Below are 117,234 nucleotides of genomic sequence, written 5' to 3'. Positions count from 1 at the left end.
TTGCCAGTAACTGTATAATCTTATTTTGAATTGTTTTTCCAAGGTAGTGGTGTGTGTACATTTCTTGGGTGGTGATTCTTCTTAGATGCTCCTGCAGTTCAGCATCAAACTCAGCCATCAGCTCCACAATTTTAAGGAAGTTTCCATTGCTTGGCACATACAGCTGATCTGAAGTGCCACGCAGTGCTAGGTTTTGGGTAGCAAGCATTCTCACAATGGCAATGAGCCTTTTCAGAACATTTTGCCAGTAAAGAGACTCTGATGCAATCTTCTCTTGATGCTGATCATCTATAGTGGCCTTTAACCTTAGTCTCATTTCAAGCTCTTTCTACCTCTGGTGATTTGCTGCGTTCTCATGGCATGCCAGATTTCTAGCCAGATTTTTCCAGTCCTTTGTTCCTGTAGAGCCCAATGTGGCTGGAACATTAGACTGGAAGAGTTTGCAACAAAAACAGTATGCAGCATTCTGGGTTTTTGAGTACATAAGCCATGGCCTCTCCACTTTGTCGCCATTGGGGATTTCACACCAGTAATGTGTTGGATGGAAACTTCTATTTTCATTGTCTTTGGGGAACATGAAGTTTTTCACTTGCTGTGGCCCATGAAGTGCAAGGAAGTCCCTCAGTCTACTTCTCAAGTGGGTCCACAGTCCTGGATCATCTAGACTTAAGGAACTAAACTCAGCAGCAGCTGTTTCTTGCACCTCCACCACACTCTTCTCTGATCTACACTTTTCTTCAGGAATGTGCATGGTTACATCCATTTGAGATGGAGATATGGATGCTGCAGTAGCTGCCAGGTCACTAGCACTCTGACTAACTGGAAGATCAGGCATCTCCTCAGCACTCACATCCTCACTGGGGCCGGAAGGCTCACCATGAACATTTGTGTCTATGTATCTCAGGAGAGCTCCTTCCTGCTTAGATAGAAAAGCTTCCTTTGCTTTCTTTCTTTTTCTGAATGCTGCCCCAGAGGGGCGTTTTCTTCTTTTACTCATGACTGCTGTTCTGTGCCAGCTATAGTGGCTCTCCACACTCAATTGAAGGGGACAAATAAGCAGGCTGATAGCAGGGCCTGAGTGAGGGAAGATATCAGCGTCTTAAGGACTTAACTGTTGACTGCCTGTTATGTCTCTTGTGCCCTCCTTCCTCCAGCGCAGCACTCCACCATCTCTGTGCATCTAGAGCGGAGAGAATACATATGCACCAGCAGCAGACATAATTTTCTACACTCTGGGTCCTAGTGGTGCCCCCCCACAGTCTGGCACCTGAGGCGGCCCCCTCAGTTCCTCTCATGGTAATGCCAGCCCTGCTTCTAATTCTCTGTTCCTCTGCCTTTTGTTTGTTGCATCTGATCTGACCAATGGTGGGGTTGAATCCCTCTTAAACAATTAATTGTAAGTAGGTATCCGTTTCTTTTATTGAATACCATTGATTTCACAATGCATTTTTAAGGCTAGTATATTTTATTCCAGAGCTGGAGTAGAGGGTTAGACTTCTTTTAAAAGGTGGCTTCATGAGAGATTTTGTAGGTGAAAGAGCTGTGTGTGGATCCTTTCTGGTGTGTAGATTTTTTTTACTGAATAAATTTTGCATTACCTGGAAGTGTACAGCATGTGCTTCTCTCGTCACCTGCATACAGAAGGGTTAAGAAATGGTTGTTAAGATAAAGTCCTATCCATGTTACAGACCAATTTTGAGTCTACTCATTTCATGTCTGGTTTAACTTGCCAGGCAGAAATTTCAAATTTCCTACTAAGGTAGATAATTATGGTAATTTAGGGTATGTCTTTAACATAAAACATGGGAATACTATTCAAAATGGTATTTGGAACTTATAAAATGGGACTTACTAAATGTTAATGGAACTAAATCCCTGTACACCAGAGTGAAAATGTATCTGTAAAACTAATATTACACAGGGACTGATTACAGAGGGACAGATTCACTAACGTCAGTGAGATCTTTGCCATTGATTTCAATAGTATCAGGATTGGGATAAAACTGTTCATCATCTCTTAGCCTTTTTCCATAGTTTAAAACTGCTTTAGCTACTGGTTCCATAAAAGCAGTGACGATAACAATTTGCCTGGAAAACTCAGTACATGGGCTAATGCAACTGGGATAGACAAACATCTCTCAGGAGAGCAAGAGATTTCAAGGGAAATTTAAACCTAGGCTACTGTTGGCCAGTCCATCATCTGCATTCCCACACTAACTGATTTTTTAAGTACAAGTTCCATAGATGAAACTGCAAAGCTATTGCAACATCAAAGAGGGAATCACTGACTCTCATTTTCTTAAATTTTAAGCATATAGTGCTGAATGGCACATTTCTTACTGTCTCATCACATTCCCTTTGCTGTTTTTCTGCCTCCACTCCCTGATGATCAGCAGCTAGTAGATCTGTAAATCCCTAAAGAGTTCATTGCTAATATCTGCCCGACCAAGTTAGAGCTGACCAATAAGGGTCTAGGCACCCCTGAGTTTAGCTCATTTGTAAGTATCTTGATCAAATACTTATAAATGTTTTGTTACTGTTTGGATATAGCAAATTGCTTATGATTTAGGCCCCACCCCATTCAGAGCAATTGAACAAATACTATGTGGCCTCTGGATTTAATAAAGGAATTTATGGTTAAATTAGTGTCTGTGGTAATACCCTTCATAAATAATAATAATTCCAACATTCTGGTGACAGCGGTAGGAAAAAACACTAATTTCAGTTGTTCTAATTCCCCAGAGTGAACGGGTAGCAATCTATCCTCTGGGGCAGAGCACCATAGAGGTCCATTGAATGCCACTAAAATTTTAAAGAGTGAAGCCTGTGGGTGGCCATGGACAAACACAGTAATTGTAGCTAAAGAATGAGTGCAAAAAAGCACAAAGGTAAACTCAGAGCTGCCAAAATCAGCTGATAAATGCATCATGGTGGGAGATAAGTGATTTAAGGCAAGAGAGTGAGGAGTTAAGAGTTTGGAGGGAATTAAACAGTTCAGGGTGTGGAAATGTTAAAGAGTGAAAGCGTTAAAGAAGAGATTGCTTGGTTTGATAATAAAACCCAGTTCTGGCAGCACAACTCGGTGTAGTCATGAAACCCTTAGTAATAAAACAAATTATGCAAAGTGGAGGTTAGGTGGTGACCAGTACCACCAGAGTCGAAGCATAGGCGGGGCACGGGGAGTCAAGTGTCGGATCCCCCGATTTTTGCTTGGCCTGCAATGAGGCAGGGAGAGGGGATCTGTCTTCTCTCACTTTGCCTGCCTCCTGGCACTCTCGGCCCCTGGTAGCCATCCCGGGCCGGGAGCGGAAGGGGCGGGACCAGCCACTTCTCACGCAGGGTACTTGGTCACTGCTCTGTGCCTGAGAGAGAGTCCGGCTGGGAAGGCGGCAGCAGGCCACCTCCTGCCCAGGCCCAGCTGCTGCAGAGAGCAGCCGAATGTGCCGGTAGGCAGGTGCAGCGGGAGAAGTACAGACCCCTACCCCGCGGGTAACTCTGGGGGGGTGGGGAGAGCACAGAAGTCCCAGGCTGGGTGCAGGGTAGGGGGAATCACAGGGTAGGGGAGACACATGGGGCGGTCACGTGTCCTCCCTTTTAGATTGTGCCCCTCCAGTATGGGGAGGTACGAATCGTCTATGGGTGCCACCACTATTTGTTTGTCCCCAGAAGCTTTTACAGCCACTCTGAAGGAAAAAGGGCCCGTTTCCCAAAGGAATGGTCTGTAAACAATCAGCTGTAAATAATTGCTGCAGGTAGAAAGACAAAGGTCCCAGTTAATGCAGTGTTTTTTGTGATGTGGACATTTTTCCACTGAACATTAGATACACACTACAAAAATCATTTATCGGGACTAAATGCTCTGCTGAAGTAACTCCATGGAAGTAAAAGGGATTTTACCTTTAAAACAATAAATATAACTTCAGGGGGTAGATCTACATCTGGTGTAAGTTGTCAGAGCTCTATCAAAGTCAATGGAGCTCTGACAATTCATACCAGCTGAAGATCTGCTCTCCGCTATGGACCTAAAATGGTCCTGTGGATGCTGCAAATTAAGGACCTGATTTTGTCACACTTGTACATGTTGGGTGTTTACTGTACTATATAAGATATATCTCAGTGATTTCAGTGTGATTACTTGCACTGTAATGTATGACCTGATGGCCCCAGATCAGGAAACCACTTAACCATGTGCTTAAGTCCATCGCTGTTCTGGACAGTAGTTAAGCATGTTCTTAAGTTTAAGCATGTTGTTAAGTCCTGTTGAAATTAGAGCCATTCTTTAAATGTTGTTGTGAATAGGAATGCTTTACTGAATGAGGCCATAAAACCATAGAGTATATGCTTAATTCATTCACCATCTCTTTTATTTCTCTGGTCCATACTAAACTAGAATCATACTTTAGTAATTTAGGGCCCCAGTTTTAAACTTGGATACCTAAAGTTATCTATCTATTTAGGTATCTAAATAACAATTTAGGTGCCTAACTTTAGGCATCCAACTTGAAATTTGGGCTTTATGCTGCTTTGCATATAGTTAAAGATCAACATGAAACATTAAGACGTAGAAGATCTGTTTACCCTCCAGCTGGTCTACATTTTTGTAAAAGCAGTAATCTACGTCAAAGTGAGTTTAGCAGAGCAATCAGCGTCGTAAATTAAAATTTCCCGTTCTTTGATATAGATTGACGCTTTAAAAAAAATGCAGAACAGCTGTAGGCTAAATAAATTACCTAACGTTTCATTCTTCATGTTATTCTTTACGTATATAAAATTCAGTTGAAGTATTGCAATATGACCCTCGTTTGGCAATCCAGTGGTTATATACTAGTAAATTGTGTTTATTTATCTGTTTAAAGTTCATTTTTAAATGATACATTGGAATAGAGATTGCATAAACATTAACTGGTAGCTGCTTCTGGGAATGTAAGTTTGGTTTAAGTCTACAGTGAAAAGAAAACTATAATTTTAGTCCTTGATCCTACAAACATTTACTTAAGTTTTTACCCATGTGTATGTGTGCAGGATTGGGGCCTTATTTTGAAACTTTATTATTGTTTAATTTATAAATATGTAAATTTACAATATTTTGAAGTACTGAAGGAATGGCCTCATTTTGGCTTGGCTGCTGACACAGTTTAGGACAGCAAGAAGTTCTTTTAACCAGATGAAGGTATGAGAGAGGCTAGAGATTTTCACAGCTTTTCAAAAAATTAATTATAATTTTCTAAATTTAACCTTGGTTTCAGATGAATTAAATGGAGCTATTTTCTATATCTTCTTAGAGTCATTAAAGGTCAAAAAGGAAGCAAATATACACGACTCCTCCACATACCTCATCCTACAATCGTTACCTAGGCAAAAATTTTCATTGCCTTTGTTTGGATTCAGTAAGAAAAAATGTACAGAAACTCCTGTATCTTGACAAGGCAGGACAGTTCAAGTGGATTAGTGGAATGTTCTCCTTACTACTGCTCCAAAATGGAATGGCATGTACTCCTTACCCCTTCTCCCCAAGGTGGCAGTAAGTGTACAAGGGCCTGGGGGTCTTATCGTGAAGTCAAAGCAGGCTACTACATCCTCTTGAGATTGTAGAGCACAGTTTAGAGTTCAAGGGGGAACTAAGCTATTATTCTCCACTGCATATGCATGGGTGCACTATCAGGAAGAGGTTCTTCACAGCAGGGCCGCCCAGAGGGGGGGCAAGTGGGGCAATTTTCCCCAGGCCCCGCGAGCCCTGGCCCGGCGGCGGTCTGGGTCTTCGGCGGCATTTCGGCGGCGGGGGGTCCTTCAGTCGCTCTGGGTCTTCGGCGGCATTTCGGCGGTGGGTCCTTCAGTGCTGCCGAAGATGCGGAGCGACTGAAGGGCCCCCCGCCACCGAAATGCCACCGAAGACCCGGACCGCTGCCGGGTGAGTACAAGTGCCGTTGCTCCTCCGCTTTGCCCCAGGCCTCCTGAATCCTCTGGGCGGCCCTGCTTCACAGTCTTTCCTCCACACACTATCGCCCCCACACTAGATCAACCAAATTTTATCTTGTGTATTCCACCATTCATCCAGGATCTGAAATCATAATCAAATAATCCCATTGGTTTACTCATTCTAGACCGCTGTTGGCTTTGTAGTATGTATCCTGTAATGAGACTATAACAGCAGTCTTGCCAACCCCAAACATTTAAAACTCATGAGTCAGGCTCCCCAAAAATCGAGAGACTCAGAAAAATAAATGTTGTCTTCTTTTTATTTGCCATCTGTGTTTTCAGCTTCTAGGGCAGACTCAGTTCATGTTTTCAGGCTTTCCTCCATAGCCACAGAGGCCAGAAAGGTACTTTTAATTTTTAAAAGTAAAGCTGAGATTTTCACAAAAATCACTTGACTCCAGAAGCCTGGGGCTTTAAGAAACCCCCCCTCTTTCTCAAGACTTGTGATTAAAATCACAATAGCTGGCAACACTGTACAAGTTGCCATAATTCTAGGAACAGTTTGTACTGAATTTGTTAAAAACAACAAGGAGTCCGGTGGCACCTTAAAGACTAACAGATTTATTTGGGCATAAGCTTTCGTGGGTAAAAAACCTCACTTCTTCAGATGCATGGAGTGAATGCATCTGAAGAAGTGAGGTTTTTTACCCACGAAAGCTTATGCCCAAATAAATCTGTTAGTCTTTAAGGTGCCACCGGACTCCTTGTTGTTTTTGTGGATACAGACTAACATGGCTACCCCCTGATACTTGAATATTTGTTGACATTTTCAAAATTAATTACATGAGACAATAAATGTTACATAACAAAGTTTTCTAGATTTTTTTCAATCACAAAATGCAGGGCAATTCATCACTACAACTAAAGTAGGCATATAAAATGTATGATAAAATACATGTATCTGAAAAAATACAATAGATTTGAAAAGTATGAACATAGACTAGCTTCCTTATACAGCTGTTGTTTTTTGTGACAATGTCAGTTCATTCATTTTGGTGACGTTGGCCAACCTAATAATTTCAAATTATGATTTGTAAGCAAAGTCTAAATGAGCTCTCCTTGACAGCTAGAGATGAGCTGGGGGCTGGGGGCTGGGGCTGGGGTGAAAGGCTTCAGGACCAGATTGTATTTACATTCACACCTAATCTACCTAGGTATCCAGCAAATAGAGCTGTGTTGCCCAAGTGATAGATTTTGGTTGGGGTTCGGTTACAAATCACTTGAATGCGGGGTGAGGGGAAGGGGGGATGAAATGTTGTTATTCTTATTGTATGAGTAAAGGGCAGTAGAACTGTACTTAGCCTGTGCTGATTGAGGGCATCGAGAGAGAGAGAGGGTGGGGACAGGTGTTTAGCTTGATGGCCTGTCTGACTCACAAGTACTATTTGACCTGCCCCTCTCCACTGTTTAAAGACAGAGCTGATTAGGCTCCATAGATAGTCTTTTGTTTTGTTAAGTGAACACTACAGCTGAAATCACTGAAAATCAGGTCTAAGTGCTTAGACCTGCTGTGAGACAGTGTTTCTGTGGAAGAAACGGCCCAGCCTGCACTAGCAGCGAGGTTCCCGCACTGAGAACTCAGCTGAAATCACTGAGAGCTGGGTGGAACCTCAAGAGACCAACTCGCAGAGGTCACAATGGCAGGTGGCAGCAGAAGGTGATGGCACAGGGCCATTGGCAACAGAGCGATGGAGTGAATGGTGGCACAATGAACAACAGTGGCCAGAGTGAACAGTGAGCAGCTGGAGGAACGAGCAAGGTGCCTTCTTGCCCCCAACCTGGGAGGTGAACTCCTGTGAAAGCACCTCTGAACTCTGAGGGCTGGTCTACACTAGGGGGGGGATCGATCTAAGATACGCAACTTCAGCTACGCTATTCGCGTAGCTGAAGTCGAAGTATCTTAGTTCGACTTACCTGGCCGTCCTCACGGCAGCAAGTTGACCGCCGTGGCTCCCCCATCGACTCCGCTTACTCCTCCTGCTGAGGTGGAGTATGGGCGTCGATTCGGGGATCGATTTATCATGAGACACGATAAATCAATCCCTGATAGATCGATTACTACCCACCGATCCAGCGGGTAGTGTAGACGTGGCCTGAGTCTCCCCTGACCAAGGACAACACCGGTGAGTGTTAATGAGGCTGTTAAGAATGCTGGAGACACAACACAATTCATGCGAACAAACATTGCTGTAGCATCATATTTTCTATTTAAGCAAGAGATACCACACACTACAAAATGGAGGCCAACGTTAAGTGCATTGTCACTTGTTTATCCTGAAGTTGAACACTGGTTCCGAACAAGACCAGCAAATGCTCACTATCTTTCTGCAAGAAACTCAACTGACTGACTAAAGCATGTGGTGAAACAGTGAAAGTCTCAACAGTTGAAAAAGTTAAGAACTTTCTCATTCAAAAAATTTGCATACATGGCTGATGAATGCACCGATGCAAATGGGCATCAAGTATTAAGTCATTGTGTATGTTATCTTGATGTCAGTGGTAGGCCAGTAGATGCATTTCTAGATGTTCAAGTTATAAAAGACACATCGGCTGCATCTGTGACAACCCACATCTTAGAAGAGTTAAATGCTTGTCAATTGGACCCCAAACAGATAGCTGCTTGTGCATTTGATGGCGCTGCAAACTTCTCTGGAAGACATGGTGGAGTACAAGCTTTGCTCAGAGAAAAGTGTAACTCTAATCTCTCCTATAAAAACTGCAGAGGCCATCTACTCCAACTAGCGTTAGTACAAGCTGCAGACTCTTCAAAAGACATTAAAAAAGCTATAAATTTAATGTCTTCATTATATTCTTTTTTCAGCAAGAGTCCAACAAGACTGAATATCTTGGAAAATATAGAAGATACACTGGGGCTGAAGTTCAAATTAGTCCAACTTGGGAAAACCCTCTGCCTTTCTCATGAGCGATCCTTGGCTGTCTTAAAATTACTCCAGCTGTTATTACTGGCTTTGGAAAGTATCCACCAAGATGGAATGGATCTAAGTAGTGAGGCTGGTGGATTACTTTTGCTTCTATGTTCAGAGAAGACTATTGCCATTCTCTCTCTTGTAAGTCTACTGTTGAAACCACTTGGGTCATTAAACAATGCCATCCAGGCATCTGCTACAACAGTAGTAGATCTTTGTCCAGCAATAGAAGCTACATTTGGATCAATCAGAGAGCTATCCATTGAAAATGTACTGGAAGAAGCAAAGACTTCAGTTCAGAAGTTGACTAATGAAGGCATTTATATTGAATCCTTAAGTGAAGAGGACAAGAAGTGTTTGTTAAGACAACTGAAAAAGTACACAGACTTGATTCTTAAAAATCTACAACAGCAACTTCTAGATTCTTCTCAACCATTACATAGTTTTTACAGATCCCTGTCCTATAAAACAACGACAATTGAGTGGAGTGAGGCACTACCAGCAGTGGGGCTGCCATGTGCTCAGGACAGAATAGAAAATTTGAACACAGAGTGGAATATCATACAATGAATGAATGAATATTTGATTTCAACTTCTTTTTTATCATCACTAGTGGCTCGGCCCAATCTTTATGCTGTTTCCTGGGATGAAAGAAGTAGGAATTCATCTCTTGCTACTCCCAGTCACAACAGCTACAGTTGAGTGTTCTTTTTCATCATTGAATAGAATTTTGTGGTCTGAAAGAAGTCACCTTTTGCCTGATCATGACACACTCCAGTCTGCTCTAACAAAGACTCAGGGTCTGAATCACTTGTCCCAAAGCTGCAAGTTTACCTGAAAACCAGCTCACAGGAGTGTGCTTATCTTTAGCACTCAGATGCCCAACTCCCAATGGGGTCTAAACCCAGATAAATCCGTTTTACCCTGCATAAAGTTTATGCCGGGCAAACTCATAAATTGTTCGCCCTCTATAACACTGATAGAGAGATATGCACAGTTGTTTGCTCCCCCAGGTATTAATACATACTCTGAGTAAATTACTAAATAAAAAGTGATTTTATTAAATACAGACAGTAGGATTTAAGTGGTTCAAAGTAGTAACAGACAGAACAAAGTAAGTCACAAGCAAAATAAAATAAAATGCGCAAATCTATGCCTAATCAAACTAAATACAGATAATCTCACCCTCAGAGATGCTTCAGTAAGTTTTTCTCAGACTGGACACCTTCCAGGCCTGGGCACAATTCTTTCCCCTGGTACAGCTTTTGTTCCAGCTTAGGTGTTATCTAGGGGATTCTCCATGATGGCTCCTCTCTCACTCTCAGTTCTGTTCCACCCCTTTATATATCTTTTGCATAAGGCGGGAACCCTTTGTCCCTCTGGGTTTCCACCCCCCCTCACTGGAAAAGCACCAGGTTAAAGATGGATTCCAGTTCAGGTGACATGATCACATGTCACTGCAAGACTTCATTACTCACTTGCCAGCACACACATATACAGGGAGACTCACAGGTAAACAGCCATCTGCAGACAATGGGAGTCATCAAGATTCCAAACCATCATTAATGGCCCACACTTTACATAATTACAATAGGCCCTCAGAGTTATATTTTATATTTCTAGTTTTAGATACAGGAGTGGTACATTTCTACAAATAGGATGATCACACTCAGTAGCTTATGAGCTTTGTAATGATACCTTACAAGAGACCTTTTGCACAAAGCATATCCCATTTGCATTATAGTCACTTATTATCAAATTTTTTATAAAACTATCCCAGTTACATTATATTCACTTATTATGTTTTTATAAAACCATGTAGACTGCACAACGTCACAGGCTACACTTGAGAATTCACAGCGTGAGTGTACACCGTGAGTGTAGTCGCGCCGCCAGCGCTGCGAGAGCTCTCTCGCAGTGCTGCAAGTACTCCACCTCTCTGAGGGGAATAGCTTGCAGCGCTGCGAGCGAGCGTGCAGCGCTGCAGGCGCTGATTACACTGGCGCTTTACAGCGCTGCACTCGCATTTTCACACCCCTGAGCGCAGCAAGTTGCAGCGCTGTACAGCGCCAGTGTAGCCAAGGCCTCAGTGAGCTTTGGCTCACGTTCTATGGAGCTGATTCTTCTACTTTTGAAGTCAGTGGCAAAACTCCCATTGACTTCAAAGGTAGGGGATTGAGCTCTATGTGAATAAAACTGGTGACATCACTAGACACAGACCTTACAGGTGCCATTTGATGGCAACTCAGCAAGCATATTCTGTAAGTGGAAAAGTTGCAAACAGTGTAATTAGGATGTAAAATGGACATAGGAATTATAGCCAGGTAGAAGGGTTAGGAAAGTTAGGTGAGCATTCCTTTAAGAAAAAAAAAGGAGATTAAGAAGAACTATTGACTGATACAAATACGCTTGTAAGAGATGGATGCCCCAAAGGAAGTATGACTGCCTCAAAATCAAGATGGCACAAACAAACTGAAGCTTATAAAGCACTAAACACCTGGGGAATTTAGGAAAAATGCATTTTATATAGAAATGAATCAGTGTGTGGGCAGCAAAGGGAAGCTGCAACTCTGAATGCAGTGGATCCAGTGAAAATGCTCAAGAGTGAAATCACAGTGCTTAGAAGTGTCTGTGAATGCACATATTTTTAAGCTCTTTATGTTCTTTTCGATTCGAGTAAGCTCTTTGGGGGAAGAGAGCTTGGCCTTTTGTAAAGTGCCACTTATATGTAAAATGTTATATAAACTATACATAATAAAAAACCTAATTGTCTTCTCAATAAAAAATGCTTACCGTTCTGAGAAGAACTTCTTTATCGCCCGCATTTATATTGATTGCATTGTCCTTGTTTTTCTTTCATCTCAACATTCGCCCTCCCAACTTCTCTTTGTCACAAATTTTCAGAACACTTTACATTTACAAAGCAATCCCAAGAAGAAACTGAAAAGTTTCTCAAAGACAAGTGAAACTTGAAGTCAGAGTATTTTAAACGGAGTTGTTGCTTTGGAAACGATGGGCTTACTTCCTATGGAAACTAGACAAATCACTATTCATACGCAATTCTCAAAAAAAATGGGACCTTTTGACAAACAAGCCTTATGACTCAGTGTGTGATCTTATAGTCATTATGAATAAGCCAAAAATGTCAACACTGAATACTAGGGTATAAAGCAGGTACCCAGATAGCAAATATAAAAGAGTTATAATAACACTGCATCTTAGAGGCAGGCATTTAAGAAGTGTATGAATTTCATAATCTTGAAAAAGATTGACAGACCTGGAGATTGCTGTGCTGCTCAGCCAATGTGCACAAATATTATCCTGGAATGACCACCTGCATAGGTGAGGAGATTAAATTATCTCTATTGCCCATCCCAATGTTAGCCTCTGTCAAGGGCACCAATTATTATTATACTTTGGCTATATGGATACCTATCACTAAGAATTAGACAGCAACCATTAACTCATTTTGCATACTGTAAATCACTTAATAGTCATCGGATGTTATCAGCTTCTGTCAGTACTGACCTGGACTGAATTTGAACCAGTTACCTAATGAATGGAGCTCTGCCTATTTGCATCAGCTAAGGATCTACCCATTGAATTTCTTCTGCCATCATGCTGCCTGGTTGCTTAGTTTTCTCATTCTTCATAGATGCATGATGTGTAATTGTAACCATCAGGCCAAGTCTACCTTAAAAATTGTTGCTGGCTGTGGCAGGGCAGGGGTAAAACCCCCTTTAAAGCTCTGCCAAAATGCTGGCTGCGGTCTGCTCTCTGGCCAGGTGGCCAGGGTAGAGACACAGGTACTCAGCAGGGAGCCCAGCTGCAAGCCCTAATCAGGGCTGGCTCAGAGGAACATGCTGAGCTGAGTGCTGACAGCTGGACTGAGGCACAGGAGGGCTATAAAAACCCTGAACAAACCTCAGAGGAGGCTAGACTGGGAAGAGGCAGGAGGGTAGTATCACTGTCTCCTTACCAAAGGAGGACGCCTCAAAGGGAGGAGACCCTGGGGAGGGTCTGTGGGGTGCTAGCTGTTGGGAGACTGGGGAACTGCACGAATGCTGTAAATAAAGACACTTGGGTGATCCAGCAAAAGGAGGTGTGGAAGTCTCTTTATTATACCAGCCTAAACGCAGGGTGCAGGCGGAAAAGAAGCGGAGCCAGCACCGACCCTGTGACAGTGGCATAGCTAGATTGGGCAGGGGTTGCGAAGAAGTGTGAGCCCTGACCTGTGCTGGGCAAAGCCCTAGTGTAGATATAACTGTGCTGCAAAAACTTGCTCCCACTGTGGACCTAGTCTCCGTGACAAGTGGTACAGTCATTTTCACTGTTGAAACACACTGATTACCACTTGATCAGCCTGGCACTAGAAAGCACTTTGTAGCCTGAGAGGCTACAAAAAGGTATCTACCATCCCTTACACACTCTCCTCCTCTGATTTTGTGATAACTTTGATTTGAGAGGCAAATCCATTACAAAGCTTTGTCTGTTTAAATTGCCGAGTGTTCCAACATTCCTTGAGAGTAGTTGCCTCTATGGCCTTTTTTCATCTACAGCAGTCTACAAAACAGGATTGGCTCATGGGAAACATAGAGCTTGTCCAGAAGAGCGAGTGACATAAGTTCTCCTCTTGAGTAAGCAGGCAAATCTGGAAAACCAACGCACAAACTTTAAGATGACCAAGGACTTCTCTCCAAAACTAAAGCCTTCTCTCATAACACCACCATCCAGACATAGACAAGCAAGGGAATCCAAACTCTTTGCACATGGAGCTGGTTGAGGTGCTCAGAGAGTAAATTTCTGACTGCCTTTCACTGGGCCTGTGGTTTTAAAATGATGAGTATGTGCCACCAGGGGAGAAAAATGTTCACTCCCCAGTGCTTTTCATGCAAAAATCCCAAATGTCTCTGCAGTTCCCCTGAGAACTGGCAAATAACCAACAAGTAAATTGCAATGCAGCAAAATGACTTCTCTTAATGAAAAGGAATCCTTTGGTGTACATTTTCAAATGAAGAAATCCCTCTGGCTATGAACTGTGCTAATACAGGACAGTAAAGGACCTGTTTACTTCAGCTGTGTCACAAGGCACCTTGGTTTAATGCTACCTCATTCAACAGCTCCCAACAGAGCCAATGGAGATTTATTTGGAAATACTTGGGAGCAGATTCTGGCTGAGGTTATCATATTTAGCTTCCATGGATCCTCAGAAGACTGAGGAAGAGAATCCACTCTGGCACCAACAGGACCTGCAACTTCAGGGATTGTAAGCACAAAGGCTCCTCAATAGAAACAAGTTTGTCTTGTTGAGGGTGCAAGGATCCCCTAATTTAATATTCACAGGAGTCCTGTGTAAATGCTGGGGAAACCATCTGAGAATATAAACCAAAACTATGTCCGTGAAATTGGCTTAAATTCCTTCTCAAGAGACGGTCAGTCATGTAGATGCCATTTGTTCATTCTTTATTCTGATCCCAAATTTAATGGGCTACAAATGATGGAGGTTCCCTTCCACACACTGAAAAGATTTCTCTATAGAAGCACAAAACTACATGCTTAGTAGCATTCCTACTTTTATTAAAAGTACTGTAGTATCCTATAGTAATAGTCTCAAATACTGCAATAAGCACATCCCAAACTGTAGTGGGATCATTACTGTAGAATATTGGAGATTTTTAAAAACAAGAATGTAAATAAAGAAGAGTGGAATATATAGCAGCACTAGCAGTAGTTATTCAAATCTTTATTCAAACATTTCTTTTCTATACAGAAATGCCAGTTATTTATCCATTTATTTTACTCATTTAGCAGACACCCTTCTTTTGCTGACATTAGCATTGTTTTCCTTCTCCTCCCTTGTTTGAGTTTCTTCTAAGGGTACATCTACACTACCCGCCAGATCGGCGGGTAGCGATCGATCTATCGGGGATCGATTTATCGCGTGTAGTGTAGACGGGATAAATTGATCCCCGATCGCTCTCCTGTCGACTGCTGAACTCCAGCTCGGCGAGAGGCGGAAGCAAAATCGACAGGGGAGCCGCGGCCGTCGATCCTGCGCCGCGAGGACGCAAAGTAAGTAATTCTAAGTCGATCTAAGATACGTCGACTTCAGCTACGCTATTCTCGTAGCTGAAGTTGCATATCTTAGATCGATTCACCCCCTCCCTCCCCCCCCCCCCCCCCCCCCAGTGTAGACCAGGCCTAAGCATGCATCTGACAGCTGACATTCTCTGATTCCTACACCTCAGCATTCTTTAGAATTTTCCAGTGGTATTACCATTTCCTCTGAGGGTAGCAAACTTGAGAGTAACCCACACTTCCCCTCATCCTTATGAAAAAAACATTTGTATTCAGAGTTACCTTTGTGAACATCAATAGTTAAAAAGGGCAGGGGGGATTAGGGTATGGTTTTTAAAAGCTCTTAGTATTGGCCTACCTCTGCAGCCATTTAAATTAATGGTAGAACTCCCATTGATTGCACCGGAGTTGAGTAAGACCAACGATGAGTACTTTTGAAAATCCCAACCTTACGGAGTTTTTAATCATATGAACATGTAGGTGCTATAGGTGTTATGTTCTACTGTACAGACAACAGATGGCCTCCATTTCACCCGGACTGGTCCCTTGAAATATGTGTTAACTATTTACACTAAACAATATTTTCCACCCTGTATTTAGCCGTGACACTCTGAGGCCATGTCTACACTACAGACCTACATCAACTATGTCGCTCAGGAGTATGAAAAATCCACACCCCTGAGCGACGTAGTTATATTTACTTAATCCCCCATGTAAACAGCGCTACGTCAATGGGAGAAGCTCTTCCACCTCTTGGGGAGGTGTATTAACTATGCTGACATGAGAAGTTCTCCCATCAGTGTAGTAGCGTCTTCACTAAAGCACTGCAGTGGCGCAGCTGCACTTCTGTAGCATGATACGTGAAGACAAGCCCTGAGTTTCCCAGACCTAAAACTTGTCTCTCTCACCAAGAGAAGTTGGTCCAATAACAGATACTACCTCACCCGTCTTGTCTCTCTTCAATAGCCTGGGACCCACATGGTTACAACAACACTGCAAACAATGATCATGTTATACAAAATTAATCTTCGGAACTCCTTGCCGTAAGATAGTAATGAAGAAAAATGCTTAAAATAATTCTAAAAAAATTTGATTTTTATATGAATAATAAGAATACCTGCAATTTCACTAGGTAGGACAAAAAGTACATATAAGGGATCTCAACTTCCAGGCTTCAGGTCAACCACTTACTGTCTGTGATTAGTAAGAAACTTTCCTCTTAGGCATAACTGTCCACACCTGTGGCTGTGTGTGTTTTATGCCTTCCTCTGAATTGGCCAGTCTCAGAGGGAGAATACTAGATAGCCATTGGTCTGATCTGGTTCTAATGTTTTGATACATTAGATTAGATTATCTAATGTCAATGTTACATTTAAATATATGGATTGATCATATGAAATTAATACTCTGATATGCATAAAGGGGGTATCAGAAGGCTTTGTGCTACAGAAGGTCTTTGCTCTGGCTTCTCATCTACAGAGTTCAAATGGCTCCGATCAGATTTATGGTCAAGTAAAATGGGTTTGGTGGTCTCTGCACTTTGTGACAAGGGGGTTGTTGACCACATTTCCACACTGCAGCAAATTACGTACAATTACTACAATGCACTTTCCTATAAATTGCCAGTATGACACATTAAATATTGTAGCACTTTTTGTAAGAACAGCTGAATGTGTTTGGAAGAAAAGGGAAGCATTGTTCCTCCTTCACACTCACTTCTCCCATGATACATATAGAAAGTAAATTAATATTTTATTAGGGCTGTCAAACAATTAAAAAAATTAATCATGATTAATCTTACGATGAATTGCACTGTTAAACAATAATAGAATACCATTCATTTAAATATTTTTAGATATTTTCTACATTTTCAAATATATTGATTTCAATTACAAACAGAATACAAAGTATACAGTGCTCACTTTATATTATTATTTTTGATTACAAATATTTGCACTGTAAGGAACAAAAGAAATTCACCTCATACAAGTACTGTAGTGCAATATCTTTATAATGAAAGTTGAACTTACAAATGTAGAATTATGTACACAAAAATAACTGCACTCAAAAATAAAACAATATAAAACTTTAGAGCCTACAAGTCCATTCAGACGTACTTCTTGTTCAACCAATCGCTAAGACAAACAAGTTTGTTTACATTTACAGGAGATAATGCTGCCCTCTTCTTTACAATGTCACCTGAAAGTGAGAACAGATGTTTGCATGGCACTGTTGAAGCCAACGTTGCAAGATATTTATGTGCCAGATGTGCTAAAGATTCATATGTTCCTTCATCTTCAACTACCATTCCAGAGGACATGCATTCATACTGATGACAGGATCTGCTCGATAATGACCCAAAGCAGTGCAGACTGACGCATGTTCACTTTCATCATCTGAGTCAGATGCCACCAGCAGAAGGTTGATTTTCTTTTTTGGTGGTTTGGGTTCTGAAGTTTCCGCATCGGAGTGATGCTCTTTTAACTCTTCTGAAAGCATGTTCCACACCTCCTCCCTCTCAGATTTTGGAAGGCACTTCAGATTCTTAAATCTTGGGTCGAGTGCTATAGCTATCTTTAGAAATCTCCAGGGGTGAAAGTGAGCCGGTACGGGCCGGTACTCCGTACCGGTAAGAACCCGCACCAGCCCATACCCAGCCCACATTAAAGCACTGCCGTGGCAGCACTTTAATGTCCCTGCCCCTTTTGCCTCCCCTGTCGGGGGCCCTGCCGGTAGGGTCCGTACCGGCAGGGCCGCCGACGGGGGTGGGGGGAAGGGGCAGCAATGTTAAAGCGCTGCCGCGGCAAAGGACCCTGCAGCGTTTTAACGTCCCTGTCCCTTTTGCACCCCCCAGCCGCTGATGGGCGGGGGGGGCAAAGGGAGCAGCTGCCCTGGGGCCGGTGATTTAAAAGGGCCCGGAGCTCCGGACGCCACTGCCGCTACCGCAGCAGTGGTGTCCGGAGCTCTGGGCCCTTTAAATCAACACGGGAGCCCCGGGCAGCATGGGTCAAGGGCTGGCTGGGGGATGCTGACCCCCCCCAGCCCCGCCCCTTCCACCCGAGGCCCCACCCCTTCCAGGGGCCAGAGCCAACACCTCCCCCCCCCCCCCCCCCCCGTACCGGTAAGTGTCCTCAGTTACTTTCACCCCTGGAAATCTCACAGTGGTACCTTCTTTGTGTTTTGTCAAATATGCAGTGAAAGTGTTCTTAAAACGAAAAACATGTGCTATTATTATTAAAACATTATCCAAGACTGCTATAACATGAAATATATGGCAGAATGCAGGTAAAACAGCAGGAGACATGCAACTCTCCCCCAAGGAGTTCAGTCACAAATTTAATTAACACATTGCTTTTTAACGAGCATCATCAACATGGAAGCATGTCCTCTGGAATGGTGGCCGAAGCATGAAGGGGCATACGAATGTTTAGCATATCTGGCACATAAATACGTTGCAATACTGGCTACAAAAGTGCCACGCAAATGCCTGTTCTCACTTTCAGGTGACATTGTAAATAATAAGCGGACAGCATTATCTCCCGTAAATGTAAACAAACTTGTTTTTCTGAGCGATTGGCTGAACAAGAAGTAGGACTCAGTGGATTTGTAGGCTCTAAAGATTTACATTGTTTTGTTTTTGAGTGCAGTTATGTAAAAAAAAAAATCTATATTTGTAAGTTACACTTTCATAATAAAAAGATTGCACTACAGTACTTGTATGAGGTGAATTGAAAAATATTATTTCTTTTGTTTATCAAAAATAATAATACAAAGTGAGCACTGTACACTTTGTATTCTATGTTGTAATAGAAATCAATATATTTGAAAAAATAGAAAAACATCCAAAGATATTTAATAAATTTAAATTGGTATTCTATTGTTTAACAGTGCAATTAAAAGTGTGATTAATTGAGATTAATTTTTTAAATCTTTTTGAGTTAATTGCGTGAATTAACTGCGATTAATTGACAGCCCTATATTTTACTAATAATAAATTGATAATCTGCACAAGCTGTGCAGACATCCAAACTCATTAACCATGTAATCTTACTGCTGTCACCTTGCTCCTTCCTTACCACATACTCTTCTCCCCCATTCTCCATCTTGTCATATCATGACTAGAATTAGAATGCAAGTCTTTAGTGAAGGAAACGTGTTTTTATGGTCTTGTCCACATGAAAAAACTGTATATATTTCAATAAATCTATTTAGAAACTGATTTAGCTAAAATCAGTTTATTATAAGGCACTCTTTAACCCAAATAAGAGTATCCACACACTAGACTGAACCAATTTAAATCAATTTATCAAGTCATTTAGTTAAACTAGCACAATTTTCTCATTTATACCAGGCCAAAATGTACTTTGATGTGCCTACCACACTACTGGATTCTGTTAAAATAATTAACAGTAACTGATACTCACTGCTGTCCATCATCTACCATCCAATTCACCCTTTTGAGAATTACAGTCTTTTTTTTTATTTGTATATTTTTATGAGTTGTAATTTGTTCTGAATGGTCTACCAATTATTTAGGGAATTAAATTATGTTTCCTTTCCCTTATAAGGGCTCTTCTGATGACTGCTTCTGCTGCACCTGGCATAATAATTATTAAATGTCTGTTTTCTCTCAAGAATGTATTTGTTTCTTGGGATAGCTGCACCCTTGGTTTAATGCCAAGTAAGATGGTGTGAAAGGAGTATCCGGGGCAAGAGGTGGAAGCCTTCTGCTTGAGTCATTTACTGTAGTCCAGAACACACTGCAGGGGGGTTTCTGTCCTATTACTATTTTTCCATCCTTAATTCGCTAATATAGTGAGCTCAGTTTCCTGAAGTGTTTCACAATAGTATCCTATACCTCCCTTTCATTAGAAACTAAATAGCAGTTTTCATTACAACAAAAGACCCAAAAAAAGTTTCTAATACGGGATTTTCCCAGTGACCAGTGGCAATGAATATAAATATGCCCCAAATCAGGGATTCCTGCATCTCATTCAGCCCTCCAGCCCTCTGGCCAGCAACTATTTTGAAAGAGCAAAGGGCGGGGGGAAAGAGAAGGAAATGAATGATCTTCGGGGATGTAAGTAACAGACGCTCAGCAGCGGAGTGAGCTAGTCTCTCCCGCTGTCTTTTTGACAGAGTGTGTGCAATTTAACTGGCAGGATTTCACTCCGCTCCCTTGTCTATTTCCTCTTCTCAGGCTATCTCTTGGCAGCGGCAGCCCTGACGTTGCTCCTCGGGACCAGAGCTGTCCCTCTCCCGGATTCCTCCGGGGAAGAGGAACTTGCTGATCCCTCGGACTCGCTTGCCAGAAGCCCCTTGCTGCCCGATTGCGAGTCCCTGGCGTGGCTGCTGCACAGCAAAGCGGTCAAGCTGAAGGACGAGGTGGGTAATACACGGAAGCAGCTAGGACTGGGATCCCAACCTGAGTTGGTCGGTTCTTTGCTGCACTTGGCAGGTTTTAACAGCAAACGGGACTATCTGTTGTTTTATGCCTCCCCTTCCCTCCAGCTGGTTTATCTGGGCTCATGTTGTCATTTGTCTTGAGCTTGGCCATGGAATTGGCCACCTCTCTGTCTATTGGGCTGCGGGGTGGCTTATGCTGGTTTCCCATGGGCAAGGCCTAAAATAGCATGGAAGTGAATTTCTTTTAGCCCTGAAAAGCTCGTGGGGCCATGAAGATATTTGTCAAAAGTGGAGTGAGTGTAGGCAGGCACAATCTACAGCCTCCCAGGGCATTTTTATTTACAGGACATGCAGTCTCCTGACTTCTAAAGGAGCAAATATTTGAGACAGGCAACTTAGAAAACATACCAATCTGCATTAGTGTATCCATGCTGTATATCAGACAGACTACAGCAAATTGTTTCTGATGGGAAAAGTATAGAAAATGTAACAAATTATGCCCAAATAAATCTTAGTTTTTAAGGTGCCACTGGACTCCTCATTGTTTTTGTGAATACAGACTAACACGGCTACCCCTCTGATACTTGAGAAAATGTAACAGTGATTTCTAATTAGTTAGGACAACATATTCGACTATTCTGCAAAATAATTTAAAAAGCTGATTAAAAAAAAAACATTTTTGTGGAGATTTCAGTAATGCAGAAGGCCTTTCTACTGACATAGTTATACAGTGCCTTTTGCCTGGAAAATGGTAATGTGATAAAGGTGTAATAAAATCTCTTTGTGTCTATTCCCAGATGTGTGAGAAATTTACTGTGTGTGACAACAGTATGGAGATGCTTGCCCAAAACAATCTGAACCTCCCCAAGATCACAGAGGAAGATGGATGTCTACTCTCTGGATTCAATGAGGCAAGGAATCAATAACTTTTATAATAAATTAATAACCCAACATATAGGGCCTTATCGGAAGCTCACTGAAGCACTGTATAAACATTAGCTAGTTAACTGATACATAGAAACAATATTGTCATCAAATAATTTTTTCTGCAATAAGTAATTTCCTTACCCTTCTCTCATTTTAGGAAAAATGCTTGAGAGGAATCTCCAGTGGACTTTTTACATTTCAGACATACCTGGAATATGTACGAGAAACGTTTATTAGTGAAAAGCAAAAAGTGGAATCCATATGTTATGGTACAAAGCATCTGGCAAATACTGTGAGGCAGATGGTGAGTTATTTTTATGTTTACCCATACATAATTGTTTTGACTTTGATTTGAAAAGGAGTCAGAAATATAATGCTCTGAAAAATAACATGAGACACATAGTGATCCCATTGATTACAATGGAAGCAGACTGGCTCCACAAATCCATGCTCTCAATATTTATCAGAAAGGATATCAATGGTAAATTAGATTTTACAAATATTTTCTGACAATTAAATCGTTATTTCTACAGCTTATTGTTATCTCTAATTTGCACACCAGCTCTAGCAAGTAAATGTGCCAAATTATTTTGCAAATTACACAAAAAAGTAGATGCTGGATTGGTGACAAAGAGAATCTGCTTTCTGTTAATTTTTTTCCTAGTAGTTGTAGAATTAGGACTCAATCATGCAGTCTTTTCACACCCAAAACTCCCACTGAAGTAAAAAACAAATACTCTTAAAGTGACCCAGAGAAAGACTAGAGAATACCTTTAATAAACAATATAAATATTTAAAATCTCATAAAAGCAAGCTTTCATGCAGGATCGTATGGTATGATTAAAAATTTTCAGTTTAAAATCAAACATCCAAGTTATAGAATTGCTGATAAACACAACCTATAGGTTAATGACTTGGGCTGAATAACAAGTGCCACCTACAGAGAAACACTTGCTTTTTGCATCACATTTGATAACGCCTTAACATTTTACAAAAGCCTGAATATTTTTGGACTCAGAAAATTAAATGCTATTCAGCTCTAATAGCTGTTCTGGATGTTTTGCAATACCTTGAAAGGACACACTAGCTGTGCTTGTATGTTTTGCAATTCTTTGAAATGGAACTCTTTAAAATTCACTCCATTCCTGCAATTCTTACTTGCACTAATAGCTCTTCATGTGAATAGATTCTTTGTAGTCAGTGGAACTACTGGGTGAAGAATTACTTAGTTGAGTGAGGGTGCAGGATCAAGAATTATGGAACCTATAGGCTATTATTTCCTACAAGGTGTTTTACAATGCCTTGAAAAGCCATTTGTATATATAAAATACATTTTGTATTATATTTATTTTCATCATTTTTAGATGAACGGGAGCTGAACTTTTTCCACACAGTGATAACCTAGAATAATAGTCCTGTTGTGAAAAGATAATGGACCATTGATTTCACCTGTATATATTGCAAACATTGATTTGTGGCAATTGTCTGTGTTGCTCTATAACTGGATGAACTCAGTGAGACTTTAGCCTTCATGAAAGTGAGAAACTGATTGAACTGGCTGGAACTAAACATAATGCCTAATAAAAAGCTCATAAGTAAAACCTGTGCCTGTAGGAACAATGAGAGATCCTGGGGAGTAGAAATAGAGTCTTCCTTCCCAATTAGGAAGTGGGGCCTGGGCCACCCATACAGCCAAACTGCCCTAGCTGCTACTGAGTATGGGGAGGACTTCAGGACATAACCTATTGCTCACCTGTTGTTAGTTTGTGGTCAAGTAGATCCATAGAACCATTGCCATGTCAGCATGCCCATATTCCTTTGTGGTTCTGTGGAGATCCTCCACACAGAACTCTGCAGTAAGCAGCAAGGAATCAGAGATGCACCCACAGAGGTGTGTGCTCAGAATCCACCCCTTCAAGTTATTTTAATGAAAAGGACATGCATTTTTTACATAATTCAATTAAAATTTAAAAAGAGATATTCCAGCTTACAGTACACTGCTTTCAGCATTTCTTAGATGGTAGCCTGGATCTTGAGAGAAGGCTGCAAGGATTTGTACTTTATTAACCACCTAGAACTCAGGTAAAATTTTCAAAAGCACCTGAGTCCCATTTTCAGAAGTGCCTTAGGCACTTAAGAGCTTCAGTCTCATTGAAAGTCAATAGGATTTAGGCTGTTAAGTGTCTAAGTACTTTTGAAAACAGGACTCAAGCTATGTCTACACTACAGCTTATGCTGGCATAATTAATGTCCCTCTGATGTGTGAATAAACATTCCCGAGTGACATAAGTTACACCGACATAAGTGCCGGTGTGGACAGCACTTTGTCAGCGGGAGAGCTTCTCCAGCTGACATAGCTACTGCCACTCACGGGGGCTGGAGTAGTTAAGCTGACAGGAGAACTCTCTCCCATTGGCTTAGTGCAGCTACACACACAGCTTGCAGCTGCTCCACTGTAAAATCTCAAGTGTAGACATACCCCATAGGCACTTTTGAAAATTTTACCCTATCTCTACTACAGAATTTGACTGCGTTTGAACATGACTGTGAACAGCAAAGTTAGATGGCATGAGGCTTAGTGGTCAGTATAGATCAGGACAAATCTTGTCAGCTAACCACACAGTTGGTGGATATATTGATTGTCCTGGACAATTTAGCATCACGTGTCTAACTCAACTGTTTACAATTACGTTCAAACACCATTTTATTTTGTGGTGTAGATAAGGCCATATAGTCAGATTCCAAAAAAGATTCCCTAGCACAAGTAGTACCAGCTACAAATGAAACTCAAGTACCATAGATTACAGTGGGGATAAATAAAGTTATATAGCCCCGTCAGACTATCTGCTGACCCAATAGTACAGCAAAGAAAAGCATGTGCTTTCTTGTAAGCATCTTTTGCATTTTTCACATGCATAAAGGCAGATCCTTTCCATCAAGAGCATTTTATAGTATTGTAACCAATGTATTTTCATTTTCTTTGTCATAGGTGAAAAATCCTGATGCAGTGATCATGCCAGACCCAGCTACCCAGAGCACACTTTTTGCAAAACTGAAGTCAAATAAAAAATGGATAGAGAAAATCAGCACCCATCTCATCCTCCGGGACTTTACTTCATTCATGGAGAAAACTGTGAGGGCTGTTCGATATCTGAAAAACACCAGGAATCTCAGTGTTTGAATGTTTTAATTCAGGCACATTCCTTCATCACAAAATCTGTCATGTGGCAGATGACAGTGTTGTTCTATTTTAAGAACCAGAAGTAATCAGAATAGTTTATATTTTATTAAGATTTCCTTTTACAAATGTATTTATTGTTTTTTAAAATATTTATTTTTTAAAAAATATTGCCTATTTATTTTTCCAGGATTTAGAGATAATTTAAACAGAGTCTAGTTTATTTCAATATTTACTACCACAACCAGTATTTATTACCACTATTTACAATACAAGCTGATTTCATTTAATATTCAGGAAAAAAAATTCACTTGAGATGGCTGTATGTTGTATGTAGAATGAAAAGACATAGTAATTTGTGCTTTGAAAATGTGTGAGAGAGTATTTAACATCTATTTATATTTAAAGAAAAATAAAAGCAGATTAAAAAACAGACTAACTTGTATGTATTTAAATAAAAGTATGGAATTCTGATATACCCAATCTTCACCCCTAGAATTATTTATATTCTACATTGCCTTCATTCAACAGCCATTCTGGAATATTATTATTTTTTGGGTAACTAGATCAAAGTTTCTAAAAGCAGCTATATAAAGAGTCAATTATTAAAAAGAATGATAAAAATCAGCCTAACAGGAGCAAACTCTAATTCAGTGGTTCTCAACCTGTGACCCGCGGGCCGCTTGCGGGCCAATCAGCACACACCTGCAGCCCATGTGACATCCGCAGAGCCATACAGATAGTATATATATTCTGTAGATGTGGCCAACATAACACATAGAGAGCTGCATATGTGGCCCACAGTGGTAATTAGGTTGAGAACCACTACTGTAATCCCACATTGTTAGACTAAAGGTGAAAACCATTAACAAAAACACCTATGGCCACTTGCCTCAAATGATCCACATGCAGATATTAGAAAAATATATCCCCCTGCCAGCAAACAATCTACAGCAGCACATATAAAGGAAACAGGAGTCTTGACCCTTGCCCTAATGGAGGACAAACACAGTCCAGGGTAACAGATCTGATTGTTAGAGGGATCTATGCCACTGAAAAAATATTTAATGAAGGCTCTATATGCTGTACCATATATAAAAAAGGGATCCATTTGATGTACAAATATTTTATTTGCCATTTATATTGTCCAGTGTAAAGTAGGTAATTTGGAGAGCGAATGTGAGATGCTTTCCTTCCAGGTTCAGCTTTACATGCAATTTCAAGGTGACCAGCAATAAGCCTGCAACAGATGTCCCATGTTTTCTTTCCTGCCTGAAGGGACTTCCTGTGCATGAAGTACAATTTGGTGGCTGCACTGGAAGAAAAGATTCTTGGATTGGAAGGTCAAGTGGAAGCGCTATGGAGAATCAGAGAAGCTGAGGAGTTCCTAGACAGCCAGGTTTGAGAAACACTAGTACCCCAGGTTCAAGGACGGCCACCAAAAAGTCAGAGAGAGAGAGAGAGAAAGTCAGAGAAGAGGCTTGGCAATGTATAACCACCAGAGGCAAGAGGTCACGGCAGCATTCTACATGACTGGAAACAGACAAGGATGGGCAGGCTGTGGCCACCAGAGAGAAGAGAGCCAGGAGGAATTCCACAGAGCTAGAAATTTCCAATCAATCCCAGGTTCTCAGTATGGAAACTGTGGAAGCTCTCTATCAAAATCCAACTGGCCTGAGAGACTGGAGGGATGTTTGGATGGCAGCTCAGCCCAAACTGTAAGAAAATCAAGCAGGCACAAAAAGAGATCTCCAAATGCCCCAGGAGACAGATGATCCTTGGTGGGCATTTAGTACTCAGAAGAATCAAAATCATATTCTGCAAAGACAGGCAGACAACAGGACAGTATTCTGCCTTCCTGGAGCCAAGACATGAGATGTCAGTCTTGACTGGATAAGCTTCTGAAGTCAATGGACAAGGATCCAATGGGGAGAGTTCATAGTGGTGCTAATGATGCTGTGTCATGGGATAGCTCAAAGATAAGAGAGAACTTCAGGGAACTCAGAAGCATGCTAAAGGAGAATATCCAAGCAATCTTCTCAGAGATCCTTCCTGTTCCACAAGCAAAGGAACACGGAAGTTTCTGAAAGTGAACTGCTGGCTAGGTAAGTGGAAGAACGTGGAAGATTTGGGTTCTGTATTACATTGGTCCATCTTCTATGAGGAGAGGGAGCTGTACAGTTTGGATGGCATCCATCTCACTGAAGGAGAACCAACCTCCTCAGGGGAAGGCTGGCTAATATATTCAGGAGGGATAATAATAAAAAGGGAAGAGTAAAAATGGGGAAAACATGAGCACTCATTTAGCATAAAATCGAGATGTTAAGAGAACAAAATTAATCAAAGGACAAAAAAAGAAGAAATTCTTTAATTGCCTATACACCAATGCTAGGGAACCTAGTTAACAATCAAGAGGAGTTGGCATTGCTTTATGAGCACATATTTGATCCAGTTGGTTTTACTGAAACCTGGTGGGATGATTCACATGGTTGGACTATTAAAATCAATGGTTATAACCTAGTTATGAAGGATCAACTGGGCAAAATGTCAAAAATGGCATTACCTCTTTCTGAGTCGCTGACAACTCAGAAGAAAATGATCTTGAATGCTTACAGATCAATGCCCTAACAGAAAGCACAAGATGGGGTATTAGTTAGTGTCTGTTACAGACCACCAAATCACACTAGGTTCTTAAGGGGCTCTAGTCCCCTATCTATAATGTTTAGTAAAACAAGCTATATGATCATAAGTGACTTTGATTTGAGTAACAGTGCTGGAAGTCTCATACTCCCACTCCTAAAACATCCTCAGAATTTCTTACTATAGACAACAATTTCCTAACTCAAAAAGCATTGCATCCCACATAGGGAAATTCTAATTTAGATCTCATCTTGAGAAATAAAGAGGAACTGATCACAGAATGAAAAATCAGTGGTAGATTAAGTACAAGTGATCATGACTTGATCACATTTACAATGCGCAAACAGAATAAAGTCCAAAGCAGCAATGTATGTACTTGGTGCTTTAAAATGACCAATTTCACAAAACTGAAAACAATTATGAGCCAAATCAGCTGGATGGAAGAAATTAATCAGAAAAATGTGAATGATTGGGAATTGTTTCAGAATACTTTACTAGATGGCCAGAAAGCCACTATCCTACAATTGAGAAAGAAAGCTGTGCTGGTTAAAAAATTGACCTGGTTTAGAGGAGAAGTGAAGGCAGCTATAAATAGTAATATATAACAAATGGAAGAAAGGGGAAGTCAATAGTAATTAATATAAAACTGAAGCTAGGAATTCTATAAAATTGGTAAGAGAAGCAAAGGGACACAAAGAGAAATCTATCACCAGCAGAGTTAAGGACTATAAGGAATTTTTTAAATGTACATTATGAACAAAGAATCCTAACAATAGTACCGGTCCATTACAAGATGCAAATGGTAGAATTATCAATAATAATAATGCAGAAAAGGTAGAAGTGTTCAATAAATATTTCTGTTCTGGTGGAAAATATGATGTAGTCGTATCATATGAAAATGTTCTTTCCATTCCACTAGTATCTCAGAAGGATGTTAAAGAGCAACTGCTAAAATTAGACATTTATAAATCAGCAGGTCCAGATAATTTGTATGCAAGAGTTTTAAAAGAGCTGGTTGAGAAGCATGGTTTGTTAATGTTAATGAAGAACATTGTTAATATTGATTTTCAATAAGTCTTGGAACAGTGGAGAAGTTCCAGAAGACTGGAGGAAAGCTAATGTTGTACCAATGTTTTAAAAGTCTAAATGGGATGAGTTCGGTAATTATAGGCCTGTCAGTCTGACATCAATCCTGGGCAAAATATCGGAGCAGCTGATATGGGACTTAATTAATCAAAAATTAAAGGAGGGTAATATAATTAATGCCAATCAATATGGGTTTATGGAAAATAGAGCCTTTCAAACTAACTTGATTTTTTATGAGATTACAAGTTTGGTCAATAAAGGTAATAGCATTGACATAATACTTAGACTTCTTGTAAGACATTTGACTTGGTACTGAATGACATTTTGATTAAAAAACTAGAATGATATAAAATTAACACAGCACACATTAAATGAATTAAAAGTTAATTAACTGATAAGTCTCAAAATGTCATTGTAAATGGGAAATCATCTTTGAAAGGATGTTTCTCTTGTGGTCCTCAGGGATTAGTTCTTGGCCCTACACTATTTTAACATTTTTATTAATGAACCGGAAGAAAACATAAAAATCAATTATAAAGTTTGCAGATGACACAAAAATTCAGATTGGTAAATAATGAAGAAAACAGGTCACTGATACAGAGGGATCTGGATTGCTTGGTGAGATGGGCACAAATAAACAATGTGTTTTAATAAACAGTGACCAAGATTTTGGTGTCATAGTGGATAATCAGCTGGACATGAACTCCCAGTACAACACTGGGGCCAGCAAGGCTAATACAATCCTTGGATGTATAACAAGGGAATCTCAAATCTCTGCATTTGGCACTGGTGTAACTACGGCTGAACACTGTCCAGTACTGGTGTCTCCAATTCAAAAAGCATGTTGATAAATAGAATAAGGTTCAGAGAACCATGAGAATAATTATAGGAGTTGAAAATATGCTTTACAGCAGAGGTTTTCAAACTTTTTAGGCTGTATACCACTTTCCAAATAACGTAGTCCTACTGCATACTCCAATCTGAGAGAGTCATAATATACCTATGATTAGATTGCCAAGTCTTACTAAATAGAGTGAGTTGTTCACCATTGCGGGATTTTTCTCATGTACCCCCTGACAAAAGCTCACGTAGCCCTAGGGGTACATGTACCCCAGTTTGAAAACCACTGCCTTATAATGACAGAGTCAAGGAGCTCAATCTATTTAGTTTAACAAAGAGAAGGTTAAGGGGTGACTTGATCACAAAGTACCTACAGGGGGGGAAATATTTGATAATGGATTCTTCAATCTATCAGAGAAAGGTATAACATGATCCAATGACTGGAAGTTGAAGCTAGACAAATTCAGACTGGAAATAAAGTGTAAGAGTGAGGACATTTAAGCACTGGAAAAATGTACCAAAAGTTATGGTTGATTCTCCATCACTGGCATCTTTTAATTCAAGATTGTAGCTTTTCTAAAAGATATGAGTAAGGCTGCAAGTTTGTTATGGAGGTCACGGATTCTGTGACTTTCCAGGACCTCTGAGACTTCTGCAGGGGCCAGCCTGGCTCAGGCAGCCTCTGGGCCAGCCCCACTGACCGTTGCAGGGGCAGTCCCAGACCCCCACCCAGCAGCAGCAAGAGTTTGTGTGTGGGGGGGGGGGAAGGGGGTTCAGGGCTGGGTGTTGGGACACAGGAGGGGGTGAGGGCTCTGGGCAGCCCTTACCTTGGGGGGGTTCCCCAGAAGCTGCAACATGTCCCTCCCTCAGCTCTGCACGCTGCCTCTGCCCACAGGTATTCCCCTGCAGCTCCCACTAGCTGTGGTTCCAGGCCAATAGGAGCTGCGGAGCTAGTGCTTAGTGCAGGGCGCAGAGCTGAGGAAGGGACATGTCACCGCTTCCAGGGAGCCACAAGGAGCCAGGTAGGGAGCCTCCCAGCCCCACCCAACTCCCCCCGTAGCTCCCACTCCACCATCCCCCCAGGCCACCCCAAGATTTAGTCAGGTGTATATAGTACAATTCATGGACAGGTCACGGGCTGTGAATTTTTGTTTTCTGCTTGTGACCGGTCCATGACTTTTATTAAAAATACCCTTGACTAAAACGTAGCCTTAGATATGAGGAATCATTTGAGGGAAGTTCCATTGACTATGTTATACAGGAAGTCAGACTAGATGATCACAATTGTCCCTTCTGGCCTTGGAATCTTACGACATAGGAGGAAGAGCATTTACTTCTCTCCCTATCTTTCTGGAAAGACTGCAACCAAATACAGTGGGTTACGTGTGATCCTGTTTGGGAAACTCTCAGAACAGGGATTTAAATTGAACTAGAGTGTGGACTTTATTTGACCTCCCTGACTGGTATATCTGCTCACCAGCTGAACGCAGCTTTTAACTCAAAAAAGCCCTTTTGAACAGTTAATTTCATGCCCAAAAGAAAGTACATGTCCTTGTTCTTCTAAGCAATGACCTTTTCTTGCTCTGCATATCCATCTCCTAAATGGAAAATACTATATTAACGTAAGTAGAACCTAGAAATAATGTATGCAAGTTCATACTTGACCAATTTAAGGACTGGCCATTGCACAGCACAAAAGGGCCCTTAGAAATTTATTAACTACTCACTTGTAAAAATTAAATTAGTCACGCATTTTATCAGGATGTGGTCTTTAATCCTGGGGGGGGGGGGGGGGGGAACGGACTTATTTCCAACTTTAAAAAAAAAAAAAGACAGCAGCATAGACTTGGAACTAACTCTCCAGTAGAGTAGTTTCAAAACTACTCAAAGCATGATTACATAACCTAGTCTACATTTTAGGAATTTTCAATCACACATAGGATGACCAGACAGCAAGTGTGAAAAAAAATCGGGATGGGGTGGGAGGGGTAATAGGAGCATATATAAGAAAAAGACCCAAAAATCAGGACTGTCCCTATAAAATTGGGACATCTGGGCACCCTAGTCACAAGGAATGTGTAATAGTGTTTTAACTATAATACTGCATTAGAAATATATGTTTTGTGCGCTCATCCAGACCATTGTTTTTACATAAGACATAAAATTTTGTATGTTATACATTTCCACAAAGGTACTCTTCTTATTTTAATATATACTAAGCTTGTACTTGCTGTGACCGAACTTTTACTTAAACATGTATTTTAAACAGTTTTAGTTTACAACATTTTAAATTTAATTGGCTGTAAAGCTAGTAAGGTTTTTGCTGACAAGAGTTGGATAAAGACAAAAAACGAACAAACTTTGTTTTACAGTGAAGTGCAAGGTACTGTACAGATACACTTCAGATCTTTAATTTCATTGGGGGTTTGCAAATAATGGAGAAATTCAAGGAATATCTTATTGGCAAAAAATTGTTAAATAATTCCTAGATTCATTTTTCTAAAAGAGCAATTATTATTTTGTATTTTTAAACTTTCATGGCCCAAATGTTCTGCATATCTATTCACAGTAATGGCAACATAATGCATGGACTAAGTAAGGTAGATTAAATAAGGTCTTATGGTTGGTATGATTAAGAAGCAGTCTTTAGAAAGTTACTTTCTGCAAAGCAGATATGAAAAGTGTTTTTATGTTCCAGCTCAGACTTTAATCCAGATGTATACTGTTCAGCTAACTAGTGGAAACTGTTCCTTAATTTTCACTACATTATATTCACTAACTTCAAGTTTAGACATTATTTACTGCTATAATTCTAGCAAACATATCCAGTATACTTAGGTTTCTTAGAAGACAATACTAGAAAAGACAGCAGTTACAGGTGCTTAAACAACATCCAGCCAACACAGCTTTGAGGAAAATACGAGCTATCAACATAAGGCTCATTGATATCCCACTCACAAAGTCTGAGGACAATTCTCAGAGTGGTAGCCGTGTTAGTCTGTATCAGCAAAAACACCGAAGAGTCCTTGTGGCACTTTAGAGACTAACAAATTTATTTGGGCATAAACTTTTGTGGGCTAAAACCCACTTCATCAGATGCATGGAGTGGAATATACAGTAGGGAGGTATAAATATACATCATATGAAAAGATGGGAGTTGCCCTACCAAGAGTGTGTGTGGTGCGGGGAGGGGGTTAGTGCTAACGAGCCAATTCAATTTAAGTTGGAAGTAGGCAATTCTCAACAGTTGACAAGGAGTGGAAATCACTTTTGTAGTGTTAATGAGGCCAATGTAAACAAGGTGGCCCACTTAAAACAGTTGACAAGAAGGTGTGAGTATTTAGCAAGGGGAAATTAGTTTTTGTAAAAACAAGGAGAAGTACTTGTGGCACCTTAGAGACGAACAAATTGATTTAGTTTCTGTAGTGACCCATTCACTCCCAGGCCTTATTTGATGGTGTCCAGTTTGCAAATTAATTCCACTTCTGCAGTTTCTCGTTGGAGTCTGGTTTTGAAGTTTTTTTTTGTTGAAGAACTTCCACTTTTTAGTCTGTTATTGAATGACAGGGAGATTGAAGTGTTCTTCTACTAAAGTGGTCTCTAAAGTGCCACAAGGACCTCTTGTTTTTGAGGACAATTCTGACACTTACGGCAGGTCTACACTACAGCCGGGATCGACGCTCTGAGATCGATCCACCGGCGGTCGATTTAGCGGGTCTAGTAAAGACCTGCCACATTGACAGCAGATTGCTCTCCAGTCGACCCCTGTATTCTACCCCCAACGAGAAGAGTAAGGTAAATCAACGGGAGATTTTATGTGACCATCGTTTATTAGCACTGTACTGTCTAGGAAGTGGATCTCGTGTGTGACTGGTCCAGGCTGAGATTGATGGAAACAAACAGATTGACAAAGCCAGAAGGGTACCCAGAAGTCACCTACTACAAGACAGACCCAACAAAGAAAGTAACAGAACGCCACTAGCTGTCACCTACAGCCCCCAACTAAAACCTCCCCAGCGCATCATCAAGGATCTGCAACCTATCCTGCAGGACGATCCCTCATTCTCACAGGCCTTGGGAGACAGGCCAGTCCTCGCTTACAGACAGCCCCCACAACCTGAAGCAAATACTCACCAGCAACTACACACCACACACAAAAAACACTAACCCAGGAACCAAACCCTGCAACAAACCCTGGTGCCAACTATGTCCGCATATTTATTCAAGGGACACCATCATAGGACCTAGCCACATCAGCCACACCATCAGGGGCTTGTTCACCTGCACATCTACCAATGTGATATATGCCATCATGTGCCAGCAATGCCCCTCTGCCATGTACGTTGGTCAAACCAGAAAGTCTCTACGCCAAAGAATAAATGGACACAAATCTGACATCAGGAATTAACATTCAAAAACCAGGAGAACACTTCAAAAGTGATTTCCACTCCTTGTCAACTGTTGAGAATTGCCTACTTCCAACTTAAATTGAATTGGCTCATTAGCACTAACCCCTCACTTGGTAAGGCATCTTCCATCTTTTCATATGCTGTGTATTTACACCTTCCTAATGTATGTTCCACTCCATGCATCTGATGAAGTGGGTTTTAGCCCACAAAGTTTATGCCCAAATAAATTTGTTAGTTTCTAAAGTGCCACAAGGACTCTTCGTTGTTTTTGAGGACAATTCTGACACTTAGGGCAGGTCTACACTACAGCCAGGATTGAGGCTCTGAGATCGATCCACCGGCGGTCGATTTAGTGGGTCTAGTGAAAACCTGCCAAATCGACAGCAGATCGCTCTCCAGTCGACCCATGTACTCTACCCCCAACGAGAAGAGTAAGGTAAATCAACGGGAGATTTTCTCCCATCAACCCCCCACGGTAACTCAACCTAAGATACATCAACTCCAGCTACATTATTCAGATAGCTGGAGTTGCGTAGCATAGGTCAATTTACCACGGTAGTATAGACAGCCTTAGATTACAAAAGTAAGGTAATTACAGCTTTACACTTCATAATACTCAAAGGACTAATCTTAAGTGATGGATGGCAGAACAGCCTGTGCTCGGAAGATCACAATAAGCAAGAATTAAGTAGAAAGGTTGAATGATGAAGTGCCTTAGAAGGCAGCAACAGGTTAGAGACATACTAACAGTAAATTAGTTTCTGTTATTTTATAGTGAACTTGTATTCTGAAACTTCAAGACACACCCGGGTGTTAAGGGTAACACCGTAGATTAAAAGGATCAATACACTTGCACTAAAAAGTGTGACCTTCAATTTAAAAATAATTACTTTTTAAACTCAAAAAAGCAAGATTTCCCCCATTATATTAATTAACCTTAAAGGATTAGAGACTATACACATGGATTCAAACTGTATTTATTTAATTTCACCGTAAACCAAATAAATTAGGTCAATATAAATTCCATTTTGTTGTATGTACATCTATGCCATCAGAAAGCTGTTCAGGCCAGCTAGTGTAATGTGATAAAGTGTACTCCTTCCTTAGCCTTGTGAAGGTTCACATCTTCATTTTCTCTGTCCATCAAATGGTTCCTGTACAGTATGACCAATCTTTCATCCCCAAAGTAGACTAAAATAGACAGAAAATTAAAGTTAGATTTGTAATATATATTTTAAAGTAAAAATGAAAGAACATGGGTCTTTCTAAACACAGGACAGGACTTACAACTCTGGCTCAATGCACATTACTACACCTGGGGAAAACTGCACCACTGTGCAATGAAGAATTTTGCAGAAATTCATGTTGTGTATGCAGCATTTCCTTTCCCCCCCACAGAAATGGGCTGCACTGCTGTTGGCCACCACTCTGCAGAGGCCAGCTCGTACACAGAAAACACTGCGAGGGCGAGGGAAGGGAGCTAGAGGGCTCCTGGCAGCTGCAGTTCCCAGCACACCCTGAGGGAAGGAGATGGCAGCATGCAGGAAACTCCACACAAGTCTGGGACGGAGCATCAGGCTGTTTCTCCTAATCCCTGGGCTCTGAGGGGTAGAGGGGGTGCGTGTCTGGGCTGTGGGGTCCACGGCTGGGCTCTGGGAAGAAGGGGGGGAGCGAGTGTCTGGGCTCTGGGGAGGTGGGAGGGGTTGTGGGTATCTGGCCCCCCGGCTGGGCTCAACAGTATCTTAGTATACTATCCCTTTATATTAATCAGTTTCAGTACAGTATTACTAAGTTACTGGCACTGCAACAAAGACATTTGTCAAGATTTTTCACTTCCTTTTATTCAGTACTTAAAAAAAAAAAAAAGCATTGGCATCCTTCCATGAATGTCTTTTTTAATAACCAAAAGAGTTACAGTGAAGCATTTGTCTAATCATCATCAAATCACTTAACTTCTCTGCTCTGCACCTGTTTCCTCATCTATAAAGCAGGTATAGAATGTCCCTATCTCAAAGATGTTGTGAGGCTTACTCTTCTTAAACCGTGTGAAGATCTTCAGATAAAACCCAATATTTACATGTGATGCATTAATATTTCCTCAAAAGACAGTATTTGGAGACCATTAAGGTTGAATTAAGATTAATCAAAGGTAGGAATGAAACAATGTTAACTCTTTCCTCTTGTGTACGTACATTGATACAATCTTTAATTTACATTATCATCTGTTTCTCAAATACAATATATACCTCATATAACTTACAAGATATCCATTAAATGAGGCAGGCACCTTTTCTCATTCCCTGTGTGCTTTATAAACATATTATATTTTTATGTGATCATGTAATTTAATCTACCATAATGCATACTCACATGGGTCTAACCTTAACTTCCATTTCCAGAGTTTTGCATGCTTAACTTGACAAATTAATTCTATTTATGTAGCTTTTTAAATGGAATTTTCTAGATTTTATTTTTTAGAAAGAACCGCTCCCCTCTCAGGTTAACATATTTGCTTGGACAACACTAGAACGCCATTCCAAATGAACAGAGGTGAAAAGAATCCCTCTCAAGGAGCTTTGCAAATATTACCTCATAACACCGAGAGTATACCAGGGAGATCTGACTCAGTCACTACTAAACTTCATTCCTAAGTTAGCGGTGAAGCACAACATTCTTCAGCTGCATAACTATAAGCTTTGCAAAGTACTGTATGTGCGTAAGCCGCTATTTGTCAAAAGGTCATAACTCCATCAATCAAAAACAGTTTTAATTAGACTGTTCAAAGGCACTTCCTAGTAAGGCCTGCCAAATATTAACCATCTCCCAGTCATATCAATTCTAGAGCTGCTTGGATTAAAAAAAGGTAGTGAAAGTGTTATGCCATCTGATCGTTAGAGTGGCTCTCATTTATCCCATTCCAAAAAAGCAGCAAATACTACACATCAATGCACTATTTGTAGTTCTAGTAATAAGACACTTTCACATAAATGATTCTCTCCTAGAGTTTTAATAATATACAATTACCCAGTCTTCTAGTCTTGGTATGTAATAGAGGACTTGGAAAGCTGCTCGTGTAGTTGGCCTATCTATTCAGAAGCATGGGCCAGTTTGCAGTACATGGCACTATCCCCACTCCAGAATGTCTCTGGGTGTGTGGTTTTTTTGTTTGTTTTTTTAAATTTTCAATAGAAAGCAGTGGAGCTGTTCAGAGGGGCAAGAGGAAGAGCTTGCATAAAAAGAATGCATAATAAACACAGGAGCTATGAAAACTCTAAATGAGCAGTAAACTCACAGGCTTAAGAGGGGAAATGTGAAGTGTCCCAAATCACTGTTGTATTAAAAAAAATATATATATTCAGTTGGAGAACTTTGCATGCGTGGAGAGAGACACCTCGCCCACCATTTGCAATGCGCATAGAGAGACACTCTCCCACCATTTGTGGCTGCAGAGGACAAGATTAGGAACTCCTTCCCTCCTTATGAGAAGGAGAGATAAATACCCTCCTATAGCACATCCTGCCTTCACACTGTACAAACTTCATTTCAGACTTGTTGGAGCACAGTGGTGGTGCTTAAATAATTTTCAAGTTCTTTCATGACTTACTAGTTCTCCCTTTCACTATTTTAATGACTAACAAGCTAATTAAAAATTCACTTTTGACAAGAAGCCCATAATGAAGGAAGTTCTCAAACTATGATGACGATGATCAATGAAGATGGCATTTCCTGGCAGTTAATGCCTAGATTGGGGGGGGGGGGGGGGACGGACACATCTGAGCCTAAAGTTTTGTTTTCTTTCCTAGCTTTCTGCATTATTTTTGCATGTGTATTTACAGATGTATACGTACCTCAAAATAGTTGGCTCCGGCATTCCAGGATCTGCACCTCTCTTAAAACCTGAAATAACGAATATATACCTATATCAGTAGCTAACCAAAACAAGGTTGGGGTTCTTTCCCCGCTCTCAAATTAAGTAAATTAAAAAAAGCTGTCAAAAAACAACAATTATATACACAAATCATACTCTAACAAGTATAGAAACCTCACATTCTTCTCAATATTTTAAGATTAGCACATCTTGTTAGCAGTAGTTTAATGGACTGTGTCTTTACTCTAAAATTTCGTAGTGACTAACGTCTATCACCCATGCTAAAGCTACATCTTTTGTTATCTTCTTCAGAAAGCAACGTAACATTTAGAAGAAGACACTCTGATTACTTCTAGCTAGTATAAGCATCCCCCAGCTGTTAATCATAACGTGAATTGTGCAGGGAACAGAATCAATGGGTAAAGTTAATTAAGTGAAACAAGAAAGAAATGGGAAAACCCATTTAAGGTCCCTCTGAAACTCTTTCATTAATAGGTCATGAAACAAGATTTTCCTTTCTTTTAAGCAAACAGGAGGGAACAGAAAATCCACTCAGGAAACTGTAGGTCAAGAAGAGGAAAGTATAAGACAAGTCTATATTTTCTCTCTCGCCTCCTTCCTTCCCCCTCCCCCCCCCCCGTACTTCCAAAAATTTAAAATTTGTATGCACAGGTTTATTCAGTTTTAGCAAGTTACGCAACTCTCCAAATAGCCAATCACATCACATCATATATTTTTCCACAATATTTTTAAACACATTACCTGTGTACTTTAACAAGCGATGTTTATCAGATGCAGGATTTATGTAGCACTTAAAGTATATTTGAATATAAATTAGGGCTGTCAATTAATCACTGTTAACTCACGCGATTAACTGAAAAAAATTAATCGCGATTAATCACACTGTTTTAGAATACCAACTGAAAACACTGGTCTACAATTTGAGAAGTCGTCTGCTTCAGAGATAAAATGTGCTATTTATTATGTATTTTGATGTGCTGAATTCAAATATGACAATTAAAACAACTGATTGACTACTGTTTCTAAGATACTTAAGTTTACATTTTATGTCTATGTATATTATGTAGATAGTACAGTTTTAATCATAAATTGTAAACCTAGGTCTTTTCATGTGTTTATGGTTGCTTTACATGATAATATTTCACCTGTCCTGTTTATGTAACACTTTAAAAATCAGCAAAAGGGTTATATAAATAAAATTTATTGTGAAACAAAAGGCAAAAAACTATTCTGTACATAGTTTAGTCCTATTCAGTGTCTACTCGGCACTTCTTGGCTTGTCTCTTGTATTCATTAAATGGAGCATCTCTTGTCATTGTTCAGCAATAGTCTGCAAGCATTGATGGGCTCCATTTGCCCCGATAGCGTTTCTCCATGGTTGCAATGTCCTGGTGAAATCGCTCGCCGTGCTCGTCGCTCACTGCTCCACAGTTCGGTGGGAAAAAAAAAAAAAAAAAAAAATCTAGATGAGAGTGCAAAAAATGTATCTTTAGTGACATGTTGCAACCAAGGCTTTTGTATGCCTTGAGGAGGTTTTCCATCAACAACCTGTAGTTGTCTGCCTTGTTGTTTCCGAGAAAATTTATTGCCACTAACTGGAAGGCTTTCCATGCCGTCTTTTCCTTGCCACGCAGTGCATGGTCAAATGCATCATCTCGAAGAAGTTCACGAATCTGAGGACCAACAAAGACACCTTCCTTTATCTTAGCTTCACTTAACCTTGGAAATTTTCCACGGAGGTACTTGAAAGCTGCTTGTGTTTTGTCAATGGCCTTGACAAAGTTCTTCATCAGACCCAGCTTGATGTGTAAGGGTGGTAACAAAATCTTCCTTGATTCAACAAGTGGTGGATGCTGAACACTTTTCCTCCCAGGCTCCAATGACTGTCGGAGTGGCCAATCTTTCTGGATGTAGTGGGAATCTCTTGCACGACTATCCCATTCGCAGAGAAAACAGCAGTACGTTGTGTATCCAGTCTGCAGACCAAGCAAGAGAGCAACAACCTTCAAATCGTCACCAAACTGCCACGGATGTTGGTCATAGTTTATGCACCTCAAAAGTTGTTTCATGTTGTCATAGGTTTCCTTCATATGGACTGCATGACCAACTGGAATTGATGCCAAACATTGCCATTATGCAGTAAAACAGCTTTAAGACTCATCTTCGATGAATCAATGAACAGTCTCCACTCATCTGGATCGTGAACGATGTTGAGGGCTGCCATCACACCATCGATGTTGTTGCAGGCTACAAGATCACCTCCCATGAAGAAGAATGGGACAAGATCCTTTTGACGGTCACGGAACATGGAAACCCTAACATCACCTGCCAGGAGATTCCACCGCTGTAGTCTGGAGCCCAACAGCTCCGCCTTACTCTTGGGTAGTTCCAAATCCCTGACAAGGTCATTCAGTTCACCTTGTGTTAGGAGGTGTGGTTCAGAGGAGGAGGATGGGAGAAAATGTGGGTCCTGTGACATTGATGGTTCAGGACCAGAAGTTTCATCCTCTTCCTCGTCTGACTCAAGTGAGAATGATTCCGGGTTCAAAAAAGAACTAGATAAATTCTTGGAGGATAGGTCCATCAAAGGCTATTAGCCAGGATGGGCAGGGATGGTGTCCCTATCCCATTTGCCAGAAGCTGGGAATGGGCGACAAAGGACAGATGACTTAATGATTCTGTTCATTCCCTCTGAAGCACGACTGTTAAAAGACAGGATACTGGGCTAGATGGATCTTTGGTCTGACCCAGAATGGCTGTTCTTATATCAAAACTTCCCAAAGTACATTCAATGAACGAAGAGTAACACACAGAATGCACTGAGGTGTACACAAAAGGAAGTGGTTTCGATCCACTTTAAAATGGATGTATTACCAATTATCTCAAACATAAGCATGTTATAAAACAGATTTTAGATTAACGAGTTGGGATAAATCTGTTTCAATAATTTACTTGCCAAACAAATTGTGACAAGAAGAAATAGATAAAGCTGCTATGGAAATATGGCATGTTGCTTGTCAACATATTGATTCACTGCTTTCTTGACACATTTAATGTATACAACAGTCCAAAGATTTGGGCACTACCATGGGAATTGGGAGCCCTGGGTTCAGTTCCCAGCTCCGTCACAAACTTCCCATGTGATCTCGGGCATGTCACTTAAGCCCAGTCTACATGCGCATTTTACACTGGTATAACTATTTGTTAGAAATGTGATTCTTTTGTAAAATCAATTCTTCTGATACAACTTATGGAGTGGATGCAGCTACACCAATATAGCTTATTCTCCTTCTTGTACAGACGGTATATTGGTGTAGCTAACGCAGTACAACTTGTTTGTGTAGACAAGCAGTAAGGCAGACAAAGACCAATGTTGAGTGATTGAGTAATTTCCTAGGATGGGATTTTCAATGTCAATTCAGGTGATTTACATATAAAATTTTGAATATTAAGTTTTTAAATTTAAATTGATCATAAAGGTGTTTTATCCACAAAATTGTAATAGATTTAACATATGCAATTGTTAAAGAGTACATAGGGGACACAGAAGACCTAATTTTTCCAGTTATTTATTAATTGGAAAACAAAGGCCTTTTAATCAGACTTTCATGCTGCATTTCAATCACAACAACACAAACTCTTTTTTTCTAAGGCTAAGCTCCTTAGGGCAGAGAATTTGCATCATTTGTTTTTAAAGTTTGACCAGCATACTTTGGTGCTATGCAAACAAAGCTCTTGCACTGAGCATCTTTTCTCTATGGCCATGTCTACATGACAGCAACACAGCTATGACACTGCACCCATGTCACCATAGTGTAGACACTTCATATGTTCACAGAAGGGTTTTTTCCATCACCATAGTAGATCTACTGCGTCCAGAGGTGGCAGCTAGGTTGACAGAATAATCCTTCAATCAACCTAGCTACGTCTACAGTGAGGGTTAGGTTGGCCTAACTCAGGGAGTCTAAAACTGGGGGTTGGGACCCCTCAGGGAGTCACGAGATTATTACATGGGGGGGGGGGTCGCAAGCGGTCAGCCTCCACCCCAAAGTGTGCTTTGCCTCCAGCATTTATAACTGTGTTAAATATATCAAAATGTGGTTTTAATTTATATGGAGGGGGGGGTCACACTCAGAAGCTTGCTATGTGAAAGGGGTCACCAGTACAAAAGTTTGAGAACCACTGGCCTAACTACATCGCATAGGGTGCAATATTTTTCAAAGCCAAGAGTGACATAGCTAGGTCGATCTAATTTTTAAGATTAGACCTCAGGACTAAACCTGTAGCTGGCAGCCAGAACCTAAGGCCTTGTCTTCACTAACTAAAACTTAACATGTATAAAAATTACACTCCCCTCCCCAACACGGCCATGGCCTAAAGCAGTGGCTCTCAACCAGGGATACACGTATCCCTGGGGGTACGCAGAAGTCTTCCAGAGGATCATCAACTCATCTAGATATTTGCCTAGTTTTACAACAGGCTACATACAAAGCACTTGCAAAGTCAGTATAAACTAAAATTTTATACAGACAAAATGAGAAAACAAGCAATTTTCCAGTCATTGTGTGATGTGACAACTGTATTTTCATGTCTGGTTTTGTAAGCAAGCAGGTTTTTAAGTGAGGTGAAACTTGGGGGGGGACACAAGACAAATCAGGTACGGTAGTCTGGAAAGGTTCAGAGCCACTGGCCTAAAGGAACAGAGCACAGGTCTAGGTGAAGTCAGATCACTTAAGTGTCAAACTCCACCCTATTGCCTGCAACTATAGGACGAGGCAGTTCTGGAGCACACGGGGCCTTGTCTCCCTCCCCAGCGGCCACTGGAAGGGGCGGGGCTGGACGCTGTCTCGCCGGCAACAGCCCTTGGAAGCGGCGGTTCTGGAGCGGCGAGGCCTGGCCTGTCCCTCCCGCCCAGCGGCCATTGGAAGCGGCGGTTCTGCCCCAGCGGGCTAAAGGCTAAACAGGGCTCCGCGCGCTCAAGAGCCCCCTTTTCCAACGGCCGCTAGAAGGGCGGAGTCAGGCGAGGCCCCCGGCCCGAACGCGCCAGCCCCTCCGCCCAACCGGCAACAACCGCTGCGGGTGCGGGACTGGCCCCCGCGTGACCCAGAATCTCCCGCTGCCCCCCCCACTGGTGAGGGGATCCCCCACGTGCTCCAAACCGCGCCCCAGCTGCGGCGGGGGGCGCAGTGTTCCCTCCCCGGGCCCCACGCGGCCAAGCGGGCCTCGTGACCAGGCAGGCTCCCCGAGCGGGGACAGCGCGGCTCCGCTCCCCTGGCCGGGCACTGACCTAGATAGAGCACGACGGGGATGAAGCCCCAGCGGATCGCGAACTGGCTGCCCTGGAAGAGCTGCTGCAGCCGCTGCTTGGCCTCTTTGCTCAGCTTCGGCATCCCGGCAGCGCGAGAGAGGGAGCAGTACGCGCGGCCTCAGGACTTGTAACTGCGCAGGCGCGGCTCCCGCGGGACCGCCGGGACGTAGCTACCTGCTCAGGCCCCTCCACGTCACACTGCGCGGGGGAGGCGGGGCCGCGCGGACACACTCGTAAGGGGCGTGGCGTTGGGAGCCTGTTGGCGCGCGCGGGATAGAAGAAAGTGTCAGCGTCTCGTTCCCGCCTTAGGCCCTTTACCTGTAGCGGAACAGCTCGGGCTGGACTCCCGGTAGGCTCGTCCCAGTCCCTGGGGCTCGCAGTCGCCCCCTGAACGCGCTGCCGCAAACGCACCCGCGGGCCGCCTCTGCGCAGGCTGGGGCCTCGCTGCAGCTGTGGACGCGAGTCCCGGCCTGGGCCTCGGCTCCAGCGCCCTGGGAGCAATTACTGGCATTGCTTGTTGGGCCCAGCTGTGTTCCTGGAGGTAGAGAGTGGAGCCTGTCCTCCACGTTACCAGCCACAGGCCTTGCAACCCCACGTCTGAGGTACACCTGAATCATGTAAATAGTAAAAGCTGGGCTCTTTTCATTTTCCTTGTGGGCCCTGAGCCTTTAGGCTGCAATCATAGAAACATAGGGCTGCAGGGACCTCCAGAGGTCATTTATTCCAGCCCCCTCATCTGAGGCAGGGCCAAGTACACCTGGCTGATGTTTGTTCAACCTGTTCTTAAAACCTCCAGCGATGGGTGTTGGATTGAAATTCACCACTCAGTAGATGGGTCTAACATCTCTATTAAGGCAAAATATTACCAAACCATATCAGTTACTTACAAGTGGGAAGCACATCAAGACAATCTCACCAGTACCATAGTCCCTTCCAATACTGGACAATTCACAGCTTCATCTTCCCTTTATTGCACAAATTATGTATAATGTTTTGATATCTTTTCTTATACATATGTATTAGGGCATGTCTACACGTGCAGTGGTGTAGAGCCTCTTCACCAGATGCGCTATGCAGACAGGAAAGAGCTCTCCCATTGGCATAATAAAACTACCTCCATGAGTAGCAGAGCTTCTGCTGACATAGTGCTGTTCACACCAGCGCTTATGTCAGAGTAATTCCTGTCACTCCCGGGCGGGGGGGGGGATTCACTCCCCTGAGCAACATAAGTTCTGCTGACATAAACAGTAGTGTAGACAGCTAAAGTCTCTTGTTTTCTTATAAGCTCTCCTCTCCTGTCAGTACAGGCTTTATGCTCACTCAAACCAGTTTCTTCTAGTTTTGTGGTTACTTTATCTTTTCTTTTTTCCCCCCACAGACATGAGGTGGTGGAGGAGTCATTTCTAGGAAGAAATAGCCAAAACAGCAGACGTAGTAGTAATGGAGGACTTTACCTATCCAGACATCTGTTGGAGAAATAATAAGCAAAACACAAAATTTCCAGAAAGTGCTTGGAAAGTATTGGGGACAACTTTTCACCCCAGAAAGTTTAGGAACTAACCAAGGGGATACCCATTTTAAATTTGATTCTGACTAATGGAGAAATTGGTAACATCTGAAGGCAGAAGGAAATCTGGGTGAAAGTGATCGTGAAATGACAGATTTCATGATTCTAAGGAAAGAAAGAAGAACCACAAAATAATTACAGTACACTTCAAAAAAGCAGACTTTAACAAACAGAGAACTGGTAAGTGAGATCCCATGGGAAGAAAAATCTAAGGGAAAACAGAGTTAGAGAGCTGGCAGTTTCTCAAGGAGACAATATTAAAGGGACAACTGCAAACTATCCCAATATGAATGATAGGAAGAACAGTAAAAGGCCAATGTGGCTCCATCAGGAGCTCATTAATGACCTGAAATTCAAAAAGGAATCCTACAAAAAGTGAAAATATGGACAAATTGCTAAGGAGGAGTACAAAAGAATAATCCCGGGGGGGGTGTGAAGAATCAGAAAGGCACTTGGGTTCATAGAATCATAGAAGATTAGGGTTGGAAGAGACCTCAGGAGGTCATCTAGTCCAACCCCCTGCTCAAAGCAGGACCAACCTCAACTAAATCATCCTAGCCAGGTCTTTGTCAAGCCGGGCCTTAAAAACCTCTAAGGATGGAGATTCCACCACCTCCCTAGGTAACCTATTCCAGCGCTTCACCACCCTCCTACTGAAATAGTTTTGAAATAGTTCCATGCCCTTTGGAGGACAGCATTAGAATTCAAAACAACCTTGACAAATTGGAGAATTGGTTTGAATTCAACAAGATGAAATTCAATAAAGACAAATGCAAAGTGCTTCACTTAAGAAGGAAAAATTAAATGCACAACTACAAAATGGGGAATAACAGGCGAAGTGGTAGAACTGCTGAAAAGTATCTGGGGATTATAGGGTATCAAATTGAATATGAGTCAACAATATAATGCAACTGCAAAAAAGGCTCGGATGTTTGAACAGGAGAATTGTGTGTTAGACCCTAGAGATAATTGTCCTGCTGTACTTGGCACTGGTGAGGCCTCAGCTAGAGTCCTGGGTCCAATTATGGACGCCACACTTTAGGAAAGATCTGGACAAATTGGAGAGAATTCAGAGGAGAACAACAAAAATGATAAAAGGTTTAGAAAACCTGGCCTATGAGGAAAGGTTAAAAAAATTGGGCATGTTTAGTGTTCAGAACAGAAGACAGAGCAGAGATCTGATAACAGTCTTCAGATATGTTAAGAGCTGTTATAAAGAACATTGTGATCAGTTATTCTCCATGTCCACTGAATGTAAGACAAAAAGTAATGGGCTTAATCTGCAACAAGGGAGATTTTGTTTAGATATTAGAAAAGACTTTTTAATTATAAGGGTAGTTACATTCTGGAATAAGCTTTCAAGAGAGGTCGTGGAATCCCCATCATTGGAAGTTTTAAAAAACAGGTTGGACAAACACCTGTCAGGTCGAGGTTTACTTAGTCCCTTCAGCCTATGATTACTCTGGATTTTATTACACATGTGCAGTTCTACTTATACTAAGTTATTAGACCATTAGATCAAAGCAAGCTCTGTCAAGCCTGAACACATCTTTGCTTCCAACAATGGGGATTCAACAATCTCCCTTGGAAGTCTACTCCATAGCTTAACTAGCCTTATAGTTAGAAAGATGTTCTTAATGTCTAACCTAAATCTCCCATGCTGCAGAATAAGTCTGTCTTCTTGTCATAATTAACCTTTTTAATGAAGATTGAAGCAATATAAGTATTAAACACCTCAGCTTTCTTGTTGTCATCTATTAGGTCTCTTCCCCTGCTAAATAGTGGGCCTACACTTTCTTTCATCTTTCTCTTGCTCCTAATGTATTCACAAGTCTTCTTCTTATTGTCTTTTATATCCCTTGCTAGGTGTAACTCATTTTCTGCCTTAGCTTTTCTGATTCGGTCCCTACATGCTTGCGCTATTCTTTTCTTTTCTATTCATCCATAGCAACTTGTCTATATTTCCACTTTTTGTAGGATTTCTTTTTGATACCACTGAGAACAAACCCCCCGCCAGACAAGGCTTCCGTCCACTCCCGTCTTGCTGAGCTAGACACACCTGTCGGATACAGCACAGACCAAGAGGTTGGGCCATGCCCCCCTGCAGTTCACAGAAACTAAGATTCACTTAGTCCAGGGGCTTCTCAGTTAACAGGGACTTTCCCCGCACCCAGTATTCAGTCTTTCAAGGGACCCTAAACCCCAAATAAATCTGTTTTACTCTGTATAAAGCTTATACAGCGTAAACTCATAAATTGTCTGCCCTCTATAACACTGATAGAGAGAGATGCACAGCTGTTTGCTCCCCCAGGAATTAATTACTTACCCTGGTTCAATTAATAAGTAAAAGTGATTTTATTAAATATAAAAAGTAGGATTTAATTGGTTCCAAGTAATAACAGACAAAACAAAGTAAGTTACCAAGCAAAATAAAACACACAAGTCTAAGCCTAATACAGTAGGAAACTGAATACAGGTAAATCTCACCCTCAGAGATGTTCCAATAAGCTTCTTTCACAGACTAGACTCCTTCCTAGTCTGGGCCCAATCCTTTTCAGACAAATGTTGTGGTTTATGGCCTGGGTCCAGCAATCACTCACACCCCCGTAGTTATAGTCCTTTGTTCCAGTTTCCTTTAGGCATCTGTAACGGGACAGCGACTCACCCCTGCGGTGCCTCCTGTCAGTTGTCCTGGGAATTAGCTCTTCGACCAGGAGCGCCCTCTGCAGGCCGGTGTCCCGCTTCACACTGGATCCTGAGTCCCTCTTGCACCCTGGTGCCCCTTTCAGACCGGGAGTACCCCACAGCCTCACTGGGTCTCCCCTCCCCAGGGAGCCCCCACCCCCTATCCCCACCTTGCTTCAGTCGTAAGCTACTGCCAGTCACCAACTAGCCCCCACTCCCTGGGGCAGACTGCAGTATAAGCCACTCATCACAGGCAAGGAGGGGTTTGGACCTGCTGCCTCAGCCTAACCTTAGGCTGTCCCCTGCAACTCCAGTACCTATTTGGCCTTATACTAGGCCGCAGCCTGGGGGATTTCCAGGCCAGAGCTCCTCAGCTCCCTTGGCCTTCCACCAGCTCTGCTCCACTCCAAGTACCTTATCTAGCTCCCCAGCAGCCAGGCCCATCTCCCTCCACCGCTACAGGTGACTGTCAACTCCTGGCTTCACTGGCCTTTATAGGGCCAGCTGGACCCTGATTGGGGCGTGGCCCCCAGCTGAGGCTGCTTCCCCCAATCAGCCCAGCTTTTCCCCTGCCACAGCCCTCTCCCAGGGCTGGTTTTAACCCCTCTGGGCAGGAGCGGGGTGACCACCCCGCTACAGCATCTCTTTGGGGTGGAGAGGCCATCTCTTGAGCCAGCTGAAGACAAAATGGAGAGGCTTCCAGAGCCTTTTATATTCTCTCTCTCTTGTGGACAGAAACCCCTTTGTTCTTCTGTGCAAAATCACAGCAACAAGATGGAGTTTGTAGCCACCTGGGCAAGTCACATGTTCATGAATGATCCAGCTTTTTGCAGGCCGACGCCATTGTTTACATGTTAGTTTGAACATTCCCAGGAAAGCTCAGATGTGGATTGGCATCTCCCAAAGTCCATTGTCAGTTAAGTGTTTCTTGATTGGGCACTTACTCAGAATAGTCCTTTCTCAAGAAGCTGACCAAATGCTTCACTGATGCTACTTAGAATCAAACACATTGAGATACAAGTACATAGCCAATATTTAGAATTTCAAATACAAAAATGATACACACATACAGACAGCATAATCATAACCATCAAATAACAACCTTTCCATAGACACCTTACTTGACCTCCTTTGTACAAGATGTGGTGCAACTATAGGACCTTGGTTGCAACAATGATCTATACGGTCACAGTTCATGTCAATAACGTCACAGTCTCCTCTAGTGTCTGCGTGTTTCCTTGACCTACATGATATGGTGATATGTTAAATCCTTTGAGATTACTTCCCCACCCACTGTGTATAAGGATTTCTGGGCCTTTGTTGCTGGGTGTTAACAACCAGGTAGTTAACTGTTTATCTTGTTATACTTATGTTGGGGGTGCTTGTTAAATAAATCTTGTTGTTTGTTTTGTACTTATCCTTGTCTACTGGTTTTCTCTCACTAAATCACACATCCAGTTCCTCCCCCTGTCTGATGAGGAGAAGGGATTTAAACATGGGTTTCTCACCTCCTGGTTGTATGCCCTAACCACTGGGCCGTAGAGTCACTGTCATTCTTTGTATGGCCCAATTCATATTGTGATGGGGCAAGGCCAGATGGCTATAGTAAAGTAGTGAGGAACAGGTATGTTAGCCCCAGGCTAAACAAATCCCTCGTACCATGGTAACCAAATGGCAGTTGCTCCAAGTTAATCAAGAGACCTGGGGCCAATTAAGATCCTTCTAGAAGACAGTGGAGATAGCTAGATTGATTGGGACACCTGAAGCCAATCAAGGACTGGCTGGAACTAGTTAAAAGCCTCCCAGTTAGTCAGTGTGGTGTGGGTGGCAGGAGTTATAGGAGGGAGCTGTGCTGTTGGAGGAATAAAGTAGTATGAATCCGTATCAGGTGCAAGGAAGGAGACCCTGAGATAATTGTGATGAAGATATTGAGTGGGGGCTGCTGTGGGGAAGTAGCCCAGGGAATTGTACATGTCCTATTTCCAAAAAGGCAGCTTCCATAGCTGCTAATTTTAGGGTCTCTGGGCTGGAGCCTGGAGTAGAGTGTGGGCCCGGGCTCCCCCCTCCCCTCCCTGATTAATCACTGATACTGGGAGACAACAGAGACTGTGTGAGGGAGGGTTGTTTCTCCTCACCTCCCTTGCTGACTTATGATGAAAATGGCTCAGTAGGCTGTGACCTAGTTTGAGAGAGAAGGGCTATGTGGAGGGTCACAGTGAGCCTCTGAGGTTAGCAAAATCTGTCAGGAAACGCAGGACCCATGGAGTCAAGGACATAACTTTGTCACAATATTTAATTATTTAATACAAAGTGGAACAGCTTAACAAGAGAGATTGAGCGAGACCCACATCAGAACATCCCATAAACTGGTGGTTAGGGCCCTCATTTGGGATGTGGGGAACCCCTTTGCCTCATCAAGTAGGGGGAGGAACTGAGCCAAGGTCTCCCACATCCCAGGTGAGTACCCTAACCAGTGGACTAAAGGAGGCCTCCCCCACCCGTAGGGCCATTTTGTGTTGAGATAGGCAGACATGTATTCTGTTCTCATAGAGAAAAGCTTAAGCACCTAAACTGTGTGACTCCAGGAGAGGGTTCTTGGCAATGATGGATTAGCCACTGGGCTAATGGGGCCTGTGCTCAGGGGCCCTGGTAAAATGGGCGCCCCCATTCCCTGACCTGCTCTGTCCACCTGGCTCTCCTGCCGGGGGTGGGGGGGGGTGGGCTTTCCCTGCTCCACCCACCCACTTGGCTCTTCTGCTGGGGAGCAGGGTTGGGGTACAGGGGCTTGCCCCGCTCTGCCTGCCTGCCCAGCAGCAGACCGGAGCAAGCCGCCGTGCCCCGACCCCGCTCCCCAGCAGGAGCATCTGGGGGAAGGAACTGCAAGCAGAAGGGGTGGGGAGGGGGCCCCACTTGCTCTGGCCCAGGGCCCCACAAAACCGTAATCCGCCTCTGGCCTGGCTGTGTGTATTGCAAGCAGAGATATGTCTTTCCCTGCAGCCTGGACTTAGGCACTGAACTCCATGAGAGGGATGGAGCTTAAGACCCACCCGTCTTGTTGGCATCTTCCATTAACTAGTTTGGACAACCCACCTAAGGTGCTGGCTTTTGTAGATCCCATTCACAGGTGCCTATCTCTTTCCCCATCCATTGTATAGGGAGAGTAGGCACCTAGTTCAGGCTTTGTGGATCCCAGTGATTTTTAAGGCTCCTAAAAGCTAGACATTCTGAAACTCAGCATCACAATGCCTTTATGGATCCAGCCTTTTTATTTTTTTTAACGAAAGCTGAGAATCTAATGTAGTCACTTGACTCTAGGAGCTGAGACTTTAAGAAAATGCCATATAATGCAAGACTCATAATGAAATTTGAAGAATAGCCATGTCATAGGTCTCAGACCTCATGACAGACTAAGGGTATGTCTACACTACAAAATTAGGTCGAATCTATTTAAGTCAACATTTAGCCTCCGATTTTACAAAGTCGATGCTGCATGTCCCCACTATGCACATTCCATCAGCAGAACGCATCTTCACAACCATGGCTAGCATTGACTCATGAAGCGATGCACTGTGGGCAGCTATCCCACAGTTCCTGCTGCCAATTGGAATTCTGGGTTAGGCTCCTGCGCCTGATGGAACAAAAACATTTTCGCGGGTTGTTTTGGGTACATGTCATCAGTCTCCCATGATGCACTTGCCTCCTCCCTCCCTCTCTCCGTCCCTGAAAGCAATGGCAAACAACCATTTTCATGCCTAAGCCTGGGTTACCCGTGCAAACGCCATAGCATGGCAAGTATGGACCCCACTCAGCTGAACACTGTTGTTGTGAGCGTCGCAAACACCTCACACATTGTCCTGTGGCATTTGCAGAGCCTAGCCAGGAGCCGCTGTGCGGAAGAATGTGATGCCATGCAAATTGCCGTGCTGGAAGCCATGGAATGGAACAATTCACGCATGCTGATGGCGGCAGCCAGGCTTGTTGACATGGTGGAAACTGCTTCTGGGCCCGGGAAACAAGCACAGACTGGTAGGACCGCATAGTTATGCAGGTATGGGATGAGAAACAGTGGCTGCATAACTTTTGAATGTGTAAGGCCACTTTCATGGAACTTTGCGAATTGCTTTCCCCAGCAGAAATACCAAAATGAGAATTGCTTCTACAGTTGAGAAGCAAGTGGCAATAGCCCTGTGGACGCTTGCAACACCAGATTGCTGCCGGTCAGTTGGGAATCACTTTGGAGTGGGTAAATCTACTGTGGGGGCTGTTGTGATCCAAGTAGCCAGGGCAATCAATTCACTTCTGCTAAGAAGGGTAGTGACTCTGGGAAACGTGCAGGATGTAGTGGATGGCTTTGCTGCGATGGGGTTTCCTAACTGTGGTGGGGCGATAGACGGAACGCACATCCCTATCTTGGCACCAGACCACCTTGCCAAAGAGTACATAAACCACAAGGGGTACTTCTCAATGGTGTTGCAAGCGCTAGTGGATCACAAGGGCTGTTTCACCACCATCAACGTGGGATGGTCGGGAAAAGTACATGATGCACACATCTTTAGGAACTCCGGTCTCTTCAGAAAGCTGCAAGAAGGAACTTTCTTCGTAGACCAGAAAATTACCGTTGGTGACATTGAAAATGCCAATAGTTATCCTTTGAGACCCAGCCTACCCCTTGCTCCCATGGCTCATGAAGCCGTGCACAGGCAGCCTGAACAGCAGTAAGGAGCAGTTCAACCATAGGCTGAGCAAGTGCAGAATGGTAGTAGAATGTGCCTTTGGACGTTTAAAGGGGCGCTGGTGCAGTTTACTCACTAGGTTAGACCTCAGCGAAAGCAATATTCCCATTGTTGTTGCTGCTTGCTGTGTGCTCCATAATATCTGTGAGAGTAAGGGGGGAAAGTTTCTGGCGGGGTGGGGGGTTGAGGCAGTTCGCCTGGCTGCCAATTATGAGCAGCCAGACACCAGGGCAATAAGAAGAGCACACTGAGGTGCACTGCGTCTCCAAGACGCTTTGAAAACCAGTTTCATGAATGACCCAACACTGATGTGACAGTTGTGTGTGGTGTTCCTTACCAAGCTGCTCCCTTTTTTGCATGTACTGCCCTGTAAACTAAACCCCCACCAACCACAGTGTGCACAGTGAATAAAGAGCCTCTTGTCCTCAATCCATGCATTTTTATTATTCTAACAAACACTGAACAGAGACAGCAATGAATAGCAAAGATAACCCTGGTCTAAGGGCCTGGTAACATGGGGGGGAGGAGGAGCAAGGATACGTAGCTTATTACAATTGCACTGTCTAACAATTAAAGCTGTGGGAATTAGAGCCTTCTGCTCCATGAACCATCCTCTGGAGTTGAGTTCAAGGGATAATGAAGCTCCCCCCCCCCCCCCCGCCCCATTCTAGGATGTCTGGGAGAGGAGGATATGAAACTTGGTGAGGAGGGCAGCTGGTTCATCATTGGGTGCAGCGGGTCTCTAAGGTCTAGCTGCCTTTCCTGCACCTCAGCCAGATGCCTCAGCATGTCTGTTTGCTCCCCCATAAGCTGCAGCATCTCCTCTTGCGTGTTACGCTCTTGTTCCCTGCATGCTTTCCTGCCCTCTTGGTCGGTGTGCATGCTCTCTGACAGTGTAAGCCTCCATGCATTCAGCTGGGCCCTGTCAGTCTCGGAGGAATGCATCAAATCACAGAGTATGTCTTCCCTTGTCTGCTTTTTTTGCCTTCTAATCTGGGACAGCCTTTGTGCTGGTGTGGAGGAAGCACCCACAGACAAGGTTGCAGCCGCAAGGGGCAAAAAAATACACGGGTAGCCTTACAGAACATACAATGCTGAAAACAGAAGGTTAACTTTGAAATGAATGAAACACTTCACAGCAGTAAATACACTCCCCGAGGTATATGGACACATTTTGTCTTCTAAAAGAAGCGCCTACCAGTAAGGTACAACACACGGCAGAGCACTGGGCAGCAGATTTCAGTTTGCAGGCAGGCATGATAAGCACACAAGAAAGGGTAGGTGGTGTCAGGGCACAGCCGGGGACATTTTCTGGTGGGGAAACTCTTGGCACATAAACAGGCTTTTCCGGGGAGCACCCTTTGTGTAGCTGGTCTAGCCACTACTGTATTCTAATTGTTTACCTCAGATTAAACATTAAACACAATTGCATGTAACCCTTGTAGTGTGATTACAAGTGTGCACTCGCCAGAGGTGCCTTCCCCACCATCACGGTCCTGCAACAATAGGCCCTGGCAGGGGATTGGGTCCAGAGTTAGGAAAAGGTCCTGGCTGTCGGTGAGAATGGATCCTCCGCTTGCCTGCTGCGCATTCTCCTCCTCCTCCTCCTCTTCCTCATCAACAATGTCCCCCTCATTGTTGCCCGAGGCCGCCTGGGGCCCCTGGGAGGTATCCATGGAAAGTGTTGGGGTACTCGTGGGGTCCCTGCCTAGAATCACATGCCGCTGCTCATAGAAGCGGCATGTCTGCTGCTCAGAACCAGAGCGACTGTTTGCCTCCCTTGTCTTCTGGTATGCTTGCCTGAGCTCCTTTATTTTCACACAGCACTGCCATGTGTCCCTGGTGTAGCCTTTGTCCCCCATGCCCTGTGCGATTTTGGCATAGATGTCAGTGTTTCTTCTGCTGGTTTGGAGCTCTGCCTGCATAGACTCTTCTCCCCACACAGCAATCAGATCCACTCCTGTATGCTCCATGCTGGAGCGTTTTGCGGCCCTGGGCAGGCATGATCAGCTGTGCTGGTGAGCTCTCCATGCTGATCAAACAGGAAATGAAATTCAAAAGTTCCCGGGGCTTTTCCTGTCTACCTGGCTGAAGTTCAGTGGAGTTGAAAGTGCTGTCCAGAGCAGTCACATTGGAGCACTCTGGGACACCTCCCGGAGGCCAATCCCGTCAAATTACACAGCATTGTGTCTACACTATCCCTAATTTGACCTGGGAAGGTCGACTCTAGCGCCATGCCTCTCGCCGAGGTGGCGTACAGGCGTCAATCTTAGAAGCCCTTTAGGTCGGCGGAAAGGGCTCAGTAGTGTAGATACGCACATTATAAATTCGACCTAACGTGGCACATATTGACTAAATGCCATAGTGTAGACCAGGCCTCAGTAAAAGGAAACATTTAGTTTTGGAACTCTTGACCCATTGAAGTCAAAAGGCTTATAGATAGTCTCACAAATAGCTTTCCAAAATGAGTTGAATATGTTTTATCCTACTTCATATTGTCCAGTCACAGTGCAAACAACCTGTGTTAATCCAAACTCATTATTAAACATGGATTCAGTTAATATAACTTTTCATAAATATAGAAGGAGTGACAGCATCACTAAGTTTCAGTATCATTTGTGAGGGAAAGTTAATGATTTTGCTGGACTGTGCTTCGCTTAATCCTTTTTTTTTTTTTTTTTGTATATTAATATCCGCTAACATTCTTCTTTGAGTGATTGCACATGTCCGTTCCACTGTAGGGGCATGTGCACCCAGTACACAGTTGTCAGAGATTTTTCCCTCAGAAAAACAGGGAACACAGGAAGTTAGGCTGGAAGCAGTGCAGTCCCACAGACAGAGCAGTGCAGAGGGTTAATAAAGTTCTACGTGTTCATCTTAATCTGCATTCAGCTTCACTCCTTGCAAATGAAACAGTATCCAAGCCATGCTAAAATGACATGCTAAAACGGGGCACAACTATTTTGAAATTGGATTCTCAACTGGGTGCCCTCAACACTTTATAATGTATAAGGGATCTTTAAAAAGTAAATACAATCCAGCAGTTGATCCAGTAGGCGGAAGAGGTGTTATTCAGAATTTGTTTTACCTGTAGCAATATCTTATGCAATATCTTAACTGTGGGTTTTAATGCTTGTGGGGGAGGGTACGCACAAGAGAGTGCCACATGTGCAGCAGCTGCTTCCCTCTGTTTTCACTCACCCCTCTGAATTCAAAGAGACTTGCCCACTGTGTCTTATCGCCTCCACTTGTGTATCATTTAACTAAAAGCTGCTGTGAGGCTTGTGTCACACACGTATAAAGTCGCAAACTAGATGGAGTGTAATACATGCCTCTCATTTAGCTTGCTAGGGGTGTGTGGCAAAGAACTGTTCTTTATACTGCAGCACACAGTGGCGTTGAAACAATTGTTATAGTGGGGGGCGCTGAAAGTCATTGAACAAAACTGTAAATCCTGTATATGATGGAAACAACTTCAAGCCCGGGGGTGCTGCCACACCCCCATCATCTCTAGTTCCAGCACCCCTGATGGCACACGCACTTTTCAGACAAATAAGAGAAAGCCTAGTCTGAATAGCTAATCATCTAAATTTAGGCAGATATCTTAAACTGATCATGGGGGAGGTGAAGAGCTAGCTGTAAATTAGAGGAAAGGGGGAAAGTTGCTTTCCATCTCTATCGAGACTGAAGATCTAATACTATATTGTAAGCTGTATAATATACTGCTTTACAATAGGGTGTTTTTTTCTTATCCTTTAGCACTTGTCTTTGATCACATTGATTAGGGTAACAATGAGAAGCTGACCTAGTAAGACATTTGAGTGGTAAAGAGTGTTCTATAGGAATAACTTGTGCTGGTGACGTTGTGCAAACTGGAAAAAACAGGGTGTGCCTAATGTAAAAGTATCTACTTCCTCCAGCAGTTACATCTTCCCATATATGGCTACTGTTATACCTCACATGCCAGACAGACAAGCGACTGTACAGTTTGTTATTGAGACGATAGCCCTGAGGATAGGAGAGAGAATCATGAGTCACCTTCCAAACAGGTTTGAACTGGTGTGAGATAATGGTACGAACATATTTTAGAAACTGGTCTAAACTAGCCCGTAAGAAAGAGTGGTAGGTGTGGATTAAAAAAAAGACCGTCACATGCTACGGAGAAAGGGAGCTGGACTAACAAGAAACTGTGGCTGCAACTGCCTGCGAAACAAATACCATGAGGATTCACTATGGAGGCAGCTTTGCCCAAAGAAGAAGGTCAGAGACAGAACTTTGCAGCCATGCTGTAGGTATTATTTCATATTTATAACTTAAAGGTCTATCCCTCTTAGTGATATGTTAGTCTGGGGAGTAGTTATGTTTACTTAACTTTGTTTGCTTATTTTTTCTCTCTGTTTTTAATGAAGGCAAATTGACTTTGCAATGAGTGACAAGTATGGTGCAGTAAATCATTGGTGGAATATTTATGAGAAGGAAAACTGACTTCTGACCATAAGGATGGCAGAAGCAGCACAGAAGGAATAACCTAGACCCTGGCTGAAAGGCAGAGAGAAATCCTGAAGATGAGGCAAAGGACTAGATTTGGTGACAAAAACAACTTTGAATTTCTCTTCCCTTTCAATAACTTGCAGTTCATACAGTCAATGATGACTGCTGTATTTGAGTGGAGAGTTCATTTCCTGTATTGATGGCCAAAGGATTTAACTGAGACTACAAGACCAAGAAATTATGCTAAGTAAAAATGCATTAGCAACTCTTGTGTACAGTAAACGGTTCTGGAAGCAACACATTTTTCAGGGTGAGGGAATAATTCAAGTCACTCATAGAAACTGACTGCAGGACTCTGAGTCGCCTAAAAGATGAGGGAGTGGATTTATGTTTGTCTAGGTATAGCTGAATCACTTGAATCCCACTCATTGCCTCAAGGAAGAAAGGTTATTCTGCAGAATGGCTCATCCTGGTAGGCGGGATAGAATCAATAATTTTATTTGTTCTGAGTCTATAGTGCACTTCATCCCAAAAAATTCCAGAGCCTTCAGATAAACTCTACAAAGGAATCCCAGCCTTTGTAAAAGTGCTGTGGCATGAGTCCAAAGCACTACCTTTTACAGTAGTGTTATTGCAGTGGGGGGAAGGATAGCTCAGTGGTTTGAGGATTGCCCTGCTAAACCCATCGTTGTGAGTTCACATTTAGGGATCTGGAGCAAAAATCTATCTGGGGACTGGTCCTGCTTTGAGCAGGGGGTTAGACTAGATGACCTCCTGAGGTCCCTTCCAATACTGATATTCTATGAAGGAGGAATTTTAGGCCCGGACTAACTCATCAGAGGCACTGTAATTTCTACTATTACACAGAAAGTGTCTAGAGAGCTCTGCTGTCCCTGTGAGATGCCTGGTTTGGAGGTTTCCTCTTCAAATCATTATCAAGAAAACAGCATGAAACTCATCTGCTTTGAAAAAACAAAGGTCTGAGCTGACCCCATGGAGATTTGAACTCATGATTTAAGGGAATCTATTGTAAGTACTTCATACTTGATGCTTAGATCACAAAATTACTGTAAATAGTAAAGAACACAAGGAGGCAATAGAAACATAACAAACTTCTGTAATACTCTGCTCCTTTGGGCTTGGCAATAGGAACTGGGACAAGAACAGGAGCTTACCCCTTTCTAAGCAAAGCTGCCATTTCTCTGTGCCTAACCCAACTCCAATTTAGCATTCCCTAGTCATACAATCCAATAGAGTCCCCCAGTTCTCGGTGCTGCACCATGTGCTGTGGAATATGTGCTGCTGGTTTGCAGAGATCACACTTCTCAAAACGGCTAAGTGAGGGGTGAAGTGCTGTGATCTCCCCAGAGACTTCTTAGGTAGGGATCAAAATGGGCAGAGCTCGTGTTGTGTGGGAAGTGTCATTTTAATGCTGCATTTCCTGTTTTTCTCATGTAATGCTACGTCTTGTAAGAGGACCTTAATGCTGCATTTCTTGGTTTCTCAGATGTTTTGGGAATTATCACATTCTGAAAGGGTACAAGGAGCACAGGCAGAGCTGAGTTACTACAACCTTAACTCCATGTTAAAGATTTTTGCTTATGAAATTGTGTTTGGTGCCCATTGGATGCTGATAGTCACATTTGCTATTGCACACTTCTGAAAAAGTGGTACTGTGAAATGCCTAATAAAAAGTTACTGACGTGATCAGGGAAGAGGAAAAATAAGCAGAATGTTTGGCTGCCTATTTAATAAAATATGAGAACCCAATTAAACTAGCTGGGTATAAGCAATAAAAAATGAAGCTGACAGTTAAGCAAGGTTTGCATTTAAATCCATTAAGAGACTGAAGCTATTCTTTACAGTCACTGAAACCAGTGACAGAAACACCTGTCTGAGGTAAGCCAGTACTCAGCAATACTTCACAGTGATCTTATGAGAAAAGCTGCTGTCTTAATTGATTATTAACTAGTAAATTCCTGCACAAAGTGTTCTAATGCAAAACTCAACTTTCTCTCTCCCCACTCTCCAGATTCAGTAATGAAGATGCAAATTGTTGTTTAATATTCAACTGCTGCTTCCTCTGAAGGTATATCTCACAAGAATTTACTTACCTTTAAATGCAACACCTTATTAAATAGTGTAGATGTATGGTATTGTGAATGGAATTTCTGGCCAAGGATGAAAACCATGATCTGATTGCATACCTGTTTACAATGATATGCACAAGTATGATGGGTTAAAGGATTTACCTGAGGCCAGACTGACATCCATAAGATATTTAAGTATTTTTGTTTTTAAATTAAACCTTTTATTATTAGTATTTGCACTTCTGCTAGTGAAAGCATAACAGATTTATGTTGTTTTACATTGTTTTAAAATATTTTTCTGTTAGGATACCTAGTTGTAAACTGTTATTTGCTTGCAAGACTAGCAAATGGAACTTCTGGATCTGAAAAATAAATTGCTATAACAGCTGGTATAAAGATTGTACAGGATTAAGTAGAGCACATTTATTTTCAGCTATGTTTTTGCTATGAACTAGAAAAGTGCAGACAAACCTTGACTACCCTGTAGGCCTAAAGACAACTTTGCTAGTTAGTGTTTATACCAACCCCACTCTTGGTATAGTGTATTGACATAACAGACTTTAAAAACAACTGTGTAAATAAAGCACTGCAATTGATTTGCTTTTATATGTGTTGGCTACATTTCAAAATTGCACACAAAATATTACCCAATTATGGCCTACATTTGCCTTGATATCATAAGGATATGGAATTGGAGCGCTTGAAAAACCAAAATTGTATTTAAAAATGCACATTCAGTTTCTTTATTTCAACACACTCTTATTGTAATTGTCATTCTCTAGCCTGCCTCTGTGAATAACGAACAAGATGATGCTAAAGAGAGAAAACTCTTGACAGTGAAAGGCACTTTTAAGTCAGGGAACTGATTGCTACATGAAAGTATTTGCACTCCAGTTGCATCATTGTTTTAAAAGTGTTTTTATGTACAGGCTTTTTGAGCTCCTCAGGGGAGGGACTTCTAAAAAGTCCCACAGTAACTAGAAAATGCAACAAGAAGTTCGAGGAGGGAAGGTATTGTGCTGAGGAGGAGAGGGAAGAGTGAAAAAATGACCACAAAGATTTGCAACATCTCAAGTGCAACAGGAATGGGCATTACTGGATGGTTTTCTACTATGGCTTGAATTTGGTTATTTTTAAAAGGACACTATCCGCTTTAAAGCTAGTCAATGTAAAAAAAAAAAAAAAAAGTTAGGCACAGTTACTACAAATATTCCAAAGTCCCCTTGGGAAGAAAACGTTGTTAAAATGAGGCATGTGTTATTCAGAATTAAGGCTGAGAGTTTGTCACAGAGGTCACCGATTCTGTGACTTTCCATGACCTCCATGACTTCTGCAGCCTGATGGTGTGCTTGGCCTGGGGGCAGCTCAGGCAGCCCCTGCACCAGGCGCACTGGCCGCTGCTGGGACAGTCTCAGGGCCAGATTAACCACTAGGCTAATAAGGCGATAGCCTTAGGCCCTCCTATTTTTTAGGCTCTACTTGTCAGGCAGGGGGCACAGTCAGGGCCTGGGGGGGGGGGGGGGGGCGGAGCGAGCTTGCTCACACAGCCCTGCTGGAGTGCTCCTGTCAGCAGGAAAGGCAAAGCAGCCACCTGTGGCTTGGAAGGAGCTCAGGCGGCAGCCTGTTGCTTCTGCTCCGTCCCGTCTGTGTCTCCCCCACACTGCAGGAACACACTGCCAGGTATCCGGTTACCACTGGTGACCAGACACTAAAAATCCAGTTACCACGGGAACTCGTGCCAGACGTGGGTGTAGTTTGAGCAAGCTTTGTGTGTGTCCCCCTGCTCCCCCCACCCCCAATTTCTCCGGAGCTCTGCTTTAGCTGTCAGGGAGGGAAGAGGCTCCCCCTGTCCCTCTCCTCGGCTGAGGCTGGCAGTCAGCTCCAGGACACTGCCTCCTGGGTCCTAGTGCCCATCGCCATCATCTTCTATGTGTGCCGGGTCCCGTTTCTGAACAACTGGCGAGTGCCTGGGGGGAGCGGGGCAGGGCAGGTGGTGAGGGAGACTCACTACCAGAGTGGTAGGGTGGAAAGCTTGCACAGAACCTGCCCACACTCTATCCAGCTCCAGCCAGAACTATTGCCCCTCCAGTGTATAAGGACTGAATTCCCACACATTTGTAGGAAAAACAACAAAACATCCCATTCTGGATACCAGTACTTTAACTTTTACAGTACCTACAATCGAGAGGCTTCAGATTTATGATGCACTGTGTTCAATACTGTATTGAACTGTACTAAAAACCGAAGAAATCCAATTTTTTTCTTTGATGTATTTTTTCTGCACTGGGATGCCCAGGCAACCAAGTTCTTTCCTTATTCTGAGCCTCGTTCCACAGGCCAACGCATCTTTGTACTTTTAAGGGGTTGCAACACGCAGAGGAAGCTCAACACACAATGTTGTAGGTTTCTCCCTCCCATCTCCCTCAAGGATTTTAAATCCACTTTCTGATAGAAAGAGTGGCTGAATAGGCTAAAGGTAGGTTCTGTCCATTTGCTGGTTCTCTAGCAGTTCAATCCATCATAAAAGTACCTCACATTTGATTTCTTTTGAGTTTCATTCCAAAAACTTAAAGCTAAATAAACCTAAAGTTAGTCCTCATTTTTCTGCCCAAACTCAAACTAACTTCTTTCCCAAGTGGAAAATGTTGGATAAGCCTGGAATGTGATTCGAGAAGGGAATGAGAACACAGGCCAATTCCTGCTCACAGTTACATCTGGGTAGCCTTATTGACTTCAGGGAGAACAGATTTTTGCACAAGAATAAATTTTGGTCCCTTCTGCTTTTTCACACCTGGAATAAGCAGAATCTCATTCACTTTCCTCCCCTAAACTTTGAGCACCTTAAGGGAAAAAAATAAACAAGGTCTGCTTGATTTACACATGCAAATGAAACAGGAAGCTCTCCTTTCATTCTACACCAGCCTTAAACAAACACCAGGCCTGATGTAACAAGCAAGGGTGTCACTACAGCAGCCTTGGTTGTACTATTCTTTTGAAAGATCCTTAATGGTTCTTTTAAGATGCAGATTTTCATTGAAGTCTTTTTGTTCAGGGGGGCAAACATGAGCATTGACCTGCTAAACCCAGGGTTGTGAGTTCAATCCTTGAGGGGGACATTTAGGGATCTGGGGCAAAAATCTGTCTGGGAATTGGTCCTGCTCTGAGCAGGGGGTTGGACTAGATGAGCTCCTGAGGTCCCTTCCAAACCTAATATTCTAATGCAAAAGGGGATAGCTCTGTTTTGTCAACTCCTAGTCACTCAAAAGGTGAAAGGCTTTAGATTAAGTTTGTTTAATGTTTGTACAGTGATTTTAAAGAGCTAACATAGTACAGAAGTGCTAAATATTATGACTGGGCAACCATCTAAAGATCTGTGTCACTTCTAGCTGTTACCCTTTTCTTAAAAAAAGTTTAAAACAAACAAATGCAAACTGTAGGGGGCTGGTGCACACAGAACTCATGCTTAAAAAAAACCTCATGTCAGAGCTGCTGATCACACATTCTAGAATAGATAATACTTAGTCCTGCCATGAGTGCAGGGGGCCGGACTAGATGACCTCTCGAGGTCCCTTCTAGTCCTATGATTTTATTCTATGATTCTATAAAAAACATCAGGCACTTTCAAGAGAGTACAAGCAATAATTTTAGAGGTTGTTAATCTTGGCGTAGTCTGTTTTACCAGTGTAATGAGCACAATTATCTCATAGGACACTATCCAGCTGTGTTCCAATATGGCAATGTATCCTCGATCTGTTTAAAGATTAAAAAACACTAGTTAGAGGCACTGGGACGGTAGTTGTTTTTAGATGCTATTTTGGTTTCAATCCATTGGATAGCAGCACGAAAGGGGGTGTTTGTAAAGTAAAAAAATACTACACTGGTAATCTGATTGCAATAGCTTGCATAAAAGAAGCCTACATAAAAAGACAGCAGCAGCTAGGGTCACATGTGCTTTCCATTGCTTCCTGTAAAATGCTGTGTTGACTCCTAAAGCAAAGCTTTTTCCATGAGATGGCCATATTAACTAGCATATTGAGACCAAGCTTAATCTGGGGAAATGTTATATATTACATGTGCTTGCATGGCCTTTTGGAAAAAAATATTTAGAACTACAGAGCTTGGGCCGGCAAATGTATTCAAAATGATTCATTTCTATATCACGGGTCAGGTGGTCAGATCCTCAGCTTGTGTGAACTGTCATAGCTCTATGGACACTGGCAGAAGCTCTGTCCCCAGCTCATACAGTTCTTCAGGTATTTGAAAGGCCAAAATGAGCCACTCTCCTTACTACTTTATCGCAAAGGGGTAAAAAGCATGAAGAATAGTTTATAATCAAGTGCAAACTAAAGCCATCACATTTTTCATCTTCATTTTAGGTCTGAACAAGTGACAGTGGCAATGTTAGGATTTCCTCAGAGACCTTTTCCACTCGGCTTAGCCGGAACACCTCTCCAGTTCTGGGGATAACACTTTATCCAGCTCTCTCGAATCCAAGAAATCAGCTCAACTCTGGACTCATCACTGAGGTTTCATTATTGGCATACAATCAAACTACACTTGAGTTGATCAGGCTCAAGTGTAGCAGGTGGGTACAGGGTATACCGCACTTTCAACGTACATGATCATGAGTTCGCTTATATACACTCTTTTACTTAATACTATTGGCTAATGTCACTTTATGATTGGTCTACTAATTTTTGTACCAATCTCTGTACGGATCATGAACTGTCCACAAGCTACAAAGTATGCTAGTAAGCAAAGCTGCAGCTGCAAGTTTATCACACATTAACTCTTCTTACTATTTCTTTATCTACTAAGTACATGTTATTTACAAGGCCACTTGTGAGTTTATGCTTTGTCCAGTGTTAACCTCTGTTTTCTTACTTCTGTTCTGTTTTATTGTTCATGCAAGGCTTACAGGCAGGAGATTAGATGGGGAGATAGATGCACCAGATAGCTTTCAGCTGGATGGCATCTGCATGCAGGAGTAGCCTTTGCATTCCTAAAGCAAATAGTACCCTGGGATTTAAATAGTGGCTAGATATATGTATATATCAGTAAGTCTAGTCTAGACAGCATCTAAATTAAGAGGTTAACTAAAAAAAATGAAGGAAGGAAAGGACCCTCATGCTTTAGGGTAAAAGCTAATTTACTGTGGGAGTTAGGAAGGAATTTTCTTTCCTTTAAAATAAGTTTAAATATAATAATAAAGGTTTTTATACTGTCCATTCATGCATCAGGTGTCAGGCCACTGCTGGAGAAAGGATGCTAAACTAGATTGATACTGGTCTGTTTTAACATGGCAGTATCTGAAGTAGACATGTGGCTATAATATTACCCTAATGTACTATGGTTCCATAACAATATATAACACACTTTAGAAACAATAGCTGCATTCTTGCAAAATAGTTTCCCCTCACTTCCCCTGCCTCCATTCTATTCAGATGGAGTAGGCGGACACATAGAGCGATTACTTTCAATTCTGTTTGTTAGGTTAAGGAATAAAACACTAGTATGACTGAAGCTCATAATGTGCCAGAGAGGCTATACGAGACTTGAATACCCATGACCTACAGGGAAAGCAACGATTCTCAGAAAGCAAATTGCCACAGTAAAAAGTGAAACACTGAATACTAATAAACCTTGCTAATTAACAAGTCATGTCAACTTCCTTCAAGTTAGTTCTTCTCACCATCAAGATAACACTTCACCAAGATTTATTAGCAGTGTTCCTTTAAAACCATTGGAGGGCAGACTTGAACTGGAAGCTATTTTTATTACTTTCAGTTACAGTAACTTAAAATACCAGTTAGTCCCTTGTATTCATAGCTGACAGTACTCTCACCAGTTCTCCACTACTCTAATTACTCTGGTGCTCGATAAACCCCACTTTACAACTGCTGCTTTGACAAAGGGAGAGTGTTGTGCTGTGTGTGTTTAAATAAAGATGTTAACGGGGGAGTGGGTGACTCACTGTATTAGCAGCCGCATATTATTCACAAAAGAGAATCTACATAGTTTACTTAATTATATATATATCAAAGCATTTTACAAAGCAGGTCTATATCATTATCCACATTTTACAGCTGGGGAAATGGGCACAGAGTGGTGATGTGACTTGCCGGTTACCCAGAACGCAACTGGCAGAGCCAGGAGTACAGCCGAGATCATCCAATTCCCATATGCTCTATCCACTAAGATGCTCTGCGCTTCTTTCTCAAGGAATGAAAACTCCATGTCATGAACAAGTCTTTATAGGAAACCATACTTATAGCCTCTATTTTATGCTCACATTACCCAATAGTAATTTGACCAACATACACAGCCACATATTTAAACTTTGAAAACATCACTTTATTTTAAAAAAAGAGAAACTGCATTCAAGAAAGCTTTAGTGAAGAAATGATTGCCCATGCAGTCACTAACTTGTTTGAACAATTGGATGCTGAGCTAGTTTTTTTGCATTAAAAAATAAAATCAAAGTAGGAAAGAAAGAAGTGCTGCAAAAAACCCTAAATCATTTAGTATAATAACTTCAATGAACCTTTCAAATAAGGGGAAAATATTTATATTGAATACAGGGGTCAGTATTCGGCCAGTCCAAAATAAAAAATACAGAATTTCTTAGTGAGAAGTTGAACACAACGTGCTGGCTGTAAATAAGTTATTGGTTTCTACGAACTATCTAGGAAGACACATTCCTGTTGCTCCATCTTGTGTGATGGAAAAGATGTTTAAAAAAATAACTACAGTATCATTTGCTTAGGAAGGGCGGGTTGTGATGTGCAAATTGTGAATTCTATTTTAATATTCTCTACATATGGATAACAAAGGGAAAAATAGTTGCCTTGTCATTTTCATCTGGAACCCTGAGAATAAGTTTTGTGTGTCCTTGCAAAGAGTTGATTGTAAAAACTAAGCAGATACAGAAATGAGACTGTCCTTTAAAAAACACAATCTTTAAGTGTTTTGAAATAAGTCTTCCAATTAGTATTTTGTTCTTTATTTCTCATGATATAGCAGTGTGTTTGGGGTAAGAATAGAAACAGAGGAACATTTTGGCTAGTGTGTTTAGTCAACATTTTTATGCAAGTAACCTATACTCCATGAATGATAGGATAATTTTAAAATAAAGGATTATGAGACTTTCAGACAGAGGGATTCTGTGGCTTCCTCTCTGAGTTTGTTTGTATCACAGTTTCTTTAATTTTATATTTTTTAGCATAAATAAAATACATGACATGCCCCGTTATCACAAACAGTAAGGAAATTATCACCAGCAACCCAAATTGTTGCGGTTGAGGAGCTAGAATAACCATAATGAAATGTACAAGGTCCATCAAGTAGTTCATAGAGCTCTGCACACCATTGACTATCCCACGCTCTGATTCTGGAATGTTCTCCTGAAGAAGCTGGGTCACAGTCAAGTCAAATGACCAAAGACCTGCAAGAGAACAGTGCTTTATTATAAAACCCAAGTGCTTATAAATTGTGCATGAATTTGTCCTTTGGATTGTATAATATTCTCCTAAGGGAATGGAAAGCCCCGTCCATGTAAAACATTTAAAACTACATTGAATATTGCAGTAGAAAATAGATTGTAAGTAGCTGTCCACTATCAGCAGTGAAAGGTCAAAATACCCTAATGGGGGCTGGGAACCGATCTTTAAATTCAGTGATTTCAAATTAGGAGAGTTATAGCAGGCTACCTTCATATGGAAGTCCATTGAGCCACACTTCATATTGTGGCTATGTCCACCAGTATTCAGATGATAAACCAGTGACTCCTGTTAAATACCCCTACTTTAGTGATGGAAGAATTGTGAAAAAGCTAAGTGTGTAATGGCCTTAAAATAGCCATTGTAATATCACTAGACTAACTATATAATTCTGTTCTCTTATATCCCATCTGAAGGACTCACTCACCCAAGAGAATTTTTTGTAAAATTATAATACAGTAGTACATGGAATTTCTCTAATGCACACACCTTACACTGTACCTACAAAAACTAGTTTCTCCTCCCTTCTTAGGAAAGGATTACTAGGAGGGTGCTTTTATAAGGCCTCACATTACTAAAGCTTATAATACATAATCTACCATTTTGTAAGCAATTAATTTCAATTGTTAAAATAAGAATGTGCATTTCATAATGCATTATTTCCTCATTTCCTTTTTTGCTAAAAATTTGTAATGGGGGTATTAGTTATTAGTGCAGATTAGCAAGGTTCTATGATAGTCTGTTTTGATAGTAGATATCATTTTGAGTGATATAAAAAGAACTACATGGGGAAACTGCAAGTTAAAATATGGAAGGGCCATCTCAGCTCTGTCTTTGTTTAGTCAAACTCTTGACATCCTTCATGTAACTTTTCTATTACTTCTGTGTTCATATTTAGTATAATTCCCAGACAAAAACTATGTTAAAATGGAGTTAATGTTGTGAGTATATATCAATAATTTAGGGTAAACTACATTAAAGGGATGTTGTAATGATCTCAAATGATCTCCCAAGCACTGTAAACTTAGAAAATTCACAATGAAGATTAAACTTAGAAGAAATCCAAACTTGATAGAGTATAAAAATGTATAATTAGGGCAACCAAAGCAACTTAACTCAGCCCTGTCAGACTCTTCAAACATTCCATATACTTAAAACTCACTGAGTTCTTGTGCGCTTGATTTTTTTCTTTTGATTAATGGTAATTTTTCCTTGTAATTCATCATAAAGTATAGTTGTCATGACGAATTGCCCTCTTTCAAAATGGCCACCTTCTCCTAATGTTCTCAATGGGACTGAAGGCACAGCTGCGCATAGGGAAGATGATGGCTTCCTAGGCTGCAAAGAGGCAGATACACTCAATCCCATGCAGAACAAGAGTTCTACACCATTCCCCAAATGGCCACCAACTGAGGGCAACTGTAGCTTTGGTCTTACTGAGAACAATAGAAGATGTCAGCCATTTTGAAAGAGATTAGTTCTTCATGGAAGTCTCTGAACTAAAGTAAACTATTGTATCCTTCAGCTTCTCTTGAAGGAGAAATTTTCATTTATGAACAACAGGAAAAAATGACCACTAAATCATTTTCTTTAATGAAAAGAGATCTGACACTAAATTTCTTAAAGGCCCCTTTTTCAATTAATTTTAATTCCTAAACTAATTACCCAATTTATTTGTAACTTTACAGAAAATTGTGTACTCAAAGAGCAAGTGCTGTAATTTGGGGGAGGACATGCATATTTACCATACAGGGTTGGATCCTTGCTTTATGTTCAGAACTCAACTCAACCTTAACTATAGAGTAATTACCAATCCCTCCATAATACGTTTAGACTTTTATAAAATCAAAACAAAGTCAAAAAGACTTGTTACATGAAATAAGAATAATATGTAGCGGATGTACCAAATTTATATTTAAAAATGCACTAAACTTTAAAAAAAAAAAAAAAACATGAATAGACTCACTGGAGAATTCCACTGCACCAATGGTATTTAGTTCAGGAATACAAGGTAGGCTTGTTTGGTTTTGTTTTTCTTCTCTCTCCTTTTAATTGCTGTGTGTAAAGTTAGTGCATCAGTTTTAGTGAGCACTAACACAATAGGTTACAGCCAGGTATAGACTGAGAGCATGCATGTAGGAACCACAGTTCTTCATGATACAATCTCCATAGGCTTCAGAACACAGCTATACCTAAATGCTAACCTACAGTGGCTTTGCTATTCCAACATGGGCTGCTCTTGAACAGGCTGCCAGTTTATACCAATTATAGTTTTGTGGATGAAAACTAAATATGGCACTGAAATGAGACTACCTTTCTTCACTTATGAATTAATAAAGATTTGAACCTAGACCTCCATTGGTGACAGGCTAGGATGCTGAGCAGTTGAGTCACCTAATTCCTCTTTCCCCCCCCCCCCCCACCCCCATCTCTCTGCCTTGTAATTTGGTTTACTAAAATAGGATTTATAGGAGAAGTATAGTCTTTGTGATGCTACTTCTCCCCCATCTTTTCTATTTCTGCAGCATACTTAGGATTCCATGAAAATGCTAAATTTAAGTCAGCTAACAATGCTATAATAGTAGCATGAAATGTCATTGTCATGTAGATCAGTGTTGTTCCTCTGAGAGCCCTACCAACAATTACAGGGGGAAATCCTGAGAATGCAACATAATTGTTTTAATAAAACACAGATATGCTAAAGGCAGTCAAACTGACTAGAAATATTTGCTAGATGTCTATTAATGAAGACTCAAATGCATAAATGACATGTACTATCTGCATAAAATAGTTGAAGAACATGCTGAATTGGCATGTGCATGAGAGAAACTAAAATTACATTTTTATTGACAAGCAGTTCACGTAATTCTGGGTAACAGATAGTGAAGGATTATTTAAAGGCATCTCAATATAGATGCAGTATGAATACACAAAATGTAGTTGTGACTGAATACACCCCTGTATTCACACCCCACACATTATTGTAATAACCTTTGTACAAAATATGCCTTGTGATATCATTTGAAAACGAATAACTCGCTGGTCAATAATATCATGATGAAATGTGTGTAGTAACATTATATGTAAAGTTATAAACATAAGTTGAAATCAGATCTGAAGTGTGTTTACCAGACTAGTCTGGATAAACCAGTTTCCTCAAAGAGACAGGACAAGCTGATGCCTCTAGCCACGTGTCATCAAAATTGATGGGCCATCATCTGTCAAGTGGCTGTTCTTTGGCAAAGAAGGGTGGCAGTAACAGATCCATCTACATTTTAGCAAACAACAGCATGGAACCTCTTTCACCACAACACTCCATGACTCCATCCTCACAGCAGGAAAAGGGGACTGGACTATAAAGTGAGGGACAAAAACACCCCAAGTTCTCTCTCTCTCTCTCTCTCTCTCTCACCTAAGACGACAAAAGAAACAGCCTTTGAACTTTGGGAGCAGATCCTGGCCTGAGAAGCTGGTCAGCAATGTTACTGGAAACATGTGGTAAGGGACTTCACCTTGAGCCAAGTCTAGTTTGTTAAGTTTTAGTACTAGAAAGCGTTTTATATTTATTTATCTTGTAATCATTTCTGACTTGAATGCCTTATACTTGAACTCGCTTAAAACCTATCTCCTTGTAGTTAAATAAATATGTTTTATTTCTTAATCAAAATTAATCCAGTGTTGTGTTAAACTGAGTTGTGTGGGTTACTCCATTTAAAGTAGCAAACTGTTGGACATTGATTCCCTTAGAGCAGCAATGGACCTAAAATATCTGAACTGTCCAGGAGAGGCTGGATAGTGCAAAGCATACATTTTCGGGGGAAATTCAGGACTGCAAGTGTGTTTGGGTCACCCTACAACTGATAACCGAGGTTGGTGGAAAACAGAGTGTGACTGGAGTGTGACTGGCAGGATGCAGCTACACACAGACACTCAGGCTGTGACCTGCATGCTGTTTGGCTGTATGTGAGGGGCCCAGGTGGGGAGCTACAGCAGCAAAGCACTGTGAGGCAACATAGGTTGCAGCGCAGGGGTACAACCTCTCACTGGTCTGGATTGCTCCCTGGAATGTCATAGTAGTAAAATCATGTTTATAAGGCAGCTCCCTGCAAGGCTGCTATATTTAACAAAAATCCCTATACCACACAATCAACTACTTTGCATTCATATTTAAAAATAAGGTTCTGAATGGTGGAGCAGAAATACAATTACAAGGCTCTGAAAATTAGTGCCTGCTATGCCAAGGTGCTAAGCATCCTTAATTAGGCCCTCACTTTCCACCAGCCCTAGAGGAAATTAAGTATGTTTATACCTATACATTCATTAACTTGATGAAAAACAGGATAATCTTTCTGAAAGTACTGACTAGAAAGTGATTTCATTCCAAATGGCATCTCTTTAGAAGCCTCAACATCCCCCCTCCCCCCCCATTACAAACCTTTGTTTGTGGAATGGTGCTACCTGTGAGGAGATTCATATTAAATTATCTGAATTTTCTTACCTTAAGTACTAATCAGTAATTCTGCTACTTACATATTTAAGCATACAGCAGTCTGGCACAACTGCTGTTGTACATTCTGTGCTTTCATGTAGAGGGATTTTTTTGACTGGCTCTAAGCCAATGGAACATCCATTTGCTCAAATGATTCTGTTTTTAAGATTAGATTAGAGAGATTAGGCTTCAGATTGGCTCAAACTCCTGCCACTAGTCCTGCCTACCTTCGCCCAGAATCCTGACACCATCTGTAGAATGGAGATAACAGCACTTCCCTATCTAACAGGGGTGTGGTGAGAATAAATATATTAGACTGTGAAACAGTCAATACTATGATGATGTGAGCCATATGTATCAGAGATCATCACATCTGTTTTTTGTTCATAGAATCATTTACCAAGTGAAGCGACTCCGCATGTGGTGGCAAATTGCATGTATACTTACCAATTCTGGCTAGTATCACTCCTGAGAACAAGAGAATGATTGAAATATAGGATTCTGGGTGATCACTCCCATGCACGCTGTCCAACAACACAGTATTATTAGTCCAATGAATTGAAGAACGATCTGGCAGTATGGGTTGGTTGATGTTTCTTTGGAATGGGTAAATATGCAGCTGGTTCTTTTGCAGTGTCTCGTGGTTTAAGGAAGAGTTCTTACTTGTGAGAAGAGAGAAAATACCCAAGTCAAAAGGACTGCCGGGGGCAAAGACTGAAAACACACACAGCATTAAACAGCTTACATGGAGGAGGCTGGATACGACTCCTGTGACAGCCAAGCCATAATGCTTCCTTAGCTTAGTAAACAAAATTGTGCCCATTAGTCCTGAGAAGGCAGAAAGAGCCATGAGTATGCTGAGAAGAGAGCCACTGATCCCCTGCGTGTAGGCGTACCCTGTAGTGATACAGTCAAAGCCAAGCACTGTGGTGTACAAGAAGGCTAAACCCAAGCCTGCTAAAAAGACAGACTGCCTGTAATATGCTTTCCAGCCATCTCTGCACGTACACAGCATCCTGTGCATTTTTCTGAAGCAAAGAGGCAGTTTTGTGACTGACTTGCGTTGCATTTCAGGACTGGATTTCTGCTCTGTCGGTGCCTCTGGAATCCCAGGTTTGTTGATGAATTCAACAACAGCTGAGCAAATGGGAAGATCCCCTGTAAAATACCAGTCAGAAGGTTTTAATGGTTCTGGTGGCAACTGCTTCACTGTGCAGTAAGCTGCAATAAGAATTCCTGCTTTCTTGGGAAGAGTGGACCCCGACTGATCTGTTCAAAGCAGCTGCTAGAAGGCAAAGATTAAAGGCATTTGAAAGCATCAAATAAAGGGAGTTGAAAGTGGACCTGTTATTAATTGGCCCTGAATTACTTCATTTGACCTTTTCGGGTGCAAGGCATAGCCTTACATCTTGTCCAGAGAGTGACGTGACAAATTGAATCACAAGTCTCTCTACTGTGTCAGTAGCTACATTATGAAAGAAAGCCATTGACACTGTCTATATATTGGTTAAGCCAAAATATTTTAAAGAGGAACAAAACATCTCATACTAGTTTGGCTGTTTGCCGCCACACACACACACACACACACACACACACACACACTAAAGCTAAAGTAAGGTCAGACAAATCAAGTTTAAATCAGAACTAATGAACTTAAAGGGGAACTTAAGTAAAGGTTTCTGGCTCTGTTTCTACTCTTTTGGTTCAGACATTCAAAATGGCACCAGATCCAGTATGGGATTTATTGCACACACACACAAAAAACATTGTCTGGAAACCCAATATCCAGTTCATCCTCATCTATATTGCAAGCTTAGAAAAAAAGAATGGTGTTTCAATAGAACTACAAAATAAAGATTTAAATGTAAATTAGATACATCTCAGATGTATCATGGTTAACTTCATTGTGCATATTTTGGAAGATATTTAGAAGTTTAAGTTCCTTAAGATTGTTTTTAAGCTCTGTTATTGGAGCTAAATGTGATGACTATGGTCTACTGATCTGAGGAGAAGACTAGGACCCAGAAACTCTTGAGTTATAATTTTGGTGCTAATACTGAGTCTGTGGGTAAATTACTTACGTCTCTCTCAGATTTCCCATTTATAGAAGTGAGATAATACTATTTTCAAACTTTTAGGGCTTTTGTAAGGATTTGACATTTAGTTCTTACAAAGAACGTTGAAGGTGTAGAGCACTATAACTGCGACTGTAATATATATGCAGTTTTACTTGCCCCATCAAAGGTATTTCATTTTTAAAAGGCACATGATACTTTTTTCTATGAAAGAATGACAGTTTTCAGAAAATGTAAATTATTCTCATATTTATAGTCAGTTTCAATTACCTCCAGCTAATTCCATCTAAGTGATCATATCATCCATCAAGAGTAAGTTAGTTTAATTACTATTAATGTTTGTAGAGTACTTTGAAAATGTAAGTGCTAAGTGTTAATTACCCTGTGTGTGAGAAAAATGATTGTAAAAAAATGTCATTGTGGGGCTCATATTTCAGTGCATAAATATATATCTTATATGTCATACAAAAATAACTACATTAAAAGAGTATTAAGGATGGCACTCAAGCACTCAAAAGTTAGGAAATGCCAGAATTAATACTTTCAGTGCAACCTTAATTCAATCCCCTAGTGCATATGCATCATGATACAGTCTTTAATTACATGATCACATATTATTTTTTCCACAAGATCCAGCACCTTGTTCAGTAAATGGGTGTTTATTCAATATTTCTTTTTATCCTTCTCATTCAATGTGTGGTCCAAGGACTTATTTAACACACACCATCCAAATGCTGCACTGAATACAAAATTATTAATTTCCTTATGGATGTTTCTGGACTGTGCTCACCATAGTATCTGAGTGCTCCACAAACATTAATTCATTTATCTTCACAACAACCCTGTGAGATTAGGAGGTATTATTATCCTTATTTTACTGATGGGGAACTGAGACACAATGAGATCAAGGCCAAAATTGTCTAGAGTATCCACTATTTTTGGGTATCCAACTTGAAACAACTAGGTCACAATTTTTCAGAGTACTTCGCATTTTCTGTCACTCTAACATACTCAAAGCATAGATTCAATTGACTCCAGTTGTAGCTGTGAATGCTGAACACTTCTGCAAACCTGGTCTCAGGTGTTGGGCATCCAGAAAATTAGGAATACACAGTTAGTGGTCACCTGTGAACATTTTGGTTTAGGTAATTTGTCCAGCATGCATAGGAAGTCTGTGGCAGAGGTAGGGAGGGATACACAGCCCTGATTCTTCCCCAGCACAGCATCAGTCCAATACATTGAATGAGGCAGGGGTCCCCATGGGAAAAATTAGTATGTGATCATGTCACTAAAGACTGTATCATAATGCATACACACAAGACGGTCAAATTAAGATTGCCCAGGTAACTTTAATTCTGGCATTTCCTAATGTGTGCTCAACTATACAACCTTAGCATACGGTTAATATAGTTTCTTTTTTAATGTAATGTCCGGAACCTAAGTAAAAAGTGAAAACACTGAAATTCTATCATGTGGAAGCATACTGACACCCTCCTCCCCTCCCCCGCAGCTTGGATCAGCAGCATGCTTTGAACAGTTAGACTCACTGCATAGACCTCTACCACTTGAGCTAATAGAATAACTAGTAGCTGTAGTAGGCTGTTATCCTCTGTGTGAAACAGGCAGAGTGGGGAATGAGACACACACTTTGCCAATGGGTTTCACAGCTACTTGCTGAAAACAGAATAATGTAGCGACTCAGGACTCCTGGATTCAATTCCAGGTTTTGTAGGGGAGCGTATTCTAATGGGTAGACCCTTCTACCACTGTGACCCTAGGCTGTGTCTGTGTGTCTCTGCTCCTCCAACCCCTTGCCCCACTCCCTCAGCTTTCCTGTCCCCTCTCCTCCTACTCCTATCCAGTCTCCCCACCCCTTCCCTGGCTCCTCCCCCATCACCCTCTGTTCCTATCTAACTGCCCATCCCTCTGACTCCTGTTCACCTGCCCCTCTGCTCCTATTCAACCCCCACTCCTGCATCCCATTCACCTCCCCCTCTGCTATTCCTGCCATCCACCCCACACATAGAGATGTCTGTCCTTACGGAAAAACACTTGTGGATGGCTAGTATGTTCTCATTAGTATAGTCAACAGAGGGTATGTCTACACTACAGTGGCTACAGCAGTACAGCTATGGCACTGTAATGTAGACACTTCCGATATTGCCAGAAAGGGTTTTTCTGTCAAGGTAGTTAATCCACCTTTCCAAGAGGCGGTCACTGACCCCTGGGGGGAAAAAAAGGGTGCTTAGCACCCACTGGCAGCCCCTCTATCACCGCCTGCCCCTCCCCCCCAGCGCCTCCTCCCCACCGGCAGCCCCACCAATCAGCGATTGCCCCTCTCCCCAGCGCCTGCCGCCCGCTGTGATCAGCTGTTCTGCGGCATGCAGGAGGCACTGAGGGAAGGCGGGGGGAGGAGCGAGGGCCAGGAGCATTTGGGGGAGGGGGCGGAAGAGGGCAGGAAGAGGGGGCAGAGCCGGGGCAGGAAGAGGCGGGGGGTAGGGCCTGGGAGAAAGGGTTGGGCCTGGGCTAGAAACTCAGTGCCTATGGAGGAGATAGCTAGGTCAATGGAAGAATTATTCTGTCAGCCTAGCCACATCTAGTAGATAGATCTAACTTCTGCAGTCAGGGTACGAAATTTTTCACAGCCTTGAGCTATGTAGCCATCTTGATCTAAAAGGTAGACCAGGCTGAACAGGCACATCTGTAGCAGAATCTCACAGGATGTCTATCTGCAGGTGGTTTGCTTGGTATTTAAAAAAAATTCTTCATCAATAACGGATAAAGAATGTCCTAAATGGTAGGGAGTGAACAATTGCACAGGATACTTTTCCTCAGTGAGAACAACGTGTTAGCCTGAATATCACATACAAGAGCTTGGGGAGTGGAGGTTAGTATAACAGATTTCAGCTAATCACTGCACCAATTTTGTAAGGCTTGGTTTACACAAGGCAGCTTATGTTAGCCTATGTCAGTGTACACACTACAGACTTGCTCCCACTGACATAAGTGCCCTACTGCACTGACATAATAACATAACAACTCCTGCAGGTTACTTACATCAGCTGTTGGCTGTCTTGTCAATTTCATGGCTGGAGTTGTGAAATTGATGAGAAAGCTGGCTCCCCAGCTGGGCTGCTGCTGGGTCTTTGCTCCAAGCTGGCTGTCACCTAGGCTCCCAGCTTGGGCTACAGCCCAGGCTCCCTACTGAGAGCCCTGCTGCCCTGTGGTCCCAGCTCCCCATTGGGAACAATGCAGCCCACTGGACTCTAGGTACAGATCTCCCTCCCAGAGGCGAGAAAGCCCAGGTGGCTTCCCCCCACTCCCGTCTGGGAATAGGGAGGTGAGAAGCTCAGTGGGGCAGCTGGGCTCCTAGTGGGGAACTGCTTGGAGCTGATCCCTGGCTCTCAGCCCCCCACAATGCCCCTCTTCAGTCAGTGGAAGCGCTACTGGTGAGGACACACACCACCGACAGAAGGAGGGTAGTGTGGACCTAACATAGGTTGACCTAATTTGTGATTTTACTGCCTTTTTTCTTAAAATGTCTAAAAGCATCAAGAAGTATTATGTCCCAACGCTAGCTGCTAGTACAGACTCACCCCCATTGATACTGCATCTGCTGATTAGCATTAGTAAGGCTGAGCTCCAGGCAGGGGTGAAAGTAACTTAAAGGACTTACCTGTACTCTGGAGTCCTGAGCAGGGGGCGTGGCCTCAATCGGAAGAAGCATGGCCTCAACCGGAGGAGGCCTTTAAATTTAAATCAAGATTTAAAGGCCCCGGGGCTCTGACTGCAGCTGGGAGCTCTGGGACCTTTAAATCACCCGCGGAGCTCCCAGCTGCAGAGGCGGCTGGGAGCCCCGGGGCTCAGGGGCGATTTAAAGGGCCCGGGGCTTCCACTGCTACCACAGTGGAGCTCCAGTCCCTTTAAATCACCATGGGAGCCCTGCCACCGTTACCCCAGGGCTCCGGCAGCAGGGCTTGGGTGGCGCTTTAAAGGGTCCGGGGCTCCCTGCAGGGGCTGGAGCCCCGGGCCCTTTAAATCCCCGCCCGAGCCCCGCTGCCGTAGTCCCGGGGCAGTGGCGGGGATTTAAAGGGCCCGGGGCTCCCCGCAGCAGTGGAGCCCCTGGCCTTTTAAAGCACTGCCCGAGCCCCACTGTGGCAGCAGGGCTCCCATGGTGATTTAAAGGGCCCGGGGTTCCCCGCAGCGGCCAGAGCCTCGGGCCCTTTAAATCATCGCCGGAGCCCTACCGCCGCTACCCCAGGGCTCTGGCAGCGGGGCTCAGGAGGTGATTTAAAGAGCCCGGGGCTCCGGCCGCTGCAGGGAGCCCTGGGCCCTTTAAATCACCAGCCGGTCTGGTCCGGCACAGTGTACTGGCTCTTGCCAGTATGCCGTACAGGCGTACTTTCACCTCTGGCTCCAGGGAGTAAGGTCAATGTCAGAGGAGTTGTCTTGTTGTCATAAGTGATCTAGTCTCCTGGCATGAGTTTGGTGAAACCTTGTTATGGGTTGGGTTAAAACCCCACTGAGGTTGATAGGTGTGAACTCACTCTTCAATTAACATCACTGTAAACATAAGCCCCACCGAAAACAAAAGGTGTGTGTGAACCTGCTGAGGAGCTTTTGGGCTGAGTATTGTTTTGGGTATGTGTGTATGAGTGTGTGAGAAAAAACACTGCTATTGAAATTATTGATATGGCAGACAAGAACAGAGAGAGGCAGAGGAAGAAAGGCAAGAAAAGCCAAGCAGGACGCTGTAAGCACAGTGTGACCCTGGAAGAAGCTAGAGAGAGTGCTTTGGGGTTGGATGTTGGCTAAAGCGACTTGAACTCTGTAAGTTAAGAAACTGATCCTTTTGTTACTTGATTCCTCCTGTGTTAAGAGACACAGGACTTTGCATATAAACAAAACTGCATACCTGACTATCACCAATTTCTCCCTCCAACTAGAACATCTGAAGGGCCCCAAACTTTGATGAGTGGTTCAGGTCAAAAATGGGCAACAGTACTAATGCATAATTTCCATTGTCATTAGTAGGAGATGGCCATGTGCAATGAGGCAGGAATTGACCCCGTGGAGAACCACTAAAACAGGAAGATGGTCACTGGGGATACAATACTCTTTTAAAGAGAGTAGCAAAAATAAACTGAATATTAGGGATTACATGCATTAAACCATTCTTCACTGACTTCTTTTCTTTTAGCATCTTGAATTGCTATGACAACCATCATTCTAAATGAGTATCAGATATCGTGGTTCAGTGACGTGCTGCAGGATAGTGCTCTATACCAAGGAGTACATAATGCAGACAGATGGATTCATTAAACAGTCTTTAAATCTGCCTGGCCAGGTATTAAACAATGGAGGCTCTGCTATTCTCACACCCACATGAAAGATTTCCACCAATAACTCCCCTTAACGCCATTGCGAGTTGTGTATATAAATCACCCTAGTACAAGGATTTGGAGAATTGACCCCCACATATTTGCTACTTGGCTTTTCTCTTTTCTTTTGATAGTAATTTTATTATCTTCATGCAGTTCCTGTGGAATGACTCGTTGGATACCCTCTAGTACTCTAATTATTTGATGTGTAATTCAACATTTTGGATGTAAGCCTGTATTTCATAATAATACATTTTTTAAATGTTGGTGGGAGGCTGTTCTCCTATTGAATACTACTTACCTGGCACATTTGTAAGTTCCACTTGTCTTTCTATAACATATTCTCCTGCATTCTGTTGAGATTTTACAGCCAAAGGAGGCACTAGTTGATACACCCTGGATAGGAATATAAATTCTACCAGAAGAGAGATCAAGTTCCATCCAAGAATAAATCCACAGCCAATGACATTAGAGGCCCAGGTCATAACCTGCCCCACAGACAGAGGAGCGAAGATATTTATGACTTGATCCATTCTTCTTATAGCTGCATTCATTCCTAGACATGGTGTAAAAACAGAATGCATTTCACTCTACATATATACATACACACGCATGCATCAGTACTGACGTGATAATTCTTCCACCCTTTGTTTGCCTAATAACACTAAAAGCTCTATAGGCAGGGACTGTCTCATACTATATGCTTATACAGCATCTCATCCTATGGAGTCCGAATTTCACTCAGGGCCTCTAAGTGCTACTGTGATACAACTAATAATATTAATAATAAATTATCACTTAAGTTATTCAAAAGGAGCAAGATATTTTACAGAAGACCAAATGAAAAATAAAGTGATTGGGTGGGAGGGAGGACAGATAAAGATGTGCTCATGAAAGCCAGGGACTAATAACAGTGGTTTGAGTCTGGGAGAGCATGGAGAGACATGTATGCTTCCTTGCTTAGCTTTGGCAGTGCACTTTAATCTTGATTTACAAGAACCCTTCCTAACCTAGACCTGTGATGCTACCAGAGAGAGACTTCCAAGAGAGCCAAATTGCAGTATGTGGTGGTGGTGTGAGGTACACAGAGACTTCGATATGTCCTTTCACTTATGATTTGTGCCAGGGTTTGAATCAGGTCTCCCAAAGCAGAAGACAAGTGTAACCAACCTATTGTGCCATGTAGGCTCCTGTCTAAAAAGATGTTGTCAAATCTCAGTAGTTGCTTCACCTGAAATAACTTTGTTACTTTTACTTGTTAATAAAAGCTCATTACTAATAAGCACAGTCCTATTTTTTATCTGATCAACCAGAAATTGGTGAAAAACTGAAATCTTTGTCACCTATACGTTACAAGGCTTTCCCCTGAGAGATATAGCTTTGAACACAGCTCTATTTAATCTTTTTAGACTCTTATTAAGGAATGAGATTAGAAATTTGTTTCTAAATAAATATGTAACTATGTTTCTTCTATTAAATAAAATATAGCTTTGGCTCCTATGTAAATGAACATAGACTATATCTAGCTCACCAGCCAGTTGGCCTCTGTTATCACCTGTGATGACCACAATCCAGTCTTTCTGAATGGTTATCGTCAGCGCTGTGCTTGCCAGGTTTGCCAGATCGGCTAAGATGATTACCACTGCATAACAGAATACCTTGTTGGAAGTGAATAAAAACCGGAGGTTGGAATCCAAGAATCAAGGTTACTCAGCTATTGCTGGCTGGAACATTACACAAAGTCTCAATAAAGATGGACGCTTTCAGAGACCGGTTAAATTTGCCACTGGAGTGAGTACATTTTTGCTAATTTGAGCAGCAACAGCTTCTTTTCCGTTAACGCTATGAGCCAGATTCTGTTCTCAGTTAAACCTCCTGAAAGCCAGGGTGACCCCGTTGCCTTCAGTGGAGTCGCTTTAGATTTAAAGAGGGGTAAATGAAAGCAGAATTTGCCCCTAAACCTGATAATCTTCTGCCATTATATCAAGAGGCGACTGTATAGGCTTTGCCTCAAATCAAAGGTGAACACTAGAGGGAAACATGTTAAAGAGGCTCAATACACCAAGGCCTAGATCCTCAGCTGCAGCCAAGAAATACAGAGTGTTAAAGGGTGGGAGCAGGTGCAATGGCGGCTTTAAGCCCCCCAACTCCTGGGGCAGGCTGGTCCCCCTGAGGGCTGCTTTAACTTGCCCTGGCTGCCAACAGCTCCAAAAGGCCAATACAACAGCTGGGGCTCACCAGGATACAAGGAAACACCAGCTCCACGCCTTACACTCACAGCCCAGGGTGCAGGAGGGGGATGGGAATATGGAGGGAGAGGAAGAGCTGCTTCATTGGCTCTTACCCATCATGGGATCCACTCTGTGAGGATATCCTGTGGCTGACTATACCGGCTTTCTGCTTTGCTGGTGGTGCTGTGTACAGCAGCCACAGCACAGAGGAGAGTCTGGCCCACAGTCAATCTCCAAGATTAAAGCAAATACTTTACATGCATTATTAACCTACATAAAGAACCCAAGACTGAAATATTCAAAGTATAATTTATCTGTGAAAGAAACAGGTTAATAGACACTTACAGTAAACCAGCCGTGCCACATTTGCTCAATCTCGGCTTTGTAAGAGAACACCAACATCAGTACTACGCAGCAGGCAGTGACAGAGGAGTTCTGAATGAACAGCGATGCATGAGCAACTGCAGAATGAAACAGCTCTTGATGTGATACATATCTGCTCAATTTTAAAGGAATCTCACAAATTCTGTCACTTAATACAAACAATCTGACAAAACCCAGCAGCCACCTGAACAGACTTTTCTAATCAGAAATTTCTCAGCTTTGTATGAAAAACAAAGAATGACACCTCATTCTCACTATAGAACAGAAATTCTATTTTCTGACCAGAGCTAATTATAAGGAACATTATTTAACATTATGCAAATTCAGCGAGGAACTCCTACTCCCAGCTCATCTTCTGTGGCCTTGGGGAAGTCGCATTGGCTTTAGGCTCCTACATCACTTAGGCACTATTTTACCCTTAATCTCTCTTTCTCAGTTTCTCTGTTCAATTAGGATGATATAATGCTTCCCTCCTTCATAAAAGCGGTGCGAGAAATGATTAATATTTTTAAAGCACTCTGAAGAAGATAACAGTATAAGCATTATTGAATCACATGGATAGTAATTATATTCAGGAGTTTGTATCTCCTAGTTAGGAATATCAAAATCAACACAGGAGTACTTGTGGCACCTTAGAGACTAACAAATTTATTTGAGCATAAGCTTTCGTGGGCCGAAGAAGTGGGCTGTAGCCCACGAAAACTTATGCTCAAATAAATTTGTTAGTCTCTAAGGAGCCACAAGTACTCCTGTTCTTTTTGCGGATACAGACTAACACGGCTGCTACTCTGAAAAAAAATCAACACAGACAATTACCTTTGTTTCTTGGTTTTCTATCAATCCAATCTCCAATTAAGGCCCCAAACACAAGTACTGAGCCAGCCACCACTAACCCAAAAACAGCTGTTAGAAGGAGATTATGTCCATACAATTCTATCAGGAATACAGACATGGCAAAGTGCCACATTCGATCTCCCTGAAAAACAGAAGAGACAAAACTTTATTTTTATTTTAGCCTCACAAAATAAAGCAATACCATGGAGTAAATAAATGAAACTACAGAAAATGGGGCAGTCTGAATACTGAAGATTTAAATTTGATCCATTTCTAAATATCTGTTTCCAGATATACTACAGTGCTTCCAAAACCAGGTTTCCCTTGATCATTTACAATGCAATAATTTTATCTGAGTTTATCTTACCCATATAGAAAGTGCACAGCTTGCATAAACCAGAAATCTTGGACCCATGAGGTAGCTCAGCACTGCATCTGAAACACATACATAGAAATAAAATAAACTTGAAAGTAAATTTTGTATGTACACATGTGCATGTGCATCTGTGTGAGATTGATGTGGCTGGTGCTGTATAGCCAAGTAAAAAAGTGTACCTCACCCAAAGGAAGGTACAGTCTCACTATACACATTCACAGACAAAAGGGATGAAATTCTGCCCTCATGGAAGTCAAAGGCAAAACTCTTATTGACTTCACTGTGGCCAGGATTTCATCCAAGGTATCCCATGATGGAAACCAGAATAACCCCTCTCAGTTCTCACAAGTGGGAACACTGTTGCACAAAACACCACATCAGAACATTAACAGGGATAACCAAAAGATCTCTCCAGTGATAGAGCAAAGCAGAGAGGTGACTAAATGAGGTCATGTTGGCCCAAATCAGTTAAAATGGAAAATGATGTTCTTTTCACCATAGGGGCTTTTGCACATAGCCAGTTAATCTCAATAAAATAAATTACACATGTGTTGTGTTTTCAGAGAAGATGCTTTTGGCTGTAAACCCATGGGATTAATTGGTAATTCTCAAACATTTAACATCATAGAGCCTCATTTAAAAGTAGGCTATGCCAAGCTTCTAATTTGCACCCACAATATTGCACTCTCAATTAATGCTGGAGCAAGTGTTGGCATTTAGACACCTCTTCTAGTTACCTGATTTGCAGGGACAGATGGTTGTTTAAATTCTGTATTTTCTCCTGCAGTTCACGATGTCTGGAATTTTGTAACCACAAGCAACTAAAGGACCAAACTCAGAAGCCATTTTAAAAAAATGAACTCTTTTATACTTATTTTCAAGGAAATATTAGGTATCATTGTGCAGCTTTTATTCTAATTGACTATCAAATTGATCAGTCTGAGGAATTGTATCCCTTACCTTTAGTCTGGCTAACAATGTAGTGCCTGATTCTCCATTGTGTGGCCTGTTGTGCAGTCATTGGTGCCAGATGGGGATATAATGTTATCATTCTGATTTGTTAGTGTTTTATACCCAATTTCCACAAGTAGAAATGCCCACATGAGGTGCAAGGCAATGGAGTATCAGGCCCTTAGCGATTCAGTCTAGTATGTCTTCCCTATGGCCTATTTATGTGTTTTAATCCTCCATATCAGCTCCACTCTGTATAAAGCTCAATCTCTAAAAAGTGCTGCCATATTCTCCATCAGTGTCTGTAGTTAGAGGGGGTGACTGTCTTCTTATGCCTGGAACTCTGACTTCATTTTCACATTTAGTTGTCACATCTGTACCCCACACATCATCCTTCTGACCTCAAACTGCATCATGAGAGGCAGAATAGTCATGTGTATGAAAACAGTGGAAGGCCACATGTGGAAGACAGATTCAGTTGCTAAGCAGCATTTAAATCAAGCAGTCATTTCATATTGCTGAATAAAGAACAAATACCTGAGAAAAGTATCTGTCTTGCACATTTCTGCAGTGTTCAGTGGACAGACAAAATTGCATAGAGTGCTGATTAATTTAAAGTGGCAGAAAGATTACTTCAGTTCAGAAACAGGGCTAGCTAAAATGATATGACAAGCTGATAATGTTCAGCAGAATTACACCTGGCAACAGTCATTTTCATCTCTTTGGGAGACTTACCAATAAATCTGTTCTCTCTCCTGATGGGTGTTTCTGTCCATATTCTCTGACTTCCAGAGTTTTTTAGGCCTTCTGAGTCTTCCACCATTCTTTCTTACTGCAAATAAAGGTTACACACATTGAAAATATATGCAAAGTGCAACTACACTGGCATGTAGTGTGGGACACCACCAGGTCTAATTTCAATAGAAATCAGATCCTCCAATTGTCTGAATGAAGAGTATGTTATGCCTTTAAACAAGTAATTCTTTAAATTATATATGTGAACTTTTTGCTTTTAACTATAGCCAGATTATCAACAAATGGACATGTACTAATAAATTCCCTAAATACCCTTCATCTAAGTGCAAATTATATATGACTAAATAAATATCTGCACACTGTAATTAACTGTTCTAACTTACCACAAATAGGCGATAGTCTATGTTTATACTAAATGAGCCAGACTTCTTTTCAGCCCTGCAGTAGGTGACAATTAAACATTTCTACATTAGCATACATTTAAAAAAAATCTTTCCATTCTCCCATAGCATTATAGTTACTATAATTAATGCAAATTAAATATGAAGGGAAAACTATCATTTCATTTATATAATCCATGAGCATTCAAAAAGTTAGGTATTTTCACTTCTATTAACCAGCTAACATGCTGTAGAAATCAGTTGCAACCAACAACTCCCTTAGTCAATTATACATTTATTTTACTTACCATGCATGAACAGCAGGACCAAAATTTTCATGTGCTCTAGCTTTATTGTTTAGTTGATTCAGTCACTTGCTGTACAACTCTATGGAAAGATGAATTTAAAAAAAAAAGGAAGAGCTCAGTTTATGAAACTTACACGTACACTTGTTAACATGTACAGCATTGTGTGAAAAATGCTGGAGGTGCAAATGTTTCATGTTTGTTGTCAAAAGAAAAGCCAGCAGTTTCTGTCACATGTGACAAGCTAGTACAATGTGCTTTTCTAGGGGTCATTCGGTGCTATGTAAATTAGTCCACTGGGAAAAGGCTAATCCTGGGAGTGCACTGCATCTCATGTCTGGCATGGAAAATGGCAGAAAGGTAAAGCCTAGCTAACACAGATGCTGACTGGTTTATTTGCCCCGAGCATTTCATTTTGATTTATATGTCAGAACAGTGCAGAGATTAGGGGGCTTGACTTCAATGGAGCTATGATCATGTACTCTCGTCCCCATGTGCTGTATTTTCCAGTGAAGCCTCAGGAGAGAATACATGCTGTTGTAAACATTGCAATACTGGCTATGTGTTGTCCTTTTAGAGAAGATGCTTTTGGCTGTAAGAGGAGTATCATTTAAGTGTTTTAATTGCAGTAATAATTTAGAATACAATTTCATGTATTGAATTCAAAGCATTATGTGACTTCCATTTTTATCTGATCACATAAGCAGAGAGATTTGATGGTTTGCTGCAGGCTTGTACATCACTTTCACTTGAATCCCTATGCTTAGACTGCTGTTTATCAATCTTATGGGATGTTCTTTACAAAATATTTACCAAAAAACTGAAAAAAATATTAGATGACTTTCGTAGGATTCTGGGAATTCACTGGCAGTTGTCAAACTGCACTGTCATTTTGGGAGATGTTTGTGGAATTTCCTTAGTAGTTAGTTGCAGAGGATTTTCATAACTGACCATTCATTTTTGTGGGTCTAACTTGAGACACTCAGGGCCTGATTTTCAGAGGTGGTGAGCACCTGCAGCTCTCACTAACTTCAACAACTCTGGTGATTGGACTCACATGCCTCAGGTTGGGCACCCAAAAGCGGAAGCAGGCAAAATGAAGATGTCTAAAAGCAGGATGCATCTGTATTATTGGGGAGTGCAGTGGCTGTAGAAGGGCTCACTCACAGGACAGCAGTGATTCTCAACCAGGGGTATGCAGAGGTCTTCCAGGGGGTACATCAACTCCTCTAGTTTTACAACAGGCTACATAAAAAGCACTAGCGAAGTCAGCACAAACTAAAATTTCATACAGACAATGGCTTGTTTATACTGCTCTATATACTATACACTGAAATGTAAGTACAATATTTATATTTCAATTGATTTATTTTATAATTATATGGTAAAAATGAGAAAGTAAGCAATTTTTCAGTACTAGTGTGCTGTGACACTTCTGTATTTTTAAGTTTGATTTTGTAAACAAGTAGTTTTTAAGTGAGGTGAAACTTGGGGGTACGCAATACAAATCAGACTTCTGAAAAGGGTACAGTAGTCAGGAAAGGTTGAGAGACCCTGCAGTACAGCAAGACAGACAGGGGCTTCCAATAATGCTAAGGAATTCCATTAGGTTTGGCCAAAGCGCCAGGGAAAGCGAATGCGATGTGACAGTCAAAGGCAGAGAGGAGACTAAGTACTTACATCAGAATTCACAGCAATGTAGTTCTGCTTGGAAGAGGGAGACAACGTCCCTGTCTTCATGGGGCTAAGAACAATGTTCGCAGAACCACTTTAAAGGAGGGGTTTAAGCAGGTTCACGATAACTTGATTTTAACAATTTGGTTGAACTTTTAGGTAGGACACTAGAGAACTGAACCACTTATAATGTAGCTGTTTGGACATAAAAACACACAGACATCAAAAAAGCCCAAACAGATGAGAGACAGGTGCCAAGACAAGACCTACCTCTTGACAAACACAGAAGAGATGAAGAGACATTCCATCTCATCTGTCCTCAGGAATGAAGCATACGTAATGAGAGTACTTTAGGCTCTTGCAACCTCTGCCTGGCTGCTCTGTAGGGTAGGGCACAAGCAGCCTACTGGTCCTTGCACTGGTGTGAGGAGTTAGTGAGAAGACTGTTTTTGCAATCCCTCCCCATAGCACTAATCCATATGTCTGAAATACATGAACTAAGCCTCACAATACCTCCATGCAAAAGGAAGCATTACTAGATCCATTTTACAGATAGGTAGAATGAGACCCAGAGGGATTAAGCAACTTCACAGTTTCATAGATTTTAAGGCCAGAAAGGACCATTAGATCATCTAGTCTGGCCTCCTGCATAACAGGCTATAGAATTTCTTCCCGTTATTCCTGTATTGAGCCCAATAACTTGTGTTTGACTAAAGCATATAATTTTTCAAAGGTAAGTGAATCAGCTACAGAGCTAGGAATACAACCCAGGAGTCCTGACTCCCAGGGTTCGAATGACTCATCCCCCTTCGTTTAAAAATAAAGGTCCTAATGAAACCACAGTTGGCTGCTGGCTCAGCAGATGAGGTGCCAGCTTTGGAGATCCATCAGAAGTAAAACCTTGTATTTTAAAATGTTTTAATAGTTCATTAGGAGTAATTGTAATTAAAATACCAGTGGGGAATTTTCAAATTGGTTTAATCAATCAATTAAATGAAATGCAAAAATAAGGTGGGTATATATTATTATTAATCTAACTGAATATAAACACCCAACACGTTTTAGGCACCTCACAAACTCACAATTTTATAGGGTTTTGTTTAAGTTATTGGATTTTCTTTTTTCTCCACTTCTCCCCTCCTGCTCTTGCATTCTAATCCTGGCTCTGACACTGATAGGGGAAGGCCTCCAAGCACCACCTAAGTATACCTCTACATTGCAGTTGGGAACAAGTCTCCCAGCCCAGGTAGACAGCATGCTAAAAATAGCAGTGTGGATCGTGTACTAGCCACCTGAGCTCAGACCCAGGGGGTGTCAGGTGGGCCTAAGAGCCTGAACTGACACCTAAGCAGCAGCGTCCACACTTATTTCTAGCATGCTAGCTTGAGCGGAGCTAGTGTGCTGTCCACCAGGCTGGGAGGCTCAATCCCAGCTACAATGTAGATGTACCCTCAGTGCTATGAGAAGTGAAATTTGTGAGTCGGTCAGTGGTATTCTGTCCTTTGACCCAGAACTGGACCAACACCCAGCCTGGTGCGAGGTGCCATTGTGCTGGTGAAGGTGCCACTGTTCAGATGAGATTAAAAAAGAGATCTTGTCCACTTGTGTTAATTAACATTTTCATCGTGCCCTTCCTAAGCACAGGGTTATTATCCCCAGTCTCCTGGCTGAATTCCAACCCAGCTAATGACAGCTTGCCTTTCTGAAAACCTCCTGAAGCTGGACACAGTTCACACACCTTTTAGTATTTTTCTTTTGCTTACCTGAGATAGACCTATCGCATTTCAGAAAGGTACATGGTTCAGCGTTCAAAGACAGCCTTATATCCTTGTTCCTTTCTATGGCTTCATGTGTGCTTACAATTATTTCACTAGCAACTTTACAAAAAACATCACTTTCCAGATTTGACAGGTTCAAATTTAAAAAAACAGCTTGCTCTACTTTTAGAAACCTGTCCTCTGGGAGAAAGGCTTTCCCTGCTACAAAGTCCAAGTGTTTTGAATAAAAGCCCTGACCACACTGATGTTTGGGTACCCTCTTGACAATTCGTATTTGGAGTAACTTCTGTACTTCCAAAAGTAGTCATGTGAAGGTTCCCTGAAAAGGAAAGGCAGGGGGAATTTGAAAGGGGGTAGTTTTTCAAACTGAATAGCATAGTCCTTCTCCATAACTTCTAGGGTCCATAAGTCTGATGTAATACGACTATTTGTTGTTGAATCAGGCTAGCCTGTCTCCAGATAAAGGAAGGGATGAGTCCTCACTGATTGGTCAATGACTCTCCAACCTCACATCAGCTCTGAGGCCTGGTGTTCAAGGAAAACAGAGGACGGATCAGGTTGTTTCATCTTAGGGTTGTTTTTTTGTTTGTTTGGTTTTTTTACTAACACTAACTATAACTATCTCTGTAACAACTTATCTAAATATTTATCTAAAAGCTATTTCTTAACAGTTTTAGGGAGAATTGCTAACAGTGCCCCTTCACTCCGTCTTCAGCCGAGGATGGTTGAGAGGGAACTGGAGGGCTTGGGTCGTGCGTACGCTACATGTGGCACCAACGGCATTGCAAGATGCCTACTGCACATGAGTGACCCAGATGGACACTGCTACCATAAATCTCCACTAAATTTATGTGATGCACCGCCACCTAAAGGGTAGCACCCACAGGGACACTACTCAAAGAAGAACCGAGGATTGCTGAGCCATCATATCCTTATCAGATAAAACATCTCCTCTCCATCCATGAGGATGATTCAAAAAATTTTTGTGGTGGAACCCATTAGGGTCATGGAGACCAGGACAGCCAGTCTCTCCAATAGCTAGGATCTGGAAACATACTCATAGAAGGAGGAGCAAAGGAGTGAGGGAACCCAGGGCGAAGAGGCATGAACCAGGATGAATCAGGTCTCTTAACTCTCCCTTTATCCTTCTCTAAATGATGATCTGACCTCAGAACGGCTATGGACCACACCGGAGACAACAATGGTACTGGATGGTGAAGAGAGATAAAAGATCAGAAAGATCTGATAGGGGACCCTGTAGGATAGGGGTTCTCAAACTGGGGGTGAGGACCCCTCAGGGGGTCGCGAGGTTATTATATGGGGGTTCGCAAACTGTCAGCCTGCACCCCAAATCCCGCTTTGCATCCAACATTTATAATGGTGTTAAATATATAAAAAAGTGTTTTTAATTTATATGGGGGGGGGTCCGCACTCAGAGGCTTGCTATGTAAAAGGGGTCACCAGTACAAAAGTTTGAGAACCACTGCTGTAGGAGTCTTAGGAAGCATAGATGGATCTTGAGAAAGACAATCTCCTCTGCTCTTCTCCCCTCTTCAGGTGAAGATGCAGACCTCAGAACCCACAATGCCAGTCTCTTCCTCAGCACCATCTGCCTCTCACTCAGCTCCAAGGAATGTTCAGACTCATATCAACCACTAGTGTAAAAGTCCTCTTGGATCCAAGGATGGTCCCAGTACAGGAGCAGAGGACTGAGCCAGTCCCACAGACCTGGGAAGTATCAGATCCAGAGAAATATTCAGCTCCACAGCTCCAGTCTTCAAAGTTGAACCCAGAACTGACTTGGGTTTCAGAGTTGGAACCACATAGGCCATGACAGAGTCAGACGGATCCTATAAGTCTGACATAAGGGATCTGGCTCTGCAAATGGTAGCTGTCTGCCCTCCTTTGCCTTCTTCCCCAGAACTGACGGAGAACCAATGATGTGGTTCTAGGACCCTTGGCAGGGAGACAGCCTTTTTCCACCAACAGTGTTTTCGAAGCCTTGATGGCTTTAACAGAAGGATCTTGAGCCAGAATGGAGCCTAACATCCTGGAACATTTGGGCAGCTTAGTCTTACTGGAGGAAGCCACAGGAACCAAATCCAGGGTATGTCTACACTACAGGATTACTCCGAATTTATAGAATTCGATTTTTGGCAACTGATTGTATAAAGTCGAGTGCATGCAGCCACACTAAGCACATTAATTCGGCAGTGTGTGTCCATGTACCAAGGCTAGCGTAGACTTTCGGAGCGTTGCACTGTGGGTAGTCATCCTGCCCATTGGAATTCTGGGTTGAGATCCCAATGCCTGATGGGGCAAAAAACATTGTCGCTGGTGGTTCTGGGTACAGCCTCACCCCTCCCTCCGTGAAAGCAACGGCAGATAACCGTTTCATGCCTTTTTTCCTGGGTGAACTGTGCAGATGCCATACCACGGCAAGCATGGAGCCCGCTCAGCTCAAGACAGCAGTCATGAACATTGTAAACACCTCGTGCATTATCATGCAGTTTATGCTGAACCAGAACCTGAAAAACCAGGCGAGGAGGAGGCTGAGGCTGCAGCGCGGCGACGAGAGTGATGAGGACATGGATACGGACACAGAATTCTCTCAAACCGCGAGCCCCAGTGCTTTGGAGATCATGCTGTTAATGGGGCAGGTTATAGCCGTGGAATGCCGATTCTGGGCCCGGGAAACAAGCACAGACTGGTGGGACCACATAGTGTTGCAGGTGTGGGACAGTGGCTGTGAAACTTTCGCATGAGTAAGGGCACTTTCATGGAACTTTGTGACTTGCTTTCCCCTGCCCTGAAGAGCCAGAATACCAAGATTTGAGCAGCCCTCACAGTTGAGAAGCGAGTGGTGATAGCCCAGTGGAAGCTTGCAACGCCAGACAGCTACCGGTCAGTCGGGAATCAATTTGGAGTGGGCAAATCTACTATGGGGGCTGCTGTGATGCAAGTAGCCAAAGCAATCACTGAACTGTTGCTACCAAAGGTAGTGACTCTGGGAAATGTGCAGGTCATAGTGGATGGCTTTGCTGCAATGAGATTCCCTAACTGTGGTGGGGCGATAGATGGAACCCATATCCCTATCTTGGCACCGGAGCACCAGGGCAGTCAGTACATAAACCGCAAGGGGTACTTTTCAATGGTGCTGCAAGCACTGGTGGATCACAAGGGACGTTTCACCAACATCAATGTGAGATGGCCGGGAAGGGTTCATGACGCTCGCGTCTTCAGGAACACTACTCTGTTTAAACGGCTGCAGCAAGGGATTTACTTCCCAGACCAGAAAATAACCGTTGGGGATGTCGAAATGACTATAGTTATCCTTGGGGACCCAGCCTACCCCTTAATGCCATGGCTCATGAAGCCATACACAGGCAGCCTGGGCAGTAGTCAGGAGCTGTTCAACTACAGGCTGAGCAAGTGCAGCCCCGGTGTTGCATCCCGCCACCTCTCATCTTGAGCGTCCTTCCTCTCCTCACGTTCGTCCCTCATGGCCTCACGTTTACTGGCAGCTTTCCTGTACTGGGATAGGGTGTCCTTCCACTCATTCAGATGAGCTCTTTCATCATGGGTCGATGGCATGATTTCCGAGACCATTTCGTCTTGTGTGCGTTTTTTTCGCCGCCTTATCTGAGATAGCCTTCGGGATGGAGGAGGGAGGCTTGAAAAATTTGCAGCTGCTGGAGGGAAAAAAGGGAGAGAAGTATTTAAAAAGATACATTTTACAGAACAATGCTTATACTCTTTCACGATGAAAAACACTATTCACATTACATAGCACATGTGATTTCGGTACAAGGTCGCATTTTGCATCTTAATATTGAGTGCCTGCGGCTTTGGTGTTAGAGATCACAGACGCAGGTCTGGGCAACAGAATTTGGCTTGCATGCGGCCATGGTAAGCCATTGTCTTTCGGCTTCTGCAGCCTTCCTAAAAGCAGCGCCCTCCTTTCCCACATACCAAGCAAAGCCCGTTGAGTGCTGTGGTTTTCCTGTTAACGTGCAGCAGCAGAAACCAAACTAACCCCCCCCCCATCCAATTCTCTGGGATGATCGCTTTACCCCTCCCCCTACCGCGTGGCTGGTATCAGGGAAGATCCCTGCTAGCCAAACGCGAAAAGCTCAGCGCCAATGCCCCCACCCCCCCGCTTGGCTAACTGCAGGGAAGGATTTCTTTTCAGCCACAGGCAAACAGCCCAGTAGGAACGGCCACCTCTGTTCCCTTAATTAAATTCCCATATTTCAACCAGGTTACCATGGACGATATCACTCTCCTGAGGATAACACAGCGAGATAAAGAACGGATGTTGCTTGAATGCCAGCAAACACTGGGAGCATACGCTGCCAGGCTTTGTCATGCAAGGATACCAGATTACTTGCTACTAGCATGGTGTGGTCAAGTATCCTACCATGGAGGACGGAATAAGGCTGCACTGCCCAGAAACCTTCTGCAAAGGCTTTTGGAGTACCTCTAGGAGAGCTTCATGGAGATGTCCCTGGAGGATTTCCGCTCCATCCCCAGACACGTTAACAGACTTTTCCAGTAGCTGTACTGGCTGCGAATGCATCCCAAGTCCTCAGGGCAAATTAATCATTAAAAAACGCTTGCTTTTAAATCATGTTTTATATTTACAAAGGTACACTCACCAGAGGTCCCTTCCATGGCTTCATGGTCTGGGATACTGCCTCGGGAGGGTTGGGAGGGTACTTCAGTCAGGCTGAGAAAAAGATCCTGGCTGTTGGGGAGAACCGAGTGCTGTGTGCTCTCCGCAAGCTCGTCGTCCTCCTCCTCCTCATCTTCCCTGTCCGCAGAATCCTCAGGCATGGCTGAGATTACCCCCTCCTTGGAATCCACAGTCAGAGGTGGGGTAGTGGTGGCGGCCCCCCCTAGAATTGCATGCAGCTCAGCGTAGAAGCAGCATGTCTGCGGCTCTGCCCCGGACCTTCCGTTTGCTTCTTTGGTTTTCTGGTAGGCTTGTCTGAGCTCCTTAACTTTCACGCGGCACTGTAGTGAGTCCCTATTGTGGCCTCTCTCCATCATGCACTAGGAGATTTTTTCAAATGTTTTGGCATTTCGTCTTAGGAACATAGTTCTGCTAGCACGGAATCCTCTCCCCATATAGCGATCAGATCCAGTACCTCCCGTATGGTCCATGCTGGTGCTCTTTTTCGATTCTCGGACTGCATGGTCACCTGTGCTCTCCACGCTGGGCAAACAGGAAATGAAATTCAAAAGTGCGCGGGGCTTTTCCGGTCTACCTGGCCAGTGCATCCGAGTTCAGATTGCTGTCCAGAGCGGTCACAATGGTGCACTGTTCCAATGAAGTCTATTCTTTGGGTCGGCTGCAAAGTGGACTTTTCAACATTGAGCAGCAGGCCCAGCTGTCTGAACAAGTTCATGGTGAACTGAACATGAGATTGCACCTGGAGCGACCTCGAATGAGCCAGTTGTCGAGGTACGGAAACACTTGGATCCAATGTTGACAGAATGAGGCAGCTACAACAGCCATACACTTTGTAAAGACCCTTGGTGCCATGGATAGGTCAAAGGGAAGGACAGTAAATTGGAAGTGCTGTTGGTTGACCACAAAGCGAAGGAAGCGCCTGTGCGGCGTGTAAATCGTTATGTAGAAGTACGCGTCCTTCATGTTGAAGGCGGCATACCAGTCTCCAGGATCCAGGGAAGGAATAATGGTCCCCAGGGAAACCATGCGGAACTTCAACTTTACCATGAATTTGTTGAGTCCGCGCAGGTCCAGAATGGGCCATAGCCCCCCCTTTGCCTTGGGGATTAGGAAGTAGCGGGAGTAAAACCCCCTGCCCCTCAGTTCCTTTGGAACCTCCTCTATAGCTCCGATAGTTAGGAGCATTTGCACCTCCTGTAGGAGGAGTTGCTCGTGACAGGGGTCCCTGAAGAGGGACGGGGAGGGAGGGTGGGAAGGGGGTGGACAAAACAAATTGAAGTCGGTATCCACTTTCCACCGTGCGTAGGACCCAGTGGTCTGACATTATGCGGGACCACGCAGGGAGGAAATAGGAGAGGCAATTGGTGAAAAGTGGGGAAGGATCCTGTAAGGAGACTGGTGCTCCGACCTCGGGCGCACCTTCAAAAGTTTTGTTTGGGCCACACCGATGGTTTGGGGGGGCCCTGGTTCTTGCCCGTCTGAGGACCAGATTGCCTCCTCCTACCACCCCGGCCGCGTCTTCTAGAGAAGTCCTGTCTCGGCCAGGGGTTAGGGTAGGTGCGCTGCGGTTGGGGTTGGAAGGGCCTACGTTGCGTCACCGGGGTATGCATGCCCAATGAACGCATGATGGCCTGGTTATCTTTCAGACTCTGGAGTCAGTTTTGTCTGAAAACAGCTCCTGGCCATCAAAGGGCAGGTGCTGAATCATTTGCTGCAATTCTGGTGGGAGACCAGACACCTGCAGCCACAAAATGTGGCGCATATCTACGCCTGAGGCTAGAGTCCTAGCCGCTGAGTCTGCCGCATCTATCGAAGCCTGCAAAGATGTTCTGGCTACTTTCTTGCCCTCTAGCAAGGCCCCGAACTCCTCCCTGGACTCCTGAGGAACAAGGTCTTTGAACTTCTCCATCGAGTTCCAGGTATTATAATTATAATAACTCAAGAGGGCCTGCTGGTTAGCCACTCTAAGTTGTAGGTCACCAGTAGAATAGATCTTGCGGCCAAATAAATCCAGGAGTCTAGCGTCCTTGGATTTAGGAGCAGGAACTTGTTGGCTGTGTCTTTCCTTCTCATTAACGGACTGCACAACGAGGGAGCACGGTTGAGGGTGAATGTACAAGTACTCAGTCTTTGGAGGGGACCAAGTACTTCCTCCCACTGCCAAGGGGGTGGAGAGGAATAGACGCCGGAGATTGCCAGATTGTGGTGGCATTAGCCTGGATGGGTCTGAATAAACGGCAACGCTATACGAGTCGGGGTATCGGCAGATAAAATGTCCACCACCGGGTCCTCGACCTCCACCACCTCCTCCACCTGGAGGTTCATGTTTTGTGCCACCCTACGAAGTAAGTCTTGGTGCGCACGGAGGTCTATAGGTGGTGGGCCAGAGGAGGATGTGCCTGCCACTGCCTCATCAGGCGAAGATGAGGAGGATACGCCCGGGACTAATGGGTCCTGGGGCAAGTCTTGCGGGGGCGGGGAGGTCCAGCCTCCCTAGGTCCACCATGCTAGGGGCATGGGCCTGAGCTGAGGGTAGGGCCGTCGCCTCCGAGCCCCCTGGGAAGAGAGGGGGGACGACTGACAGTGGCCTCCGGGACCTGGGGTTCCGAGTGGGCAGAGCGAGAAGCCCCCGATGGGACACCTTGGGCCTGATGGTATGCCCAAGGGATCCAAAAGGACCATTGTGGGGGTCCCTGAGCAGGATCCTGCCCCTCGTCGTGCCATTGGCTAGCACCATCCACGTCTTGGTCATGGATGTGGTAGTCACTCTCTGCTTGGGACGACCTCGAGTTAGGGCGGGACGGCCAAGGTGGAGCCAATCGCTTATGCTGGGTTGCACTGTCCTGTGTTGTTGGCCGCGCCGCGGAGATGGAGATCGGCGCCGCAGTCTCGAGCGGTACTGCAACCTGGACCGGGACCGATGGTTCTATCGGTGCCGGGAGGCAGATCTGGACCTCGATGAAGATCTACGGCCGGAGCGGTGACGGGAACGACTCCGAGTAGACCGGCGCTGGGAGCTGGACCGGTACCGACCGTACCGGGAAGAAGATCTTCGAGAGGCAGAGCGGCGCTGCGAGTGCGACCGGCACCGAGATGGTGATCAGTGCCAGGACTGCGAGTGGTGCCATGGACAAGACCAGCGCCTGGATCGGGACCGTGATCTGGATTGGGACCGGGATCAGTGCCGACCCGTCTCGCTCTGCGACGGAGGGTGCATCATGGAGAGCTTCCCAGCAGTACCGAAGGTTGTGATGGTCCCGGCTCGGTGAGCGCAATCAGGTTGCGTGCCGTAGAGAAAGTCTCCGGGGTAGAAGGCAGGCCGAGCTCGACCGCGGTGTGCACCAGAGAGCTTATGTGCACCGGACTCAATGGCGCTTGCGGCGCCGGAATCGACAGTGCCGGAGTTGGAACCTTCGCAGGGAGGTCCGGCACGGGACGCTGCTCCAAGGTGGGCACAGGCGGTGCCAGCAACTGCACAGGCGCAGCAGGTTGCTTGTGCTGCTTCTTGGGTCCCGGAGACAGCGAGCGGTGCCGCACTGGCAGCGGTGCCGGAGACGTCCGGTGCCGGGAGTCTTTGCCGGTGCCGGGTCGCGAAGCTGTTTCTGGTGCCGGAGGCGCGCTTCAGACCAACGGCGCCGGGTCTCGGTACGGGGCCGAGGACATTGGGCTAAGTGCCGCTTCCATGAGGAGCTGCTTCAAGTGAAAGTCCCGCTCCTTTTTGGTCCGAGGCTTGAAATGCCTTACAAATGTGGCACTTATCTGATTGATGGGATTCCCCCAGGCACTTCAAACAGGAGTCGTGGGGGTCTCCTGTAGGCATCAGCTTAAGGCAGGCCGAGCACAGTTTTAAACCCGGAGACCTAGGCATGAGCCCGGGTACCGGGAAGGAGGGAAGAGGAGAAACCCCTTACCTCCAATTACTATGTACACTAAAAAGACAATAACTACTATTAACTACAACTAGAAACTACTAACGACTACTCTATAACAACTATCTACAGGTATAAATGAGCTAAGAGCTAGGGAAGTGGAGATCAGCTAAGCCGCGCTCCACAGTTCCAACGACCGTCATGAGTGGTAAAGGACAGTTACCTGTTCTGTAACTGGCGTTCTTCGAGATGTGTTGCTCCTGTCTATTCCACAGTAGGTGTGCGTGCTCGCCACGTGCACCGGTGCCGGAAGTTTTTCCCTTAGCAGCATCCGTAGTGGGGGAGCACCGCTGCGACCCCTGGAGTGGCACCGACATATCGCACCATAAAGGGGGCTGCGTGCCCCACCCTCAGTTCCTTCTTGCCAGACAACTCCGACAGAGGGGAAGGAGGGTGGAATGTGGAATAGACAGGAGCAACACATCTCGAAGAATGCCAGTTACGGAACAGTTAATTGTCCTTTCTTCTTCGAGTGATTACTCCTGTGTATTCCACAGTAGGTGACTCCAAGCTATACCTGACGGAGGTGGGTAGGAGTTCTAAATGATAAAGGTTAAGGGTTACCCGGGTGGAGCACCACCCTACCAAACCCAGCGGCGTCCCTTGCTTGGGAGACGATCACATACTGCGATGCAAAAGTATGGACAAAGGACCATGTAGCAGCCCTGCAGATGTCCTGAATAGGGACATGAGCCACATAGGCCGCAGACGAGGCCTGGGCTCTTGTCGAATGCGCCTTAACAATAGGAGGTGGGGGAACCCCAGCCAGGTCATAACACGTGCGTATGCACGAGATGATCCAGCGGGAAATCCGCTGGGTGGAACCGGTTGCCCTCTCATGCGCTCGGCCGTAGCAATGAAAAGCTGAGGGGATGCCTGAAATGGCCTTGTTCAATCTAAGTAAAAGGCCAGCGCCCTACGCAAATCTAGCATGTGTAGGCGGCGTTCCTCATTGGAGGAATGGGGCTTAGGACACAGGACGGGCAGGAAAATGTCCTGGTCCATATGAAATGCTGAGACCACCTTCGGCAGGAAGGCCGGGTGCGGGCGAAGCTGTACCTTCCCCTTATGGAAAACAGTGTACGGGGGTTCCGAGGTCAGCGCCCTAAGCTCCGAAACCCTGCGGGCTGAGGTGATAACCACCAAAAACGCCACTTTCTCAGATAAGTGGGACCAGAAACAAGTGGCCAAGGGCTCAAAGGGAGGTCCCGTGAGGCGTGACAGAACCAGGTTCAGGTCCCAAGGGGGAACCGGGGGTCTAGCATAAGGGAACGCTCTGTCCAAACCCTTTAAAAACCTGGAAGTCATGTGGTGGGAGAACACGGACTGTCCCGCCACCGGAGGATGGAAGGCCAAAATGGCCGCCAGGTGCACCCTGATCGAGGAGGGGGCTAGCCCTTGGGTCCTAAGGGACAGGAGGTAGTCCAGGACCAGCTGGAGCGGAGCGGATGTGGGGGAGGAACCTCTCTCCCTCGCCCATGAGGAGAACCAATACCACTTAGCCAGGTAGGTCCTCCGTATGGACGGCTTCCTGCTTTCAAGCAGGACCCGTCTAACAGCCTCGGTACACCTCCCCTCCTCCGCATCTAGCCACGGAGCAGCCACGCCGTCAGGTGGAGCGGGGCCAGGTTGGGATGGAGGAGACGACCTCCCTCCTGGGAGAGGAGGTCCGGGCGGAGCGGCAGCCTGCGAGGGGGGGCCGCCAAGAGTTGCAGTAGGGTCCCGTACCAATGTTGACGGGCCCAATCCGGGGCTATCAGGATAATTCTTGCCCCGTCTGACTTCCCCTTCTGTAGGACCCTGCCTATGAGGGGGAAGGGCGGGAAGGCGTACATCAGGGGCTCCGACCAATCGAGCAGGAATGCGTCTGTCATGGCCCCATCGCCTTTTATTACCCTGGAGCAGAACCTGGGACACAGGCGGTTCTGGGCGGTGGCGAATAGGTCCATCTGGGGAGTGCCCCACTGAAGGAAAATCCATTCTGCCACCTCCCTGTGCAGGCGATCTGCGAGCGTGTTGCTCTCGCCGGGTAGGTGGAACGCTCGGAGGAGGATGTTGTGGGCTATACAGAACTCCCACAGGAGTTGGGCTTCCTGGCATAAGGCCCTGGAGCACGTGCCCCCTTGCCTGTTGATGTAATACATTGCGGTGGTGTTGTCCATGAGGACTCTGTCCACCTTCCCTTGCAAGTGCTGGTGAAAGGCCAGGCACACCAGGCCTACAGCCCTGAGTTCCCTGACATTTATGTGCAGGGTCAGTTCCTCGGGTGACCACATACCCTGGGTTCTGACATCCCCCACGTGGGCTCCCCAGTCCAGGTCCGAGGCATCCGACACTAGATCTAGTGAGAGAGAGGGGTCTTGGAAGGGGATACCCCTGAGCATGTTGCTCGGGAGAGACCACCATTGGAGGTCTGCAACCACCGTCGGCGGTACTGTAACAACCTTGTCCAGGCCGTCCCTGGCCTGGGAATAGAGGGAGGCCAACCACAGTTGGAGGGGCCTCATCCGGAGCCTAGCATGTCGCACCACTGTGGTGCATGCTGCCATGTGGCCGAGGATTTGAAGGCATATCCGAGTCGTGGTTACCGGGAAGGCCGTGACCAAGGCGATGAGGCCTCTGAGCACCTCGAACCTGTCCCTTGGAAGGGAGGCCATGGCCGCCTGGGAGTCCAGCAGCCCTCCTATGAATTCTATGCGCTGGACTGGAACTAACGTGGATTTCTCCTCGTTTACCACTAGGCCCAGAGCGGAGCAAGTGAGTAGCAAGAGGGATACTTGCTGCTGCACCTGGGACCGGGACTTGCCCTTGAGCAGCCAATCGTCCAGGTAGGGAAAGACCTGCAGCCCGTTCCTCCTGAGGTGGGCCGCTACCACCGCCATACATTTGGTGAAAACCCTGGGGGCCGTCGAGAGGCCAAAGGGGAGGACCGTAAATTGGTAGTGGTCCTGACCCACCAGGAAACGGAGGAAGCACCTGTGACCCTTGAAAATGTGGATGTGAAAGTACGCATCCTGAAGGTCCAGCGCTGCAAACCAATCCCCTGGGTCTAGGGAGGGAATAATAGAGGCTAGGGCCACCATGCGGAATTTGCAGCGTACCAAGAACTGGTTGAGCTTCCGCAGATCGAGGATGGGCCGAAGCCCGCTCTTCGCCTTCGGGATGAGGAAATACCTGGAATAGATTCCCTTGCCCCGGAATTCCCAAGGTACCCTCTCCACGGCTCCCAGGGAAAGGAGGCGCTGTCCCTCCTGACCCAGGAGGAGCGCATGTTCTGGGTCCTCCGCCGACTCCCTGGCCGGAGGGCAATTGGGAGGGGGTGAAACAAACGGCAACCTGTACCCCAGGGATACAGTGTTGAGGACCCAGCGGTCTGTAGTAATACGGGACCATTGCAAACGGAAGGCAGGTAAACGATTTGCAAACCTGAACTTTATTAACTGGGGGGGAGGGGGGTTAACCTGGCAACAGGCCCGGTGACCCCCCGCAAGCAGTCAAAAACGCCGCTTCCCTGGCCTCCTGGCCTTAGAGCGCCCTGGACGAGGGGCCGAGCGGGATTGGCGTTGTGACCGGCGCCTCTGCTCCCGCTGCTTCTTAGGCGGGGGCTCATATCTACCCCGAGCCTGTGGAGCGGAGGTCTGAGGCCTGGGTTTGTCCTTGGCCGGCGGGACGTACAGGCCCAGCATCTGCAGGGTAGTACGGGAGTCTTTCATCCCATGCAGACGCGTATCTGTTTGATCTGCAAACAGGGCCCGACCATCAAACGGCAGGTCCTGCATGATCGACTGGGACTCAGCCGATAGGCCAGAGAGCGAAAGCCAGGACGCCCTTCTCATGGAGATTGCCGCGGCCATCGAACGAGCGGCCGTGTCCGCCGCATCGGAGGCCGCCTGGAGCGCCGCTTTAGCCGCTGCCGCACCCTCATCCACAAGGGCGCGGAACTCCTTCCTGCCCTTCTCGAGGAGGGAGGGCTCAAACTTGGCAAGGTACCCCCACAGGTTAAAATCATATCTGCTCAAGAGTGCCTGGTGGTTGGCCACTCTAAGCTGAAAGCTCGCAGACTAATAAACTTTTCTCCCAAAGGAATCCAGCCTGTGAGCGTCTTTGTCCTTAGGGGTAGGAGCGGGTTGGCCGTGCCTCTCTCAGTGGTTCACCGACTCCACCACTAGAGAGTTCAGAGTTGGGTGGGAGTATAAATACTCGTGCCCCTTTGTGGGCACAAAGTACTTCCGTTTGGCCGTTTTGGAGATTGGACAGAGAGATGCCGGGGTTTGCCAGAGGCCAGTAGTAATATTGGCCACCCCCTGATGGAGCGGGAGGGCCACACGCCCCGGCGTCGAGGAGGTCAGGACATTAAACAATGTGTCCGATGGCTCCTCCATCTCCTCGGCCTGGAGCTGGAGGTTTGATGCCACCCTCCTGAGTAACTCCTGGTGGGCCTTGAAATCCTCCTGAGAGATCGGAGGTGGTGGCATCACGGAGTTGTCCGGTGCCGAGGAGGTCGGTGCCGCGGTGTCGTCTGCACCCAGCTGTACCGCAAGCTCGACGTCCTGACCCGGAGCCCGAGTTGATGCCGGAGGGTCGGTGCCCACTGCCTCATCATGGTGCCGAGGCGGCAACGTCGGCTGGGCCTGGGATGCTCCCACCACAGAGCGGGGTCCCGGCGGTGCCGGTGCCTGGGGCCACGGTGCCCACTGGCACCACTGTCCCTGCCAGGGAACGGCCTGGCCCTGGGACGCGAGGTGGCCCAGAAGGGCCGGCTGGTCCTGCGGCACCGAGCGGCTCGACGAGGGGCGGCTGCGTGCCGAAGCCGAAGTCCGGGATGAGCGGACGGTGCCGTACGAACGGCTGGAGCGGTCCTGTACATGACGTCTCCGGCCCCTGGAGGAAGACAGGTAGGAGTCGGGGGTGCTGTCTCCGTAGTGCCTCCGGCGCCCAAGACTACGACGGCTCGGTGCCTGGGATTCCTGTGACGAGCTCCGGGTGTAGCGCCTTCCACGGCGGGTGCCGGAGTGGGAATGGCGGTGCCGATGATGACGAGACCTGTCCCTGCGGTCAAGGCTCGAAGAGGACCGGCGCTGTCTCTTAGTGCCTCCCCTACGGTCTTCCAGAGTGGAGGTGGAAAGCTCGCTCGCAGACGATCCTGCTTGTGGCGTGGAGGCGCGCCGAGGTCCGTGGCTCAGCCCTTCAACTCGGGACAGTATCTCGACCTCGGAGATGTCCAGAGAGGGTCGATGGGCACTGAGCGAAGGCTTCCCATGGGATCGGGGGCCCGACTGGAGCAGCGCTCCCAGTACCGGAAGCGTCATGATGTTGCACGCGGCCTGAGCTGCCTCCGGCGTCAAAGGCATTCTCACCTCTGGCGAGGCGCGCGTGGATGGCACCGGACTACTCCGCTGTACCCAAGTCAGAGGTCTCGGTCCTGATGGGGATCGTGGGCTGCCCAACGTGGGTCTAGCCTCACCCCGATCTTTCTCCCGGTGCCGCTGAGTCTTCCCTTGCTTCTTAGAAGGGGTGCAGTGCCGGCTCGTCAACGGGGCCTCGCTGCGCACTGACGACGCAGTACCGGGTGCGGAATCAGGATGGCGCACCTGGGGCGCTTCGCTGCACGCCGGGGGCACTTCGCTGCGTGCCGAGGACGAGGTGCCTGGCGCGGGGGCGGCTCAACGCGCCGGTGCCAGGGTCAACGCCAACTCCATTAGGAGAGCTCGGAGTCGGATCTCACGCTCCCTCTTTGTTCGTGGCTTGAAGGAGCGGCAAATTTTACACTTCTCGCTAATGTGAGCCTCGCCCAGACAGCGAAGACACTGAGTATGTGGATCGCTTCTGGGCATAGGATTGCGACAAGACTCGCACGACTTGAAGCCTGGGCCACGGGGCATGCCCTGAGCCCAGCACTAACAGAGAAAAGTTCAACAAGTAACTTCAGGGAAAGCTGGATACCACTAAGGCTAGAATTGCTGCAGCAAAGCTGGAGCACAAGTTCGACTACCTTCACTGGCAGCAAGAAGGAACTGAGGGTGGGGGGAGCATGCAGCCCCCTTTATGGCGCGATATGTCGGCGCCACTCCAGGGGTCGCAGCGGTGCTCCCCCACTACGGATGCTGCTAAGGGAAAAACTTCCGGCACCGGTGCACGTGGCGAGCATGCACACCTACTGTGGAATACACAGGAGCAATCACTCGAAGAAGAAGAAGGAACTGAGGGGGCGCTGGGTTGGCAGGGGCATATATCTGGCGCCATACGGGTGCCACTCCGGGGGGCACCTCAGCCGACCCACCGAGTGTTGATAGGGTAAAAATCTTCCAACGATCGTGCACGCGGCGCGCGCACACCTAATTGGAATCGATATGAGCAAGCTTTTGAAGAACAACTTAGGCATTGGATCTGATGTCCATCAGGAACTGGAGGGTTTAGCAGATAGAGCTTCCTTAAGAAGTCTATTCTGCCTCTCTTTCCATGCTTTGAGCGTCCAGCAAATGGGACACCCAGAAATTGAATGACCTTCCCCCAGGCATTTCAGGCACCTAACATAGTTGTCTGATTGCAAGAAAACAGTTGGGCATGAAGCACATCTCTTAAATCCCAGCTTTTTCTTCAGTTCCACCATCCTACCAACTATACTAAACTATTTAAACTTATCAGTATGCTTAAACTATACTACACACTAAGAAGTACAACAACTGAAACTATGAAAGGGACTGTCAATGGCAAACAAAACGTGGATCCAAAGGGACTGGAGCGGTTCACCTCCATATGTTGCAGTAGTTGGAAGGAACTAAGGTGGTAGAAGGCACAGCACCTTGTTATATAGCCTTGCCCTCACAGGGCTAAAAAATGCTGAGGGAAGAGGGAAGAGTTGGTGCGAGAGTGCTCTAATGGGCACTGCTTGGAGAAGGTTCTACCATTAGATGCCACAAGTGGGAATATGCAGAGCCACGCAAAGAACTTTCCGTTATGCTGTACGGTGCATGCTTTTATTAGCGTGGGAGGAAGTAATTACAGGGACTGCAAATCTGATACTGAATGTCAAGACATTCAAGCTATTTTATATCTCAAAATAGAACAAAGATTGTTCTACCTAATGTAAAATTTTCTGCCAAAAATGAATTTATGGCATTACATACTTTATAAATGGTCCACATGGTAACTGAATTTGTTATTGCATCAAATCTAGTCTGGTTTTTGGGGAAAAGTGCTTCTTCAGCATGGCTGGAATAGCACTAAAGCTGTGTTAGGACCCAATCCTTCAAATGCTTTCAGGTAACTTTACTCACATAGCCTCATTGACTTAAATAGGCCTACTCCCATGAATATAACTACACTGGACCCTTGCTAGAACACGGGATTTGGGATCCATGGCCGCGACCGCATTATATGCGAATTCGCGCTATATAGATGCGTGTTCTAGCGAGGGACCGGTGTATAAGTAAGTATCTGCAGGTTAGGGGTTAAAATGAGTTGCTGAGTAGTATTTGCTGAGAGAGTGGAGTTAAACCTCTGTTACAATGCATTGACTGTTCACCATTTGTTGAGACAGCTTCAGGTAGACCTACAGAAGAAAAAGCAGTTACTAACCTCTTGTAACTGTTGTTCTTCAAGATGTGTTGCACATGTCCATTCCACTCCGGGGTGTGTGCATGCCCCACACATAGTCATCAGAAATTTTCCCCTCAGTGGTACCTATTGGGGTGGCTTGAACACCCTCTGCTGCCACACACTACTGGCGTCAGTATTATTACCTCAAGGGGAATAAGGCAAAGCTTCAAAAGGAAATACTTGAGAAATGAGAGGGGGAAGATAGAAAAGGAAAGCCCCTTTTCTCAGAAGGGCAGACTCGGCTCCCTTCCGTGTCTGTCACCGGTGGATTTAGCTCCCCAAATAAAATATCCCTCCCTCCCTTCATCATGTAATAAAAATAAAGAGAAGACAAAGTAATATGGTGCAAACAAAGGTGTGTGTATTAAGGGTAACGGTACAGAAACTGGGATAAAAGGGGGAGGGGAAAGAAAAGTGCAAAAACTAATACAATGATACAGTGACTGGCTTTAGGAGCTTGAAGCTCAGGCCCACAAAACCTCCCTTGGAATTCAGAAAAACGATAAAGGAAACCCCAACACAGAAACCTTCCCTACTGTTAAGTGCAATGGACACAGTGTACAGGTGCGAAGCCCAGGACCTTCCACTCTCCGGCTAATTGGAAGCCTTTGGAGGAAGAACACTGGGGAGTCCAGACAACAGCTGGATTTTGTTGCTGGCGGGGAGACCCTCTGGGACGATGGACACCAGGAAAGCAGGATTCTCTTCCCCACAGACAAGATAAGATGGATTTGATTTGTTGTAGCGGGGATGGCGATGACAGGCCTCTCCTTCCTCAACCTCGCTACGGGATAGATGTTACTCTTCTCCTTGGCTCTGGAGCGCTGGGAAGACCCGACCGTGTACATGCTGCCACTGGACTGGACAGCACCATGCAAGTGCTGAGCAAGTCCTCAAAGCTTTTGTGGCGGGAAAAGTTCTGAGGAGATAGAATGTTGGGGCTGGCTTTGGCGGGAAAAACTGGTTCTGACCAGTCTGAGCCAGGGACTCTTAGTGGTAAACAAGTCCGCTCTTAAAGATGGAGTCTGAGGGTCAATAGTTCATATACTCCATCTTGGATTTTATTTAAAGCCAGTACTTTACTTAACATTGTTTAATAATATGTGTATAAAGTAACCAATTAAACACACCAAACAGATTTATTTATACCTAACAGTATAAAGGGCCCAGCTGACCCCCAGACCCCTTAGTTCCTTCGTTCCAGAAACTCTGATGTAAAGGGGTAGGAGGGCAGATCATGGAATGGAGATGTGCCACACATCTCAAAGAATAACAGTAATGAAATCTTAGTAACCATTTTTTCCTCCTACAAGTGATTGCACATGTGAACATAAGAACAGCCATAGTGGGTCAGACCAATGGTCCATCTAGCCCGTCGTCCATTCCCTGCTTCTGGCAAACAGAGGCTAGGGACACTTAGAGAATGGGATTTCATCTCTGACCCATCTTGGCTAATAGCCTTTGATGGACCTGTCCTCCATGAATTTATCTAGTTCTTTCCTGAACCCTGTTATAGTCTTGGCCTTCACAGCATCCCCTGGCAACAAGTTCCACAGGTTGACTGTGTTGTGTGACAAAATGCTTCCTTTTGTTGGTTTTAAACCCGCTGCCTGTTAGTTTCACTGGGTGACCCCTGGTTCTTGTGTTATGTGAAGGAGTAAATAATTCCTTATTCACTTTCTCAACATCAGTCAAGATTTTATAGACCTCTATCACATCCCCTCTTAGTCATCTCTTTTCCAAGCTGAAAGGTCCTAGTCTTTTTCATCTCTCCTCATCTGGAAGCTGTTCCATACTCCTAATCATTTTTGCTGTCATTTCTGTACCTTTTCCAATTCTAATATATCTTTTTTTAGATGGAGTGACCAGAACTGCACACAGTATTCAACTCTGTGCATTCCATTCTTGGTGACTCCCAAGCAGTAATGTAAGTGGAGGGATCAGACTGTAGGACAGCTCGACCAAATTTGGCATCATCTCTAGAGTACTGGGTGATGGCGTAATGGGAGGGGAAAGTGTGCACCAATGACCAGGATGCTGCTTTACAAATGTCCTGGATAGGGATCTGTGCTAGGAACACTTGAGGATGCGTGCGATCTTATGGAGTGGGCAATCAGCTCATCTGGTGGCAAAATGCCTGCCAGATCATAAGTGTGGATACAGGAAGTTAGCCAAGACAAAATTCTCTGTGAGGAGATTGGAAGACCTTTCATTCTGTCCACTATAACCACGAACAGTTGGATGGACCACTGAAACAGTTTGGTCATGTGTAAGTAGAACACCCGTGCTCATCTAATGGTCAATGTGTATAAGCGTTGCTCATCCCTATTTGAATGTGGTTTGGGGTAAAAAACAGGCAAGTAAATTGATTGTTGTTTGAATCAATTTGAAACTACTTTAGAGAGAAAACTCTGATAAGGGCCTAAGTACAACTTATCTTTAAAGAAGACTGTATGATAAATCAGATGCGAGAGCACACAGTTCAGAGACCCTTCTGTCAGAAGTGATAGCAATTAGGAAAACCACATTCCAGGAAAGGTGTAATAAGGAGCACATTGGTAAAGATTTAAATGGTGGTCCCATGAATGTAGACAAGACCAAGTTCAAGTCCCAAGGGGGAACGTGCTCCCTTAATTGATTATACAACCTTTCTAGGCCTTTAAGAAATCTGATTGTCACATCATTAGGAAAAAACAGAACAGTTATCCATGCAAGAATGGAAAGCTGATATTACTGCCAGGTGAACCTTGATAGAGGAAATTGCTAAGCCTTGTTGTTTCAGGTGAAGCAGTTAGTCAACTATATGTTAGATGGATGAATGCATCAGTAAGACTCCAGTTTGACAAGTCAAAATAGAAAACCACTTTCATTTTGACAGGTAGGTGGCCTTGGTGGAGGGCTTTCTGCTACTTGGTAAGACCTAGCAAACTCGCTCCAAGCAAGCCTGTTCTCTGGGATTTAGCCATGGAGCTTCCAGGTCATTAGATGAAGAGATTGTGGGTTCAGATGGAGCAGCTGACCCTGGTCTGGGGAGATTAGATCCGGGCAATGGTGGCAAGATTGGCAATGCCACTGAGAGGTCCATTAGAGTGGAGAACCAGTGTTGGCGAAACCACACTGGGGCTATTAATATAACCTGGGCATTGTCCCACTGGAATTTTAGTAGCATTCTCTGTAGGAGTGGGACTGGGGGCAGGGCCGGCTCTGGCTTTTTGGCCGCCCCAAGCAAAAAAAAACAACAACCTGTGGCGCGGCCAGAGCGCAGGTGCAGGGGGACCGGCTGGGAGGGAAGGGGGAGGGAGCGGGCGGGAGAGAGAGAGAGAGAGAGAGAGAAGGGGGCGGCCAGGGCTACAGCAGGGGCGCTGCCACGCGGCCCCTCCCGCTGCGCCGCCTCCTGCCACCTGCCACGAGGGCTCCGCTCCGGTTGGCGGGGAGGGAAGGAAGAGGACTGCCCTGCAGGGCGCTCTGGTTCTCCACGCCGCCGCCCCCTACAGGGCGTCCGGAGAGGAACAACAACAAAAAAAAGCAGCTATGCCACCCTAGGATTGGGCAGAATGCCACCTCGAACAATCTGCCGCCCCAAGCACCAGCTTGCTCAGCTGGTGCCTGGAGCCGGCCCTGACTGGGGGGAGAAAGCATAGTAAAAGCTTCTCTCTCCAGGGTAGCAGGAAGGCATCTGTGATTGAACCTGGACTGTGGCCTTGCAGGGAGCAGAACTGGTGACATTTTCGCTTAGACTTGTTTGCAAATAGGTCTATCTGGGGAGTCCCCTGCTTCTGAAAAATGCATCTGGCTACATCCAGGTGAAGACACCACTTGTGATGACTCAAAAATGACCTGTTCAGGCAGTCTGCTAGGTTGTTCTGCCTCCCTTGAAGATAAGAGACCACGAGATTGATTGAATGGGCTACACAAAATTCCCGCAAGTGAACTACTTCCTGACAAAGGAGGGATGAGCAAACCCCTGCCTGCCTGTTGAGGTAAAAAACATAGCTGCGGTATTGTCTGTAACAACAAACAAGTTTCTCCCTCTGCTATGAGATCGGAAAATCTGAGAGACAAGGTGGATGAGGTAATATCTTTTAAGGGACCAACTGCTGTTAGTCTCTCTCACCAACAGAATTTGGTCCAATAGAAGGTATTACCTCACCCACCTTGTCTCTCTAATATTCTGGGACTGACACGGCTACAATTACACTGCACACAACAGTAGGAAAGCCTTACAGGCAAGACAAATTAACCTGAGTTCTCTGATGTTGATAGGAACAAAGAGCTCCCTCAAGGACCAAAGACCCTGAGTTCAGAGGGGCCCCAGGTGAGCTCCCCACTCTACAGTAGATATGTCTGAGACCAGGGTCATTGATGGTTGAGGATGGAAACACCCACAAAAATGCAGAAAGGATCCAACCACCAATTCAGCAAAGTTAGAACCTCTGAAGGTACTGTGAGCACAGTGTCCAGATGAAGACAGCTTGGCGAGTACATTGAGGCCAGCCACATTTGGAGGAGGCTGAGGTGCAGCCTCATGTGTTGTATTACATATGTGCATGAGGCCATGTGCCCTAGGAGCCTTAGACCAGTGGTTCTCAAACTTTTGTACTGGTGACTCCTTTCACATAGCAAGCCTTTGAGTGCGCCCCGCCCCTTATATATTAAAAACACTTTTTAATATATTTAAACACCATTATAAATGCTGGAAGCAAAGCAGGATTTGGGGTGGAGGCTGACAGCTTGCAACCCCCCCTGTAATAGCCTCGCAACCCCCTGAGGGGTCCCAACCCCCAGTTTGAGAACCCCTGCCTTAGACCATTTCAGGCTGTTGTGATTGGATGAAAGTGGAGGTCTGTCACTAGAGATTGAACAGATTGTGGACTCTTGACTCTGGGAGAAATATTCTGGCCTGGGTAGAGTCCATCACCACCCCTATAAACAGTATCCTCTGTACTGAGCAGAGGGTGGACTGGTTTGCATTGATCAATAGGCCTAGGGCCTTGAATGTTTACTGAATGAGTCAAACACTGGATATAACCTTAGCTTTGGACCGGTAGACCTGCACTCCGATCTTCTCAGGAACGCTGCTACCATGGCCATACATTTTGGGAACAGCGGAGGAGCTGCAGACAGGCTGAACTGAAGCACTGTGATCTAATAATGCAAGTGCTTCACTTTGAACCAGAGGAACTTTCTGTGCCATTGGTATATTGACACATGAAGGTAGGCGTCTCAAATTGAAGATGGTGTACCAGTCTCCAGGATCCAGACACGGAACAATGGATGCCATGGTGACCATGCAAAACTGCAGCCAAGTCAGGCTCATCCAGAGAAGCCTGCAATGAGGCCCTTGCCATCAATTTTTCCTCATTCACTAGGGAGAACTTCCACCTAACATCTTCTAACAGCATGTCTTTAAATTTTAGCATGTCTTTTAAATTTTAGCACATTAAAGTCAGACCTGCCCAAAGTGCACACTGGTTTGCAATCCTGAGTTGGAACCACCGCCCTCTCCCACCAGGTAAATAAACTTTCAGACTAAATAGGTCTAACTTTTTTGAGTCTTGATATTGGGGTTGTGCCCTGATGCCCCTGCCTTTCCCTCTCCTTGGCAGCAGATGCTACCAGGGACCCATGGTGTGGGGATAGGAGTAAAGGAACTCATAACCATGGGCAGATACCCAATACTTGCATTCAGCCCTTTTTGATGTGGGGGAATGGATGCAGGGGTCTCCACAGCTCCTTAACTGGGTCAATAATGGCCTCATTGAGAGGCAGAGCCACTCTGGAAGGAACTGCAGTGGCTAAAATATTGACCAGGCAGTGAGAGGATTCTTTAACTTCCTCCACCTGTATGCCCAGACTTAAGGCAATCCTCTAACAATTCTTGGTGTGCCTTATAGTCACCTGGGGGAGGCAACATGCCCCCTCCTGCGACTGCCTTACCAGGGGAGGGGAAGAGGAGGCCAACACTGGCTGCGGATGCTCTTCCTCCATTTCTTGATCCGCAGGGTCCTGTTAAGCTGGCTCTCGATGTCCAGTATCAGGCTTGGTGCCAGAGTCAGGAACAAGTAAGGTAAGTGCCGCACACCTTTTTGATGCCACTGAATAGATCTGGAAATGGGGGAAAACCTCACTGATTCCAAAAGGGCCACTGAACAGCTGTAGGCTCTCAGTGACCTTCTGGCCAACCACTCTACGGTATTTCTGTGACAGGATCCATGGAAGGGTGGAAACACCTAGAGGAGGTGTAGTGAGAGTTGCTCCAAGGATGAGAAATGTAGGACCCAACCTCTGGTTTGGAAGAAGCTGACTTTCCATCTGCTGACCACGGAGGTGCAGTTCTAGAAGGTGCTGGAGATCAGTGCCAAAGTGGAGAGGCCTGCAGTAGGGTGATTAGATGTTTTGATTTTATAGGGACAGTCCTGATTTTTGGGTCTCTCTCTTATATAGGCTCCTATTACCCCCCACCCCCGTCCTGATTTTTCACACTTGCTGTCTGGTTACCCTAGCCTGCAGAGAAGTGAGCATCATGGGTTATCCCTTTGATGGTACTGAAGGACAAGCCTACATGAGGCTGGCAAGGTACCCAGCACTGTAGCAATCCTGCTGGTTCTCTTGTGTCTGCCGGCACTGATAGTGTCAACTCTTGTACCGCCACTGACACTGACAGAGTCAGGATGTCCCTGGCAACTGCAAACATCTCCAGTGGGGTTGGTACTGAGATAGTGTCAGTACTGTGTAGTGCTGTGGATGTGGAAGGAGCCCCTTCTGGCTCTGGACTCGACAGAACCTGCCTAGGCACAGGATTCAATGGCGCCATCTTCTGTGGTACTGAATAGACTGCACTCTACTCTTAACTCCATGCCTAGCAGACTTAGGAGCCAGAGATCTCCCGCTTTGAGCGGACTGCTCCTTGTGCCTCTTGGTAGGCATTGGGGATGGCACTCAGGCACGGCAGGAGGCACACTCCTTACCAACGTCGAGGCACTCAGCGCCGAGTCTGACCGACCTGGCTCAGATGGAGGTCTCAAGGCTGCCTACACAAGTAGAAAATTTAGCCTGGCTTCTACTCACAATCTTTCTTTGTGTGAAACTTAAAAATCACTGCAAATTTGGCAACACTCCTCTGTATGAGCTTCCGCAAGCACTTCAAGCAACTTGACTGTGGGTTGCTCATGGGCATAGCCTTATTGCAGGAAACACAGGGACCTGAAGCCTGCTGACCAAAGCATCCCTCAGCACCAGGAATCAACCAAAACCCTCAAGTGGGGTAAAAACCTAACTAAATAAACAACAAGAGAATACAGTCCACTGAGAGCTCCAGCAACTCTCACAGGCAGTGAGGTCTTGTCTACACTACGGGGAGGGGAGATCAATCTAAGTTACACAACTTCAGCTACGTGAATAACGTAGTTGAAGTCGATGTACTTAGATCTCCTTACCGTGGGGTCCACACTATGCTGTGTCGACTGGAGACGCTCTCCCGTCGACTCCCCTTGCGCTTCTTGTTCAGATGGAGTACAGGAATTGACGGGAGAGCAATCTGTAGTCGATTTAGCGGGTCTTCACTAGACCCGCTAAATCGACCGCCGATGCATCGATCCCCTGTTAAATGTAGACAAGTCCTAAGAAGGCACAGAAGGGGCTCAGGGTCGGATGGGCCTATATACTGATGCCAGTGGCGCATAGCAGCAGAGAGCACTTGAGCTGCCCTGATGGGTAACACTGAGGGAAAAATTTCCAGTGACTGTACACAGGGCACATCCACATCCAAGAATGGAATGCACATGTGCAATCACTCAAACAGGAAAACAGCATAACGTGTATGCAACACTCAAATTGCACTGAATTGTTCCTTTGCTTAAAGGCCTTATCTACCTACAGCATGAGCAAGAACTGGAAGCAGCTCAGCAAGCTTCCATTGTAGTGAAGTAGCCTTCAACAAGCTGCTGCTACCTGGAAAATGCAACAAGTTAAGCAGCTGCAGATTGTGAAAACTCTTGGGAGCTATTTAATCCAAGATCTATTCATAGATTTAATTATGAAAATCAGAGGTTTCTGTCATGTGTATATACATGAGTAACCGATTGTAATGTAAAAGTATGAATCCTTCTGGGCTTTAGAAAAGAGCAGCGTGGCTGAATAAATTCACTACATCATAGTAAAGAAGTGAAAGTAACAAAATATTACATGGAATTATTTGTGTTGCAGCAGCACCTAAAGATTCCCCTCAGGATTAGGGCCCCATTGGGATAGGTGCTGTCCATATATACAGGAAGTCACATCACACAGCTTCTGGCAGAGAGCCAGCTTCAGACCTGGGCATCCAGGCAACAACTGCCGCTCTCTGGCCGCCCAGCTCTGAAGGAAGCGCAGAAATGAGTGGCAATACGGTGACACCCCACCCCTCCAAAATAATCTTGCAACCCCTGCAACTCCCTTTTTGGTCAGGACCCCCAACTTGAGAAATGTTGGTCTCCCTCACAAAATCTGTATAATATAGGGTAAAAGCACACGAAAGGCCAGATTTCACGGTCCATGATGCATTTTTCATGGGCCCTAGTAATCGCACAGCTTCTGTGTTTTCCTGGACTGTCAAGTGATAGAGTTTTAGTTAAGACTGTTTATAGAATCAAAGTTTTAAGCTTGTATGTTTTGAGTATTCTCATTGGAAAGGATATGCTTTGAGATGCTGCTCATTCTTGCCTTACCCCAGTGAAGCAAAAAGAGAGGACGTGCTGAATCTGACTTTCTGAAATAAAAAAGCAAGCTGAGAAAGGAGGAAATGTGCAGAGTTCCCAAAATTTGTTTCGAAACCTTAAAACACACTGCTGCTCTTAAATGGCTTTAGATGAAAGGGATCAGCTACATTCTGTGCAGTAAGTGCAATGGCTTTTAAGCAGTAACTGCAACTTTATTAAATTTGACAGAGGGAAGGCAAACTACTCACCCTGTCCCCCATACTTTCACATACCAGGCATTTTAAGTGGTTGCAGTACAGGGATAATAGAACTCCCACAGAGAACTCATAACTCAGAATAAACTCTTCTCAGTCTACCTCTAGGATTTAGCCAGGGCTGGCTCTACCATTTTTGCCGCCCCAAGCAAAAAAAAAAAAAAAAAAAAAGCCGCTCCGACTGCCACCAGAACTGCCGAAGCAAAAAAAAAAAAAAAACCTGCCCAGACTGTTCCGCCCCAAGAATGGACGGAATGCTGCCCCAGGCATGTGCTTCCTCCGCTTCTGAATCCTTTCACTGCTGCCCACCCTTCACCTGCCTGTGAGGGGGACACAGGGTACTAAAAAGGCCAGGACTCCCCTATCCCATAAACACAAGGTCAATTAGCAAAATCCCAGGTCTTACGTCTGGGAGTGGCCCTTTTCGCTCCTTAACCACACTGGAAACTGGCTGCAAGTTGTGACAAACTAACATCCCTATCCTGTACTATCACTAATTAGCTAAACCCTACTCCTGTTTAACCTAACCGTGCCTCCAGGATGCTGTGTGGAAGGTGAAAAACTTCACCAAGCCTCTGTCAATTTGGCCCCATGAGGAAGAAAAATTCCTTTCCTGATGCCCATAACAGGTGATCAGTCAGACACACAGCATCTGCAAAAAACACAGTTCTGAGACTAATTACAAGGAACAAGGGGTTGCTGAAACAGAGGCTCCAAAGGAAGGAACAGGCTCCCCCAAGGACTGGGGCTAAGATTTAAATTAATGAAAGGGGAAAGTGAGGGGCTAATCAGTTCTTCTCCTCCAGCTGGCCCACTGATGGATAGAGCCTCCAGAGGATGAGGAGGTCCAACTCTGCATTCTCCCGGCATGTGCTCCCACCCCCACCTTATCTCCTTCTGGGGCTTGAGATGCTAGTCCCATCCGGTTTCCCATCCACTGAGCTAAGTACAGTGGTGGCATTTGAAGGAGATTCTTCAGCAAGGAACTTGCTTTTATGGAAATAGAGTTTGCTTTACACTGTCTGATTCCCAAATATGAAGTCCTCCCCAATAGGAATAAATAATAATTTAAGCAATTAGTGTGATGAGTATGAACCTAATGCTAGAGATACATGGCTGTATCACCTATACTTGAGAAAACTCTAAACACTTCAAATAAGTTAGGCAGCTCTTAAGTGTGACCTCTATTCTGGACAGCAACACACTAAAAACAAGAAATAAGTAAGCATTTATACTAATCCACCTGAACACAAATTATTTCCTCCCTAAAGATGCTTTTTACATCTTGCTTCCTATTCCCAGAAGGAGAAAGAGAGGAGCTCAGGTAGTTTTTAAGAAGTTAAATAATAATGGACATCATTCAATGGCATTAGTTTGATACATTAAGTCCTACTGTATACCTTCCTTTCCATGCAGCATTACCAGCTGATAGAAAACAACACTAACATTACCTCTCTACTCATGCTACCAACTCAACTCCTCCAGCTACATCATAAAGAGAAGTGGGTGAGGAATGTACACCCAGTATTATGTCCATTTACTCTGAACTGCCTACTTGATCTGGTTTGCTTCTTTCCCGCGCACGTACAAAAACTATTGGACTGGAGAGCTAGTGAAGGCCTGTGTATATTATGGCTATCAGTTCTGGCAAAATAAGGACCCGAAATTCAGCACGGTTGCAGCTCTACCAGTTGTGACTGTTCTGTAGACAGGACTGATATTTTAGCACCATGTTGCCATCAGTGGAGCTGCACTGCTAGTGAAAAATAAAATCTAATTTTCCTAGTGTAGGCCAGGCTTACAAATCTTTGCCACTGTTGACATGCTTACAGACATTTGTTGTCCAGCGTATTTATTTGCAGTGTAGATAGGACAACATGGCCACAGTAAGTACCATATGTAGAGCCCAGGGTATGCATGCATGTATATACTCCAAGCTATCCCATCCTAGTAGTGTGATCAGTCCTATTGCAATTTTAGATTCTTTGTTTACATACAAACGTGAACAAGTGTTTTGAGGAGTATATTCTCACCATTCTAGATTTATTTCAACAAAACCTGTCAATGAGACAAAACTCTGCTATGAAAAGTGCAGAGTACTAAAGTATTAATAAATGTATACAACTTGAAAAACAAAATTCCAGTTTGTTTATTCCAATGGCCAAAAATATTAAACACAAAACAATGCAAATTCATGGTTTATACTTTAGGAAGATTAACTCTACAGTACAATTTAAAACATTTTACTATATAAAAAGTGAAACACTGCATTACCAAAATAGAAGACAGAAAAATAATCACACAAACTATGCAAAACATTAAAAATATGAGAGTGTGGCACTTTCATTTAAACTTAGGCTTTCAAGTTAAGACTGAGAACACCTGCGAACTGATGCAGTTATTCCATAGACCTGTGTTACTAAAAATATACATCTAGTCCATTGTTGCAGTCTTTTAGAAATGGAGTTACAGATACAAAATCCAGTATGTTACACATCTATATACAGCATTTTAAACCTCAAAAATTAAACTTTGACTAAAAGAAATATTTGACAATTACTAAACTTGTAAAATCCTTATGCCAATCAAAAGGAGCCTGGTTATTTCTAGAAAGGTGTTTTTTTTAAAAAAAGTATTACTTTTTCTAGCAATATGAACTCCAATAACCTTTCATAAATGTCAACAATTTCTAAAAAAAAAAAATCATTACAGAACATAGCTACACAAAGTGGTTAAAATGTATGCAATCTTTGCACAAAAGTGTCCTAGTTCTAGACAACAGGAAATAGTTGTTCACTGTTAATCTTTAGGTAATCAAATATTTTGATGGTAGATTTTGCTGTGTTAATGCAGCACTGAAAACATTTCCCTTTGATATAATGAAATGGAGTTCAAACCTAAGTGTAAGCATTAGCTACTTTTTTTCTTTAGTACCACTTATTTGAGCTTTTTGTTTTTAAATGGAGATTTTTTCTTCTTCTGCAGATTATTATACACCTCTACCCCGATATAACACGAATTCGGCTATAACGCGGTAAAGCAGTGCTCCAGGGGGGCGGGGCTGCGCACTCCGGCAGATCAAAGCAAGTTCAATATAACGTGGTTTCACCTATAATGCAGTAAGATTTTTTGGCTCCCGAGGACAGCGTTATGTCGGGGTAGAGGTGTATTAAATGGTGGTAACCCCTGAAATATATTCATTCAAAATTAACTACCATTGTACAATATAAGCTGTAATTTCTTAAGACTACAACAACATTTACTTTAAAAAAAGAAAAAAACTTTTATATTCTCAATGTAAATTTGATTAATATAAAATTTAAAAACTCTCGAGATTCACTATTTAATACTGTCTCAAAGTAGAAGTCTTGATGGGTATTTGGACAGTCTCAGACACGAAGCTAAACAAACTTATTCCTAAAACTTTCCTGCAATTGTTTAAATAATAGTTATACGTTTAAATACTTATGGTTATAAAAAAGTTGTTAGAGTAAAATTTTAGTATTGCCAAGACCTAGGTTGTGGCAGTTACACAAAATGAACTCAATGAATCAACCATATAGATAGGCTTATAAAGACTTATGTACATAAAGCTGCATGTGTAAGTAGAAGCAGTAGCCCTTTAGTATTAAGAAATCTTCCCTTTAAAATCACATTTACTTGAAAACCATAAAACCTCATATAAATTCTATTGTATAAGAGGAATGTGGGTTTTATCATTTTGTTTTAACATTTATTTAAGCCCAGGAAGAAGAAAAAAAACCAACAGCCAAAGGTAGAATGATTAAACGTGCAAGATAAAACCAGCTTACCCTTTTAAAAAATACCATCTGATTTGTAGTTTGGAGAACAGTCAAGTGGCAGCTTTGTAAACATTAAAGTTACTCATTTGTATCCCTGGCATTTTAAATACACCTCTAAAAAAGAGAGAGTTAATTCTGTTACTCTGTAGCTTCAAACTTAAATGGCTGGATCTTCCAGTACAGAAAAATCTTTTCTACCACTATTGAATCAAAAAGGGGGGTTAACTACTATGGAGACAATTAAAAATAAATAAATCACAATTTCTCTAGAAAAGAAAGGACTTAAAATACTAATTTGTTCTTAAAGCTAATCCATGCTTAATACTGTCATGATAAAAGGTTTACTGGAATTACAGTTTAAATCGATAAGTTATAAGTCAACTTAAAGGTATAGTTCAAGTAAAAGAATTTTAAAATTGTATTACCTTACAGCTAGGAAATCAGAGGAAGGCTGTGTGTTCTGCTTAGTGAGAGCTAGGAAAGGATCTTGTGCGAAACTCTAGTGGACATCCCTTCTTGGCCTCCCAGGAGGAATTTCAAGTTATGTTAAATGCAGAATGTCTATTATGTAGACATTACCTAGTAATACCTTTTACCAGCACCCCAATACTCTTCCACTGCCTGTAGTTTGGATGCTATAAATATGCAATGGCTGGAAATTAACAAAATTTAACACAGCATTGTCACCCCACTCTGAAAGGTGGGTAAGAGGCTGCAGAGAGTGTACAATGAGAGCTTTTTAAAATTTATTTGTGCTTTAGTTTTCAGTCAAATCAAGAATGGATCTCAGGGCAAAAACTAAACTAGGGAAAGTCTAAAAAAGCTTTAGTCCTTGCTCTGTGTCATAAGGTCCTTTGACATTTTTGGCCTATAAAAGGAACCTCACCACAGAGATCTGAATACTCATGAATGGA

The 117,234-nt window shown here is 43.8% G+C and overlaps 3 protein-coding genes, 1 long non-coding RNA gene and 1 other non-coding gene across 5 annotated transcripts; 3 read left to right on the top strand and 2 right to left on the bottom strand.

Moving 5' to 3' along the window:
- The first annotated feature begins 20,042 nt into the window (after positions 1-20,042).
- IL6 (interleukin 6) lies at positions 20,043-24,495 on the top strand. Its single transcript, XM_065398424.1, has 5 exons — positions 20,043-20,061; positions 20,182-20,366; positions 21,185-21,298; positions 21,472-21,618; positions 24,304-24,495. The coding sequence occupies exons 1-5, from the start codon at positions 20,043-20,045 to the stop codon at positions 24,493-24,495; spliced, it is 657 nt and encodes a 218-aa protein (XP_065254496.1).
- A 9,933-nt stretch (positions 24,496-34,428) lies between these two features.
- On the bottom strand, positions 34,429-42,863 carry TOMM7 (translocase of outer mitochondrial membrane 7). The gene is made up of 3 exons (XM_065398616.1): positions 42,644-42,863; positions 37,316-37,364; positions 34,429-34,658 (listed from the first exon to the last, which is right to left on the bottom strand). Exons 1-3 carry the CDS (start codon positions 42,744-42,746, stop codon positions 34,643-34,645), a joined length of 168 nt encoding a protein of 55 aa, XP_065254688.1. The 5' UTR covers positions 42,747-42,863; the 3' UTR covers positions 34,429-34,642.
- Positions 42,864-55,632: 12,769 nt separating this feature from the next.
- On the top strand, positions 55,633-63,031 carry LOC135873640 (uncharacterized). Its single transcript, XR_010561134.1, has 3 exons — positions 55,633-55,937; positions 58,173-58,229; positions 62,607-63,031. It is a non-coding gene; the product is annotated as an uncharacterized LOC135873640 (long non-coding RNA).
- Positions 58,313-58,401, top strand: LOC135875355 (small nucleolar RNA SNORD93). Its single transcript, XR_010561228.1, has one exon. It is a non-coding gene; the product is annotated as a small nucleolar RNA SNORD93 (small nucleolar RNA).
- A 2,218-nt stretch (positions 63,032-65,249) lies between the features above and the next one.
- Positions 65,250-90,952, bottom strand: LOC135873808 (solute carrier family 40 member 1-like). The gene is made up of 9 exons (XM_065398423.1): positions 90,804-90,952; positions 85,572-85,635; positions 81,106-81,265; positions 80,251-80,366; positions 79,206-79,332; positions 77,983-78,230; positions 77,209-77,235; positions 70,666-71,317; positions 65,250-65,674 (listed from the first exon to the last, which is right to left on the bottom strand). The coding sequence occupies exons 1-9, from the start codon at positions 90,950-90,952 to the stop codon at positions 65,379-65,381; spliced, it is 1,839 nt and encodes a 612-aa protein (XP_065254495.1). The 3' UTR covers positions 65,250-65,378.
- Positions 90,953-117,234: the final 26,282 nt, after the last annotated feature.

Source organism: Emys orbicularis, chromosome 2 (genome assembly GCF_028017835.1).
Source record: "Emys orbicularis isolate rEmyOrb1 chromosome 2, rEmyOrb1.hap1, whole genome shotgun sequence".
In the NCBI taxonomy this organism is placed as follows: domain Eukaryota; kingdom Metazoa; phylum Chordata; order Testudines; family Emydidae; genus Emys; species Emys orbicularis.
Note: the sequence above shows the minus strand (reverse complement) of the source record. Positions and strands in the feature narration are given on the sequence as shown.

Bases quoted from the DNA above. Each gene is read 5' to 3' on its own strand.
- IL6 (XM_065398424.1), top strand. The intron at 20,367-21,184 runs GTGGGTAATACA...GTCTATTCCCAG, and splicing joins CGGTCAAGCTGAAGGACGAG to ATGTGTGAGAAATTTACTGT. The intron at 21,619-24,303 runs GTGAGTTATTTT...TCTTTGTCATAG, and splicing joins CAAATACTGTGAGGCAGATG to GTGAAAAATCCTGATGCAGT.
- TOMM7 (XM_065398616.1), bottom strand. From the start codon at position 42,746: ATGCCGAAGCTGAGCAAAGAGGCCAAGCAGCGGCTGCAGCAGCTCTTC. The intron at 37,365-42,643 runs GTCAGTGCCCGG...TCGTTATTTCAG, and splicing joins CCCCGTCGTGCTCTATCTAG to GTTTTAAGAGAGGTGCAGAT.
- LOC135873808 (XM_065398423.1), bottom strand. From the start codon at position 90,952: ATGGTCTCGGAAATCATGCCATCGACCCATGATGAAAGAGCTCATCTG. The intron at 85,636-90,803 runs GTGGCGGGATGC...CATTGTTCTTAG, and splicing joins AAGGACGCTCAAGATGAGAG to CCCCATGAAGACAGGGACGT. The intron at 65,675-70,665 runs GTAAGTATACAT...GTTCTCTTGCAG, and splicing joins AGTGATACTAGCCAGAATTG to GTCTTTGGTCATTTGACTTG.